Raw genomic sequence first — 144,179 nt, forward strand, 5'->3', positions numbered from 1 at the left:
TGAACTGCTAAATACTGATTATGTTACAAGCTGCACCAGCTTGGCTGTTTTCTCTTTCAGTCTTCTCCATGTTAAGAGCAGCTGCCTCCAATAAATAATTATTGGGAGCCCACTGTATGCCCAGGTACTGCAGTTTCGGCCCCTTAGTGCAGCGTCTGTCCAAGGGTGTGGGTGACTTTGAATAGTAAATGAATAAATGCTCAAGAAACAGTAGTATTTATTATCACCGGTGAATAAAACAATGGTAAGTGGTATGGAAATGGAGGGGGTGGAATAAGAGTCTAAGAAATGGGTAGATCAGTTAGGCTAGGGCACTAACCCAGTGTTTCCTCCAATCTGACTGCTTTTAGGATTCCAGTTGCTTGTTAAAAATACAGATTCTAAGCCTGGATCCAATCCTGAGTCAGAATCTCCAGGGGTGTGGCCTGGGAACCTGCGTTTTAGGAAGCTCCTCAGATGGTTCTTCCAATCAAGGAGCTAGAGAAAACTCCACTGATCCCAAAAAAAGGAAATGTTTTATGGGTAGGCCCCTAACTGGAAGGGAGAGGCTTCAGAATTTATGCGTTTTTAGAGCTGTGACGAAAATTCTGCATTCGTTACAAGAAATGGCATACCCTGGAAAGATCAAGAGCCTTGAAGATAAGTAGAGGTGATTGGGAATCCTAACTTTGCCATTTCGCCAGGCCTAGCTGTCATCTAATCTAAGTTGTAAAATGAGGTCTTCAACGGTTCTGTTAAATGAGGTAACATGTAAAACACCTAACAGTATAAGACATAAGCATTCAGTCAATGTTAACTCTGGTTAACTTAAGTAGAGCAAATCCACGGCGGAGGCGGGGGGGATCAAATTTACAGGGATGCATTCACTTTCCAAATATCCACTTTATTTCCATAATAATAAATATAGGGCTCAATATATGATAAAACTCTGCCAAGAAATCTTCACTCATCTTTAAAATATCTTTATATGGGCCAGCTCTAAGAGTGCTCTAAATTCACTGGCTTAAGCATCCCCCCTCTGTACACACACTCAGAGCCTGTTTGTTCATTTTTGTGGTACCATTTAGTTGAACTATAGTTAATCTGCCTCCACTATTAACATGGGGAGCTTCTTAAGGACAAATTCACATTCATACTCAGAGCCCAATACAAAGTGCTTGTTGAATAATGTATAGGAAAACACCATGCTTTCTACTTAGTTTTAATTCTGCATGGCACTGATCCTTCCTTGTTTTATCTTATTTTCACTAGCAGCTGAAGTATAGAAAATGGGGTTTACACATGAATACAAGGGAAAATGAAATATATGCCACTTTTTATAATTTCTATATTTTATAAATTACTCTGACTTACGTGAAGAAGTCTTCCTGTTTACAGAGAGACAGTACAAATTACTGGATCATAATCTTAAAGCCAGAGGAGACTTCAGTCAACCTCTAGCCTAAATTCCTTGTTTTATGGGAGAAAAAAACTTTGGTTCATGGAGATTAAAAGGACTTGGTCACACTCAATGAGCTAATGTTAGTATCAGAACTGAAACTAGAATTCAGGCTTTCTAATTCCCAAGCCAATGGTTTTTCACCCACGTAAGCCATTTAAAATCATCAGAGCTTACTTAGCTCTCCTAGACGAGAATTAGTTCATCCATCTCAGAAAGTTCTCAAAGCCTGACTGTCCCTAATGGGTCGTTTTGCTTTCACATTCTTTTATTAGAGAAAACACCTAAGTAATAATCTGGATGCTGATGGTGTGGTTTTATTGTCACAAACTAGGAGTGGTCTTAATAGACTTGTCTTATCCTTCCTAATTAACTATTTTTGAAAGACTGGCCTTAAATAGCTACTCTAAAATTAAAACGTGTTTCTTGAGATGGCAAGCATAATTTATTTACTTCATTGCCAACAATTCCGTGAAAGTTTGAACATTTTGTTACACAGGGTTATATTTTTCAACTTCTGAATGATAATTGGTATTTCAGAAAGATAATACTCCTCGAAATTATGTTTCATGAATATGTTAAGTTTCTCTGTGCCTATAGTAGTTAATTGTTCCTTTCTACTTTGAAACATTTCCGGTCCAACCATCTTGACCATGTTTAGGAGGCATAGGATTTAGGGGTTTTCATCATTGTACTAGTTAAGGCTTTTATGCAATAAGTGCTAGAAAACCCAGAGCATTCTCTCTTATGTAAAAGTGGCTCATATAATTCAAAATATCCAAGAGTAGTTCAGGCTTGAGACACAGCTGCACCGGGTCACATAGGACATAATCAGGACTTACTTCTTTTTTTTTTTTAAGATTTTATTTATTTGACAGACAGAGATCACAGGTAGGCAGAGAGGCAGGCAGAGAGAGAGGAAGAGAAACAGGCTCCCTGCTGAGCAGAAAGCCCGATGTGGGGCTCGATCCCAGGACCCTGGGATCATGACCTGAGCCGAAAGCAGCTTTAACCCACTGAGCCACCCAGGCGCCCCTCAGGACTTACTTCTGAATGTAACATTCTGCCTTCTCCTGACATGAGTGTCACATGGCTGTCAGCTCATGTACCACATCCTTAGTTAGCTTCAAGCCTCTTTCCAAAAAACCCTGGCAAAAGTATCTGACTATATATACATAGATATATAGGTATATATATAAAATCTCCATCCCTGAAGTGATCATCAGGGCCATGGAATGGGACGTACCGACCGGCTTAAACCTAGGTCACACACTCCACCCCAAGTCAGATGTGGTCAGCTTCCCCAGAATGACGTGGACTAAGAGTTGGAAACAGGATGGTTCCTCAGAGGGAAATCTCAGAGTAAAGTTAGCCGAGGTGGAATGAAGGAAGCAAAAATAACAGATGTCCATGCCACCCTCCCAAGAGTCACGTGCTAGAATTCTTGGCTTCCTGAGAAGAATCCTAACTGCCCTTGGGTCTCCTCCATGAAGCCAAATCAGAGAGAGCTAGCTAGCTCCCAGCCTGAAAAGAGGTAGTCCTTGGCCGAATTGCACGACGCTGGGATGTCCCCCTGGGTCTAGGTGTAGCCCTCTGCAACTTGTAACATCCGTAAACCTGTCTGGTTTGTTGGCTTGCACACAAATGAGCAAGTTCACACATGTATTAGCATAAGCAAAAGTGTTACTTAGCTCCAGGGATTTGGGTACAGAGGTGTGGAGATCCACCAGGAGAAACTCAGCTAGCAGGGGAATCTCTGTCATGTCTATCTGAGGAACAAGGCCCATCTGTCCAGTTGATGAGTTGGGGAGGGCCTCAGCCCTGCCAGGTGCTTTCAAGATCAGATGATAGTGTGCTTTATTGTTCAAACAGGACACTTCTCTCACTGAAAGGGGGTCCTCACTCTGCCAGGCAAACTGGGGCATCTTTCTAGGAGCGAGATACCAGTGAAACTAGCATAATAATATTTATGGGAACATATTCCACATAAGGTATACAGTCCATGCTCAGAGTCTGTAGCTTTAGACAACTGTCCTGGTGGATTCAGTGTCTGGGCCCACCTCAAGAGTATTTGTCATAGGGTTTATCATCAGGAGGTTTCCATTTGAATACCTCACGTATCACCTTTATTTCTTTCCAAGTTTATTTAAATCTCTACACCCAACATGAGACTCGAATCACGACCCAAGGTCACACAGCACAGGCTTTTCTGATCAAGCCAGCAAGGTGCCCCCGCAGTATCATCTTAATAGGAGGATCCCTGTGAAAAATCATTATCTGATCTTAGTACCAAGAATTCTTCCTGAACCTGGATTTAACCTTCTGGACACTGCGTATGGTGAATCTGATCAGGTTTCTTTGTCTGTCTCGCCTACTGAGAAGCTTGAAGAGAAATGTGCGGTCCACCAAAGCGAGTGTGCTGGTCGCTGTGGGCTGCACGTGTAGCTTCGTTCCACTCCGTCCTTGGGCTTCTTCCGTGTAACTCTTCCTTTACATGACCTCGTACCTTGGGTTTTCTTGTAAGTCACCTCAAGTTCCCTTAGTAAAATACTCCCCAGTCCAACTGCCGACAGGGGTGGGGTGACCAGCTCTCCGGCTGTGACCTCTCCAGTGTTTTGAAGGAATGCTGACCCTGCAGTCTGATTGGGTTGACCTTGCCACTGTTTGGATCTTTCATTTAAACAAATCAGCAGGGAGAAAACAAGACAACTGGATTTCAACACTATCTGATGACACTGGGAGATTTTCATTAAAGTTATTTGGGTAGGAGCATGGTATTGTGGTGGTTTTTCAAAGTGAGTTGTTTTTTGTTTTGTTTCGATCATCCACAGCTACCTACTGAAATAGTTACAGCCCGGTTTGCAGCGGCTAAGTCTGACATTGGACATATAAGGAAATAATAATTCTCTCCCAGGAAGGGGCAACCAACATTTTTGAACCAAATAATCTGCCCTACTCACCCTCCCCTCCGCTGGGAGCAAGGCCAGTAACACATTATAAACAAGGACCCAGCTCACCCTGCAGGTTGTCGGTCCTCAGACCTCGTCTCGACCAGCTATGCCCTGGAACGATATGCCACTTCGTCTGAGCTTCTGTTTCTTTGCTTGATTATTGGGAATAACAGCTGTCCCAGCCCGACCTTGTTGTGAGGGTCAAAGACACAACATAGGAAATGATCTAAATCTGCAAATGGTTTCAACCAACAGAACGTTTGTGTGAGGCTTAGGCCCGATTTGTTTAGAACCAGACATGAACCAGTTGTCTGGCCAGCTTCACGGCCCAGATTAAGGCACGAACCCGGCAAATAACCAGCCTGGGGACCATGCAGCGCAAGCATGAAAACCCACAGGCGTGCTCACAATCCAATGCCTCAGCAGCAGATGACACCCTCCCCCATGACAGATCACTCTTGCTTTGGCCAATTCAGGAGGAGGCCATCCTTTAATTTTCTTGCCCTGGTCTGTCCGTACACATGACGCTGGACAAAAACAGAATTCCACAGCCATACCAATCCTGATTAGCAAGGTGTAGAAACCAGCTGCATGGCCTGCCACCAGACCAGGAATCTGGGATAATTGTCAGTGTCCTCTTCTGCCCCTACTCTAGGATATGAGATTGTGAAATCATTGTCAGTACACCCATCTGATGAAATTAGGCCCATGGGGCCGCCAGAGTTAACATCAGGGATGAATCCAGGAAGGCACGCGAAGGCCGCCTTTGGCAGAGCAGCACAGAACCAAGTTCCTGGTCTAAATAGCTCAAGCTTTTTCTTTGAAGAAAAGACAAGCAGAGCATGTGAAAAGACCTGCGGTTCCTGGCAAGTTCCCTCCTTTAAACGGTACAGATAGTAACACTGACGTTCATATCACTAAGGAGGCCACGACCCTGACACTTATTTTACGTTTTCGAACTTTTAAGTGGATATTTTCTCTTTTAACAGTTTGGATCATCTACTTCTTCCCCATCCCAACACGAAAGAAAGATAAAGAAAAGAAAAGAGAAAAGAAAGAAAGGAAGGAAGGAAAGAAGGAAGGAGGGAGGGAGGGAGGGAGGGAAGAAAAAGAAAGAAAACCTCCAAAAATAGCTATTCTGTGCATTTACTTGTGAGACACACCTAGGGTTAAAGAGAAAAGTGCCAGAGGGGAAAAATAATACTTGAGCAATCACCACACAAACGTTGTTTATATTTATTTCATGCTAAGAACACAGATATCCAAAAGTAGAGACAGACGATAAGAAAATTTTTTCTCAACAGGATTTTGATCATAAAAACTAGTTGTTCAAATCTCTAAAACTGAAGATGACACATATCTCGAAAAACACAAAACGTATTTTTCTCTCTTACCTGAAGTAGCCTGAGACCCCCTAAACGCTCTCTTTAAGAGATACCAATGCTCAAGTCGTGCAAAGAAACTGTACCCATAGTGTTTCAACCATAAAAGCAATACCTGGTTTATACATGACGAAAATAAGATAAAGGCATGTAGAACAATGTGAAGTTTCTAGAACTCAGAGAAAATCAGGGAGACCAGAGGTTGGGTGAACAAACTGCAAAGCAGGGCGCTCGGAGCACAGGCACTGAATGCCGAGCGGTCACTGGTAGGAGGGATACAGTGCGATATCTCTCACAGCCAGCATATTCACTGAGGCTCTGGTGACATTCCCGGGATGAAAACCAAGGTAGTTCTCAGTCAGGAACGTTCTCCTGGACAGCATGGCCAGCATGTGGTTGAGCCGGGACCTGATGCCAGCAAAGTGAAACTGGCGCTCTTGGTTCAAGTTCCTAAAGGAGTCTCGCAAACCCAGATCCAAGTGGGGGGTGCCCCAGAACTTGGCATGTCCAGCAGGGACAAAGTCAGTGGCTCTGCCGGATGCCTGGGAGCCCAGGGAGCTTGCCACGGAGCCCTGGGAGGACAGAGAGGAGGAAGACCTCAAACTGGGAGATCTCGACACAGACATCCTGGACACTGGTGAACCTTCTTTAGACTGGGTGCCCTGAGAAAAGAGAACGTTCTCGTCCACATCAGTCTGGGTGGTGGCCGACGTGGACCGAACCAAGGTCTGGGAGCTCGCCGCCTTGGTGGTGACTGCGGTCTGGGTCCCAGCACAGGCCGTAGGAGCACTGGCCTGGGTCCCCGCATCACTCACACTCACTGCTGGCCCCTCCTCTCCCAGCTCTGTCTGAGTCGCGGCATCAGTCATCGTCCTGCTATCTGGTTTGTCCCTGCGGCTGTTGAAGTCATTCTTGTCACTGATGGTAGAAGATTCGGAGTCACGGCGCTTGGCCTCTGCCCCACCCTCGGCGGGCACCTCGCACCCCAGCTCAGCCTTCTTGGGGGTGCTTGAGAGCCGGGCCAGCCGCAGGCGCAGCAGGCTGCCCAACGTGAGCTCCTTATTAGACAGGGGCTTCGGGTCGACCAGATGGTCAAACTTGCCGCTGATCCGGAAGTTGGACAGCAGCTTGGAGCTGATGGGCTTCGACTGTGCATACAGGATCCGAAACTCCAGATCAAAGTGTTCAACCACTTGGCCAGACAGGATGACCAAGTTACTGCTATTTAATTTGCCATCCGTCCACGTAAAACTTAAGGATTAAAAACAAACAAAGAGAAGCTGGTAAGGGCGAGCAGTCTCCTTACTGTTTACTTACTGTCAAACTGAACGATAAAGCCCAGATATTCTGGTCCAAGAGTCACAGCTCTGGTGACAGCATACCCCCCACACAGCGTAAATTCAACCAGCCTCCCCCCGGTGTATAACACGCATGTGCATTACGAGAAGTGAAAAGGCAGTAAGACCTACATCTCCGCAGCCTCGGAGTTCCTAAAAACAGAAGGGGCTTTAAAAATATTTAGGCCAGGGCCCTCATTTTAGAAGTGTGGAAAGTAGCTAGTGATGTCAAAGTGGGAAGCTAGTGGGAGACCCTAGACTAGACCCCCGTCCTTAAATACTGCTGGTGCTCTGCTCCTCTGATACGGCCATTTTCAAAGGGAGACTGTATTGTCATTCTAAGGATGATGCTGTTGCTCTGAGCACATTGGGTCAGGGATCTACCCAGGGTGGGCACGTGACCTAGTGAGGACCAAGTAATTTTTCAAGGACCGACGTCAGCGCAAACAGAAAGGCTCTCTCTTTGGGAGACAGCTACTAACAGCTGTATGAGGAAGCCTGGATCCTCATCTTCAAAGGGATAAGCCTGACTGAGAATAAAGATCAGCTAGAGAAAAGCAGAACCAGGGGACAATATTCTGATAAACATATGCCCTCCAGGTCAAGACGAGCCAAAAACCAATGCACCTTTCTACACTTCCAAGTTATGGGACTCAATAAATTCTATTTTGCATAAAGTAGTTTGAGCCTGATTTCTGCACTCGCAGTCACCCCACTGATAAAGAAGTTTGTATCAAGAATAGGATTTTTTTTTAAATTTTTCTAAAGATTTCTTTTATTTATTTGCCAGAGAGAGAGAGAGAGAGAGAGCACAAGCAGGGGGAGCAGCAGGCAGAGATGCAGGCTCCCTGCATCTCCCACATCTCTAAATGTGGGACTCGATCCCAGAACCCTGGGATCATGACCTGAGCCAAAAGCAGCCGCTTAACGACTGAATCACCCAGGCATCCCAAGAACAGGATATTTTAAATGAGATCATAAAACATAGTGGCAGCTCTGTCTCTGGCAACCTAGAATCCCTGCTGATGCAAATTCTACCTTGAGAACTGCCGTCTGAGAAGAAGGATTCTTTTGGAAACCCTCTATGAGGGTTGATACTGAAAACCCTCAATAATGCAAACAAGAAACCTACCTAACACCAGGATTATGAAATGCCCTCAATAAATAGAAGCCATCTTCCTCACCCTTATCCTCAATGGTAGCATATTTTTTTTAAGACAGAGTAATGTAATTTTTATATCTTATGTTTTAGAAGAGCCAAAAACCATTTGAGACTAAGTTTGTATAATATAGATGAAACCTATTTTGGATGAAAATCCAGTTTTCTCCAGTTATTTATAAATGTCTCATGAAAGGAGGTCTCAAGGAAGAGCACGAGTTTTGTTCTGAGCAATGACGGTACTGTCTGCGAAGACAGGCATCGTGAGTTTCTTGATCTGACCACTTCGGCTACCACAACCCTTTCCGTGTCCAACTTTACCATGGGCTGACATGTGATTATCACCCAGAGATGCGTGTGTCTTCAAAAAGGGGTCTCTCTTTTTTAAGCTCACGACATACCTCGTGCATACCACCATTCTAACACACAGACACACCACCATCAGGGCCACCTAAATAAACATGGTGTAGCTTAACTTCCGGAGATCCGGGTGAACTGCTCATCATCTCCACCCTTTTCAACATCCTGGCATCCTACCATAAGGTGCCACTGCCAAGGTGAGACTCCAAAGGTGGGGCCAGAAATAGGGACCAGGACTTTCTAGACTAAAGCCCTAGGTTAAAAGGCTTAAAGGAAGGTGAAGGCATTAAGCACAAGGTGAGAGCTTCGGCTCTGCCCTCCACACTGAAGCCAAGGTCTGTGACCGCCCTTACCTGCAAATGAGCAGCTGGGACGAAGGACAGGGGGAGGTCAAAGGCCCCAAGGAACAGGATTTGAGTCTGCTCCTGTCACTGGTAACCCCCGGTTCAGGCACTGAAGACCTGGCCGAGGTTAGAATTATGGACTCGTTCCCTGGGGGTCTCTAAGCAAGTTTCAACGTCTGCACTTTGGTTCTGTGGCCCATAGGGCAGGGGAGGTGACCTCGCACCCCGACCACCCCCTGCAGAAGGAAGTTCTGACTGATGTAATCACACCCACAGATGCACAACTCTCGGATACTTGGCCACCAAGGCTCACATTGTGAGGAAAAAGCAGCTTTTACCTTAAATAGCATGCACCATCTACAAAGGCTAGAGCAGCATACGTGGGCAGGCTAGAGACTTACCTATAGGAGCCTGTAGCCACTCGAATGCCGTCAATCAGTGTGAACTTCTCGTGAACCTGCCCAACTATCTTAGTTCCCGACCTTGCATAGTAAGTATTTCCGGTAATGGTCCGAACGGTCATCAGCTGTCAGCAGGGAACGGGAGAAAAAAGAAACAAACAGTCCAGTGAGCAAACGATAAAGAGGGCTTGGTTTACGATTCCCAGACAGGCACGCTAATTGGCAAAGGAGGGGTCCCTGGGCCCTGTTGGGAACAGCATACGGGACACATGAGCCAGCAGCGTTCAGGATTCAAGGAATGCGACCTCAGTGAGTCCGTCCTTCTGGTATGCCCTTTGCTCACACTGAATTCTGAGACTCTTGGTTCAGGGGTACATGTATGTGTTCGAAAAGAAGACTCACTATTAGTGATAGGACACAACTGAAGCCAAGAAATGATTTTGAAACAAAATGTGGGGGAAAAAATCATCAAAGAAAACATGCTAGTAACAGATACGATTTTAACAAAGGCTTAAAGAAGCTAGGCTGCTATTGCTCCTACTCTTTTATTTGACAGCATCGGTAATGAGTAATAGCCCATCCTCACTGACCTCACATCCCGAGTAAGGAGAACAGGACAAGCCTTCTCTAACACGGGACTTCTGAGGCTGAAACACGCATATCCCTTGGGGCTAAATCAGCAATGTCACATCTCTTATAAGAACGAATTTACCAAAAGAGCACCAGTACACTGGGACCCCATGGTGCATATGTGGGCATAACTCTCCTTGTAAAATGACACATGGAAACCTATATCCAGTGGTTTGTACAGTACTAAGAGCATCTGCCTTCTTTGGGGCAAATCAGCACTGGGTGAACTATATATTTTTGGAAATCTCACATGAGGGCACCTGGGTGGCTCAGTCGGTTAAGCATCTGCCTTCCACTCAGGCCATGATCCCAGGGTCCTGGGATCGAGTCCCGCATCGGGGGCTCTGCTCAGTGGGGAGCCTGCTTCCCCCTCTCCCTCTGCCTGCTGCTCCCCCTGCTTGTGCACTCTCTCTCTCTCTCTGTCAAATAAATAAATAAAATCTTAAAAAAAAAAAAGAAATCTTTCATGATTCAAATGAAATGCTTAAGATATTTGTTCAATTCTCTCCTTCATTCCACAAAGTCCCCAGGATGTGCTGAGCCTTGAAACAATAGAGATAACAGGCATGTTCCTTACCTTTAAGGACTAGGAGTAAAACCCTACATCCACACAGAAACCTGTGCACAAAGATTCATAGCAACTTTCTTCATAATAGTACAAAACTGGACACCGCCCTGAAGCCCTTCAGTGGGTGACGGGTCAAACAAACCATGGGACAGCCATACCACATGACACGATTCAACAGGAGAAACAACAAACTATGGTCACACACAACAATTGGGGCGGATATCAAGGGCGTTGTGCGGCATGAAAAAAGCCAATCTCAAAAGGTCACGGACCAGGTACGTGGGTGGCACAATCGGTTAAGCGGCCAACCCTTGGTTTCGACGCGGGTCATGATCTCAGGGTCGTGAGATCGAGCCCCATATCCAGCTCCGTGATGACGGCAGACTGCTTCAGGGTCTCCTCTCCCTCACCTTCTGCCCCTCCCCCGTCTTGTTTGCGCCCACGTGCGAGCATGCTTTCTCTCTCTAAAATATATAAATAAATCTTAAACAGTCACACACTGATTCCATTTATAGACCATGCTCTAAATGACAAAATTATAGATACGGGGAACAAAATTACTGGTTGCCAGGGGTTAAAAATTGGGAGGAGGGCACAGAGAGGGGAGCAGGTGGGACCATAATGGTAGCAAGAGGGAGATCACTGTGACAGAACATTCCTGTATCCCGATGGCAGTAGGACAGTTCTGTATTGTGATGGCGGTGGTGGGTACACATATGTCCACATGTGATGAAATGGCACAGAACTACAGACACACGTTGTATGATCCCCACTTCCGGGCTTTGATTTTGTACTCTAAGTTACTCAAGATGTAACCCCAGGGGGGAAACTGGGGGAAGGACAAGTGGAAATCTCTATCTACCTTTGCAGCTTCTGGGACTCTGTCATTATTTCAAAATACAAACAAAAGCCAAAACAAAAACACTACGGTATGACATAGCATCACTTCCGTGGTCTGAGCGAAACACATAATCTGAACTTGGCCATGAGGCAACATCAGACAAACCCAAGTTCTACAGAAAACTGTCTAGTGTTCTTCAAAAGCATCGAGACCCTAAAAGACAAAGGAAGACAGAGGAACAGTTCCAGATGAGAGGATGCTAAGGAGACATGACAACCCAAGGCAACCCAGTACCTCCCTGACCTCCTGTTTCAGCTGCTGCTGGGTCACGTGGCTGGCTCCAAGCTCCACTTCTACCTCCAACACGAATGTGCTTTGTAACTACCTAATTAAACCCAATCCTGATCCTCATTAGGGAAAACCACTGCTGGGAACTCTGTGGGGGAAGTTAAATGGCCAAGTTTTGTAGACCAAGTGACTTGATAATAAGAAGGTGGTAAGCTGATGTCCACTATGCACATAGCCTACAGTACCAAAGCCCAAATTCCTAGTTCAGTTTTTTTACTGCTTTCTTCCCAGCACCTAGAACAGTAAGTGGCTCAGACAAGGTCTGCACATAGGTGATGAACCAAGTGGATGAATTAAGTCCCAAAGCTCACGGCTCACGCTAAGATGCTTGATTTTAAAAGATGAATGACAAATAGGATTTTTCTTGCCTCCTCCCACTACAGAAAATCAGCTAGCTGACTCATGTCACCTTACATTTAAATACTTGAGCTCAAATTACTTTCAGGCTCAGAGCAAAGGACAAAAAAAGCCTAACTTTATAAGAACGAGAACCGAGGGGCACCTGGGGAGCTCAGGTCATGATCCCAGAGTGTGGGGATTGAGCCCCGTGTGGGGCTCCCTGCTCAGCAGGGAGTCTGCTTCTCCCTCTGCCTCTGCCCCCGTTTGTGCTCTTTCTCTCTCTCTCTGTCTCTAATAAATAAATAAAATCTTAGGAAAAAAAAGAATGACACCCGAGAGGCAGCACGTGATGGTGATCAGGAGCAGCCCAGCTGGGGCAGGCAGGTGCACTGACGGGGAGTCACACCCCTGGCCCACTTCTTTCTATTGGCAAGTGCTGGGCTCTCTGTGCCACCTCCTGGGAGCTGAAACAGGGCTGCGGTGAGGACTGAGTTGCCTCACATTTGTCAGGAGGCTAGGACAGTGCCCAGGACAGAGCAGGGGCCCTGTGGGCAGTGGGCCTGCTGGTGCTACCGTCAAAAGCCGCACCTTCAAGGCAGCCTCCTGCTGCCAAGAGTTGAGCTCCCACTTAGGAGGGAGCATGACACGAGAGGCAAGCCAAGGTCTGAGTCCTGACTCTGTGGTTTCTTTTTATTTTTTCCCTAGTCATGGTGGTGATTTATTTATTTTTTAATTTATCTAAATTCCATTAACATGGATAATAGCTAGTATATTGTTAGTTTCAGAGGTAGAGGTCAGGGACTCATCAGTCTTATGTAACACCCAGTGCTCATCACATCATGTCCTCCTTAACATCCATCTCCCAGCCACCCCATCCCCCTGCCCCACTCCCCTCCAGCGACCCTCAGTCTGTCTCCTGTGATTAAGAGTCTCTTATGGTTTGACTCCCTCTCTGGTTTCATCTTATTTTTTCCTCCCTTCCCCTATGTTCCTCTGTTTCTTAAATCCCACATGAGTGAAATTATATGAGTTTTCTTTCTCTGCTGATCTATTTTGCTTAGCATAATACCCTTCAGTTCCATCCACATTGTTGTAAATGGCAAGATTTCATTCTTTTTGATGGCTCATACGCCTGTGTATCTACCACATCTTCTTTATCCATTCATCTGTTGATGGACATCTAGGTTCTTTCCATAGTTTGGCTATTGTGGACATTGCTGCTATAAACATTGGGGTGCAAGTGTCCCTTCGGATCACTCCACTTGTATTTTGGGGGCATGTACCCAGTAGTGCGATTGCTGGGTCACAGGGTAGCTCTATCTTTAACTTTTTGAGGTACCTACATATACTTTTCCAGAGTGACTGCACCAGCTTGCCTTCCCTGTGATTTCCTTTCCATGAGACTTTAGGCAAATGGCTTTGCTCATGGCCTCAGTTGCCTTTCCTGTCATGGGGATCCCCTGCCCACCACCATACAGACCACATGGGTCTTGGTCACTCGGTCATTACTGCTGATTGCGGGGAGACTGGAAACGTGTAACGCAACCTTCTCCTGCTCAGGGTGCACTTTCAGATCCATGCACATGTCCAGAAACTGCGAGAGCAGGGCCTGGTCCAGAAGGATGTAGACGGCGACTCCCTGTTTCCGACTTATTTCCTGCAGGTCCCTGAAGATGTCGATGTCTGTGAAAACATCCATCACCACCGCGATCACCTGCAGAGTGAGGCAGCAGAGGGAAGAGCGAGAGGTCAGCTCCCGGCAACACCAGCTTACAGCTCGCTGCACGGACTTGGAGCCCATCTCAGAGCCCGGGAAGGATCATTCCCCACCTTCTCCTTCTGTGCTATCAGTTCGCCCCCAACCATGGATGCATCCATCTCCAAAGACACTCAGGCCACTGTACCCTACACATCTGGACTTGGCCCAGCTGAGCCTCCCAAATGCCTCCCAGCCACTGTCCTCCGTGCTGCCCTGGCCCAGTCCTTTCTTCTCCCTAAGAGCACGGCTCTGTTCACGCCTGCCGTTCAGTCTTCCAACACTCAGCATCCGACCACAGTTCGCAGCTGCCTCGGCCATGCAGCCCCAGGCAAATGACAGTCATTTGCAAGGTCTGGTCCCGAGTCTGCGAAATAGGCGTGTCGTCAGAACTACATGACGAGGTTACATGAAGTGCAAGGTACAAAAGATCCCTCAAGTATCTCTTCGTTGATTCCCTTCCTCAGGCCAGAGTAGGAATCGTCCAGACAGTTCAACACAGGGAGGCACCTGCCAGCTCCCGGCTCTCCCCGCTGGAGAGAGGCTGCTCCAGGCACCAAGCCTCTCGTCAGGCCCTCTGCAGTTTAAGACTGGGGATGTCAGTGAAGTCCCGGCAGGCTGTGGGGGTGTCAGAACGTGCAGGCTTAGCACAAGCCCCTGAAAACGAGCCCAGAGCTGGGGCCTGGAACTAAGGACACAGCTCCTGAGCCACCGTTGGGAGTAGCCTGGGTGGGAAGGGAGTCTCCCTCCTCCTCACTTCAACAGTGAGAACTTGTGTCTCCTAGGGCCACATTCACTCCTTTTCTGAAGATGAAGATAATTTATTTATGGGTCTCACAATTTTTGTGGAAGGGAGACCCTGCAATGGGATGGATTCAGCTCTGTGGTCCCAGAGGACTCAAGGCGGCACCTGACAGTCACGACCCCTTAAAGGAGGTGGGCGTTCAAGAAGCAACATGGAGACAAAGGAGATTCTGCGGTCTTTCTCTAACACCCCAGTCTCACCTACCAGGATGAGGGGCCACGAAACACCAGCTCCCACGAAGTCGCTGCTATGAGGAGTCTGGCAAGACCAATTTCTCTCTCTGGCTGCCTTCCCTCCTCCAAGCCCCCCACCCCCACCGTGTTGATGAAGCCCCAGCTGTTGAGCTACTCTTGAGGGAGGGTTTGGCTAAAATCCCCTGGATGCAATAATTTTAAAAATAAGTGTTCTTCTTCCTTTTCTTTTTTTTTAAAAGTAGGCTCCATGCCCATCGTGGGACTTGAACTCACAACCCTGAAATTGACAGTTACATTTTCTACTGACTGAGCCAGCCAGGCACCCCAAAAATGAGTGTTCTCTCAGAACTGGTGGCATCATCGGAACTTTGCGGCCTCCCAGGAAGCTTTCTGCATCCCACGTGGAGTTGTAGCCATCCCACTAATGCAGGTCATCTAACATAGTGTGCAAAAGGCAGAAAGGCCTGGGCACCAATCCCAGCTCTGAGCTCACTAGCAGAGGCGGGGTGTGGGATACAGGCAGGCAGAGTGATGAGGCAGTTACATTGGGGAAACTGAGAGCAGAAGGAGACCGCCCTTGCTGGGCGGACGTGCTACAGGCACTCTAACATTCACCAGAGAGCAGGGGGATTCCTGGAGGAAAGGGCCTTTGAGCTGAACCACAAACAAGGACCCCATTTGGACAGGGGAGAAGTGAAGAGGAGGGCATTCGAGCAGGAAGCCAGGTGGTGGCAGAGGAAGAGGCAGGAAATGACGGGGTAGGGGCCAGTGTGGCTGGACCTGGCTGAGAGGCATACACATGTGAACCAGGTCGTGGAGGGCCTGAGGGCCAACCATGGAGTCACCACCACAGGGGCGATGGAGGGGGAGGTTTAAGAAGAGTAAGGAGGGGGCGCCTGGGTGGCTGTTGGCTAAGTGTCTGCCTTTGGCTCAGGTCTTGATCCCAGGGGTCCAGCCCTGTGTTTGGCTCCCTGTTCAGCAAGGAGTCTGCATCTCCCTCTTGCTCTGCCCCCTGCTCATGCTCTCATATGTTCTCTTTCTCTCTCAAATGAATAAAAACTTAAAAAAAAAAAAAAAAAGAAAGAAAGAAAGAACAAGAAGAGTAAGGAGTTCCAGGGGCGCGTGGGTGGCTCAGCTGGTTGAGTGGCCGACTCTTGATTTCTGCTCATGATCTCAAGGCTGTGGGATCGAGTCCCACATCAGGCTCCATGCCCACCCTAAGATTCTCTTTCTCCCTCTCCCTCTACTCTTCCTACCACCTAAAAAAAAAAAAAAAAAAAAAGTAGAGTAAGGAGTTTGAAGTGGCCACCCAACAGGACAGAAGTGGCTGCTAGAAGACCGGTTGGCGTAGGTTGGAGATCCGTCCCTGCTCCCACAACCCAGAAAGCACTCAGACACTATTTTTCAGGTTCAGCAATATTTAGGGCTAATGACTGGAGAAGGAAGAAAAATCGGTGACAGAGCCTTCCACGACAGGCCAGGAAGGAAGCAATGAGGGCTGCAGAGAAGGGAAGGAAAGGGGTCCATGTAAGAGCCAGGCGATGGGCTATGCAGGCGGGGGCGGGGGGTGTAGTGGGCGGAAGCAGAGGCCCACTCACCTCCACGCAAACAGGAACCAACCAACATGCTTGAGAGGCGATGGGAAGACATCAGGAGGCCTTCACAAGGGATGTGAATGTTCTCATTTAGGACTGCATACAGAGCTCACTAGAGAAAGCTATGCGAAGACAAATCTAGAGTCAATCCCTGTCCTCAAGAAACCCAGGCCAGTGAGGGACACGGGCAATGCCCAGTAGGATGGGGCTGATGGACGGGCATGCAAGTCGCCCGTGGAAGGGACTAAGGAACACTGCCGGGCCAGCCGGCTTAGAAAGGGTTGGAGGGGGATGCCTGGGTGGCTCAGTCAGTTAAGTGCCTGCTTTCGGCTCAGGTCATGATCCCAGGGTCCTGGGATCGAGTCCTGTATCAGGATCCTTGCTCAGCGGGGAGCCTGCTTCTCCCTCTGCCTGCTCTGCTGGCCTTTCCCCCTGCCTGTGCTCTCTCTCTTCCTGACAAATAAAATCTTTAAAAAGAAAATTTTTTAAAAAAGAGGGTTGGAGGGTTGCTGGAGGCAGGGACCCAGGAGCAGGGCCAGAGTATAAGGCACCTGCCAAATTAGACTTTGATTCACCCCTTCACAAAACGACTGTACAAACACCAGCTTTGTTAGCTGGTGAGTAAGTATTTCATCTGCTCTTGATTTCATCGCTTGGTTTTAAAGCCCCAGCCTTTCCTGTGTGTGTGGAAAATAATCGGATTTGAACGCTAGGTGTTTAGAGGGAGGAGGGAGGTGTTTCTCCTCCAACTTCCCCTGCACCCAACAGCCCCTCCTCCTCCCCAGAGCAGAAGGCTTGCAATGGAGGAACAGCCTGCGTGGGAAAGCGATCAGCCTGCCTGCCTTCAAGACCCCGCCCCACGCCCCTAGACTCTCCCACGCTAGCCCCCGGCAATCAAGTCCAGCTAGACTAAACTAGACCGGAGGCTTCTCAGTTTCTGAAGGGACGGTCTCTTCACTGAGCTCAGCAATGAGCCAGCTTCACTGGCCAGCGGAGTGCCTGCCTTCCAAGGCCAGACCCGCATCCCAGGCACTGGTGTTCCTCCTGCAGGCCGCTGGGCCCTGGAAGGATACAACTTGGAACCGGTCATTGTTCCCACTCTGAGGCGATGTGCCTATGCTTAATGACACAAAGGAGAGACACATCTGGAACGCGGCATCCCATGCCCACCAAGGCCCCGCACAGTCACCGTGGGCACTGCCCTATCCCGGCCTGTGCTGGAAAGGGCCAGCCCAGTCTCTTAGGGCTAGAAATTTCTGCAAGAGGTGACTTTTGAGAGTCTGTTCAAGGTCAACCCCCACCTGCAACTCAGTGCAAATCAGTCCGGGGAGGAAACATCCAGCTGCCAAAAGCTGCCGCCCAGTACCCCACAGTCCCTGTGTCTCTCCAGCCACACCTTTGTCGAGTCCCATGTCATTCTCAAAGGTGACAGCCCTCCCCCTGTCACTCCAACTGTCCCTTGATGACGTAAACTGAGGGACCCAGTGAATCCACAGCTACGCGGCAGCAACTGCAGTGCTATTCTCGGTCTCTGGAACGAGCACAGACTGCTTATATTCATTCTCACACGACCTGGAAGCTTTTACATCTGCTTTCTTGCACAAAAGCTCTGGGGAGATAGCTAGAGATGTCAAAACCCCAGTAATTATCTCCGATTTCCTGATGAGAAAAATGAAGCTGGGAGCGGTTAGGTAACTTGTTCCCGGTGACACACTTAAGCCAACGCGGGAGCTGGAATCTCAGCCCAGGCCTGGGCGACTCCAGAGCCGCCCATTAGAAGAGCGTGAGATGAAACAGTATTCCAAACAAGTCCAAGTTTCAGTGTCCAAGGGACTGAGAGCTTGGAACGCTTCTTGAAAGGATCAGTAGAGTGTTTTACAAAGGGCACGGGATGGAGCCCATCAGAGGGCGATTCCTGGGAACATGAAGCAGTTCACAGAACGAACGTTGAGGAAGCTTGTGCCGTCCTTAGCACATCCGTACCTTCCCTCTGCAGGTGGCCCTGCCGACTAATCCAGAACGGACAAAGTCAGGAAACCTCGGGGGCACAGACGTTGTGTGGACAGACCGCAGGGGCGACCTCGGCGTGGATGCCGGCTCCTCCGTTTTCGAGCACCACACCACAGACCCTCTGGCAAGCTACCGAAGTTCTGCTGCCGTCCATGCCTGCAAAGACTACTGCTTGGCCTGTAGGGTATGCAGCGGGTTCGGTCCGGAGAGAACGCCAGCCAGCTCCCAGCACACAAGCAGCCCTCCCACAGCAGCATGTGTGTCTGACCCCCATTCTGCTACCATCCCTGGGCAGGTCGTTTACCTGAGCTCAGTGCCCCGACACGAGGTCCCTTCCAGCTCTGCGGTCTGACTCACGCGCCATCCATGGGCAGGGCTGGGCCCTATCCAGGCACCTGAGCCTCAGGGGGCCACTCGTTCCAGCCCTTCTGTGAGAAGTAGGATGTTCACGTCCATCACCCCTTACTGTGCCTCAGCTTCCCTCCCTCCCCATCCACAGCCAGAAAGCAAGACACATATGCAACATGCCTGGAATTCTACCCAGGGTCTGCGCACATTCCAAGATGCCTCGGCCTGCCCAGGGATCACCACGGCCCGTGTGCTGCACGCCCCACACCACCACGTGAGCCTCAGACCCCTTTCCTTCAGTTCCCCAGTGCCCCTGCCGGGGGCTTCCAGAACCCTCCTGCTCACAAAGCAAAAGACGCCTTTTCTCCCCATTCGTTACAGGTTGTAAAGGAACGGAAATCACATCCTTGAAATTTCTTTGAAAATGTTTCAGTAGGGCAGCTGGGTGGCTCAGTTGCTTGAGCGACTGCCTTCAGCTCAGGTCATGATCGCGGACTTCCAGGATCGAGTCCCGCATCGGGCTCCCAGCTCCTTGGGGAGTCTGTTTCTCCCTCTGACCTTCTCCTCTCTCATGCTCTCTCTCACTCATTCTCTCTCAAATAGATAAATAAAATCTTAAAAAAAAATTTTAAAAAATGTTTCAAAAACTTGGTATTATCTTCAGGGTTTAGCAACACACAAAAAAAGTAAATCTGTCCCCAGGGAACCCTATGTTTGCTTGTACGTGTTGTTTTCCCTCCATCTCCTAGCTGCTCTCATACAACTAACCATTTCGGCCCCGGTCTACAGCATGGCACAGGCCTGTCCGGAAAGGCATTGGGGCAGTGCCCACTGCCCGGGTGCAAAGTCAGCTCTACAAACCAGGGCGCTCTCAGAGTCCCCTGGCTCCCACCCTTGTCCCTTGTGCCTCCTTTCCCTTCCTCCTCTCTCCATTACAGTAAGGATTTTGATCCGTTCTTGGATGGTCTTCCACTATCCTAAATACAAGTAAGTACACCTATGTATACAGGCACACACTTCTTTGCTATAAGCATGTAACACCTGTTTACTATAACGACAGATAAAAGCAGCATGTGATACACAGCGTTCTAGAGCGGCGCCGATCAACAAGAACCTTCGAGGACACAGAAACATTCTCGCTCTGTGCCATCCACGTGGTAGCCACTAGCCACCGGTGCAGACGGGATACTTGAAATACAGTTAATGAGACAGAGGAACTGAATTTTTTGTATTTCACTTTAATTCATATAAACTGAAACAGCCACAGATGGCTAAAGGTGACTTTCCTGGCCGGGGCAGCTCCAGCCACTTAGTCACAGGAAATAGAACAGGTCCTCCCTCCTTCCTTCGAGCTGCAGGGGACCCCACTCTGTAGACAGGTCAGTCCACTTCCCCCTCTACTGAGGGACGTTTCTGCTCCTCTGGTCGCTCACTACCTTAAATCCGCCGCAAACAGCCTACAGCACGTGTCTATTCATGCTTTTGCCAGCATATTCCTGGGACAGACACACAGACATGGAGTTGTTGTGTTGAAGGTTAAATGCAAGTGAAATGCTGCCGGGTATTGCCAACCCCCCAGCCCCGCCACGGGTTCTATCATTTTCATCAGGACTTTTAAAAAGCCCGCATACCCAGTACTTTTTGTGTGTGAGAGAACTGATCCCATATCCATAAAGGACCCAGGAAGATCCTGCAGCCTCTCTGTGGTCTGACAGACGTCAGGTGAAAAGAACGAAGGAATAAAAGCAGACAGAGCAGAGGGCGGCTACAGGGCTGGGGGCGGGGGGAGTCACTGTGCAATGGGGACAGAGCTGCAGCATGGGAAGACGACACGGTTCTGAGTAGACAGTGACGATGGCTGCATGATGTGACTACGCTTAATGGCACCTCACGGTAAAATGGTAATTTTAGTATATTTACCACAGTTTAAAAAAAAGAAAGAAAGAACTGGCTGACAATTCCAAAATCCTTCACGTGACACATAACGTCAAAAGAAGAGAGAAAAAGCAGCCAACCTATCTGGTGGGGCACATCCTAAAATTGTACATCAGCTAGGCCTTCTGAGCCAGCGGTTCTCAACCAGGGGCAATTTCCTTCCCCAGGGGACATTTGGCGATTTCTTTTTTTTTTTTTAAGATTTTATTCACATATTTATTTGACAGAGAGAAAGAGAGCACATGCACATACAAGCAGAAGTAGCAGGCAGAGCAAGAGAAGCAGGCTCCCTACTGAGGGAGCCTGGCACGGGCCTCGATCCCAGGACCCTGAGATCATGACCTGAGCTTCTGCAGATGCTTAACGACTGAGCCACCCAGGTACCCCTTGGCAATTTCTTTAAATTCTGGTAAAATATGTGATAAATCTGCCACCCTCATTATTTTCACATGTATTTTTAAAGGCATTAATTACATTCACAACGTTGTGTGATCATCACCACTATCTGCTTCCAAAACTTTGTCATCACCCCAAACAGAAACTCTGTAACCTTTAAGCAATAGCTCCCTATCTCCCCTTGGGAGACTTTTGAATGTCCTGACTATTGGAGGTGGGGGTTGTGTGCTTCTGGTATCTAGTGGGAGAGGCCAGGGATGCTGCTCAGGGTCCAAAGCTCAGGACAGCCCTCCAGGACAAAGAATTATCTGGTCCAAAACATCAACAGTAGTGATGTTGAGGGAGCCTGCTCTGGGCTGACCGGGGCGCCCGGAGCAGGAACTGATCACGTGGCACAGATTCTATCATAACCAGAGGAGTGTTAAGCAAGATCAGGGGGGCCCTAATTCTGATCCACCCGCACTCATGCCAGCGGTCTCCAGTCGATTTCTCAGCGGCCACTCCTCCTGGCAGGACCCTTCGTCAACACAAACCCTGCTTCTACTAATGCTCAGTTATCAAAAGGATGTCCAAGGGCGCGTCACAGCACAAGTTCTTCCGGAGCAGAAGCACCTGGGGAGAACAATGCCTCTGAGGAGTGTGGACCCTCCTGGCAGAATGAGCTTTGCCCATGAACTCCCATTCAAGCACCAGAAAACACCCCAGGGCCACTGCAGAAAGCCGTCACCAATCAAGGGCAAGAGGCACTTCCAGAGAAGGTCTCTACTCCCGCCTGATTTGTGGGGGCCGGAGCCCAGCCACACACTGATTCGCAGGGCAACAGAGACAAAGACCAAAATGACTCATTGACAAATAGCAGCAGCATAGGGAAAGACTCGGGGGTAGGTGTGTCCGGGAAACAAATCCTGTTCAGTTCAAAATTATTCTCAAAATTCCTTAGGAAGCCAACCTTTCGGTTCTCCGGTTCCAGAGCACTGTTTCTCCCAGGTGTAGCGAAGCTCAGCTGAGCACCAGGTCAGCAATCAGCCCATGTTCAGAAGCGCTGCTGCACGTACCGCGTGCGCGTTTTAGACGCTATCTCTCACTCGTGTGGCAGGACGCCCACATTTTGAAAGGCGCCCAGAAACTGAGCCAATGGAGGGCCTGCAGATGCACAGCCCCGGGCACACCTACCCTGGGACAAGAACTCACTGAGTGGAAAGGCAGGTGGAATCGCCCACACTGTTTCGTCATCCACGGGCCTGCCCCGCCCCCTCCCCGCCAGCTGTGCCAGACACCTACCTGCAGCAAGAGGCCTAGGTGAGGACAAAACCCAGCCGAAAACCAGCCGTCCGCGCTGCAAAGCTAGGATTAGACACCGCCATGCACCAAGTGACCCCAGTGTCCTGTTTCTTGTATCCTGACCACTCCAGCCTTCTTCCCGAAAAGTGCAGGAAGTGTCAGTACTGCCCTAGTCGTTTTCCTGGTTTATAGGATGGGCAACACGGAAATAAACAGTCCAAATCTTCAGAAACTTAAAAAACCTTCAGCCTGTTGAAGCCTGCCAAGGAGCCAGTCCTCCCGCATGGCAGGGAATGTGCAAGCAGCAGCGGTTATGAGCGCAGGCTCTGGGGCTAGGCAGGCGGGCTGGAGCCCAGCAGCGCGCCCCACAAACTGTGGTCTTGGGCAAGTTAAGTGCCTGGTCTCTGCTTAATGTGGCCTCCTCCTACCCACTACCCTCTAGCCTGGCAAGCTCCAGGCATCCTTCTGGACCCAGCTCCAAGTTCACTGCCTCGCCTCTTTCAACTCTTCCCCTGCTGTCTGTAGCAACCTCCCCATCCATTCCACCAGCAGACTGTGCAACTCTCAAGTGTAAGCATCACTTCCTTCACCTGTGGCCCCGGGCCCTGGCACAGCACCTGATATACAGTAGGTGGTGAATGAGCAAGTAATTTGGCATCTGGCAGAGATACTGAAAATGCTAATCAGATGTAAAGGTAATGTACCACCTTTCTCCACTAAAATTGCCCAGGTTCCCAATACAGAATCTCAAAGATATGAGTGTGTAGCTAGACTAGCGCACAGAACACGGCAGGAGGTCCTACCTTGGAACGCCAGTATTACAGAATGCCCCCGGCACAAAGGGGAGTCTGAGCACCAGCCTCAAGCCCCTTCCAAGGCCAGCACGTGACTTGATAGACAGTTTTCCCCCTGGCCTCAGCTCCAGTGCCCCTTCACTACCAATAAAGAGTGGAGCTGGGCAAGAGGTTAAGGCAATTCCTCCCTCTCTTTCATGGAGACATGTTCATTAATTACTCTTTTAAGTCCCAAGTGCCCAAACTTTCCTCCTGGAGGTGAGCTCTGGAAATGCACCCCACGTTCGTGCCTTTCTTTGTCTTTTTAATTTTCTCAAAGATCTGCTCTAAAAAAAGGACCTTCAGCATATCCAAAGCACTGCGGCATATCCAAAGCACTGCGGCATACCCACCACACCGACAACCCCAAAGGCAAGGCACTAGCCCACATTACCCTCTACCCAGTGCAAGCCCACCATCAGGAGAACAGCCAGAATCAAGAACACTGGTGAGAGTTGAGTCTTGTTCCTGGGCTTGACAATTTTCAGCCCGACCTGATGCAGATTTCAGAAGCCACAGTCAGACACACTCAGGTACCAGCCCTACTGAGTCTACCCATGGCCTGGGGCTTTACCTGCCATGTCCCTCGCACGGCCGGCCGGCAGCCAGGAAGATGAGCACTGCCAGTCAGCAATCAAGGTGGCAGCTAACTAGGTGTCTGCAGCCACATCCACCCGACCCACCACCACCTTGTATGTTGCATCCTTTCTCCCAAACCCCTAGGTACCCAGCACCCTGCAGCAGCTTCCCACCCCACCCACACTAAGAGGGCAATAGCACCAAAACTTAAGCAGCCCCCCCCCCCAACACCGCGCCCCATTCAGGGAAAGAGCAATTTCTTCTCTGGTCTAAGGCGGGAGGGAAAGGGATAGGGTTCTCACTTTGCCCCTGGAATGTATTTGCTTTCTACAACATAAGACGCAGAGCTGTGACCAGCAATAACAGACTCCTAATACCCCATAGTTGTCGCTGAGTGCAATCTTGCTGGAATTTTTCGCTAGGGAATGCACTTCTTAGGAGATGGGATCCAGGGTCGGCTGACGGCTAGGAAAATTAGCAGTCTGGTTTGGTTTTAACTGAAACGTGGAACTAAAAGTGTTTCTGGCCCCCTCCCCCAGGGGAGGTGACTATCAGGAGTTGGATCTCAGACACAGCTCTCATCCTTGGGTGCTGAGGCTTCTCCCGATGTCCCTGTGATCCGAGGGAAGGCACGCAGAGTGGGGAGAGTCGGGGGCTCCCGGGACCACCCGGCCCGCGCTGCCAGGCGGCGCGTTTCCCGTTCTTGAGAGCCTCCCGTTCGCCCCGGGGCCCGAGGCGGGCCGCTCACCTCCCGTGCGGAGCGGAGCTGCTGGCGCAGCGCGTCCTTACAGCCGTAGGGGCCGCCGGCGCCCGCGCCGCGGGGCTGGAAGTGCGCCTCGACGCGCGTGGCGCCGCGATAGGCGCCCCGGTAGAAGGCGGGCCAGCCGAGCTCCAGCAGCGGCGGCTCCAGGTCCGACTGCTCCGGGAAGTAGGTGCCGGACGAGCAGTCGTGCGACGAGCCGAAGGAGTCCTCGGCCCCCGCCGCCGCGCCCTCCTGGCCGGGCCGCTCGGCCGCCCGCAGGATAGCGCGCACCTCGTCGGGGTTCAGGAAGCGGCCCAGGCGCTCGCGCCGCAGGAAGGCCTCGAAGGCGTCGGGCCCGCCCGCCACCAGCTCCTCCAGCGCCAGGCGCCGCGCCTCGCTGTACAGCTCGGCCGGGTTGGGCGGCCCGCACGGCGACAGGCAGGCGGCGGGCAGCTCGTCCAGACCGTCGGGGCGCAGAGCCATAGCTGCGCTCGCACGGGACCGACCGCACGGGGTTCGGGCGAGCGCGGGCGTGCCGGCCGCTTTATAGGCACCTTTGAATCTAACCGGCGCGCGCGTCCCGGCCCTCCCATTGGCTGCCACCCTTAACGGCGGAGTCCGGGCGCAGCGCACGCCGCCGCGGCTCCGCCCCCTGACCTGCCATTGGCTGCACCGCCGCCCGGCCCCGCCCCACCGGCCCCTCCTCGCTGCCTGCGGGCGGGGGGCGAGGCTCTTCGCCTTCGGGGATCGCTGCGTTGAATTTCAGCGTGGAGACTCCACGCCTTCTCCGATCGGCAGTTCCCGCTGCGGGCCTTTGGAGACCCGAAATGTTCAGGGTCAGCTAGAGAGGGGGTACCGAGCCCTAGTGGCGGTGCTGCCCGGGGCGGCTGCAGCACAGGGCCCGCAGCCCGAATTGAAGCCGGAGAGGCCGGACCCCGGCATCCTAGCGCGCCCCCTCCTGGCCACGCTGCTCCCGGGCATTCGGAGCTCTGGTGTGTGACCAGCCCTGCTGCTTTCATCTCCGGCTTTGAAATTCGTAAATTCCTTCAAAAATACCGGCCCATCATAAGCGCTACTCCTTTGATTACACCTTCAGGTAGCTCTCCCTTTTCTCATTCCATCAGCTTTTTGGCCTGGCAAAACCCCAACCCTAGTTAAACCCCACTCTCCACCTGCTGGGGAGAAGAAAACACAACCTGTGCCTTAAATTCATGATCTCAAGTGCGTCCTTAAGGTTGCCTGCTAGACTACAGTTCCCTCATTCATTCTACCTTTTCCTCTCTTTCTTACTCTTATTTCACTGAGAAAATAGAAGCAGTCGGAGAGAACTTCCCACATGCTCCCCCCACCTCTACCTACCCGTCTACACCTCTGCCCACATACTGGCCCTTCTGTTACTACCAATGAACTGTCCCTGCGCCTAACACCAATCCTTCCATTTGGGCATTTGCTGCCAGTCCCGCTACTACTAACCTATATCCCTACAGCAATTCTTTCCTGGATCGCCGGTTTCCCTTCCTACTAGCATACAAACATGCCGGAATATTTTTCGTCTTATGTCCACTCTCTCTTGACCTTACATCCCTCTAGAGCTTCCTCTTATAGCATAAAACCTAAAACCAGTTGTACCCAGTTTTCCTCCCATTCTTTCTTGAACTGGTCCAAACAGGCTATACCTCCACTGCTCGGCCAAAACGTCTTATCAAGACCATCGGGAAAAAAAAAAAAGACCATCAGGAACTCCACCACGGCGCTAAATCCAAGAGTCAAGTTTTCAGGCTATTATTTTCTTTGTGTAAATGCGAATACAAACGTACAACTTTAAAGTGGTTTTTCATAATTGTGAGAGGTTACCATATTATTTGAAAACCAGTAAACACTTAAAATTGATGAATGCCCACTGCTGCAAAGATACATCCTCTATTTTCCCATCCTCTCCCCATTCCCACCCTATCTGTGAAGTTTTTCAAGCCTGAGTGTGGTTGCCTTCCATCTATGTGTTCCTGCTCTGACATTCAATATCCAGTATATATATTGGATGTTGAATATGTGTGTGTGCACGTGTGTGCATTACGGGGCTCCATGTTATTCCAATGGGAACATTTGATAAAGCGAAGGTCATTCCCAATCACCCTTCTTTTCTGGAATTCCTTGGTTTTCACCATCCCCCAGTCTAGAAAGACATCTCCATGTCTGAGCTCTCAGAGCTCCCTTTGTTTTAGGGCCCTCCCGGGAGAGCCCTCTGTGGTGGGGACAGGGACCAGGAGCCCTCCCCTGCCCTCTGTCCCAGGGATCACCTCTGCGAATTCAAATCAGCATAATTCAAGCGAGCTCACAGCAATGACCACAGCCAACGCTAGCAGGTGTTATTAAAAGGGATTTAATAATCTTAATTAAAAACTCTCAACAGTGAATTCTGTCACAGGCCTTGGCAGCTGGAAGCAACTCCACGGGATGCCCCTTCGGGGTGTGGTTGAGCCACGGTCTCGGATCGAGGCCCACCACTGCCACATGGCAAGGAGCTCCCTGGAAGTTACTTCAATACAATATCAAAGATCTGCAAGGAATTTTTTTTAAAAAAAGTTTTAAATATATTAGACTCTCTTGATTGCCATTTTTACACAAAGCTGCTGATACAGTATACAGAGTTTTAACTTTTTTTCACATAAAATACATTTTTCTTAAATGTTCTCTGTACATCAGTGGCTTCTGGTCTGGTGAATTATTGCGGAGGGCTGGGGATCTGCAGACTTTTCCTCAGTGCGTGGGGCCAGGCCCCGCAGTGCAGCTCTTGCAATGCCCGGAGGAGCAGGCCCTCTGGTGAACTGGCCAACAAGAGTCTCCTGCCAAGGAGAGGGCTACAGCTTCTGGCAAAGGAGGTCACTTAGGCAGTCAACCACTGACCACAGGACCCTCTGCTCTTACGTGCACTGGGGCGGGGGAGGCTATCCCCAGGCCACAATAGAAAGAGTTAAATATAGTCCTTCTGGGTAGCTCGTTAAAAACTGCCCTTCTGGAAAGTGCCCCAGTATTCTGCTCTGGGAAAGCAAGTGGGAAAGAGAGCTCAAGATCGAAAGGGATCTGACACCAGTCACCAAAATGGTCGCATGTTATCACAAAGCCAGCAAACCGTGGTGGGGCAGGACAGGGGACACCCCCTGTGAGCTTTCCTACACTCGCTGAAATTGACCAAACAGTGCAGAGCAGTTTCATCGCTGCTGCATATTTGATGGAGAATTATATCCTGAACTCCTCAGTAGAGCCAGGTCTAGGGTTTATTCAACTTCCCTGCATTCTTGCCAGGAACTCACTACCTGATGATGGCCACCAGTTTTCAGTGGTTTTTGGGCACAGGGTGGGAACAAAGGCCAGAGCTCCACCGTGAGCCACGTGGCACATGCTTTGGAAGTAGCCTCCTTTCATTGGCCTGGTCTCAGAGGGAGCTGAGCCTCCAGCAGACCTTGCTAGCTTTTTTCAACCTCCTTGATCCACACCCACCGGGAGGAGAGGCAGACCCGAGGAAAGGCTTCACTGTTAAAGAAGAAGTTCCTCACCTCCCATTATCCATCAGTGGGGCAGGGGGACTCCGTAACAAATGAGCAAAAATGAGCAAGAGACAAGAGTTTCAGAACCTGAGGTGCACTTGGCAGCAAATTCCAGACTCTCGGTTCTTCTACATACTGACCTCAAACTGCTATTATACAATGCCCCAAAGATGCTGGCCTGAAGGCAGCTATCCCTGAAAGTTCCAGACAGACTTGGAAGGGTGTCTCCCTAGAACTCAAGATCCAGCATCTGCATTTAGTAGCAAATGTTATCTGGGGACGGCCACGGCGGCCATTTCCCCGCTGAAGGGTTTTGTACTCTAGGGATTCTAGGAGCTAGAAGCTGGGTTGAAGCTGGACCAGGATATGGTCACTCCGTCTCAAGTAAATTGAATGGGGCTGCTAACAGTCGTGTTCCTCCAGGGATGCAAACTGTAAAACGAGGTCTCCTCACCCTGTCTTGTTCTTCCTTTACCCCAGAACCTAACATAGTGCTTGGTATGTCTCAGCTACTCAATAAACTACGTCAGCAGATAAACGAGTCACCCTGACGCCACCTTGTCCCTCAACACCAAGGAGACCCTTAGGGAAAGTTCCCCAGGTTCCTGAAGCCCTAATAGGGAATGGCTTACCCCGACTGAAAATGAAAGCTGAAATGCCTGGGAGTCTGCAGTTGGCTCCTGTCGGGGAATCAGCTGGGATTCCCGGCCTTCCAGGTGGGGGGTGAACGGCCCAGGAGGCAACCAGTGAGGGGAAAGGAGGGAATGGCCGGAAGGGCTCAGCGTGGGTGATAAGCGCCTTCAGTCTCCGGCTCCCGAGCAAACAGATCGGGAAACCTGCCCGGGCTCCTCCTGGGAATGTATGGCTTCTTCTGCTTGCAGCTTATGTTTGCTCAAGAGGAATTCAGGGTCAGTCAAATCTGAACACTGTTTTAAAGCCAAAGCTATGTGTGTTCTGGATCATCCCCTGCCCGGCTCCAGCCCCAGGCTGACACGATGGAGAGCCAACCCCAGATGCCAGGGCCACAGGAGGCATCGTGCCTGCCGGTCTGCAGCCTCCTGAGCTGCCCCTCCACCCTAGACTGGGTCTGTCCTGGAGCTGGGGTGGGGCTGGCCTGGTGTTGTGACCCTCCCTGCACCCAGGAGCCACCAGGCGCACAGTGACGCCACTGAGCCCTTTGCTCTCTGACCAGCTGCCCTGCTCCTGGTAAAGCATCCACCAGGCCCCTGGGATCCAGCTCCCTTTCTGGGCTATGGGGTCATGGAGGCCACAGCGGGGACGGGGACTGATAAACAGCAGACCCCATCACTAGAATTGTGGCACGGGGGCGGGGAGGGGTTTCTCCAGCCCTAGCCCCCTCCCTCCGGCCCAGGGGCCCCTCAGGGAGAATTTCTCATAGGCTCAGAAAGAAGATTAGAAGAAACCCAGAGTGGTCCCCTGAATCCGGGAATCTGGACTAGGGGACCCCTTCAGAGCTCTAAGGAGGTAGTTTCAGGACAAATAAAAGGCGCAGGGCAGGGGACAAACCTGCTGCTTATTAAGTACACCAGTAGGTTCTGGCTGAGCCTGTGGACAGCAGTTTCAAGGGGGCTCTTGAGAAGATGGAGGAGAGAGACAGGGGGCAGCCTGCCCTCCCCAGTGTTAGGGAGATAGTGGCTGTGAAGCTGTTGGGCCGTGGGAAGGTCCAACTCCAGCCCCACCACCGCTCTCCTGAATGCAGTGCAGGGTGTTGGCTGTGGGCATCTTGGATTTGCAACCATGGGGTGTCACCACTCCCACGACAGCAGGCTGGGAGCCCCTGGGCCCAGCAGGATCTCACAAGGGCCACCCGGCAGACTTGTCTTACCAAGCATTCCAGAAAAGGCAAAGCTGGGCCGGGGGTCCTAAGCATTGACTCTGGGAGGAGTGGGGGGCTTCCAGCAGTCCCCCACTGCTCACTCTGATGGCTCAGGCTGAGGAAGCCTAGCTGACAGAGGCTGGACTGAAGCCACCTGAATATTCACAAAGATGGCCCAAGGCACTGGGCTCGGTCACGGCCACTAGAGATGCTCACAGAAATGAACGCCAACTCACTCCTCGCCCTTGAAAGCCCTTCCAACACAAGCTACATGTTTCCAACACCAGTCAGGAAAGCCTAGTGATCATGATGCTATCCAGGAAAGAAAGCAAGAAAGCAAGTTCAATTATCTCCCACCTGGAGTCCTGTAGCCTAAGAGAATTCTTTTATCAAGTTCACTTTTGGATACACTAAATTTATTCTCCCTTCCCTCTAATTTTTGATACTTCCATCCAGAAGTAAAATGTGACTTGGATTATTCCAGGAAAGGAAGAGCCTGGCTCTCCACCTCAGCCTCCGGGTGGTCACACTGCTGGCTCTTGGCATGGGCAAGGCTCTGGGGAGCAGGTCACTGCCCATCTCATGGACCCATGTCGGCTCATAGCTCCCTCTGATCAAAGAGTGGACCTCCGGCTCCTTCCAGATGTGGATGGTGGCCCAAGCCCCAGTATGATTCTGGGTAGGACTGTGGGTCTCAGCTTAGCAGGCCCTGTTCCCAGCTAAAGCCATGTTGGCAGTGGTGACAAAACAGAATCTTAGCCTCAATCCTTTTGGGAAAAGCCCACAAATTGTCAGTCCCACCTGCTTCCCATGAGCCCAGCTGTATCATTCCTACACATGGTTGAGTGTGCGTGTGTGTGCACGCGCGCGTGCGCATGCACACACACGCACGTACGTGCACACCGATATTTGATATGCGGGTACTGGTCCAGAGAAGCCTTTACCAACAATAGAACCAGAATCCCAGCCCCCCCTCCCAAATATGACAGCGGGGAGAGTTAGGAAGCCACGATGGGCCTTGTTTCTGATGGCAGACAATGCAGCAGGAAGCAGAACCGTGGGACGTGGCGATGCTATGGCCGCTGGGTGAGAGGTGGGGTCAGCGTTCCCCTGGAAAGCAGAGCCCACCTCCCCGCAAGCTGCCCTCTGATGTCTCCCCAGCCAAGGCTGCTGGGGGGGGGGTCCTGGATCCCAGAGACCCTTCCCCAAAGCATCTCTCTCCTCCATCACACAGAGACTAGGAGATGCGGCAGCAGCCGTGGACCTTTTCCTCCATCTCCTCCATGGGGGCCTTGAACTTCAAGAGCGGGGGATCTCCGCTGGTGACAGTGTAATAGACCGAGGCGCCATTGCTGCTGTATGGGGAAGTTCTGCCTCCGATCAAGGGGGCCTTGCCTTCGCTGCTGCTCTCGCCCGTCCTGGCCATGCTGCTGCCCAGGTGGGTGCTCAGGAAAGGGTGGCTGAGCAGCTTGGCAGCAGCCCGCTGTCGCTTCAGCTCCAGAAGCGTCTGGGGGCTCTGTTCCTTGTAGCCACTCCAGGGAGGGGTGGCGTCAGCCACGCCGGGGTTGCCATAGGCCAGGTTGTAGTCGGGCACCTCATGCACTTTCCAGACGTCCCCGTTGGACAGCGCATACTGGTAGGTGCTGACCGGAGCCCGGAGGCCGTTCTCAACAGGCCCATCCATTTCACTTCGCGGGATCTTGGTAGAGAACTCAGAGAGCAGCACGGGTTTCTCCAGCCGGGGGTTCTGAGGGGGAGAAGGACATGACCAGCCGGTTAGAGGATCTGAACTCACTCCCCACTTGCATCTCTGTGGAGGGCATTCTGGTCTGGACCTGTCCTCCCACCATTTGCCCAACTGGGCTAACAGGACCTGCAATCCGTTTTGGGGGGACTCACCAATCTGTGTTTTGGGAGAGCTGACTGATCCCCATCCTTGCCACAGGGGCTGGATCATGACCCCAGGTCTGGCCCCTCAACATACTCCCTGCAGGAGTTGGTTCTTGACTGAAAAGGAGTCCATGAAACTGAGCCCTTGGATGTGCACCAGAAAGAGAAGTTCTGTGTGTGCAGAACTCGAGGGTAGTGAGAATGTTGGAAGCTGGGGGCCTAGAGAGACTGCACGTCAAATGGCCTGCTTGACATCGAACCTGACACTGAAGGGAGACCGAAGGGATGCACTGAGAGCCCCAGGACCCAACTGGTCCCAGACTTTGCAGTGACACGAGCTGAAAAATTCCTGTTTCATGGCACCCAATTTTAGCTGAGTTTTTGGTCACTTGTAATCCTTCCTCTGTATTCCCAGCAAATACCCACTCTGAAAGGCAGAGATTCTAACCCAGAAATCCCTGGATAACAAGAGCTTTAAAAGGAGCTGCCACCTAGAAACTACAAACTAAAAGGTGGCTACATTTGGTGAACACAGAAATGTAAAGCATAGTAAAACTCATCATAAATGAAGTCAAAAGACACATTAAAAAAAACTGCAACATATATGACAGAAAAGCGATTAATTTCCCAAATAAACCAGAACTCTTAAAAATCCATTTTAAAAAGCCCAACTAGGGGCGCTTGGGTGGCTCAGTGGGTTAAAGCCTCTGCCTTCAGCTCAGGTCATAATCTCAGGGTCCTGGGATTGAGCTCCACACGGGCTTTCTGCTCAGCAGGGAGCCTGTTTCCCCATCTCTCTCTGCCTGCCTCTCTGTCTACTTGTGATCTTTGTCAAATAAATAAATAAAATCTTTTAAAAAATTAAAAAATAAAATAAAATAAATAAAAAGCCCAACTATCCAACAGAAAAAAAAAAAGGAGACTAATGTGCAGCTCATGGCAATGATAATAATAATAAGAAGAAGTAATAATAATATTATATGTAATTATAATATTATTATTATTATTAAACATATGCTATTATATTTATAGCATATAAACACAGGAGAAAATACTCAATCTGGCTCATAGTTAATGATATGAAAATTAAAGCAACAAAATATCTTTTTACCTGTCACACTGACAAATGTTTTAAAAATGTGTTAATGACTCGGCATCGGCAAGAGTGCGGGAAAACAGGCAGGTACGTAAAGTGCCACAGTCTCTTCAGAGGACAACATCACATCATCTCCCCATCCCCCAAAGTTCGTTTTTATGGAAGAATGCATACTTTGCACCAGCAAGCCCATTTCAAGGACTTCATTTCACAGATACATTTCCCCTTAGGGGAGAAAAGCCTGAAAGTCACCATTAGGCGGGTGGGAAATTAGGGCAAGTACTTGTTCTGGAATGTTCTACATCTGGTGAAAAGAACAAAGGCAATCTTCCTGTGCTGACTCGCAATTCCAAGAGTCTCCACTTCTTGGAAAGATCTCCCAGAAATACACAATTAGGTTAAGACACAGTAAGGCGAGGGCACTTTCCACAGCAAGCTTCCCTGTAGGTATGTCTGTTCTTCTAGTGTTTAAATGGCATCTCTGAGCTATGCAGGCAGACTGATGCCGTATTTGCGGCATTTTGTTTTTTTTCAACTTGAATTTCTGTATCTATTTTCTTTACTTCCGGAATGGTCTTGGAAAGACCGCTCTTCATTGTCTAGATCAACGCTTCTCTAACTCTGTGTGCGTATGAGTCACCTGGGGCCCTTGTGAAAGGGTCCGTGCTGAATCACCAGGTCTGGGTTGGAACTTGAATTTCAGCGTTTCTAACAAACTCCCAGTGGTGCTTTGACGAGCACAGATTTAAGACACTAGTTCTCAGCTTCAGAGGCTGGGGAATTAAATCACACTACTACACCTGGGGAGTTAAAAACACTTGCACAGCGCCAATCTGAAGAGGCTACGTTGTGTGATTCCCACTCTATGACATTCTGGAAAAGGCAAAACCATGCAGACCGTAAAACCGTCAGTGGTTGCGTAGGGTTTGGGGAGGGATGGCCGGGTGGAGCAGCAAGCATTTTTAGGGCAGTGAAAGTATTCTGTATGAAACTTTAATGATGGCAAATATGACATCACATATTCGTCAACATCCGTAGAATGTCGAACACCGAGGGTAAACCCTAACGTAAACTATGGGTGTCAGTTAACAATCATGTATCCATATTGGTTCATCATGGTAATACACCTACCACAGTAAGGCAAGATGTTCATACCAGTGGAAACCAGCGGACGTGATAAAGGGGGTGTGTGGAGACTTTAGGTACTTCCTACGTATGTTTTCCATAAACCGCAACTGCTCCAAAAAATCAAGTCTATTGATTTTTTTTTTTAAATACATAAATACAAAGCCAGGGCCCCAGGCCCAAAGATTCAGACTTAATTAGTCTGGGCTGCAACTTAGACACCAGGATTTTAAACCAACAAAAGCAAAAACACTTCCCCAAGGAATTTTCTGGTACAGTTAAGTTTGTGAGCCACTGGCTGAAGAGACAGGGCTGCTGCCTGCCTCCCAAGCCTTGTGTCAGGGCACCAGCTCTGCCAAAGTATGTGCAGGAGGACAGCCCTGATAGCTAACTGGGTGGAGTCTTGGCAGAAACCCAACTTGCGGGTCAGACCAAGCAAACACTCCCTTAGATGACGGGTTTTCAAGGTCTGATGTGCCACCGAATCCCCTGGAGAGCTAGTTAGGGCACAGAGCACCAGTTAAACCCAGAGCCCAGGGTGTATGTTCAGTACATGTAGGGTGGGCCAGAGAATCTGCTTTTCTCACACGCTCCCAGGTGATGCTGCTACTGCTGGTCCAGGGACCCCACTTGGAGAATGTCCACCTTAGAGGCTCTCACAGCCTTTCCAGTACCTAAAGCCTTGAAAGGGATAGGTCAGAGAAAGGAAGGAGCTTGGGGCTTCATAGCTGTGCCCTGCGATCTTGGTTTCCCCCAGGATCTGGGGCCCTGGACCCTGACAGTTGTCCTTGGGACTGGACGTCTGGGTGATTGGCCTGAAGCCCAGAGCTCCTTCCTTTTTCTCTGCAAAGCAGGCCTTTTGTTTGTCTTCACCTAACCCCCAAACCAAGCACAGCATTGATGAGAAAGCTGCAGAAGTTAAGGACAAACTCAGGCCACATCCTCCCACCCCCTTCCCTGCAGGGCTGATGCTTTGTGCCGCCCCATGCCAGTGAGAACTTCTGGCAGAGTCCTGGGCTATGAGATCTGAACAAACACGGGGACAGGTGGGTGCGGGGGGAAGCAGCTGCTTCCCTGAGGACTTCTTTCTTTTTTTTTTTCCCTGAGGATTTCTTTAAGAATCTCCAGTGTCTCCCACAGATCAATAAGGAAAAGAGAGCAACCCAATGAAAAGGGGCAAAAGAACAGACACTGCACAAAAGAAGATACGCGGTCAGCCCATAGGCACGTGAACAAGCGTTCTCCACCATCCACCATCAGGGAGATGCAAATTTAAAATGCAAGCAGCAGCAGCAAGCCTGCCAGGAGGGCTCAGATGGAGAGCGATGTTACATCGGGGACTGGCACGACGAGCTCAGCGCGGCTGCTCACAGAGCAGACGGGAACAGTCACTCTGGAAACTTGTGTGACAATATCTCTAGTAGCCTCCCCGTGAGCCGTTCTGCATTCCTGGCTACGCAGTCCTACAGAAAATAGGGCTTATGCCTACCAAAAATCTTGTCTAAGAATGTTTTGAGCAGCTTCATTCACAGTAACCCCAAACTTGAAACAGCCCAAATGTCCACCAGCAGAAGAATGGACACATGCGCTGTCGCATATTTAAACAAAAGAACTCTCCAGAGCGAGGGAAAAGACTGAGCTACGGCTCTGTGCCTGCACAGGGATGAGTCTCAGGGTCCCCAAGGAAGTCAGACACACAAGACTACAGACTGCTGGGGGCCATTCACATGCAGATGTGGGCACAAAACTCCTCTTCAATGTTCAAAGGTAAACAGAGCTGCCTTTAGGGCAGGAGGACTGCTGACACGGAACCCGGAACTTTCTGGGGTGATGGAAATGCTCCACGCATTCATCTCAGAGGACACGTTTATAAAAGTTCAACTGAAAAATCCATTTCAAATTCGTGTACTGAACATAACTTCACCGCACTCACAAAGGAAAGTTAAGTAAATGTGATTTAATTTCAGTCTGCATCTCTCTTCCCCCTGACCCTAGAAGTAGGCACAACAGAGCCTCTGAGGCGCCCTCTCTGTCCCCAGCCAGGGCTATGACTGGATTCCCTTGGGTGGGCACCTTTCCTGGCTTCAGATCAGCCTTCATGTGACCTCTCTGTTCCAGATGGGGGGCAGGTCCACAGAGATGCGCGGGCACTCTGGGCTAATCATTTTTCATTCCACCAAAGCAATACTTTCCAGAAATGTTTTCAGCTGCTTATCATTGGTGGATATACCAAAAAGGCAGACCACTGCTATGGACAGTCAGCCTCTCTCTTTCTGTCCCCAGCAATTCTGCTCTGGCCCCAAACTTGCTGGCCCCACTCAGCAAGCCAGCAGCCGTGCATGAAACCCAAGCCTGTTGGTACTGTGTAACACAGGGTCCTCCCAAAATCCCTGGTCACCCCATGCGTCTGAATGTGACTTTAGTTGGAGGCAGAGTCTTTGCAGATATAATAAGTTAAAATGAGGTCATCCTGGATTGTGGGCGCTAATCCAATGACTGCTGTCTAAGAAGAGAAAACAGAGACACAGACACACACAAGGGAGAAGCCATGTGACCACAGAGGCAGAGACTGGAGTCTGGCGAGCAAACCAGGGCATGCCTGAGCCACACGAAGCTAGAAGAGAGGCACGCAACAGATTCCCTTTTGGAGCCCGCAGAAGAAACCAACGCTGTTGACACTTAGATTTTCGACTTCTGGCCTCCAGAACTGTGACAGAATACACTACTAGGGATCTGGGCTACCAAATTTGTGGAAATGGGATCCAGCGATACTAGGAACCGGCATCCCCTTAAGAAAGCAGTTCTACACCCAGACCAGCAGCTACTCTCAGAGCAGGCTTCTTAGGGCTCCAACAAGTACCCTGCTCAGTATTTCCAAACATTTTTCCCAACCAGATGTGTTCTGTAAACACAGTTCTCCACATATTGTTATGTTCCCCCCCCCAGAACATTCTAGTGCTGTTAGCACCCAGGGGTGCTGCTGTACTGAGCCTCTCCTTTGGGGAGCCCAGAACCAGATGTGCCAGAGCGCAGCAGGCACACAGCAGGGACTTCTTGTCTGTTAGGAGACCCTCCTGGCTGCCAAGGCTCCCAGTTCTGACTCTCACACACCAGGACTGCCTCAGGAAGCACAGGGGCCACCAGCACCAAAGGGGTCCAGCTGGTGTAAGGGCACTATCCAGCAGCCCTCCCTCTGCAGGCTCTGAGATGAAGAGGCCAAGACCATGCTGGGGCCCTGTCCTCCTTCCCAGTATCAGCTGACACCGAGGCAGGGCGCAAGGCCACTCACTGGGTCCTTATTCTCTTGGTCTGTCCTGGTCTCCCTGATGTCCCCGTTGTAGGTGGCAGTCCGTTGGTCCTCTGCCGCACTCCGCTGCTGCCACAGTATGGCCTCTCCCTCATACTCCTTCCTGTACAGGTTGGTCCTGTCCGACAGGCTGGCTCGACGCACCACCTTCCTGAGGGGAGAGAGGAGCTGCTGGAGGGCTGGGCCCAAGTGCCACAGGCAGGAGTGCCCCCAGGGACCACGGCTGGCCTGCCCCAACTCACCCACGGCTCCCTGCGCTGGACGTTCTCCGGCTCAAGGATGACTTGTGTCTCAGCTGTGACTTCATGATGACGTCATGCTTGTGCTTTAGCTCCAACAGCAGGACTTTGAACTCCTCCTCCTCACACAGGTCTGAAGCAGGGGAGGAGGCTGTTGTGGGGAGCAGTGCCAGGACCGGTGGCCCCCAGGAGCCCTCCAGACCACAGGAGCTGCCACCCAATGCACTGAAAACTCTCAGCATCTTTGGGGGGCATCCAGAGAGGGGAGTAAACAATGCTGGTCTCACTTCCTGGGCTATACCCCAATCCTTAGAGGATAAGAACAGGAAACCCAGGACCCATATAGTCACAGCTCCTAAGGTTCTCCACTATGACCAAAAGATCCATCCACCTTCAGTAGTTTCCAACGGGAGTCATCAACTCTCCAGTGATATAGGAAGTATCAAGAGAAACAAGCAGGTACTCTATGTAGCCCAAGCCAAAACTTATATATATCTCGGATCATATATACCTACACGTTCAATCCAACCAATTCCTTCATTCCTCTACCCACCTAGTCACTGACCCAGCCATCCAACCATAGATTCATCCCTATCCACCCATCCACTGATGGATCCATTCATCCATCCACCCACCCATCCATCCACCCACTCATCCATCCATCCTCCATTCATCCACCCATCATCCATCCACCCACCCATCCATCCATCCACCCATCATCCATCCATCCTCCATCCATCCATCATCATCCATCCACCCATCATCCATCCATCTACCCATCATCCATACAGCCATCCATCCATCCATCCAACCTCCATCCATCCATCCACCCATCATCCAGCCATCCTCCATCAACCCACTCATGAATACATTTATCTATCCATCCATCCAGCTGTCCATCTGTACAATCTATCCTTCATTAACTTATTCATTCATTTTGTTACCCATCCACATACCAGTTCACCATCAAGCCAACTCTATATTTTACCCAATTATTCCACTATCTATAAAAACACTGATGAGTAGCTAAGGGTGTTCTGGATTGTATGTTGGACTTACCTATTGGCATTTCATCCATGGATGTCCTAGCACTGAGACTAGCCCCATGGGACACCAACAACTCTGCCATCTGCATCTGAAACACAGGAAGAAGCCCACATTCCCCCTGGGCTCAAAAAGCCTGGGAGGTAGATAGAGTACCCCCACGTTTCTCAGGATCTGACATAAAGAGTGATGGGGCAAAGCCAGTTTGCAGGGAAGGCCCTGCACCCTGGAGGCAGGAATCCTGGCAACACAATGGGCTTGACACCTCCTCCAGCATTCCTGGGCCATGCCAAGGGATAGGAGAAGGAGTCTGCTGTAAATCTAGAGCTCCCAGGCATCTAAGGAGGGACTGCAAAAGCTGCAGTCAGAGTTTTCTATCTGGGAAACAGAGGGAAAAAGGACCAAATCAGAAGCATGAAGAATTTCCTAATTTGGTAAATTTGTTATCATCTTCTTAGAACACAACTTATCAAATGTTTTTGGAAACACTCTAGGTCTTTTCCTATCTCACAAACTAGCTGTAGTCAACACCTTAAGTGGGTCTTGTGAACCAACTGCCAGCCCAAAGGACAGCGGGCGGGTCCCGCGTGCTGAGAGTTACCTGTCCCCAGAAGGCAGCCGCGTGCAGGGGCTCCCACCCATCCCAGTCCTTCACGTCCACACGCACTCCGTGGTCCAGGAGGAGCTCGGCTGCCCGCAAGTATCCGTTGGCTCCAGCGATGTGCAGCTGAAGGGGAGGGGAAAGTGGGTCTTCCCTATGGGCGCCAGTCCCACTTTTAGAGACAGGACAGCCCTCTTCCCAACCCAAATCCCAGCTCATTTCCAGGGATGGTAGAATGGAACAGAAGGAAGCAGAAATCCAGCCACACTGCAAAGTCTTATTAAGGCTACTCTTTATCCTGTGGTTGGTGAGAGGGCCCCTGTGATTAACGCAACAGCACTTACTGAGTCCCTACCATGTGCTGAGCTGGGAGAAAGGGGTTTCAGAGGCCCAGTGTGGTGGTTTTAAAATGTCTACACATTCTTTGATATACCTCCCTTAAGAGAGGAAGTTTAATTCTCTTGCTTTGAATGTGGGCCAGAACAAGTGACTCACTTCTAACAAGTAGGACATTGTGAAGTGGTGGTGTGTGATTTCTGAGGTGAGGTCATAAAAGGCATCACTGCTTCTACCTCCTGTTCTCTGGGATCCATCCCTCGAGGACACAGCAGCCATCACGTCATACAGAGAGGCCGTGAGGAGGTGAAGCGTGGAGGCCTCCTGCTGACAGCCGGCGCTAACTTGCCAGCCACATGAGAGCGCCATCTTGGAAGTGGATCTTCCAGCCCTAGTCCAGTCTTCAGATGACTGCAGCCTCCTGAGAGACCCCCAAGCACAGCTACCCAGCTGAGCTGTTCCCAATTCCCTAACCACAGAAACCATGTGAGGTGATAAATATTGATCCATGTTTCAAGAGGCTAAGTTTTGGGTTTGTTTGTTACACAATAGGCAGTCAGTATGTCCAATAAAGGAAAGCCTCGTGCTGAGGTAACCGCTCTCCTGTCTGACACCATTCAAGGCCTCTGGTGATAGACACCACCCTGGGGACCTCACTTGTCCCATCTGCTTGATCTCCAGAAAGTACATAAAGCATCTAGCACATGACAGAACTCAGTAAGTGATGAACATTCTCAGAGAGCCATGAGGGATGACGAGGAAGGATGGAAAGAAGGGAGGAAGGCGATGAGGTAAAGAGAAACCAGCTGCCTAGCCAAGGTGGGAGACAGAGAGGAGAGCCCAAAGAGGCTGGCAGAAGGTTGGCTGGGAAGAGACCAGGGATCTCTGGGGGTGCTGAGATTTGGGGCAACATCGTTGCAGGCAGTGGGACAGAGAAGCCTCGCCCCAGGAAGCAGCCCTTCAGAACGCAGCCCTGACGGTCAGGCGTCGCCTCATCCTGAGGTACAGCTGCTATAAGGTTCAGGCAAACAGAAGTTTTCCTTTATTTTTCAATTTGCAGAAGAAGCCCGCGGTGTGATCTGGTGCAGGCACCCACGAAAATTACAATAATCATCTGATTTATAAATGTGTGATGTTTGCCAGTTGTGGAGACGACAGCCGGCAGGGCCAGCAGACATTACAATCTGTGTGGCCTCGTACTTGGCGGGGAAAAAAAGGCATGACTGGGATAGGGAGAGCATTAGTGATAATGATGATAGTGTGAACCACTGATACCTACTGAGAGTTTAGAGACTCTGGGCTTCGCATGTCTGGGCTTCGCACCTACATGCAGAATCCCATTTATTCCTCCCAAGAACCTGGTGAGGAAGGGATGATTAATAAACCCCACTTTACTGGGAATTCCTGAGACCCAGTACGGGCCTGGCCCATGTGGTCTGGGCCACCCTGAGGCCAGCCTCAGTCCAAGAAGAGGAAACCTGTGTGTCTAGAGGACCCAGCCACAGACCCAAAGGAGGGCCATCCTGGCTTTGCCTTCATACCGCAGCATTCAGTCTCACTGTGTGACTCTATCTTTGAGGGCTGGGCTGAGCAGGGACCCATTAATGGGTTAACTAGGGGATGAGGCAGAGGGTGGGGCTCAGGAACCAGGTGGGAGAAGGCCAGTTACTATCTTTGGGCCACAGGTCAGGCCTGAGGGGCAATGAGGTCTCTCGGGACTGCTGAGCCCTACCGGGTAAGCTCAAGATTTTGAGACTCCTGAGTGCTCCTGGCCAGCATGGACCTCAAGCCGAGGACAGGGCCCAGCCATTGGTGAGGAGAAGGTGGGTATGTGGGCATCCCAGGCCATGCTCCTGTTTTCAGTTTAAAGCCTCAGAGCCAGACCCTCCCCAATACCGGGCTCCATCTTGTAGGAGAGCCTACGAAGAGAGGTCAAAGTTTCCAATCCCTGACACTTGAGCTGAAAGGATGAGCGGAGCTAATCAGGCAGACCTGAGAGAGAAAGAGCTCCCTTGTTCTCTATCACCAGGGTCTAATGAAGCCTGGGGCACACAGGTTTGTGTTGCCTGGATGGAGGAAGGAACCGATGGATGGATGGTTGGATGGATGGATGGATGGTTGGATGGATGGATGGATGATTGGGGGTGTCTGGACACAGATGTCAAAGAACCCAGGGGATAGGCTGTTGCAGTGAAGTTTGGGGAGGCTGCTGAGGCTGGGCAGAGAGATGGGAGAGGCGATCCTAAGGCAGGGGAATGGACGGTGCAAAGCAAGGTGGCATGCACGAGTGGGTGACTGGTGGCCCCAGTCTTTACGTGGGAGGCACCACTGGAGGAAGGCCACGTGATGAGCTCAGATGGACACCGGGAACATGAGGTAAAGGAGGAACTGGGAGACAGAGCTGGTGAACGACAGGGCTCCTGACCCCCAGCCCCAGCTGAGATTGGCCAGATTCTCCAAGGCTCTGAGCCCTGTTCTGCTAACTCTCCGTATTTCAGGAGCAACCCTGGCCCCAAAGTGAGTCTGAAGGAGGTTCAAGGCCACAGACAGGCCCCAACTGTATCAGCTTAACCTCAACCAGATGCAGGCCCACCTCAGCCCCAGCTGGTCTGGTGCTGAGCCCCCAGCCCGACCCGCCTGGCCCGTGTGCTCACCAGCGTGGCGCCCTGGGCATCTATCCAGTCGAGGTCCTGGCCCGCCGCGATCATACAGTGGATGTCTGCAATCATCTGCTGCTCAGGGGCCGCCCGCATTTCGTTGATTTTCTCTTGGGTGATGCCTGTGCAGGGGAGAGGGGGCCGAGTCAGCACCCCAGGGCCAGGCCCCAGGCAGGGAGGGATGGCAGGGCAGACGGGTGAGGCTGCCAGGCAAGGGAGCAGACAGCCATGCCCACGGGTCACTGTCTCCCAGGCCCAGTGAACACACACCCACGCACTGGCCCACGGAACAGGGGCCATTCCTTCCTGATGCCCAGGAGGCTACACGGGTACTGTTTACTATGAGATGTCCTGTTCCTCTGCACCAGAAATCCCCACCATCCACCTGCCTCCATCCGCTCAAATGGCTGGCTCTGCCTCAGGCCACAGATCTGGCCGGGATCACCCCCCTTGCTGACCTCCCCTGACCACCTAGCTGACCAGGGGCTCTGCTAGTTCCCCTCGTCCCGTCCGCAGCTGCGTTTGCGGCACGGTGCTTCATGAATTCCCATTATGGGAATGAATGAATGGACAAACATATAACTTCTGAATAGCAAAGTGGAGTCAACGGAGGTGGGAGGACCCGGACAGACGTTCTGTAGCCTGAGTCTCTGGCTACAAGTCTGAGTGTTACCGGCAGCAACTAAATGTATTTAAGGAAGCCAAAGTGACATGTTCTATTCAAAGGTCCATTAGATCGAACACTCTGGGACAAAATCTGGGGGAGGTCTGTAAACTGAAAAGGAGGAAAAAAAAATTACAATTTCACTCACATGAACCCTGAACTGAAATTCAGCATTTCGTTCCCTGAAGCCAAAAGTCAAATCCACAGCACAACAAGAAATGCCTGTGACTTTAACACCAACCAAAGTGCACCTACTTTCCTGACGTGCTACCTTGCTATTTCGTGAATTAATCAAGCTTCCACATAACACGTTTAGGAATATTTCGGTAGCTATAGTTTAATATCAGTGGGTTCCTTTATAATCAATCCTGAGATTCTGAGAACTGCATCTGAAAACACGATTCCTAAAGAGGGGCCCAGAGGTTCACCAGACTGGTACAAAAACGCAGACCGTCGGCCAAAGATGGACAGGCAGAGCCCAGATGCCAAGGAATGGAGAGGCCACATCATGGTTACCAGAGCGCCCTGAGAAGGAACTCAAGGGCAGGGTCCCAGCCAGCCCTTACACTGTGGCCAAGGGTCTGGATTTGAGCTGTCTTCTGGCAGAGACCTTCAGAAATATGTCCCCGTGGTGGGGGGGCAGACAGGTCTCTGATTGCTACATTCGTTTCCTCTCTGAAGCTCATTTGTGAGCTGAGAACAGCCCACAGCTTGTTTACCCCAGCCCCTGGCAGCCCGCATGGTGCCTGGCACAGAGCGGGCACCCGCGAATGTTCTTGACTCTTGATTATTTTCCCAAATGGAAATATATCTTTCTCGTGAATGTTTATTGAGTTGGATTGTCACAGCTGACTAAGAGGAGACAGGGCCAGCTGAGGCCGCCCACGCGTGTGGGTGACACGGCAGAGAACAATGCCTCCCTCTGCACAGCACAGCTTTCCAAGGGTCCTTCTGTGTCCTTGTCTTGCTAATCACTGGGATAACCGTTGTAACAAGGATCCATCCCCTTTCCTGAGCGCTGGGCATGAGGTGGGCATGCAGCCGGCTCACTGGCGCACCTGTGCCCACATCAGGGCATGCCGCCTGACCTTACCCTGGTACGCCATGCACGTCTCGATGACATCCAGGGTGGGCTCGTCCTCGCAGAGGTCATACGGCATGTTCCCATCCGAGTTGACAGCGAGTAAGTCGGCCCCACTGCAGAGAGAGGGTGAGAGTGAGGGCCAGGGGAATGTGGCTGGGGTTGGTCTGGCAGCCTCTGCCCTCCAGCCTCTCGCCCGCAAATCCGCTGTGCACCCCAGCGCCCCCAGCCCCTCCCCCTCACTGGGGCCCCCCAGCTAGGACAGCAGCTTCAGGACTCGGCTTCTGCCAGGAGAGCAGCCCCAGCAGACCTCCACCGGTTTCCTGCTCTGTTGGGCCAGCAGGCAGGCACTTGGGGACAAATGTCAAAGTCCTCCCTGGTGACCGTAACATAAATAACACAAATGGCCCTAAAACACACCGTCTTCTTTCATCTTCATCCTAGTCCTTGTTGGCTGTTCCTGTCAGCCCAGCTCACTCAAGAGGACACAGAGACTCAGACAGCAAGTTGTCCGAGGTCACACAGCGAGGACGTGGGAGGGTCAAGGCTCAAACCCCGGCTCTATTTCAGTCTGCGTCCCCCTGAAGAAACACCCTCAGCTCTCCCCCACCATCTCCAAGTCCCATCCCCAAAGGCTGACAGCCCAGGGGCAAGACCGAGCCTTGGGGCTCCCTGGCAGAACCCGCTTTAGGGGCCAATGGTTCCCACGTGTGGTCCTGGGCTGCCATGCAGAATCACCCGGGCATCCCTGAAATACAGGGCAGCTTCCTGGACTCTACTCCGGACCCCCTGAAACACCCTCTGTGGGTGGGGCTTGGGAGTGGGTACTCTGAACCCACACACCACGTGACTCTGGTACAGATCAGCGCTGGGGACCCGCTGCGCCAGGCTGGCACCACTCCCTTTCCCTCTGGGCACCATCACCGGTCAGGTGCTTCTGGAAGACTGAGTCACACCCAGGTCCTCATCAGAGCTGTGGGCACGGGCCCCCGCCAGTAAGTCCTCAGGTCCAATGGCCCTGCACAGAGACCTCTCCGTGCTGCCACGTGCCCTTGGGCAAGCTGATCCTCCCCTCTGATCCTCTGCTGTGACCTCCATCGTCCCTTGCAGCCACCTGATGAGCTGCTGCTTTGCTGAGACCTCTGCCAAAGGTCACCTGTTCTTGGGCCCTCTTCCTGACTCCTTGCTCTCAGAAGCTCTCCGTGGCCTCCCAGGACCCACTCTAAGCACCATCACTGAAATCCCCTGGTTTCCTGCCCAGTCCTCTAGCACTTCCGCATTCCTGAGGGACCACTGCCCAGCTCAAGTGCCCACCAATTATCAGGGAATTCAACAGAACCCACTTGAAATGGAACGTTGTCTTTTCTGTGTTTACAGAACCTGAGCAGGAAGGAATCTGAGGACTGGAAAAGTCCATCCGAATAGCATATGCAGAAATGGCCTTATTCCTAGGCAAGACACTGCTACATGGTGCCCCTCCAAGCAGGTTCTCCCCCCGCCCAGAGAATAGCATGTAAATAGCATTTGAGAGACAGGGCCAAGGAAGTACGCTTGCTTTTTTTTTTTTTTTTTTTAATAGCAAACTAGCCTAAAATGGCAACAAGACATAAAGAGGGTAGTGGAGATGAGTATAAACTCATGGACTCAGAGAGACAGAGAGAAAGAGATTTTAGAAAAGAGAAGGCTACCCTGATACGAAGCCAGACCAAGCCCCTACACGGAAGGAAATCTACAGACCCACATCCCTCATGAATACGGATGCAACTGTTCTCCACGAAATACCAGCAAACCCATCGCAGCAGCACATCAAAAGGACTACACACCAAGACCGATGGGGATCATCCTGACAATGCAAGGGTGGTGAATTAGGGGGTTGGACAGCACAAAGGGAGAGACAGAATGAAGAGAAACAAAGAGGAGTGGGAAAGGCACACAGAGATGGAGGGAGTAAGGGAAAGGGGGGCAGAGGAGGAGAGAAAGACATAGAAACAGAGGTGGAGGGAGGGTGTGGGGAGAAAGAGACACACCAGGCACCACAAGAGGCAGAGGAAGTGGTGTCTGAGAGGAAGAGGAGAGAGAGGAGGGAGACAGAAGGCAGAAACAAAACAAAACCAACAGAGAGCTAGCAAATGCAGGGCAGAAGCCCCGCCGGGGGAGAGAGGGCCACGTACTACTGAACGAGGATTTTCACCAGGTTGATGTGGCCACAGGTGGCCGCCGCATGCAGGGGCGTCCATAGCTCGTTGTCCTTGGCATTCACGTTGGCACCATGGGAAAGGAGCAGCTTAACAATCTCCTCAAAGTTGTCAATGCAGCACTGTGGAGGGGGAGGGGGAGACACAGGCAGGGTCAGCTCCCACAGGGCCTCGGCCCCGGTGGGGACACGCCAGCTTCCCCTCGGGAGGCCACGAGAAGGACAGTGGAGCCAAACTGTATCTGAGTCTGAATCCAGCTGTATGACTTCCATGCTGTGTGACCTTGGGTAAGCCACATAACCTTTCTGAGCCTCAGTTTCCCCATGAGTAAGTTCATAATATTCAAGATGCAAATATAAGTGAAACAAAAAAAACATAAGGGAGTGGCAATAAGATGCTTTTGCAAGTGTTGGTGAAATGAAAGGAAACTTTGAATGAGACTTTAAAACCGTTTTTAATTCCTGAAGGCTTTCTTCAAACAAAATTGTATGGACGACTCTACCTTAGAGAACAAATACATGCAGGGAGGGCTGACTCCGGCTGGAGCAGGAGTGGGTGTCGGTGGGGTACGGGGGCTGTTGGGGGAGTCCTTCTCCCTGGCAGTCACCTCCAAGGCATGGCCCGAGGTCACAGTCTGATACCTCTGACTTGGGGACTTCTGACCCAGGAGCTCCATTCTGGGGAAGCCCCAAGTAACCAAGCCTCGCCCCCAGAGCACCCACCCCCACCTCAGGGCTCTGGGGACCCCAATATAATCCCTGAAAGGACATGGCCATGTCTGTGCTCCCTCCTGTCCACATGTAGGCCAGTCCTGGAGAGAGGACAAGCTCTCGGCAGCCCTTCAGAGAGACAAAGAGCTCTGGCAGCCGTTAGAGCTCTCACACTCCAGGGAAACAGACAGAGATAGACTCCACGGGACAGAGGGGCCTCAAGCCACGAGCAGAGAGAGGCGAGGACAGAGGGGGAAGACAAGGAGTCACTTTATAGGCCAGGATGGAGAAGCCGCAGGGGACGAGGCAGGGGTCTGGGCTCAGGACTCCCCAACCAGGTAAGGGCTCAGCCCTCTTGCAGTGGGAGACGCTGTAGTTATACTCAGACAAGCAACATAATCAGACTTGTTTTTTTTGTTTTGTTTTGCTTTGTTTTGTTTTGTTTTTTAATCTTCCCTCGGGGTGGATGTGGAGAACAGACTGCGTGTGAGCACTTTTGGGGGTGGAGAGGGACAGTGAGAATCTATGTTGAAATCATCCAGTTAGGAGAAGATGGCGGCTGGGCCCAGAGGAGTATCGGTGGGCAGAGAGAGAAGTGACTGGATGTCAGCATAAGAATCAGGGGCACCTTTGGGAACCCACAGCCCTGGGTGTGGGGATGGGGTGGGGGGACAAGGTGTCCAAACCTATCCCCTGCAGAGCCAGGGCTCAGCACCAGAAGGGCATGTGGGAAAGGAGCACCTGTTTACACAGAAGATACCAGAGATCCAGGTTCTCTCTCTGCTCCGGCCGGTCTGGGGTTGGCTGGGTCTAAGGGCATCTCTCCAGAACCTCGGGGTAAAGGGGATTCAAGGAAGGGCGGCTCTGCCTCAGGAGGGTTGAGCGAACCATGCAGTGGTGCTGCATGGCCAGCAGAGGGCGCCAAAAGCAATGGAGTGAGGTCGTGGGTAGCAGCAAGGGGCCCCAGGCTGGCTGTCGCTGGGAGGTGGGTCTAGGAAGCCCCTGTCCAAAGGAGAAGCGGCTCAGCTCCCCCTCCCTGTGTCAGGGGACAGCAGAGCCATAAAACCCACCCTTAGGGCTCCAGAAAATGTGAGGATGGGGTGGCAGGGGAGCTCACGTGGAAAAGGGAGGAGACTGTGCACCCAGAATTGCAGTCTTGTGAGAGCGATGCCCAGCCTGAAAGACTCAGCCAGAGCAAGGGCTGGGCTTGGGGTGCACGTTGCAGTGGTCGGTGGTGGCGTGGGCAGCCCTCCTCCCCCACACTCCCCAAGGTGGGAAATGGCACCTGCCGTTGGATGACTCCTCCCGCCCCCTCCCTTCCCACATTCAATCTAGCAGCAGGCGTGGGGATGCCGTCTCCTAAGTCCCTGCCCCCAGCCCACTGCCTGGTGAAGCTTCACCGCCTCCCCATCTCCCTGGCGCTCCCCTTCCCACGCCCTGCACCCTCACCAAACCATCAGTCTCAGTTTACAAACCCCGAAGGCTCCCTCTGCCAAGAGGAGAAGAGCCACTCTCCTTTGCCAGGCATGCGAAGCTGCTTCTTAATGTGCTCCTTGGTCGGATGCAGGGGCAGTGACAACAGTAACGACAGCCCCGCCAGTCACGTTATCGATAACCATTGGGAGTGCAGTGGAGGAGCCCTAGGACTACCTTGCTAGCCTTTGGCCACGAACTGCCTCGTTCGCTCCTCAGAACAACATCCCGAGTGCTGCAGAGCTCTGTGCGGCTAGCGACTACCGTCCACCGTCCAGACGGGGCAGATGCACAGGACATCCCACCGTCATAGAACATTCTACTGGACGGTACTATCCCTGAGCCTGTTTCCTGAGCTATAAAATGGGGATAAGATTTCAAAGGGCTGTTGTGAGGATCACCCTATGCTTCACATAAGCGAAGTGACTCCACAGACACAAGCAATGGGACGGATTTCAATAATGACAACACCATCTCATGTTTGTGCCGTGTCGGGAGATGCCGAAGGGCTGTTATGAGTACTCACTTAATCCTCACAACAACCCAGTGAGGTGGGCACTAGTTATTCTGATTTCACAGATGAGGAAAGTGAGGCACAGAGAGCTTAAGTACCTTGCCCAAGATCACACAGCTAGAATGAGGGGATGCGGGACACCCTGTGCACAGGAAAAGCAGCCAAAAGGACACGTGGGAAGACACTGGGCTGATGGCCGGGGGTGGGGCATGCTCCTGGGGCTCCTGGATGGGGGCAGTGGTCAGTCGTCGTCCATCCCTTCCTGCCTTCATGGGGACAGGGAGAAGCTCTCACCAGCCCGGGCGTCCGGCAGCCTGGCCTCCCACCCGCCATGTTGCATTCAAGTCCCCCTGCTCAGAAACTTGGGCCAGGGCACAAGGAGGCTTCTGTGTGTTCCTTAAGTCAGCATGCACATATTGAGCACCCACTGTATGCCAGCGTGGGGGAAGACAGTAGGACGTACCAATGAACAAGTGACCTGGAACCTGCCCTCACGAGGCTGAGTCTGGACAGAGGGAGGCCAACATCAACCGGTTCAGCTAACCGCTCAAACGACCGCCAGAGGGCGTACTCAGAAGGTAAGGATTTCGTATCACGCACCCCAGCGCCCGGGCCCTCGCCGGCTGCCAACGGGGGCTAAGCGGGCACATACCCACGTGCCCGCATGCCCGTATGCCGGGAGAAATGCGGTGCGGAGGAGCCAGTGTGTGGAAGGAACAGAAAGGCCACAGGGCTGGAGTCTGGAAGCCCGGAAGCCAGGAAGCCCGGAGGGCGGGTCGGGGGCCAGGCCTTGAGGAGCCTTGTGGGAAGAGAGAGGGCTTTGAGTAACGTGAGACTTTGACCTGAGCATCCCTGTGGCCACAGCGTGAAGAGCGAAACAGGGCGGGGCAGCTGGGTGCTGGGGACCAGCGAGGGGGCTAGCCCTTTGCCCTGCTGTGAGAGGTCCTGGTTCGTGGCTACACATCATGGTGTGTGATGCCCAGGCAGGTCAATCACCTCCGTCACCAGGGTGGAGAGGTGCCTTGGTGGGTGTGAATAGACACGCTTCATAAACTTCAAGCTCAAAACAAACTTGCTTTGCTTGCAAGCCTCTCACTGGGCAGTGAGGATGCAGTGGACAAAGGCTCCCTGTCCCTGGAGGCCACGCTTGTGCTGGGTGTGCCTCCGCACCAGGGCTCCGGGGGCGTGTTCGTAACAGACACACGTCTCTCCCCCGAGGAGAGAAGAGCCTTTCAGATGAGGCAGCCAAGGATTCCCTTCCCCCCTCCTCCCTAAGGGCTCTGGGCAGGAAAAAGCAGGGAGGTGGGGTAACTGTTCAGGTAGGGGAGTAGCAATCGGGGGACCCCAGCGAGCCTGGCCTTACCTGGTGCAGGGCTGTGAGTCCATCCTCATTGCACAAATCAGGGCTGACCTTATTCTTCAGGAAGTAGCGTACTGCAACAGAGGGGACAGGAGTGAGCATCCCGTCACGCACCAGTACACGGCCATGCGAGGGGCCCGGATGAGACCCACTTTCCCCCGTGGCCTGAAGCTGACCATCCTACTGACTCTTTACAACAGGCACGGGAGGACGAGGAAGCTGCTGTGGGGAAACTAGGAGTGAGCTAGGAAGGGCGGGGAGAAGACCACCCGTTCCACAGGACCGATACTGGGTCAGCCCCCCCAGCAGGTGCTGGGGGTGTGGGGGGCGGGGGACAAGGTCTCAGGAGCAGTGGGGGATGGGCGCGGGCCCTCAGCTCCATCCTTGCCAGACCCAGTTCCTGGGGCCACAGCCCCGTGGCTTCCTTGGCCTGAGTGAGAACTGAGGTCCACGCGAAGGCGAGACTGAGGCCTCCACCAGGCTTCTAGCAAGAGATGCCATCTCCAGCAGACCGGGGGTTAGGAGTGGCAGGAGTCTGCAGAGGGTATGGTCCATACCGGTCCCATGAGGCGCTGTCTGCAGGCCCCTCCCAGATGCCCCGGTAGCTGGTCTCAGCCTCAGCACTGGGTAAGGTCATTTATGGCACAGTCACAGATCACCAAGGCCCAGCCCACCCATCTGCAGGCCAGGGGGAATGCCCTGGGCTGGGCAGGTGGCCTTCAGGAGAGTAGAAGTGGGCACTGTGTTCCCATGTAGGAGGGGCCTGGGGAAGGTTTTGCTCGCATGAGGCAAGGGTTCAAATCCCATGGTGGGGGGCGTGGAGGGTGGGCCAGGCTTCCTGTCCCAGAAGACACTTCTTGAGGCAGACATTAAACACCAGCTGCTAAAAGCGACATTTGTGCACAGTAATTATCGGGGTGTTCCCCGTGCTGCATGGGAGCCCCCGATGTGGAATGACTCCCATGGCGGGCAGTTATTATCAGCCAAAGGTGCGACAAATCACCCCATCTCTACAGAGCCCTTTGTATGTAGGAGCCAAGGCCCCCTTGTATGTGGGCTCTGCTCCAGTGGGGAGCCTGGCTCTGGACACAAGGGAGCAAAGACCCCACCGCCTGCACCCAGGGCACGATCAGGCTTTCCTGCCTCTGGTTCCACAAGGAAAATGATTCCTACATGCATAGTGTCTTCTTACTGAGCCCTTCCTCTGAACCCAGGTCCATGCACACGGCCTCCTTTCGTGGGTCCCCATCTGTAGCTACTCCCCTCGTGGAGAAGAAGAGACAGAGAGTCCCAGTCACACGTGACCATGCACAGCAAATCAGATGCTCTAACTCTGAAGGCCAGACTGTTGGCCACAGGGCTGCTCTGCTCTGACCCTGAGGCCCAGGCCCAGAGAGGGAACCAGCCCGGCAGGAACCCTGACAGCTGGTGTGGGGAGGAGGGAGAGAGCAGAGCCACAGCAGCGGAGCCCCCCAGGACACGGCCAGGCCTCCTCGTGCAGACAGACGGGCTCAGGGATCTATACGCAGGACAGAAGGAACACTGCAGGTCCTGGGGGGCACGGTCGGGTCTTTCAGGTCTGTGTTAAACCTGAGCTTGCCTCCTCCAGCTTCCTGTTTAAAACCCTCTCATGGCTCCATCTTGTTCCTGGAATGAAGTCCACAGTCCTTTCGTGGGGCTGGCCAACTACAGTACACGGGCCGAGTCTGGCAGGCAACCTGTGCCTGTAGATCACGTTGTTCACTGCAACACATCCACGTTCATTTCTTTACACGTGGCCTGAGACTGCTTTCACCCGACAACAGCAGAGACTGTGTGACCCACAGAGCCTAAAATATTTACTATCTGGCCCTTTATAGGAAAGGTTTACAGACCCTGGTCTTCAAGGTCCTGCATGGTGGGGTCACCCCTACAGGGTGGCCACCTTGCCCCATTCCAGGGGGGCATTGCTCTCATCATAGTCTATGTGAATGGCTTGCCTTAGAGTTGCACAGTGTGCAGCTTAATCAGCTGTACCCTGCAGTCCCATCTCCATACCTCTCCAGGCTCATCTCTTGCTCTCCAAGCACCTTGCACCATTAAGGAAGCTGGCTTGAGGGTGTCTCAGGGGTTAACTAGGACTCAGGGAGCACAAACAGAAGAGGGACACACTCTCCCTTCTAGCCAGCCGTGTTCACACGTGGCTGCCCACACCTAGGTCAGTGTGGATCCCAGAGCCCCAGATCCCAGGCTTGGTCATCAGTTTGTCAGCATGAGCCATCTGCTCTTGCACATTTGTTCAGCTGGGCCTGTAAGCAACTTACTCCTCCTCATTGTTCCTCAGTGTCCTCATCTGTAAAATGGGGATCAGAGCAGGGGCTCCTTTGTGGGGCTGCCATGAGGATTAAGTAAGAAAATACCTGAAAGCTACTACCATTATTTATTTATTTATTTATTTTTTAATACCAAGGCAAAACAACCATGAAGCTCCTGCCTGGTCCTGCCAGGTGCTGGGTGCTGGGTGCTGGGGACGTAACCATCGACATCCTGTGTTTCCAAGAGCACGTGCCTTGGCTGTAAAGGACAGGGACATCTCTTGCTAGAGAGCTCCGAGCACCTGCTGGTTCAAGAACCACAATGTAGTGGTCCCCACTGCCCCCCACGCAAGCAAGGTCCCACTAAGACAGCAAGGAGGCAGCTCCCACCCTCCTCTCCTATATTCCCGCTGCTGGCACCAACCCTGTCCCTCCGCCCACACCTCCCTGACAATCTGGCTGGAATCTGGGCCAAGCAGGGCCATCTGCTCCCCTCCATCTCCAGCTGTAGCGAGTGAGGCTGAACCGACCCATCCCGGCAGGAAGCGGGTGGCGGGCTGCCTCTGCAGGGAGAAATCACTGCTGATAAGCCTGTGGGGTTTTTTTGCCACCTGACCCCTTCCACCCTGCAGAGCAGACTGCCTGACCTCGAGCTGGTCAGGGACACGCCATCACAGGTGTGGCTCCTGCTCCAGGCCCGAGATGGCCAGACAGAAGTGTCTGCCCCCTGGAGGTGGACCTCAGTCCCATCCCCACCGGCCAGGGGTGCTCCAGGGCCGAGCTGCTGTCACCCGGCCATGTGACTGGCACAGTCATGTTTGTGGGGTACACTCCTCCCACCCCATCTCACCTCTGCTTCCACCCAGCACCCAGCAACAAAGCCCATCTTTCCACTGCTTCCAAGGCACTGCCTGATCCAACCTCTGCCCCTTCCTGAATCCCTCAGTGACTGGGTCAGTCACACTGGCTTCTTTTATTTCCCAAGTCAAAATGAAACAAAACAAAAACTGGGCTCCTCCAGGCTTTCCCACACACCATTTCCTATGCCTGGAGCCCTCTTTCTTCTCACTCTCAGCCCAGCAAACTCCTCTTGAAACTTCGATTCCAGCTGAAAGGTCACCTCCTCTGAGAGGTCTTCCCTGATCACCTCAATCTCAGCCGAGTTGCCTGAGTTGCTCTCTCCCATAGCACCTTGCATTTCTGCATTTTGGCTTCACAACAGCACCTCTCCCAGTTTACAAGTACAGGGTGATTAGTTAGTATATAGTAATTATATAATTCTTTGTTTAGTGTTTTGGGTTCCACGAGGGAGCCTGGCTCCTAACAAGGGCCTCAGGATTATCTATTGTAGCAAGAGCCTCTGAAATCTACTCTCTTCAGCAAACCTCTAGTTCTCACTGTAGTATTATGATTGTTAACTATAGTCACCATGCTGTGCATTAGCGCCTATATAACTACAGCTTTGAACCCTTTGACCAACATCTCAGAAAAAAAGGTAACTAAGAAGATGGATATGTTAATTAGCTTAACTGTAGTCATCATTTCTACACACACACACACACACACACACACACATATATACATACACCCTGTTATACTCCTTAAATACACAAAATTCTTATTCAAATCCAAAAATAAACAAAGCATTATCTATTGTGTGAATGTACAAAGTAAGGGGGGAAGAATGCTCTGGGGCCCCCAGAGCTGCCTGCTCCTTGGGCCACAGGACTGTGGGGACATGGGCACAGCCCAGCAGACACACCACAAGGCATGTGACTCATGAACTGAAAAGCAACAATATGGATTTTATATAGAAACAAAGCAGCAAATCTCTCTCTCTGAGCCTCCACAGGCAGCACAGCCAGATCAGGCAGCTGACTGCAGTGGCCCTTCAGCCCATTCCCAGGCTGGCAGTGGGGTACCCCCTCGTTCCCCTCCTGCCAGGAGCCCACACCTGACACCTCTGGTTGTTCTCTGTGCAGTCCGGTGCTAACGGAGCTCAGTGCTGTGTTGAGCCCTCTGTCTATCCACCCATCAGTCCTCCTGATCCAGTTTGGGGATTAATGACTTGCTGTTATTACCTGTCTGCTGTGACTGCCCCAATCCACAGATGGGAAAACTGAGGCTCAGGTTTGAACCGGTGAAATGACTTACCCAAGGGCACATGTCTGGGAACAGCAGAATTCAGATTTCTAACCCCGGCTGGCTGCCTCCAAAGGTTGACCACTCAACCACTGGCTAAAATGGTACCTAACAAGGGCCTGGAAAGGGAACACGAGCAGCAGGAAGAGGAGGAGGGTGAACGCAGAAGAGAGCCACAGTGATGACGAAGTGCTAGAACCGCCAAGATCATTGTCGACGGCTCAGCGTTCGGGGCTCAGCGTTTGGGACTCGGTAATAAAGACAGTGACCACTGACAGTCATCACAACAACGACCTTGTCAGAGCAGTCTGCACATGAGGACGTGAGGCACGGAGGTGAACACGGAGCCTGAGGTCCTGTGGCGAATGAGCGCAGCTCTGGGGCTGACACGGGAGGCTGAGCACCAGCGCTCTGTCCGTCTGCCTTCCTGCCGCACCTCCACTCCAACTAGACCCCGCCCCACTAGATTCCAGGCACTCTATTGGCCTGTCGCCAGCTGCCATCCCCCACCCACCCGGCTGCTCCCCGTCCATGGAAAACCCTGCCCACATCGATCCCACCTCCTCCTCTTCCTCAGGTCCCAGGTCAGCCTTGCCTAGAGTCTCCCAGGGTCCCGCAGGTACAGCTTGGTCAAACCAGTTCTTCTGCCTGCCCTTCTGCTCACCCCCTCCCCAGGGGGCCAGGATTGCAGGGGGCCCACCCTGCTGCTCAGGCAAGGCCAGAAGGACCAGCGCTCTCAGACAGGTTGCCCTGGGTCCTTCATGCAGGGCACCTCCAAAATCACTCCACTGAGCAATTTCAACCTTTCCACCCACCACTGCTCCTCCCTAGAGCAGAAACAGCTAGAAATAGCTGCTTCCAGGGAAGCCCAGCCGCCTGTGGCTGGGGGCGGAGACTCAAGTCAAGTCTGATGGTGACTTCTGCAGTGGCTGGTGCAGCCCTAGGATCCGGGGCGATGACACAGCTGCGCTGGAGGATGGGCGAGGAGGACCTAGGCTTCCCTCAAAGTCACATCCCCAGGTGCAAACCCCAGGAGCCAGGCCTCACTCTTCCCCGGGGAGCCTCCCTCCAGGGTCCATCTGGAGAAAAATGTCGGACAAATACCAGCGTTGGCAAGGAAGAAGGGACATCGAAACCTGTGTACATTGCTGGTGGGCACGTGAAATGGAACAGCTACTGTGGAAAAGTCTGGCGGCAGCTCAAAAAGTAAATGTAGGGTTAACATGTGACTCAGGGATTTGGATCCTAGGGATGTACCCAAGAGGAATAAACACAAACATCCACACAAAATCTTGTACACAAATGTTTATAGTAGTGTTATTTATAGTGGCCCTGAAGTGGAAACATCCAGGGGCCCATCCACAGATGAATAAATTTTTAAAAAGGTGGTTTGTTCATACTGTGGAATATTATGCAGCCATAAAAAAGAACAAAATGCTGACACATGCCACACCATGGATGACCCTTAAAAACATCTCACTAAGGGAAAGAAGTCAGACACAAAAACGCCACATAGCATATGATTCCATTTATATAAAATCTCCAGAATAAGCAAATCCATAAAGATAGAAAGTGATTCCTGGTTGCCAGGGGCTGAGAGGAGGGGGCCCTGGGCTGTGACAGCTAAAGGGTACAGGGGTTCATTTGGGATGATAAAAATTTTCTGGAACTAGATAGAGGCAATGGTTGTACAACCTTCTGAATATACTAAAGACCGCAAATTCACACTTTAAAGGTAAATTTCATGGTTTGTAAGTGATTATCTCAATTTAAAAAAAAAAAAAAAAGGAAGGGGCTCTAAGCTGGCCTTGAGCGTCCTGCTGAGAGCTCTTTCCCCTGCCAGTCCCAGGTTCTGTGAGGTCAGCACAGCATCTGTCCCATTCACTACTACACCCATAGCGCCTGGGACAGTAGCTGGTACACGGTAGGTGTTCAATTCTTACTTCATGTAAGGGGAAGGAAGAAGGAAGCCACTGGCCACCTGGTCCCTTCAGGGCCCTGCATGATCTGGCCTCTGCCCGCCTCTCCCAGCAGCTTCCCTCCTAACTACCGCAGACCCTTCCAGGTCCACCAGGCACCCCCCTCTCTCTTGAATCTCCAGGCCTTCTCATGAGCTATCCCTCTGCCCTTCTCTGTCTTTACTTAGCCTGGCTATTTCTTAACCAGGTCTTGGGTTAAATGTCTCAGCTTAAATGTCACTTCCTCTGTGAATTCATCACCCAGGCTGGGTGAGGTACCCTTCTCGTGTGCTTTCTGTTCCCTCTCCAAAACACTTAATGCTGTGATGTATTTGCATATGGATTTGTCTGTGTCTTTGCTAGACTTTAAGCCCTGGAGGGGTGGGACAGTAGGAACAATAAATTTTTTAGCTACTATGACATGGTTTGAGCTCGTCAATATCTGATGACTGCAGCTGTAAACAGAGCCTGCCTAGTCTCCACCCAAGCCTCAGAACTGGCCAGAGCATCCTCTCTTGGGCCATTCTGTGCTTCCTCCTCTGGACAAACCTCCTGGCCCAGGCCACAGACATTTCCATCTCAGAGAGAATCTTCATCCCTTGACTTCTACAAAGAGGTCAGTGTCTCTCTTAGCATCTCCAATACCTTCAAAACTATGAAGACAAGGTGGCTGAGGGCATGCCACGCATGGAGGTATAATCTTTTCCTTTCCAGAACCTCCATGCCCAGGACACATGGTCGTGCTGGACAGGAGCTGTGGAGAGGAACTCACGTCAGCTACCAGATGCCTCTGCATATGTGTAACTTACATCTGGTATTAGATGTATACAGGAAAAATGACTGCAGACCCTTTAGAAGACAAACTCTATGCAGGCAAATCTTGTCTGTCTTCTTATCTGGAGTATCCAGGACCTAGAGTAAGAGCTCAACAAATATTTGTTGAGAGACTTACCAAATAAAAGATTCCTTCTAAGAAAATGAAACCAGGAACATCTAGGAATATCTAGGAAAATATGTATATTATATATATTATCCATAACAGTTCCAAAACCCTAATGAATTAAATCAAAGAAAAATAAATGAAGAAATATTCCACGTTCATGGATAGAAAGCTCCAACACTGTCAAAGTGTTAGTTCTTCCCAACTTGATCTATAGATTCAATGCAACCCCAATCAAAATCTCAGCAAGTGATTTCATGAATATTGACAAACTGATTCTAAGGTTTACATGAAGAGACAAAAGACCCAAAATCACACTGGAGGAGAACAAAGTTGGAGGACTGATACTACCTGACCTCAACACTTGCTACAAAGGAACAGTAATCAAGACAGTGTGGTATGGGCGAAAAACAAACAGATCAATGGAACAGAATAGAGAGCCCAGAGACAGACCCACATAAATACAGCCAACTCTCATCCATTGCTGGTGGGAAAGCAAAATGGTATAGAAGCCTTTGATAGCTTCTTACAAAACTAAATGTACTCTTACCATACAATCCAGTAATCACATTCCCTAGTATCTACTCAAGAGTTGAAAACTATGTCCATACAAAAACTTGCATACAAATCTTTATAACTGCTTTATTCAAAATCACCAACACTTGGAAGTAACCAAGATGTCCTTCAGCAGGTAGTGGGCAAACCATGGTACTTCCAGACAGTGGAATATTATTCAGTGCTAAAAAGGAATGAGTTATCAGGTCATGAAAAGACATGGAAGAACCTGAAATGCATATTGCTAGGTGAAAGAAGCCAATCTGAAAAGTCTATGTATTATATGATTCCAACTATATGACATCCTGAAAAAGACAAAACTATGGAGACACTGAAAAAATAACCAGTGGTTGCCAGGGGTTGGGCAGGGGAAGGGATGAAGAGGCAGAGCACAGGGGATTTTTAGGGCCCTGGAAATACTCCGTATGATACCATAATGACGGACACACATCATTGGATATTTGTCCAAACCCACAGAATGCACAACCCCAAGAGTGGGCCCTACTATAAACTGTGGTCTTCGCACAATGATACGTCAGCACTGGGTCATCAGGGGTAAGTGAAACACCACTCTGGCAGGGGGTGTTGATGATGGGGGAAACTATGCACGTGTGGTGCCAGGGGGTGTGCGAAATCTCTGTACCTACCCTCATTTTTGCTGTGAGCCTACATTTCTTCTCAAAAACTAAAGTCTAAATAAACAAACAAACAGAAAGAAACCAGGGAAACCTATATACAAAATAAGCCACAGTCAATGCTCATGAAAAATGCACAGTCTTTCTGAAATGTGGGAGTGGGAGAAGAATAACTTCCTAGTGTATCAGTGGATATTTGTACTGGGTTTCCTCAACGGGAAGGAGAACTGCTCTTAACTCATCTAATAAGAGAATATGTGTAAGGTTTCTCCACCAGAGCTGCAAAGCCTGCCTGCTTGCACCTCAAACTCAAGGCGAGGGCACTGCTGGCCCAGAAACACAACCCTCGTACCTCCCCCATTCCATTCGTGAACACATTGGACCCCGACTATGCCAGATCCCTGTTTTTCACTAATTCTGCTTCCAGAATGCTCCCAGTACCTCTCCCTGCAGCTTCCCCGAGATCCAGGAACCTGATCTCCCTTCTGCCCCGCAGCTCCTGGCCTCCTGGGAACTCTCCAAGGTACCAGCTGTTTCCCCCCAACGGCCATCCTCTCCCCAAATGCCCTGCAGTCCTCTTCCTGATTTCCTCCTGTTGCTTCCCCAACCCTGTCTCTCTCACCTCACTCCTGTCTACTTATCTCTTTTCAATTTTTAAAAAAATTGTCTAATTATTTCATATCTCCAGGCAAGAAACAGATAAAAATATTCCCACCCTAAAGGCAGTGGCTGAATACATATAAACACTAAAATGGCTCCACAGCCATTGTAATAATATCTAACATTTACTGAATATTTTCCAAGTGAGGCACTATTCTCAGATGCTACATGTCTCATCCCAGTTAAACCCTGCAATAATCCTATGACTTAGGTGCTGTTATCAACTCACTGAACAAGGAACTTACATGATTTGCTCAAGCTCACTTAGCTAATAAGTGTTGAGAACCGATCCTAGAGTGGTCGATTGACAGGCACAACTGGTGTTTCAGGCATAACTAGTGACGAGGGATTCCTCACCCAGATATAACCAAGAATAAAACCCATTCCATATTCAGGAAGAGAAAACAAGTTGCCTATGAAGGGGGAGATTCCTTTAGCTCCCTCCTGCCCATTTGACCATTCTGTCTGCTTTTCCCAGTTCCACTCTCCTGTCCCATAATCATGCCCTGCCCTCCCCCATGCTTGTCTGCATGGTTCTCAGTTTTTTCCTAAAGACGCTGTGTCTTGCTCTTCTAACTCAGCGCTGTGTTGCACGGGACAGGGGCAAATCCCACTCCGGGCTTCCACCTGTCTGCTTGAGAAAATTAAACAAGATTTTTGAAAATTTTAAAGGTAACTACCCAAGAAACTGAAACCGGGATTTCTGTTTTCCATATCAATGGAAAAGATCAAAGAAAATAAGCACCATCTGCATTAAAGTCACAGAATGGAAGAAAGAACATAGAAACACAAACATCACAAGGCCTGTGGCAAGATGACCAAAATAACTAAACATCTACTACAATAAATGAAATCATCTACCCTCCCCTATAAAGCAGTGAAGATTTGGTTGTCAAAAAGAAAAAAAATGTCAAGTGTGTGCTGCTTACAAGAGATACATCCCAACAAAATAACAGACTAAAAATAAAGGCATGCTCAAATATAAACCAGCCAAACGCAAACACAAAGAAAGCGGGGGTGGCAACATTACTATGATGCAGAATGGAATTCAGGGCAAAAACAGGAGGTAAGCAATGTTAGGTTGATTAAAAACAGATACTTCAAAACAAAATCCTAAACAGAAAGGAGATCAGTGACTGCTGGGGGTCAGTTGTGGGGTAGGGAGAATGCAGTCATTATCATGAGAAAAACCCGTGAATCACATAATCCACAAAGCAAAATCCAGTGCAACAAAAATTGCCCATATGTAAGTCGAAAATACAGTTTTTCCTCCATATCTCCAGCACATACACACACGAAAGAAAAGAGGAGGGGTCAGGGGTAAGATTTACGGACAAGGACGCTCACAGCAGCATTGTTTAGATACACTGTTCACAACTGAGAATTGCCAGAAGCAACCCAAATGTCTACACAATTGGAGACTGATTAGGTAAATTATGGAACATTCACATGATGGAATATTCTGCAGCTTGTGTCTTTGAGGAATTTTTAATGATGTGGGAAATGCCTGATATATAGTGTAGAACGGAAAACCAGAGATCAAAACTGTATATTCAATGCAATCTCACTTGGAAAGGAAAAATGCATTCCACACAGGCACACGCGGCTCACTGGAAAAAGAAAATTAAGATATGAACTGTGGTTATCAGTGCTTTTTATTTTATGGTGGCCAGAACTTTCCAAGCATTTAAAAATACGTAGGTGCTACCTTCATAACCAGAATTTTCCAGTTCCACTAAAAACCAAAAACCCTCTATCGAATGACAGCCAAGTGGTAAGAACTACGTTTCTGGTGAAATTTCTAGGGGAGAATGGGGTCTCCAGCTGGTTGACTCCGTGAAGCAAACGCTGAAGCTGAGACCCCTGTATCAGGTAGGAAGTTAAATAGAACCAATAATGATACCCCTTTGTTTGTGTCGGGCAAGGGATGGCAAACTCTGGTCCAATGGCTCAGTCGTGCAATTTTGAGCTGCTTGCAAGTTAAGGATGGTTTCTGTATTTTTCTAATGGTTGGGGGGAAAAAAATCAATGAAAATCCTATTTCATGACACATGGAAATTATGTGAAAGCCAAACATCAGTGTCCATAAATGAAGCTGAAACGGAATGCAAGCTCATAAGTTCATACATGGCTTTTGGTTGCTTCCGCCATCAGAACAGGGACGGGACAGCCCACACAGCCTACGACAGTTCTTATCCGGCCCTTTACAGAGCAAACTCGCTGATCTCTGGTGCAGCGCTTTTAAGCTAACAAAGCATGTTGAAAACCACAGTCATTTCCCTCCTACAATAAAAGCTTCGAGGTCCCAGACATGAGAGGAAGAAATCAAGATACATTCAAGGTAGACCGTTGCATCCTGGCCAGGAGGGGCGTGGGCAGATCAGGTTCCACATCTTCACCTGCCAAGAAATGTGGGGCACAGAGCCCTGAGATCCTGCTGTCACTGCTCACCTCTCTCCCCGTGGGCACACCGCCACCCGCCAGCCCCAGCACAGCCACCCCAAGCAGCTGAGCTTCCTGTCAAGAGCGTGACCTTCTGAAGCTGGGGTGGTGGGGACTGCAGCTGCAGGAAGGAAGGTATTTTTATCCGGACCCTGCTTCCTGTTTGACGGCTGGGGGGTTTCATGTGCTGGTGTTTGGTTTTGTCATTTCTGGTACAGGCCCTGATCACTGGCCACATCAGAACAGAAGCTGTCTCCTAAAAGGGCAGCTGCCTGCCACCCAGGACCACCACCCACCACCTGTCCTCTGGCCTCTTCTGGCTGTGGCTCACGCAGCCTCCTGTGCAAGCTTGCAGAAACCAGGGCGCCCGGCTGGGCAGGGGGAACACGAGCGTTTCTGCTGTAGAACACAGAAAAACCACCTCAATCAGAGGGTAGCTGGCTGGGCTGGGAGGAGAGCAAGTCTGCAGATTTTCCAGAGCTTCTAGAGCAAGGCCTGGCTTGGGGAGGACGGACTGGGCCGCGGCTGGAGGCAGAGTTAAGTCTGAGACTTGAGAATGTCCTCAGCCCTGGGACCTGGGGAGCATTTGCTGATGCTCCCAGCAGTAGATGAAAATGGACTGTCCTCCACCATCCTACCCCCAGGACTCAGCCAGATGTGGGACCAGAGAGCAAACACATCAGCATCTAACAAGCTGGTGATAGCAAGAGTGAGTATGTACTGGGCACTTACTGTGTGCCTAGCACAGAGCAGGAATTAGCTCACCGAATCCCCACAACAGCCCCAGGCAGAAGCGAGGCAGCCTCTCCGGTCACTCCTATTTTATAACCAGGATACTGAGGCACAGCGAGTCTAATCAGCTTGCTAGTCAAACCACTCAGCTGGCAAGGGACTCTAGTCCCTTGCTCTGCCAGAACGAGTCCCATGCATGTCTTGGAGCTAAGCCTGACCCCAGGTCTCAAAAGCTGGGAATCTGCAGCCCAGAACCTTCCTGTTTCCTATTCTGCCAGCATACCTGGCACCAGGCTCTGAGCCAGAGGAATGAATGGGCTGGTCTGACCTTTGCTACAATCATTCTCAGTCTGGAGTGGGGACACATAACGTACCGTTGGGGGACGGGTAAGCCACCTAAGCATGGCATCTGGCACGCAAACACAGGTGTCACGGCTGAGGATTCAGACCCTGTTAGCCAGTGATCTGATGCCAGGCATGTCATCTCCTCTACCTGAGCCTCAGTTTTCCCCATCTGTAAAATAGGGGTTATAACCTCATGAGGTTATCTGACAGGAAGGTCACAGAGTATTGATGATGATGACAACAATAACAATAATGACAACATGAGTTAGGTGGCTCTCCCCTGACACAAACCCTCCACGGGAATGTCCTCAAGCTCTCAGCCACCAAATGGTGGCTCCAGGGCGTGAGCATTTTTGTCACTCTTGTGGGATGACCACAAGATAGAGCTTCGGGGCAGCCCAAGTGTGGCAGCCAGTGTCCAAACGCTGCCCGCACGTGCCTTCGCCCTAGGCTTCACACTGACTAGAGCTGACTGGCGTGTGGCTCCACGGGATGGAGTGTGGCTTCTGAGACTGCGTCACAAAAGAGAGGGTGGGCTCTGGCTCGCTCCTTGGATCGCTCACTCGGGGAAGCAGCCGCCATGTCGAGACGACATGCACTATGGAGAGACCTATGGAGAGACCACTCAGTGAGGACTGGGGTCTCCTGCCACCCGCCATGTGAGCGAGCCATGGTGGAATCAGAACCTGCCGCCCCACTCCAGCCCTCAGATGACGGGAGCTCTGGTAACATATCGATGACAACCTCTCGAGAAACCCTGAGCCGGAACCCAGGCCACCCAGCTGCCCCAACCTGAGCCTCCCGCCCCTCACAGTCAACCAGGGAAAATCAGTGCCGAATCCTACAGCTGACTAGAGTTTCTATTCCCCACAACCCCTCAGGGCTGAAAACACGCCTGGGTCTCTCTGTGACAGGGGCACAGCCCAGGCTTCCCTGCTGCGTGAGAAGGGACCAGGTCTTGAGGCACCTTCCTGAGCTAAGGTACCATTGACTTGGCTGGAGAGAAGTGGGGAGGACACCGCCGGCCCCTTACCCCAGCAGCCACCCGGAGTTTCCTAAATCACAGACCCGAAGGTGCTTCTCTCCTGCTCAAAACCCTTTCATGGCTCCCCACTGCCTTCACAGTGTCCGTGGGCGAGCCCAGAGGACCACACAGAATCCCAGCAATGACAGCAGCAGCAGGGAATTTGTTGAAAATGTAAATCCTGTAGTTCTACCCTCAGACCTACGGGATCTATGGTTTGACAAGCCCTCCCAGTGATCCGGATATTCCAGCCTCCTCTGCCATCATTCCTTCCTAGCTCTCCTGGGTTCTAGAAATACCCCACTTCCCCACCTTCATCTCCCCTCCACAAATATTCACCAGGCACCAGCTCTGTGTCAGGTGTGGGGGCACACCAGTGAACAAGACAGACACGGGCTCCACCCTCCTCCAGCTTGCAATCTGCCCTCCCCACAGTCTGGAATATTCTTCCCTTCATCCCACCAGCCAAATCCTTGCCCAGCCTTGAGGCCACTGCAGGAGACATTCAGGAATCACGAGTTGAACATTAAATGAGTGAATGAATACAAGACTGAATGCACCACCTCAGCTAAGTCTTCCTTGACCTTGACTTAGGCTCCCTCAGGGGACAGTGTGCACCTCAGCCAGAGCCCCTGTCACTCTCACAGTGGCCCGTAAGGTGCCGTGAGGCCTCTGGGTCTGTGAGAGCCTCATATATGCAAAATCCAGACTGAGATGCACCGTGAGCATAAAAGGCATTGAACTCAGAAGATTTAAACCAAAAAAAGAAAAAAAAAAAGATAAGGAAAATGTCTCAGTAATTTTTTGTATTGACTGCAGGTTGAAAGGATATATCAAGTTAAAGAAAATACTTTATACAAGTTAATTTCACCTGTTTCTTTTCCACTTTAATTTGGCAACTGGAAAATTTAAAGTATGTGGCTCACATTGTCCTCCTTCTGAGCAGCACTGAACTGGACTGCATTTAGTCAGATGACTGGGGACACAGATGTGAGCTCTGGGAGGGTATTTCTGTCCATCCATCCTCCCTCTCCTCCTCCCCCTTCCCTCCCTCCCTCTTCCTTCCCTCCCTCCTTCCTTCCATCGCCCCTCCCTCCCTCCCTCCGTCTCTCCGTCTCTCCATCTCTCGCTCTCTTCCTTCCTTCCTTGCTTTCTCTCTCTCTGCCCCTCCCCTCTCCTTCTTCCCACAAACATTTATTGGCCATCTGCTCTTGTGCTCCCACCGTGAGACCTGGCACAAAGTAGGTGCCAACACCATTTGCTGAATGAATAAACCAACACTCGGAAGCAGACTGACCCAGAGATGACCCTAAGGGAGCTTCCCTCCCATTTAGCTCCCATACCTGCTTGTTTGGGTGCAGTTTTCCCATTTCATCTCAAAGGAAGCCAACCTCCAAAGATGGCCTTGTGTAAGTCAGAGCTGGGGTCAGTTCTCCTCTTGCAGATGGAGCTCAGGGGCACTCAGGTCCTGGGGTCAGGACTTTGTGTGCAGGAACAAATTGTTCTCCAAGCTCCAAAAGGCTGGCTGGAGCATGGGTCTGGGCTTGGAGCTTTAGTGCCAAGCTCTCCAGTGAGGGGAGAGCACTGGGCTGAACCATCCCCTAATCCCAACCCCATCCCCCATGAGCTTGGGAGAATGAGGGTGCAGGCGAGTCAGCAAGACTCAAGCCTCCAGGCCTCCTTTGGAGACTGGGCAAGAGTCACTGTGGGTATTACATGCCTATGTCCTCGAATCTCAGACTCAGAGACCCACCCCATCCCCACCTCCCAGTCCTCCGGTTTGAGAGCTGTAAGGCCCTGGGATGAGCCACAGTGTCTCAGAGGAGCTGCCCCTTGGGGCTGGGAAGGCAGCAAGAGAGCTGGCATTGGGGTGTGGCCTTTTGTGCCCTGGGACCCACTTGTAGCTAACACAAGGTTGTAGCCTCCACACCATGGCCCATCACCAGCAGGAACATCCCTCCTGTTCCCACTGGTTTTATCCCTTTCCCAACTTAGCACTGAAGCATCTTTCCCTGCCTGAGGCAGGGTCCTTGCTTGCTAGGATTCCCTCCTCTAGCCCAGCCTCTTCTATCTTTCCCCATGGTTGGCTCCTTCTCATCCTTCAGGTCCCCTAAAGCCCTTGGAGAGACCTTCCCCAATGGCCTCCCTCATGGTCCACCACCAAGGCACAGCAGGGGATTTCGGGGACCAGGGGAGTGAATTGCCACTTATGCCTTCAAGAGTCTTCTCTTCCCTTCAGTATACTCCACGGGCCATGACCCAGTGTTTCAGGCATTCAGACCGCATACCTCAAATAGCTTCACATGTAGGCTGAGAGAAAGAACCCCCCCCCCCATACCAGGAGTCCATGCTGTTATTCTGCTTGAATGATGTTCTAGAACAAGCAAAACTAACTGGGTGATTCACAGCCACTAAGGTGGCTAGAATCAAAAAGCAGACAAAACAAGTGTTGGTGAGGATGTGGGGAAATTGGAACCCTCAGGTGTCACTGGTGGGAATGTAAAATGGTGCAGCTGCTCTGGAGAAGAGGCTGACGGTGCCCTAAAAACAGAATTACCATATGGTCCAGCAATTTCACACCTTGGTACCTGCCCCAAATCATTGGAAACAGGAACTCAAACTAATACCTATGTACCTGTACTCACAGCAGCAGCATTCACAACAGCCAAAACCTAGCCACAAGGTGGAAACAATCCAAGTGTATACCTACCTTGGGTCACAAACGGGAATGAAGTGTGGACGTGTGCTATGATAGGGATGAACTTGAAAACATTATGCTAAAATGAAAGAAGCCAGACTCCTTACATATCACAGGACCCCATTTATAAAAGACACCAAAGTAGGGAAGCCCACAGACAGCAAACATTGGCCATTGCTAGGGGAGGCAGGGAGTGGAGAAGGGGAAGTGACTGCTTAACGTGTACAGAACTGCCTTGTTGGGGGGGAAGGGGGCAGGCGTGGAAATGTTCTGGAACTCCATGGAGGTGGTGGTCACCCAAGACTGTGAACGTACTAAATGTCAGACTTGAATACTTGAAAATGGTTAATTTTATGTTATGTGAATTTCGCCTCAAACAAACAACTATCCTGTAGTGACTAAAAAAAAAAAAAGCCATCAGAACAGAACTTGCCAAGGGGTGGGTACAGGACTGGCTGGAGAGGCGCATGAAGGAAACTTCTGGAGGGATAGTGATGTTCAGAATTATACTGTGGGCCACATACGTATTTTTTTTAATTTTCTGGTAGCAATACTACAAAATAAATAGGTTTTAGTCACAATATATTTTCATCCTAATGTTTTAATCTTAATACTGTATTTTAATCTTACTATATTTTAAATTTTTATAATATACTTTATTTAACCTACTATATCCAAAATATTATCATTTCGGCATGTCATAAATATTTAAATTCTGTATCTTGACTGTGGTGTTGGTCACACAAATCTCCATCTGTGATTTTAAAAACTGCAGCACTAAACACACACACACACACACACACACTCCCGTGCATGAAAACTAGCCAAAACAAAAACAAAAACAAAAACAAAAAACCCAGTAGGTTTGATGAGTTGTATCAATGTCAATTTCCTGGTTGTGAGACTATGTTATAGTTTTCTAAGATGTTACCACTGGGGTAAACTGGGCCAAGGGTAGAAGGGATCTCTCTGTTATTTTTGTACCTGCCTGCGAACCTAAATTATCTCAAAATAAAAAGGCATGAGTTTGGCTCACTGGGGCAGGGCCTTGGACTCCAGACACAAAAGGCAGAAGCTGCGTGGGTATGCGGCCGCCACATAGACTTGCCAGGCACCTGTACTGGGCTGAGCTAAACCGGCCCCAGCCCTCGCCTTGGTGGGGGTCACAGGGATGCATGGTAACAAGATTACCACTCAAATAGATGGAACCACGCGGGGAGGATGCCTGGCAGGGACCAGGCCGAGTCAGGGGCTCAGCACCTCCACAAGCCTGCACTCTATGGCTGAATGCCAACTGACATAGTTGAAGAGTACTGACAGCTGATGGCCGTCGTGCTTTGGAACCTTCCGCTATGCTGGACACTGTGCTAAAGCAAGGCAGCATCTTGTCCTTGGTGCAACCCTTTTAAGTAGGTGATATTCTTTCTATCCAGCCAAAAGAGAAACTGAGGCACAGAGAGACTGAGTGATTTGCCCAAGATCGCCCAACAAGTAGCAGAACTGGGATTTGAGCCCAAACGGTCTCGCTCCAAAGCCCTGGGTCTGACCCATGCACGTTGGTGACTCCCGGGCTGGGTGCCTGGTGGATCTTTAACCACCCCCGGGACCAACCCCCTCTGTCACTCCCATCAACACCAGGTAGAATGTTCGAGCATTAACGCACTGTTGAGGCCTGAGGAACCATGACCACAGTGCCCTTTGGCCATCACTGCAGGGGATGGGCCCTAGAGTGGGCTGTCATGTGTGTGCGTGTGTGGGCATCCACCTGGGCCCAGCCCTCCCTCTCCAAGACCTTTTAAAAACAGCAGTTTCAAAACAAAAACAAAGACAAAACAAAACAGCAGTTTCTGCATCTGCTGATGAACAGACAGATGAAATGCAGCGCAGCCACTGAAAGGACTATTATCCAACCATAAAAAAGAGACAAGTGCTGAGGTTTGCGACAACATGGACGAACCTGGAAAGGCTGATACCAGGTGAATGAAGTCAGACATCAAAGTCACATACTGTATGATTCCGTTTACATGGAATGTCCAGAATAAGTAAACCTACAGATCAAGAAAGCAGACAGGTGTTTCCTGTGGGCTGAGGAGAGGGGACCTGGAGAGTGACTGCTAATGGGAACAAGGTTTCCTTTTGGGATGATGACAATGTTCTGGAACTAGGTAGTGGTGGGGGCCGCACAACACCGTGAATGTACTCGATGCCTCTGACTTGTACACTTGGAAATGGTTCATTTTATGCTACGTGAGTTGCACTTCAAACTTTAGAAAAACTCAGTAGTTTCCAGACTTTGGGGCACTTGAACTCCACAGGCAGACCCGGATTCCTAATATAACCGGGGGCGGGGGGGCAAACTGTGTCTGGGTCAGGGAGGCCTGCCCTCCAACCCAGGCCGCCCCTGCATGCCCAGCTGCCCTCTCCATGGGAAAAGACTTTCTCTGCCTCACACCCCAGACGTCCAGGAGGTGAGGGGAGAGCAAAGAGATTCCTTTGGGCCAGGTTCCGGGAAGCTAACCACAACAGGGGTGCGGGTAAGACAACTGCCAACATTCGTGGGACCCTCATCAGATGCCGAACGCTCTGTACGTCCTCCTACATCGTCCTCACAACAACCGTGAGCTTTGTGCTGCTGTCACTCCCATCATAGATGAGGGAAAGGGGCTCAGAGATCAAGCTCCCTGCAGAAGCTCACCAAGCTAGTAAATGGTAGAACTCCCAGGAGCCCCCATCTTCCAGTCACACACGCGCTCAGCCAACAGAGGACCGCACGCCTAGGGTTTGGGGGTTCCTCTGCTCTCAGGGGCTCACAGCCTGTGTGATTACTCTCCCTCCAAAACCAGGAGCGGGGATCAAAACTCACAAGATTTTGAAACACAGGTGCTGGAGGCTGCCCTCAAATTAGAGACAGGCTCTGCAGAGGCAGAACAAAGTTGCACAGAAGCCAGGATATGGACAGATGGAACTGGTCTAAATCCCGCTCTGCGACTTCCTGGCTGTGTGAGCTTTGGGCAAGGTGACAACCTCTCTGAGTCTGTTTCCTCCTTGGTGAAGTCGAACCCACATTACAGGCACACAAGAAGGACACAGCACTGTGCAGGGCGCAGGGGAGGTGCCCTAGGAGAAGTCAGAGCTGGGGCAGGGAGGCAGAGTGTGCTGGGGGAGCCTCTGCTTCTCCTCCCCTGGTCCGTGCACACCCCAGGCTCCGGGGCCATCTGACATTTGCCATGTTGGAGACTGGTGCTTTCCTGGGCTTGGACAAGAGGAGAATTTGTCTCACACTCCAAATTGGAAACTCAGGTCATTCTGGATCCAGCCTGGCTAAGGGGACAGAGCCCAAGGGACAGAGAGCCCTGTGGGACTGGGCTGAGGGCCCTGGCAGGATTTCAGGCCAACCCAGCCCATTTACTGGTGCTTTCCCAGCCAGAAGGAGGCCCACGCTAATTAAGTGAATGTGCCAGTCTGCAAATCGATTTCTGCAGCTCCAGCTCTGAGAGGGGCCAGCCGCTCTCAAACTGGGTCAGAGACTGTTACTCCCTCAGAGTCCCCCGGAAGCACCGACTTCTTACCTGCATCTCTGCTGGTGAATCTAGACCCCACACACTCCCCACCCTGGTGCTGTGTTTGGGTCACTGACCAAGGTCTTCACCTCCAACGGCCCAGCCCACCCCAATGGGCATTGCACTCCTCTCTGAAGAGGCGGCTCCCCGACAATGCCAGGCTCAGAGGTCCAGGGGGATGCTTGGGGTGGGGGTGGGGGCATGGCCATGTATCACGGCTGGTTCAGGGTCAAGGCATCTAGGGCTGCAAGCCCAGCTCATGGGCAGGACCTAGCAGAACCTGCTGAGTTCATCAATGAGAACAGAAGGAACCAGCCCAAACAAAGTCCAAACGGAAGGCAAAAGGGACATCTTGGGGGTTAAAGATTACCAGCTTGAAGGCCCAAGGTGAGGCGGAGAGCTCAAACATAGCCTTCAACAGAAGCCATGAGGCATGGCCCAGATATATGTTGGGGATATCCTAACAGTCCTAAGGACCGTGTTTCTCAGGGGCTCACTATGTGCCAGGATGTCTGCCCGTGCAAGTGACATACATTTCCTTATTTAAATCTTGCAGCATCCTGTCAGTGTCTCCAACGTACAGATGGTGGAAACTGAGGCTCAGAGAGATGGACTGACTTGCTCAAGGCCATAGAAAAGTCAGATCTAGACCCCAGGCCTGGCTGACTGCCAAGCTCTTGCTCTCGACCACTTGCTAACCTGCTTCTTGACTAGGCGAAAATCTCACAGTGTACCCACGGTGGCCCGCCAGGCTGCTGGGGCGTCACCGAGCCTTGGTTTCAGATGTGACTCAATCTCACTGGCCTATGAGCTCCCTGGGATCAGTGCTCAACACACCATCCTGCCGTCAGAGCTGGCGGCCTGTGCCCTGTGGATACCCCCGGGCTCCGGGGCCTGACCAGTGGGATGAGTCTCCTGGATGAAGCTACAGGAGACTGGGATGAGTCAGGCCCTGGGAGGACGAGGAGAGCTCCGTAAATCTAAGGAAGCTGGCTGAAGCTGGAACTCCCAGTCAAGGGTAACCTGAGACCCTTGGGGCAGCGGCTGCTGGCTGGCCAAGGCTCCATTTTGCTGGGGGGTCTGCAAGCTGAGGGTGGGACTGGCTCTCTGTGGACAAGAGGCGAGACGTAAAGAGGCCGTTGGTGGAGGGCGAGTATGAGAGCGAGGACTGATGGAGAGGGCCGGGAGACCGGCCCAGGGAACTGAGCTGGACGGCAGGGTACTCTGACCAGGCGCTGCTATATTACAGTCCTCTCCTCTTTCTCTCCACAACGCTGTCAGTGCAGTCTTCCCACTGAGGAAGCACAATTGCCTGGCCCTGCTCCGGGGCCCCAGCCTGCCCAGATCCTGGAAGGTCCCTCTTGAGAGAGGTAAGGAGGTCCTTACAGGCTGAAGAAGCCCCATGACCCCCTCTGTCCCCCATACACACTGGCCTCTGATTACTACAAAAGGGGGCAGCTTAGTGTGGAGATTAGGGCACAAGCCAGAATGTCTGAGCTCAGTTCCCAGGTCTGCCACTAACTCACTGTGTGACTTTGGGCAAGTTACTTAACTTCTCTGTGCCTGTGTTTCCACAACTGCAGAAACTGGGTAATCACAGAACCTCTCATAAGGTTGCCAGGAGGATTCAATGGGTGAATATGTATAGAGCACTTTAAATGTCTGGCACATAGCAGGTGCTAGTAAGCCGGATGCCACTTTAAGCAGTATGGACTATGAGTCAAGGGCAACAGTATATAAAGCAAAGTTTCCTCACACTTACTCCAAACCTAAGCAAAGACTGCTGACCAGGACCACCAGCACACAGTAGGGACTTCAAAAACTGTTGGCTGCTAGTGCAGAAGCCGCCATCTGTTCAGCAAACCCCGCCTCCTTATCCTCCTGGGCACATAGCTAGAATATCTGTCCCCATCTCCCTTGCAAAGGCAGGACCACAGTCTGGGTCCTGGTCAGTGGAAGGTGGGCAGGAGTGGCGTAGGTGGAACCCTGTGGAACCCTCCCTTGCAATCCCCACACACTCTCCACTCCTGGCCTGAATGGACAGGACCTGAGGGATCTAGAGCTGTACTGCCCAGTATGGCGGCTTCAAGCCATACGTGGCCACGGACACTTGACATGTGTCCAGTTCGAACTGACATACAAATGTATCAACACACACTGGAGTTCAAAGGCTTCTATTAAAAGACCCCAGAATGTAAGATATTTCATTAAGAAGTTTTTACACTGATTGCATGTTGAAATAATATTTTGCATACACTGAGTTGAATAAAATATACCTTTAAATTTATTAATAATTTAGTAAAAGTAATTTCACTGGTTCATTTTCGCCTTTTTGAATGTGCTACTAGCACATTAAAAATGTCATATGGGACTTGCATTATATTTCTATTGGATGATGTAGATGAAGGGCGCAGAACCACAGACGGAAGGAGCCTGGGTACAGGGTCACCGCATGGAGGAGTCACCTGAGGGGACCTCTCAGAGTTATACAACCATCACCACAATCTATTTTAGAACATTCCAGCACCCCCAAAAGAAACCCCGTGCCCAATAGCAGTCATGCCCTATTCTCTACCTGCCCCTCCAGCCCTAGGTAACCCATAAACACCCACGTTGGATGGTTATATGAGCAAGAGATAAACTTCAGAACGTCAGAGCAGTTAGTGCTTTATTATAAAGATGGCCACAAATTGTGACCCTCGAACTCCTGCCATCAGGACATGGGGTCTTCACCCCTTCTCCTCAAAACTGAGTGGGCTTTGTAATTCTTCCAGGACTCAAGATATGGGCAGCTTTGACTTCCTGGATCTTGACACATGTGCTCTGGGAGCCCTGCGCTACCACGTAAGTCTGACTGTGCCAGGGCCGCCATGTTGGACAGGCCACGTGGAGAGAGAGCTGCCTAGCCAGCTCCAAGGTGCCCCAGCCCCTACTGTGTACATCATCCTAGCTAAGGCCCCAGCACAGATGAAATTTCTCTGCTGTTGTCTATCTGAATTCCTGACCCATGGGAGGAATTTTATTATTTTAATGATTAGTAAAATTTTGTTGTTTTATTAATAAAATGGTGGTTGTTTTAAACCACTAAATTTGGGGGTGGTTTTTTACGTGGCAATAGAGAATGAGGGTCACTCCCTGGTAATAGAACTCCCCTCCACATCTCTACTTCCTTACACCTTTCTGGGTCACTTCAGAGATTTGGTCAACAGCTCAGGGCCCTCTGCATGGTTCTGCAAACCCCAGTCACAGCCCCCTGCTCAAATCTGATGATGTAAAGAGGGTGGCAGCTAGCAGGCCCAATTTCATTTACCCACGAGATCAGTTTGATCTTTCCCTCTGCCTCCCTTTCTTTTCCTCTCTGCCAGAAAGCTCTCAAAGACCAGGATTCTCCTCCAAAAATGATCCATTCCAAGTCTGCCAGGATCCGGTGATCCCAGAGCTCTTCCCATCAACAATAGACTTCCCTTCAGTGTGGCCAGATGCTGGGAAAACCCTCTTGGTGTTAAGCTGCCTTTGCGTCCTCCTTGGAGACTCCCTACCAGCTTCTCCAGACTGCAAGGCACCCCCCACAACATCAAGGAGGCCGGCCCTCTGGCCTGACAGCACAAAGGGCCTGCCGTGGACTGAACTCTGTCCCCCGCAAACGTATATGTTGAAACCTGAAGCCCCAGTATGAATGTGTTTAGAGATGGTGCGTTTAGGAGGTCACTAGATTTAGATGAGATCATGAGGGTGGGGCCTTTGTAGTGGGGTTAGTGGCCTTATGAGAAGAGACACCAGAGGGTTTGGTCATTCTCTCTCTCTCTGCCATGGAAGGACACAGTGAGAAGGTGGCCATCCATAAACCAGGAGGGTGATTCTCACCAGAAACTGACTATGCTGGCTCCTTGATCTTGAACTTTCAGCCTCCAGAAATGTGGGAAATACATTTTTACTGTTTAAGCCACCTGGTCTGTGGTGTTTTGCTAAAATAGCCCAAGCCCAAGGCAGAGCCCTAGTACCTGGCTGAGGTCTCCAAGCCATGGCCACCCAGGAAAGACGTGGGGGATTCTGGCTCCCATTGGCTCTGCCCTGGGAGACACCTCGGTCAAGGCAATAATCAGCTACTGAGTGCCATGAGTCAGAAGCTGTTTATTAGCCAGAGCACACCAAGACCAGAATATACTTGCCAAAAATGGAGTTTTAAGAAATCTACAGAGTTGTGTGGGCTTTATGAATATATTTTCAGCTGCAGAGACAAAGATGGTGTATTTGACATGTCCTCAAACCTACTTACCAATCTATCTGTATAAAATCCAGCCCCCTCCCTTAATTAGAGCTTAACCTTAAGCTTCTTTTAGTGAAAAACAACTTACCAACCAAGAGCCTCTCCAGTGAATGGCTTATCTTGAAATCAGCAGCTTATTCAATAAGGCACCACGTCACCTATGACAACGAGACTGCACTGCTTTCACGAAATAAGAACCGTCAGGCTCTTCAGGACCCAAATGTAAATCTTTTTTGAATTAAAACAAGCTTCTGGAGCCTGAAGTTATTGCTATATAATGTTTTGCAAGCACCTAGTGTCAGAAAATGTTTTTGAAAACGTTAAGTGGGGCATGACCCTTGATATGGCATCTGTCCCAAAACAAGCTGGAAAAGACAGAAGAGAGAAGGATGAACTACCCAAGCCCAGGAACTGTTTATTCCTATGGCTCAGCCTATGCAGATGATGGAAATTCACCACGGACTATAAATGTCTAAGTGCAAATGAGGTCTGATTGCCTGTGGTGGGTACACCCTAGGGAAGACTGGTTCTAAATTGTGACTTTATCTAACAGGGCTCGTTGGGAATGGGTTTGGAGCACAGCTAACAGGCGGCTGCACCCACCCACAGGTGGGGGCCACGGGCACTTTGCTTGTTTCTCGGGCTCCTCACTCACACAGGATACTCTATCTGAGCCTTCACTTCTGGATCAGACCTTGCTAAGTGTTCGGGCTTTGGAAGAGGGAAAAATGCTCCATATGGATATAATCCGTGACTGGCATAAGGCTTAGAGTACAGACAGTGCTCACTCTGCTTTTCACCTGGACAAAGGACTAGAGCTTTCTAACCCTCTGTTTATCCACCTGTAAAGTGGGGCTCTCAATAATACTTACTTTATGGAGTTGTCAAAAGGGTGAAACGAGACAATGCATGGAAAGACCTGCACCGTGCCTGGCACGTAGTGTCTAGTGAAAACCGGTAGACAGAACGATAAAGGTGATGAAGGGTCGGTGGGGGGGTCAGATGTGGGGTCTGCTGGGACATCTAGCAGGCAACCTCACCCATCCTTTGAGGGGCTAAGAGAAGGAAGAGCTCCTCCCTAGAGGGAAGAAACTTGCCCAGCCACATTGCACTCATGCACCACTGCCACAATACCTGCCTTAATCCTGGAAAGCTTCCCCCACTAGTCTGCAGCCGCCTAGATTCAAGATCACAGATACACACTTAGAGTTTCTTTTTCACCAGAAGACCTAAGAAAGAGGCAAAATGGAGGCGCTTGGAGCAGGGTAGCATGACCCCTACTCCAGGTCTGGGACTCTTCTACTTCCCCACTGCAGTAAGTCCCACCTTGTACCTTACCTTCATTATCCAGTTACTTTTCTATTCTCCAACTAGTCCTTCATTGCCCAGCTACTCCCTCTCTCTAGCTAGTCTCTCACTGCCCAGCTAATCCCTCTCTCCAGCTACTTTCCCATTACCTTAGCTGTTTCTTCACTATCCGACTCTGTGCCACCCACTCAGATGATCACTCATCGCCCAGCTACTCTGCCACTCCCCAGCTTCTCTAGCATCTTTGTGTTATCTAGAGTTCACACCAGTTTGGAACAATCAAGGGGATCTTGGCTTTAGTCAGGACAAATCTGTCCTGGTCTATATAGACATATCTCTGCAGGAAATTACGTCTTCCTGGACCAAGCAGCTGATGTTTAGAAATGGAATGTTTCCTGCTTATTATCTTTGAGGCCTTTGGTCTGGGCTACTGGAGCGGAAAGGCAAAGCCCACACAGTACAGGGCATGGAACACTGGCAGGCAGAGCCAGGAGTTCCAGCCGCACAGGAGGACCCTAATGCGTTGGGTATCATGGCTCTGGAGTGGCTCTCCTGGTTGCAAATGTGATGCTAAGACTAGAGGCTCCTCCCCCTCTTCAGGGCCCTGTCCATACCATCCCTGCACTTTGGGATGTTCTCTCCTAAAAGCCAGGAGAGCTTCATTATGGATCTGATTAAATCATAAGGAATCTCATCCCAGGCTTGCCAGAAAACAAGTTATTTTCAGCATCCGTGGGCAGCAAATGAAGAAGAAAGTCATGAGCCGGAAGGAATGACTGTGTAGAAACCTTGCCCATTCAGAGGAAGGTTGGCCACCATGTCTCTTTGACAAAATGTTAGGTGCCAAGGAACATAGGAGAAGTTTTGTGAAATAATCTAGGGCATTACTTTTTAATGACAAGGGAATAGATCATATTAACTCCAAAAAGCTAGAGAAAACCACTTATAGAAGCTAATTAGGGTCTTTCCAAAGAGCTTTTATAGTTATAGATGGGTTTTGAACATTCAAATGGCTCAAGCCAAACAAAACATTTATTTGTGGCTACCTTGAGAGATGACACACAGAAACCAGGAGATCCCAGGCACCTTGAGTTCTATAGTCTCAGTAAATAGTCTAAAAGAAGTTCATCAGGGGGCAGGCCCTTTCACTTTAGGGGTTCTGTAAAGGCTCCCTTATGTAAGCAGGCTGTAAATGTTACATCATGTGGGGTGCCAACCATTCATTTCCCACTGACTTGCAATGGAAATTGCTGTAAAATGTTTTCATTTTCACACTAAAGTGTAAATGACTACAATCAGGATCTTCTTATATGAATGACTAATAGAAAGGCTGGCACTGAGTAAATGGAGATAGAGGAAATGGGGTAGTTATGGTAGTGAGGGTGAGTGGAAGAAGGATTAGAAAGAAAACAGAAGAGATCTTAACCTTGCTGCTGGCCCATTATAACCAAGGTTAGTGGCAGAGGATAGTAATAGCCACTTGGGCTATATCTGCTGGCCAGATTTTATCTCTATGAATTTTCACTGCTCCCACCCACACAGTCACTATTCTTTCCACTTTACAGATGAGGAATCTAAGCACAAAGAAATTAAGTCATTCACCCAAGGGCACAAAATGGAGATTAAAACTTAGTTTTGCCTGACTCCATGCTAACTCTCAAGGTCTATCACCTCTCTGCAAAGCTTCCCAACCATTCTACCAATGTCCCCCTTTGATTCTGTTTTCCCTATGCCATCCATGTTTTGGAAGATTTTATCTATTGAACACACTGCATTTGTGAACTAATAATTCGTTCCATCTGGCTGATGATTATTTTTCTGTTCCTGCTTCTGTTTCAACATTGATCCAGACTTTAACCCCAATTACTGAGGGTTCAACATAATATTATGAAATCACATAAATCACTGTCATGGCTATGCAGTTAATAAGCAATAAAATTAAATAAGCATAAGAACCATCCCCCCGTGCTGAATTCTGACTGCCACATGGTTTTGGAGTCAATGCAAGTCAATACTTGGCATGCTCAACCCAGGGTCTGGGGTCCCACAGGGTTTAGCCCACCTGGTACAATCCCAGACATTGCAGGTATATCAACAGTCAATCACAGCATTTGACCAAAACAATATGCCTAGGGTTATCACACTGGGTTGCCAGAATTCTGGTCTAGAGCAAAGCAATTCTAAAGTGTGTGGTAGACAGCAACAGTAAGAGACCCATTGCATCAGGCCTTTCAGTACCCATGCACATGGGTACAGAGAGGCGTGTATGGGCTTCTCTTGCATTGACGCTGAGGCTGACCATGTGACTGACTTTGGCCAATGAGACATCAGCAAACATGATGCAGGCAAAGAGCCAGATAACATGCTTGGGCACTGGAGCTTGCCTTCTTAGAACCCCGAGTCTGCCATGATGCAGGAAGCCCGGCACAAAAGACCACTTGAAGAGAGAATCCCAGCCATCCCAGCCGAGCCCAGACACTGGCTGACCCAGCAAATAACCACAACCTCATACTGAGCCCTGGTAGGACTGGCAGAAGTGCCCAACCAATCCAAAGGAACATTGAGAAGTAAGTGATTTGAGCCACTAAGGGTTTCAGGGTGGTCTCTTTCGCAACAACGGATAGCAAATCCAGCCTAGTTCTTAAGGATGACTCACCTGGAGAATTGCCACTACTACCTTTGTGGCACCCAGAGAACTGGGGATCCTTATGCCAAAAGCCTGTGACCTCAGGTTTCTTCTGAAGGTCTGGGAACTCTGACTCCTCCACCAAGATTTGGGCTTCGTTTAGTTTTTCATGTGTAAAGGATGAAGATACCACTTCCCTCTCCCTGACGTAGCAGATTTCATATCTCTTCTCTCAGTTTTCACCTCTGTTCTGGACAGAACTGCCTCCACCAAGTGGCAGACAGAGGATGGGGTGGTGGGGTCAGCTCTGTTTGCTGGGACAAACACGGGATGGATGGATGTACTAGACAATTTAATACTTTGAGCAGATTCTGGAATATTCTTCTATTTGCTAAACCCCAGGCTTCCTCCACAGGGTTAGTTAATGACTTTGGCCTCGGTGATTGTTTTAGAAGAGCTTATGGTACGTTCATTGAAAGAGCCTCTGAGTCCCTCTGACAGAAATACTGACCATCTTCTCGCTCCATTATAAAGGACACAGTGGTTCCTAGAAGCCAAGCAAGAATAAGTCATGCCCCAAAATATCTCAACTATCTCCTCAACAGGGTCACTAGACTGAGAAATGTTAAAGCTAGGGACTGTCAGGACTCCAGTGAGCATTTGACAAGCTTCTCACATATCTCCTCACACAGGGAAGGGAAATGCTGGCTGCGTGTCATGGTGTTTGGGTTTGAAGAGGTTCCAGGAGAGTTCCAGTTGGCTGAGTCTCCCAGGATGGCATCTCATTGGTGACTGACCATGGTTTACCATGATTGACCATGGTTTATCTACCACAAGTGGTTTCTTCGTCCCAGAGTAGTTCCATACAATCTGAGCCTAGGAGGCTGCTGAATAAAACCACAACACAGTCTCACCTCAGAAAAGGAATTGTCTTGCACACCAGACACTCACTTAAGCATGGCCGACTCGTTCTGTGCTTGTAGGCAGACCTGGCTGGGAAGCCAAGTTATAGTCAGAAGATTGCAAGGAGGTACGTAAACATCAAGTAGTCATCACATGAGCGGCATTATGTCAAGATGGGTTGAAGTCTCTTTTTCCATAATCACAATGCTCTTTGGAAAGGGATGGTCAACTTCAAAGTTGTTGGTCACATGGTCACATGTCTCCCCTGGACATTATTTAGATGGCCTCCCTCATCAATGATCTCTTAGCCTCCTTTTTTGAGGCAACTGTTCTTGACAAGGTTCTCTTTATAATATTATCCACTCGTCAGCATATTAATACTGTGTTCTCTTCAAACTGCCTTTCTAGACTCTGAGCTTCCTTATGGTCTGAGCCAGTCTCCTGCTCACTACTGAGCTACTGGTGCTGGTCTGAAGATGTCCAGACTGTGTTCCATGTCTGTGCATGAAATTCTACTCTGATCCCTTACATGCTTTGTTATTTAATCCTCAGATAGAAAACTTCTTCCAAGTTTATGTAGGACAGGAAGGTTCTTTTTTTATAGGAAATTCTTGCTGTTGTCTCCACATAACAACTATAAAAACAGTATAGCTAAATTACTTTCAGTTGAACAACTATCCCTAATGAGTAATGACTGACTGGATACATTAACACAGAGGAGGTCCCTGGGGTTGTCCCCTAGGCTCTGTCTTTTTGGCCAATGCCTGTTCAACAATTTTATTAGGGATCTGGATAGTGTCCAGGATCGTGTTGTCTGATACACTGCCTCTAGCCTAACCACAGGTGACTGCTTAAATGATTTTATATTAAATAAAAGCAAAACTTGAGCTCCTTAGTCTCCTAGTCACATTTTACAGACTTTTTTTTTTATATTTTATTGATTTATTTGACAGACAGAGATCACAAGTAGGCAGAGAGGCAGGCGGAGAGAGGAGGAAGCAGGCTCCCTGCTGAGCCCATGCGGGCCTCGATCCCAGGACCCTGGGATCATGACCTGAACCAAAGGCAGAGGCTTTAACCCACTGAGCCATCCAGGCGCCCCTCCTAGTCACATTTTAAATGCTCAAGAACCACATATGACTAGCAGCTACCATAATGGACAGTGCATTTCCATCATCAGAAAAAGTTCAACTGAACAACTCTGGTTTAGAAGGCAAATGCCAATTGCATTTGTGAATGCCGTGGAATAGAAGCTGCTGATGAATATTTTATCTGAGATGCACATATTTCATTATGGCCTGCCCATCATCCATTTCCCATCCTTCTGGTAACCGCACCCCAATTTCTCTTGGGGCAGGTACAACATATCTCCAAGTGTCAGCTCATGTGTTCTGGGAGGAGCTGACTTCAGGGGTGGGCATATGCCTCGGATCAGACCAATCATAGCATTGCATCCCTGCCCCAGCCCCTGTGATTGGCTAGGAGGTAGGCATCTTAGACAATGAGATTCAATTCTGGGATGCGCTCAACCTGGAAGACTGTTAGAAAGAGAAATTTTTCTTAATGCAGTTACTGAAAGTATAGAATATACATTTTGAGCTGCTAACAGTGATCAGAGATACTCTGGTAGCCCCCTGAATCCACATGGGCTTCAGTTAGTTTAAGTTGGGTTCCTATTACTGCTAACAACAGGAATCTTAATATATCATTCAAAGTCCAAATTATTTGAGCAGGTAGATAATAGACTCAAATTCAACAAGATCAATTTAGGGTCTCGACTTCAGGGCTGAAAATCACCTGTGTGTCCAGGATGGCTTCTGGGATGCTGGTAATATACTGGTTACAGAGGGTGAGTACTGGGTCACACAGGCACCCACGACATGTGAAAGTGGCACCCATTTTGCCCTTTTCCGTTTGAAGAACATAGTTCAACAGATAGTTTTTTTTTTAAATCACTTGCGTAAGAACAGGTTGGGGAAGATGTAAGTTCACTAATGGGACACCCACTTGGGGGTTTCAGTTTCTTATAAACTCCAGACGAGTCAATAGTGGCAGCCCAAAAAGCCAGTGGAAAATTTGGGCCATACTAACAGATAAACTCAACCAGAATGAGGAAACTGACAGTTCCATTCACCCTAGGGGGAGCCAGATCAGGCTTTGGGAAAGTTATAGACAAAGGAGAGTATGTTCAAGAATCTCAAAGTCACGTCCTATAAAAGTCAGCAAAAGGAACAGGAGTTGTTGGCCTAGAGAGAAAAAGTGGGAAGATAGGTTATAGGCTTGACAGCCTCACTGAAACACCAGAATGAATAGACGACCTTATCATCTGCAAATAATGTCATTTTCTAAACAAAGGCCCCCAAAAAAACTACTGAAAAAATGAGAGTAAAATGTCTTCCTACAAAATCAATATATAAGAACTCAAAGCCTTCCTTTGAAGAAATAAACAGGACTTGTATGGTAAAAAACAAAAACAAAAACAAACCAACCCACAAGGACAACAACAACAACAAAAACCCTGTAGCTTTCCCAAAAGACTTAAAGGAATAGCTGCCCAGTGGAGACATGTGCCATCTGCCTACTTAGAAAAACTCATGACAAGGATATACATTGAGCCCCAATTAATTTTTTAAATTGTGGTAAAATATACAGAAGATACAAGTTATCATATTAACCACTTTTTACTGTACAGTTGAGTGGCATTAATTACATTCCCATTGTTATGTGGCCCTCACCGGCATCCATCTCCAACTCTTTTCATCTTCCCAAATGGAAGCTCCATACCCATTAGACAATAACTTCCCTTTCTCTGTTCCCTCGGTCCCTGGCTAAATTTTGGAAGGTGGTTTTTGTTTTTTCATTTTTTTATGGTAAATATGCATAAAATTTACCACCTTAATCATTTTTAAGAACACAGTTCAGTGGTATCAAATTATTATTATTATATATCATATAAATATCTATATGATATTCTAATAATGTTATGACTATTATTATATCCATAATGCTGTGTGCTGTGTGACCATCATTGCCATGTATCTCCAGAATTCCTTTCATCTTATAACACCAAAACTCTATACCCATTTATAACATTAATCAATTTTGGAAGACTCTGTTTTTGAGCTCTGGAGGGAAAACCTCACCAAAAGTTCTTAAATGTTACGTGAACAGCTGAAAATAACCAAGAACATTTTGCGAAAGAAGAGCAATTTGAAGAAGGACTCGTTCTATAATACATTAAGCCACATTAGAAAGCTGGGATCAAAACAGTGTGTAACTGGCACAGAAACAGATTGTTAGAACAAAATAAACAGCTCAGAAAGTTACCCTTTGTCACAGATGAGGCTCGGGAGGAAGAGCGTGGCCTTGCAAATTCACAGGGAAGGGAAGGAAGCTGGACAATTGAAAATGCTTCCGAAACAAAATGGAGATAGATTTTCATTGACTACTTTACACTAAAATGAATTCCAGAAGAATTACATGTTTACTTTATTTATATAAGGCCACAAAAATCTAGAAAAAGCATGTAGGTTAACATATGTCACTGGGGGGGCGTCTGGATGGCTCAGTGGGTTAAGCCTCTGCCTTGGGCTTGAGTCATGGTCTCTGGGTCCTGGGATCGAGTCCCGCATCAGGCTCTCTACTCAGTAGGGAGCCTGCTTCCCCCTCTCTCTCTGCCTGCCTCTCCGCCTACTTGTGATCTCATTCTATCAAATAATAAATAAAATCTTTTAAAAAAATACATCACTGGGTGAGGAAATGCTGTAGAGCAAGAGTCAGCAAACTTCTTCTGTAAAAGGCGAGACTAAATATTTTCATCTTTATAGGTCGTATGGTTTCTGTTGCAACTACCTAACTATGTCGCTGTAGTGTGAAGGCAGCCACAGACAATATGTAAATGATTAGGTGAGGCTGTACTCCAAATAAAACTTTATTTACAAAACAGGTGGTGGGGCAAGATTTGGCCTCCAAACCAAAGTTTCAGAGGGTTAAAAGCCCTGTTTTAGAGTGATAAGAGCAAAGAACAAAATCACGAAGGGGAGAAAGAAGCAAATATCATCAGATTAAACTACATAAAAATGATCTGGCAAAAAAACACACACATACACACATGTGCACACACACAGTTGGCAGAAAGCATGTGCACTGTACATGACAACAACTCACATCCTCCCCTCAGTTTTCATGCACTCTGTCTCTCCTCTGTCTGACACAAACACTACCCAATCGTTGAAATCAATAAAGAAAAGAAACTAGTAGAAAAAAATGGAACCCAAAAATAGATAACTCCGAGAAATAAAGAAACGAATCCCCAGTAAGATTATGAATAGGCTTTCAAACTTAAACTTCTCCATTATATGTAAATTAAGACCACAGGACTATCTTCCATATCTTGAATCTGTCAGCAACTTTGCGCTTTTCTGTGTCATCAAGCAGGGTCGATAAGCAAGGCAGAGGTGAGGCAGGCCTGGCAAACAGGCTGGGGGGGCAAGGCTTATGTGCAAACTGACCAATCAGCAATTTCTACCAAAGCCTTGCTTATGTTTATATCTCAAATCTCTGAGCCTCGAGAAGTCTACCCAAAGTAAACAATCAAACCTTGTGACCAAACAGTTTAGTCCACTGATAATCACCATGGCATAACTTACAGTAGCAAAAACTGGAAACAACCTGAAAATCCAATCATAGGGGAGTGTTTACATCAATCATGGAACATTCAGACAGGGGACTAGGAAGTTGGCATTAACCCTCTCTTTTGCAAAGACGATATTAAGACAACATAAAACCGTCCACCTCAAAGCCACATCTGGCTCAGCAGACAGACCTTTCTTCTAAAAATGGCTCCCTCCCTGGGCTTCTGAGATGCCACACCACCCTAGCTGTCTTTCTTCTACCCTGGCAGATGATTACTGGTCTCCTTTGTCCTCTTCTTCTTGGCTCAGCACGGAGCTACCGAGGCGTCCCGGGGTTTTCTCTTGGTCTGTGTTCTTTGCTCCGCCTACCTTGCTATTACTACAGGAGAGAAGCCTGACGGCTCTCCCAGCTCTTAACTGAAGTGTTACCTCATTGTGGCTTTGATCTGCATTTCCCTAATGATTAGTGATGTGGAGCATCTTTTAATAGACCTGTTGGCCATCTGTATGTCTTCTTTGGGAAAATGTCTATTCAGACGCCTTGCCCATTTTTAATTGGATTATTTGTTTTTTTGCTATTGAGTTGTATCAGTTCCTTATATTTTTTAGATATTAACCCCTTATCTGATATATAGTTTGTGAACACTTTCTCCTATTCTGTAGTTTGCTTCTCCTTTTACTGATTTTTTTTTTTTTTTGCTGTGCAGAAGCTTTTGGGTTTGATATAGTCCCACCTGTTAATTTTTTCCTTTTGTTACCTGTGCTTTAGGTGTAATATCCAAAAAAATAAAAAGTGAGCTAATATTTTCTAACAGATAATACATTACTTTAAAAAAAAGAAAGAAAGTAGGTGTGGGTAAAAGAAACTTTTAAAATGCAAGACCACCAATGGATTTTAATGTAACAAAGTAAGAAAAGCTAAAAATTGATACCGTTTCAGGTTCCACATTGAGATTAACCTTTAAGAAGCGACCACCTATTGAATTTGGTTGCAATATCAAGGAATATCCACAATGATCTGAAAAGGCAATTAAAAGATTCCTCTCTTTTCCAATGGCATATCTGTGTGAGATTTTTCTTCATTTATTTTAACCAAAATAACATATCACAACATATTGAATGCAGAAGCAGATGAGAGAATCCAGCCATCTCTTTTAAAGACAGACCTTAACAAAGATTTGCAAAAGTATCAAACAAGGCTACCCTATATTTTTGTCTTGAAAAATATTAGTATTTTTCAGAAAAATATTTATGTTCGTAGGTATAGTAGTTCTAGAACATGCCCACAAATTCTCCTTGCTTCAAGAGGTGAGTCTAATTCCTCTCCCCTTGAGTGGGAGCTAGACTCTGTGAATCATTTCTAATGAATAGAATATGGCAGAAGTGATGATATGTGACTTAAAAGCATAGGTCATAAAAAGCAGTGTGATTCCCTCCTCACTCGAACTCTTGGATCACTCGCTCTGAAGAAAGCTAGCCGCCATGTTCAGAAGACACTCATCAGGCCCTATGAAGAGGCTCATGCGGCAAGAACCTGAGGCCTCCCGCCAAGAGCCACGTGAGTGTGCCATCTTGGAGGCAGAGTCTCCAGCCCCGTTAAAGCGTGAGGTGATTTTTGCAACCTTATGAGAGATCCTGAGCTAGAGCCACCCAGGCCACATTGCCCCTTCTGATCTACAGAAGCTGTGTAAAACAGGAAATGTTTATTGTTTTGAGGGGCTCAATGTTGAGCAACTCTGCTATGCAGGAGTAGATAACTAGTACAACAGATAACGGCTTTATTTTTATGTTTTAATGAGTACATATTTATTTGAATTCCTCAGCCTTAATTTCCAATGTGATAAATATCAATACCGAGCCCAGTGAAACAAAAGCTCTTAAGAGTGCTCAGTTTCGGGGCGCCTGGGTGGCTCAGTGGGTTAAAGCCTCTGCCTTCGGCTCAGGTCATGATCTCAGGGTCCTGGGATCAAGTCCCACATCGGGCTCTCTGCTCAGCAGAGAGCCTGCTTCCTCCTCTCTCTCTCTCTCTGCCTACTTGTGATCTCTGTCTGTCAAATAAATAAAATCTTTAAAAAAAAAAAAAAGACTGCTCAGTTTCTAACCATCTAAAGGGGCCCAGAGACCAATGAGGACTGATGCCCTAAGCTCTTTGGACACGACCCCTTTCTTAAACTTTTCTGAAACTACCCCTTGTGAGGGCACCATTTCTTGCCTATGAGGACCCTGAGTAACAGAACAATACCAAAACGTTATCAGTAGTGGGCATAGCTGTGATTTTATTTTCTTAATGTTTTTTTCTTCCTGTACTTTAAAAATTTTCTATAACAAGAATGAGTAATTTTTATAATTAAGAGAAAAGAAACTTCCCTTTTCCAAATCACCAGAAGTGAAAGTCCCCAGCACCGGCTCCACCAGCCACAGACCTCTTGTTTCCTTTGGAGGAGCTGACAGTTTAAGCACGGCACACACAGCCCAGGTGTGCGCCAGAGCACCTGTGAGCGAGGGAGAGGTCCGCTGGGTGCCTGGCGGGTGAGGGCCCAGTGGCCACCACCGCCACCCGCAGAGCCTCAGCCAGAATAGCTCTTTCACCCTTTTTACATATTGAGTTTCTGCATAATTTCACATAAAGAAAAGTTTCCACTGCTAAAAAAAAAAAAAAAAAAAAAAAAAAAAAAGTTTGAAAACCTTTACCGTGAGAATAACAGTTGAAGAGTTAAAATTAGGCTATAGAAGAAACACTCAAACTCTTTCTGGGAATGTGAACAGAGTTTCCATAAAGAAAATCCTGCAACATTGGGAGAGAAGAACAGAAACCCTGACAACGTAACAAATGTTGGGTGGTTTCAACGGAGGCTGGCTCATGTGGCCATGGAAAGAGGTTATAGTTTGGGATGAAGACCTTATCCAGGGACACCCCCACCCCCACCACCACCAGTGCCAAGGGCCCAAGAGGCTGGCAGGAGCAGCAGGGCCGTCGGGCCCCAAGAGACACAGGTCAGAACCACAAGTGAGTGGTTCTCTCATTCCCTAGGGAAAATCCAGAGCACGAGGTGCCAGGTCTGCCTGGCAGTTAAAAGCACAGGCTTCAGAGACATCGGATGTGGGTTTGAGGCCCTGGTCTGATGCCAAAAACCTGTGAGATCTTTGGCAGGTGACATTTTTCTTGGAGCTTCGATGTCCTCATCTGTCCAATGAGGTTTGAGAATGCAAAATGGGGCTGCCATTTTAGAAAACAGGTTTGCAGCTTCCTAAATGTTAAACCCAAATTTGCCGTATGACCCAGCAATTCCAGTCCTAGGTAACCACCGCAGAGAAATGAAAACATACATCCACACAAAGACTTACACAAAAATGTTCTTAGCAGCATTATTCATCATTACCCCAAATGGAAGCAATCCAAATGGGAATGGATAAACGAGATGTGGCATATCCATACAATGGAATACTATAGCGCAATAAAAGAAATGAAACCCTGACACATGCCACAACCTGAACGCACCTTGGAAACATTATTCTAAGTGAAAGAAACTGATCGCAAAAGCTCACATATTGGATGAGTCTGTATAAGTGGAACATTCCAGAAAAAGCAAGGGTATAGAGGCAGAAAAGAGATTAGTGGTTGCCTAGGGTTGAGGGCAGGGGTGGGAACCAGGAGTGACTACAAATGGGCACAAGGTTTCTCTTGGGGGTGATGCAACGTTCAAAAATTGGGTTGCGGTGATGGGTGTGCGCTCCGTAAGCTTACTGAAAATTGCTGAATTGCACACTTAAAATCAGCAAATTTTGTGACAGGTCAATTAAACCTATTTCAATATAGCTCTTTTTAAAAAATGAGATTTGACTGCCCCTCAGAAGGTCATCATGAGGATTAACTGAGATAACTTTTGATACAAAGTAAGCACTCAATAAATAATGGTAACAATGATAATCAGTGTATACACTAGTACAGATTATGTAAGTGTCGACCATAGATAACGCAGAATAGCTACAATTTATAGCATCTACTATAAAATCTACCCCTTAGCATACACTTCAACATCTGTAAACTCATTTTAACCCCACAACAACTTTCTGAGGCAGCTGTATTCTATCATCCTCATTTTCACAGATGGGGAAACTGAGGCCCCGAGAAGTTTAGTAACTTTGCCGACATTGCACAGCTAGTGCGTGACAGAGACGAGACTTGAATCCTGGAGAACTAGCCCTAGAGTCCACGTTCCTCCCCACAACACTGCACTGCCTCTCGGTAAACGTTAGCTGTGTACTGCATTTCTGTTCTAACTAGTAATGGGGTGGGGTGCAGAAAAGGCTCACAGACTGCTCCCCAAGAAAGTCACTCAAGACCCAACTCCTAGCGTTATAGGAATCAGGCAAAAGAGTGTTCCAGACAGAAGGAACTGCATATGCAAAGGCAGGGAGGTAAGAGAACGCAGGGCATATGAGAGGAAGCTGGAGTTGGAGATGGCTGGAATACAGGGTAATGCTAGGCAGGGGGCACAAGAGGGTGGGGTTCAGGCAGGTCCAAGACCAAGAAGAGTCCCCGGTGCCCGGACGTTAGCCTGAAGACAATGTAGAGCCGGAGGAGGAAGTCCAGTGCATCCCTCTCTAGCACTGCCTTTCTCTGGGTCGACTCACATTGCCCTGGCAGGTGGAGGAGGTTGACTCAGCCACTGCTGTGAGCTCAAGGGAGTGGGGGAGCCGCCACCCCCATTCCCATCCCGCTGCGATCGAACGCCCCTGCAGCCTCCCCAGCACCGGCTCCGCCAGCCACAGAAACCATCCCTGCCAGCTGGGAACAGCGGGCTCTGTCATACTGCCAGGATGCTGAGCATAGCCTGGCCAGACTGCCTGCTGACTGGTACTGATGGAAGCTTCACACCCCAGCCCCAACCCAGCCACCTGTGGATTGCAGGGGGACCTCTCACCCGGCCCTATGGCTCACCCCGGCACACAGTGCTCCAGCCCTCCACCCTCACTTGGCTGCCCCAAGGCCAGGGACTGGCCCAAGGGGGCAGCACTTTTCTCATTCAAATTTAATGCACATACATTTGCATCCAACTCTTCCATTTGCCCACATCTGTCCTCGATCAACATCTACCTGTGTGCACAAGAAGTTCACTTGAGCAAAAGCAAAACTGCTGAGAAAACCTCCATGCCCATCACTAAGGAACCAGTTCAAAACTTCTGGGGAAACCCTACTATGGAATAATATGCAGCAGTTAAAAAGAATAATACAGCTCTGTAATTGCACAGTACTGGCATGAAAACACCTCCAAGGTATCTTGTTGGGTGAAAAAAAAAAAAAAGAAAAGAAAAGAAAAAGAAATTTGCAGAGTAATGTATCCAGCATGTCATCGCTTATGTAAAAACAAAGCAAAACCAAAAAACTCCAACTAGACTGTTTCTCCAAGTGGACAAATACACAGGCAAGTAAAGAAAATGCCTAGAAGGAAACACATCAAACTAACAGTAAGAAGGGGGGAGGGGGAACTTTTTCCTCTGGATTCTTCTGTGCTTATTTTTACAAGAAAAACGTGTTTGTGTATATTTGGGCTCTTAAAAACAAAGTATGTCAAAACGGTCACCACCCTGGTGCAGCCTTCAGGGTCACTTTTCAGCGAGCTGTCACATTTAGGGTCTTGTCTCATTCTTGTCACACACACACCTCCCCCGAGGACAAGGTTCAAAAGTCCATTTTACAGACTAAGAAGCTGGACCCAGAGCAGTGAAACCAGCCGCTCAAGGTCACACGCAAGGCCAAGGGGGCCTGCGGTCCTGGCCCTGCGCCCGGCGCTCCTCGCCCCCAGGCCATGTGGGAGGCTGGCAGGGTGCAGGGCCCACGCCAGGACTGGGGAGGCACCGAAGTTCTGGAGCAGCTGTCAGCCAGCTTGCAGAGTCCCTTCAGGGAGCGGAACACGGCTTTGTCAGGGAAGGAGGGAGGAAAAGATGAGTGGCAAAGAAGAGCTGATGAACCGCCACCCACGACACAAATTAGACATCATTGATGTGCCGCCCACTGAGCGGGATGGGTCTGCCACGTCACCCAGCACCTCACGTGGGAAGGAGCCTCGCAGGGCCGGTCCCCCGAGCCCGACATTTCATGCCTCTCTCCCGGGGGCTGCTCACCCCAGGCTCTCAGCTGCGCTCCTTCCGGCTGAGTAGTTCTGGGAATGCTCCTGCTCGGTTCCCAGAGCACTGTGTAACCAGGGCAGAAGGGAAACTGCACTTCTCAGAAGGTGCTAGAACCTGAGGACCGACGTGCATAAAACCCAACACCCTCTAGGGCGGGAAGCTCCATCCCTCCGTCCATGACTGTCTTAGCGCCGCATGTCCGCAGGGTGTGTGGAGGCAGGAGGCCAGAGGGACCCTGGAAACACGGCGAGCTGGGCTTTCCCCAGGGACAGCCAGAAAGGACTCCTATGCCGGAAGGAGAGACTGGAGGCTGCCGAGAGGAACACAGGGGACACACACACAAACTTCAGCCATGCAATGACCCCTGAGAGCATCCTCAGAGAAGAGAGCTGGTCGAATCATGGATCTTCCAATCATTCATACAACAGGAAACAAACCTACAAGGCCATGAGGCCAGGGACAAGAGCTTGGATCCCGTGGTTTCTGGTCCCAGCTATGCCACCTCAGTCAATGTTCTGAACCTCTCTGGGTCTCAGTGTTCCCATCTGTAAAATGGGTGTTTATTATACTTGCCTTTGGGGTATCTTGATATCTGGATCAGGGGACATATAATAACATAACTAAGTAAAATGTAACCCGTACAGGGTATCCATAACATCTGGAAACGGATGCTATGAGTGTGTTATTTGCATTTATGTTTTTTTATTAGTTTGCTTAATAGAGTGAAAATGCCCTAGACAACATTGTGTATATTCCTCTGTTTCCAGACTTCATGGGCACTCCACATATGAGCAGTTATATATATATATATATACACACACACACACACATAGATACAATGTGATATACAAATGGTATATATACACAAATACGTATACAGACATACATTCATTCTATAGATATAATGAAATAAAATATAGGAATCATATAATAAAATAAAACATACTAATACCCACTCACAGAGTATGACGGACCACACATACCCAATAACTTAGCGGGATTAGCTAACCCAATGCTCACAGCAAACCCTTGAGGCGGTTGTCAGTGTTGACCCCCGTGTTACAGAGGTGGACACTCAGGTACAGGGAACCGAGGTGACTTGCCTCCTTGCCAGAATCACGCCGGGAAGAACGGACAAAACCTGTTTCAGCAGCGAGGGCAGTCTGCGCGCGGGTCCGTGCCATTAACCAAGGCCCTACACAGTCCAGGGCCGCAGCCGAGGCCCGGGAAAGCCCAGCAGCAGGCGGAGCACCCGGCGCAGACCCGACCCGGCCAGCTCCCCCGCAACCCCATCCCTACCCCCCGCCGGGGCAGGAGGCACCGGGCCGAGCTGACCCGGGGCCGGAGGGGCCTACCTTCCTCGGCGTCGTTCCTCAGGGAGGCCTCCAGCAGGGCCACGCTGGCCTCGAAGGACACCTTCTTCCGCCGGCCGCCCGTGCTGCGCTTCCGCTCGTGCTTGCGCTTCCGGTGCTGCAGGTCCTGCTCGTACTGCGCCCACTTCTTCAGCTGCTGCGCCCGGCGCTTCTGGGCGGCGCGCAGGCGCTCCAGCGTAGGCACCTTCTCCAGCAGCTGCAGCTCGGTCAGCAGGTCCACGTGGCTGGCCATGGCCTTGGCGCCTCCCCACACCCTGGCGGGGGAGGGGGTGGTGCTAGCGCGGGGCGCCGGGTGCCGGGGCGGCGCGGGGGTGCCTGCGGGGCTGGGGCCTCATGGTGGGGCCTGTGCGGGGAGAGAGAGACAGAGACGGACACGCGGGTCAGGCGCGGAACTCTGATCTGAGGGGTGGTACTCGCCCCGTGTGCCAAACACTTGCTTCTATTATATTTGAGATAGAATTGACCTATAACATTGTGTAAGTCTAAGGCATACAAAGTGTTGATCTGATACATTTATCTATGGCAATAGGATTACCACTGCAGCCTTGGCTAACACCTCCATCATGCCACAGAATTGTTAATTTGGGGGGGAGGTTACGTTGTTATTTCACATAAGGTCTTTATATTGTTATAACATATAAGGGGATTGTTATATTGCTATAACATATAAGGAATTTTTGTTATTTTTAAAGGAATTAATATCATATCTTAAATTGCTCAGCATTAGTTTATGTTATGGTAAATATTGACAGATATCATCCACATAAATAAAAGCTCTTGGACATCCTTAATTTTAATAGTATAAAGGGGTCCTAAGACCAAGAAGTTTGGTAATAGCTGAACTTTTAAGACCTAGAAAATGTTAGTTGAAATTTTCTTCTTTGGCTGACCTTAAAAAAATTTTTTTTAATCACACTTTTTGCTCTCATGGACTCCTGGACAATATGAAGTCAACAAAATTTCAGTCTAACGCCAGCTGGTCCCTGTCTTCATTCAGCACCGACCCTATGGGCTCTTAGACACACCAGAAAAGGGTCCTGGAATGATCACTTGAACATCTTTAAGTCTCTTTTCCCACCCATAAAATATTGTCTCCACCTCCCAGAATTGCTAGGAATAAAAAGAGCTGACAAAAAAATGTTATACACCTAATAGCAGAGAGAAACAGCTTGGAGGGAAAATAGTAGGGACATGTAAACTCAGCCCATCTGGGACCCCACAGGCAAGGCTGGTGGAGAATTGTGGGGTGCTGGGCAAGAGAAAGACTGGCACAGGTCTGCATTTGGGTAATATGGAAATGCCAGGTGGTCCCCCAGGGTCAGGACAGCCCTGGGCTTCAAGAAGTGATCACTGGTCTTCTGGGCTCCCTGCTTCACTCCTGGACTGCCCACCCTCCAGAGGCTAATGACCAGGATTCGGTGCAACCCCTGGGAGCGCAGACTGGGTCAGATTGTTCTTCACATTCCTCCCAGCTCTGAGACTGGAGGGCAGACAAGCAAATGGGGAAGGGGTTGGCTTGGCCATGCTCAGAGGGCAAAGGTCCTCAGGGTCTGAGTGAACCTGACTTCAAAAGTAAACATAAGCCAAAGGCAACGCTCAGTCAAAACAAGCCAGCAGCCTTTGGTTGCTTTTATTTTGTTTTGTTGTGGATACCTTGTAATGCTTTTTAAATTAATTAATTACCCTTTTTATTTTGAGATCATTGCAGATCTACACGCAGTTGTAGCAAATAATATGCAACTTTAACCTAGTTTATCCCAAGGATAACATCCTGTAAAACTATAGTCAGTATCTTAACCAAGAACCTGATATTGATACAACCTATCAATCTATTCAGGAGTCCCTGATTTTACATGTACTCGTGTGTGTGTTTGTGTGTGTGTGTGTGTGTATTAGTTTAACACAATTTCATCATATGTGTAGGTTTGTGTGTCCACCACTACAGTCAAGATACAAACAGTTCCATCACACAAGGATTCCCTAACCCCCTTCTCTCCAAGCACTCTTATCCTTGTCCTTGGCAATCAACTGATCCCCATCTCTAGAACTGTGTCACTTCAAAAATGTTGTATCAATAAAACCAGATAGTAGGTAACCGTTTGGGATTGACTTTTTCACTCAGCATCATTCCCTTGAGATTCATTCAAATTGTGTGTATCCATAGCCCATTCTTCTTTATTGCTGAGTAGTATTCCATTGTGTGAATGTACCACAGTTTGCTTAACCATTCACTCACCGCAGAATGTCTGGGCTGTTTCCAGTTTGGGGATCTTACCTTCACGGGCAGGCTTCCTGTGAACATAACCTTTCACTTCTTTGGAGTAAATGCCCGAGAATACAACTGCTGGATCATTTGGTAATTATTTGATTAGTTTTATAAAAAAACTGTCAAACTCTGTTTTCCAGGGTGACTGTGCCACTTTTTGTTCTCACCAGCAATGGATGAGTGATCTAGTTTCTCTGCCAGCAGTTGGTGGTGTCACTGTTTTTGCATTTTAGCCATTTAGACAGATATTTTGGTTGCCTTTTTTAAAAGTAAGGGGTTCGGAAAAGTTGAATTCCCAACCACATCATATCATGATAGTCAGACCTCTGGGAGCTAGTGGATCACATGTTTACTTCTTCCTGCTTCCTCAAGTGATCTAACATTTAACAAGCTCCTGCTCTGTGACAAGCCTGGATTCAGCGATGGATCAGGGACTAGCTCTGCCTTCTATGAAACCTCTATCTGTCGTCTATCAATGTATCTACAAATTCTTTTTCTCCTCTTGACAATCTAATGAGGTAGGTACTATCATCATCCCCATTTCACAGAGAAGGAAATTGAGGCATGGAGAGATTAAGCAGTTTACCCAACGTCATGTCATAGCCAGAAAATGGAAGGGCCAGTCTGCCTGAGGCGATGAGGAAAGCTCTCCAGAGCAGGGGACAATAGAATTAAATCAGAAAGGATGAGTAGGAGTTTGCCAGATAGAAGGACAGACAGGGCTGAGAGGGAGCTTGCCAATGTTCAAAGGCAGGCCGAGGGGCTGATCACCATGAAGGAAATTCTAGGAACAGACGCCCACAAACATGGCTTGAGGAGGATGGGGCCACTCGCCCTAGAAAGAACAGAAGTCTTTGGAGCAGTGGTGAGCTGTCTGTGGCTAGAGGCCTGACTTAACCTGGAAGCCCACCGGTCCACATCATGTTTGCCTGGTTCGTTGGTTGGGCTTTGGACCACACCATGTTTTATAATACAGTTATGTATGGCTAACATTTAAAACTTGAAGCTTTGGGGTGCCCGGGTGGCTCAGTCAGTTAAGTGTCTGCCTTGGGTTCAAATCATGATCCCAGGGTCCTGGGAAGGAGTCCCGCACTGGGCTCCCTGCTCAGCAGGAAGCCTGCTTCTCCCTCTCCTGCTTTCACTGCTTGTGCACACTCACTCTCTCTCTCTCCCTGTCAAATAAATAAATCTAAAAAACAAACAAAAACAAAAAAAAAACAAAAAACAAAAAATAACCATGAAGTTTTAATATCCGAAATCAGATATTCAGGTTTTCCTAGACCATCTCAGCACCTGGCCATGCCAGGCTCCTGTGGCAACAATCTGCAGATATGAAGTAGGACTGTCCCATTCAGGTGGGGACACCACTAGCACCACCACACAGCCCTCTTACCCTACCTGACGTCCTTCACTAATTGGCATCACTTGCTAGCTCCCATGGTCATCTGAGTTTGTGAGCCCTGTCTTAGGCAGAATGAGACAGCCGTCTGCAAATATCCAGAAACAAAGAGAAGAGAGTCTATGCATCTTCCCATTGAATAGGACCCAGGCACAAGGTAGCAGGGCTGTGTACCTGAAAGACACACCTAGCCTCCAGAGCAGTCCAGCAAGCAAGTCAGCAAGGTGTTTGTGGTCTCAGGAGGTGGCAGATTCTCCATCGTGCCCCCAGAGAAACCCATTTCCACTTTTGCCAGATTGGCCTGAGTATTCCGCAAGATCGCTCTGGGCCCTAACATTCTCTACACGTTACTCCTTTTTGCACGGTTGAGTGTTTCCTGACCACCTACCAGGTGGGAGGCACCAAAATCCTGCCAAGACTAAAGATAAGAAGCAGAATACCAATCATTTACCCTGTTAATTAAAGCCCTTAATCCTTTTCTAAGGACTCTCCAGCCATCATCTCAGCCAAGTGTGGAAACAGAATTCCCTCCAAGGGAATTTTCAAAAGTATGCAACAAGATTTCACATACCATGGACTCACAGAAAGCAAGTTACGTTTTTCACTTCTTTTTTAATCTATTGGATTTTCCCCAGAATAAAGTGTCAGTTGGGGACTAAGAGTTTTAAACATCCATCGTTATAACCATGTCACTCTCCCTCGTAAACAAAGAGAATGCAGGCCTCAGGCTCATAGCCTTGGGCAAGCAAGGTGTCTGGGATAGAAACCCAAAAACATTGTTTTGTTTTCTGTGGATTGGTTTTCACGGTTACTGTTGACTTATGGCAGCGGTATAAAATTTCCCTTTTAAATAAATCTATTTCAGTGGAAAACTAGCAAGCTGGTAGCCAAAAAAAAAAAAAAATGAAATAATGATGGGGTTTAATGTTGGCAAAAGCCAGAAGTGATTGGCCTTTGGGAAATCCACCTGGCTACTGATTCTCAATGACAATTTCACTAGGGAACCGTTCGTATGAACTCATGATTTCCTCTGACAAATACCTGTTGGGCATCTAGCACAGGCCAGGACTGTGCTAAGGTCTAGGGGTACAGCAGGGCAGAAGACAGGCACAATCCCTGACCATTGGCTGGATGACAAAACAGAGGAACGAGGGAGTGGGATACATGCTCTGAGGAGACAGAGACTGAGCAGCAACTCAACCCATGGGTCGGATTCCCAGGGCAGTACTCCGTACTCCGTCCGCTGGGCCCATGGCAGCAGGCCCCAGGCAGACAGAAGGCACTCGCTGCAATGCCCTCCTTGACTAAGGCACTTTGCTCCGGAGGAAGGAATTAAGGGCAGTTGCCCAACCCCCTGGAGCAAGGTGAGGACAATGCCTCCCAAGGGCCAATAAAAGGGGCCAGAGCACATTTTCCTCTGACTTTGCTCTCCCTGCCAGTCCCTCCTGCCTCACCCCTCTGGGTTCCCTGGAGCTGGGACTCCAGGACAGCTCCCTCTTGACTGCTGGTTTTCAGGTGACCTAGTTTCCCCCAATAGACCCACACACACCTCCTCCCACCCCCGTCCGAGAAAACCCTGCTTGGTCTAATTAAAGAATTGCCATCGTGCTGCTAACACAGCTGCTGGGCGGCCCCCAAGACAGGGCACATGCTTAGATGCTGGGGCAGCCCGCAGAAGTCCTGGCTCCCAGGGGCCGTGGCCTGGCCCCCTCTGAGGCCCGGGAGCACCTGTCCGCACTTGCAGAGGAAACCCTGGATGGCGTTAGGGACACAGCCCCAACCATCAGCACCTGGGAGAGGTCATCAACATCATCATCACTGACCGTGGATCCCCAGCAAGGACCTCATTTGGAAGAAGACCAGCTCCGTGGAGAGATAAGGAGCCCGGTGTTTTGTGGGAACATCTGCAACAGACCATCCTGCAGAGAACTGGGCATGTGGGGCCACGTGTCAGTGGAGCGGCCAGGCTGACAAGGCAGGTGTGGACAGGTTTGAGGTGAAATTATCCAGGAAGTGTGTGTGATACAGGGAAAGAAATCAGAAGCAAGGGGAAATAGGGCAGGGTACTTAATTTTCCCACAAGTGGCTGTATGAGATCGGGCAGATGAAATAAACTAGCCTGGCTGTGGGCAGCAAGAGGTCTGAGGCCAAGCCACTTGACCTCAGTGGGGCAGGATAGGCATTGGGGGTGAGCCTTGACTCAACCTCTGGTTCCTGTCTGACCAGGTCTAGGCTTGATTCCTCTTGGGGCGTCCGCTAACCCTTGCTGTCCGCTCAGGGAAAAACCGAGTCAGTGCACATCTAGGGAAGCAGGGGCCACTCTCCAGAAAGCTGAGTCTCGAGGGGAAAGGGTGAGGAGGTGTGCTGGGGCTGGAGGAGGGACTGGGGAGGACATTCTATCGAACCCCCTGCTCCTCGAAAAGGAGAAGAAGAGCATTACAGGAGTGTTGTTGGGCGATGGTGTGCCTCTGGGGAACCAGGAAAAAGAAGAAAGGCACGCGGCCACTGCGAGACACAGGCTGCTGGTGGTCTTTGTAGCTCCCCTAGCGTTACTCTGTGGTGGGCCCTAATTGGTCAGAACCTAATTGGTCAGAACCTGTCAGCAAAGGCTTCAGCCCAGCCCTGCTGATTGGCTGGCGGGAGGCACATGACCTAAACTGGTCGCAGTCAGCAGCTCTCTTTTCCCATTGCCCCTGAAGTGGAAGCAGGAACCCCAGTGGCAGGTAGAAGCCGACCCTGGGGTGTAGCCAATACTTGGGAGTCGGTGGGGGGAGGGGAACGGGGTCCTTTCACGTAGGGACTTCTGGACGTCTGTGATCCAAACCAACAAAATCATGTTTATTATTGAAGCCAGTTGAATTGAATTTGGTTACCTGTAGCCCAAAGGACCCTAACAGACAGCAGTGCTGCTTTTTGGGATGCAGGAGTGGGAACCCCAGAAGGAACGGTTGTCTGAGGCACAATGAGTGGCCTCTTTCCCGGGCACAGTTCCAGAGACCGCCACTTCCTCCCCGCCCCAGCTGAAGGCCAGCCTTGAGGAAGAGTGGGAAGGCCAAAGCTGGGTTCTGTCAGCAGCCCAGCCCCCCGAGAGGGGAGAAGGGGGCCAAGGACCTTGAGACTCCTCAATCCCAGGGGAGCCGCTGCTTGACACATCTTTGGACTGGAGCCTAGTGCCTTGAGAAAAACAACACGGAGGAAGGTGAATTCAAATTGAAGAGTCTTTAAAACATGAGTCAGACAGTGTCTCCAAGTTCACACCGTCACAAGAAATGTTAAAAGATTTTTTTTTCTTGTTCTTCAGCTATTCTTTTCCATACAATATTGGCAGCCCTAGAGGAAGACCGCGAGTGCTTTCTCCTCGTGCTTCCTGTGCCGCTGAGCACGAGGACAAGACGAAAACAAAACAAACAGCACTGGCTTTCCCTCCTCCTCGGAGCTCACTTGGGACCCACTTTCTCGCCTCAAGGATGTACGCCCCCACCCTCCCACAACACGCTGCTTTGGAGAACAGCATCAACACCCCTGCCCGAGTACAAAAATGTTTTACTCATGAGCAGAGAGACTTCTGGGGCCTTTGGTGCTCCAGATATCTGAGTTAGAAATTAGCCTTGTCACCCTCAAGCCTATCCCCAAGAGATTTTATGGACTCACTATCCTAGCCCTGTTGGGATGTACCTTCTAGACTCCAAGCACAGTCACCCTCCATAGGCATTCTGGTTTTAAATCTGTTGTGGGACTCAGGTCCCTAAGGGCCTGCTCCTCAAGTTTTCCCCTCCCATCTGTGCTCCTTCATTCAGACATCTGAGTGGTAGCCGTGGACTTGGCCCCCGACTTGTCCCTGTCTCTTGAAGCCCATTTACTATGACCCAGTCTAGCAAAACTTTGAGAGGGATCTGGACAGGGGAGGGTGTCAGGATTCAAAACCCACAAGTTCAGCAAGAACAAGGAGGGATCAAGTAATTAGTATGACTTGAACTTTCTTGGGAAAAGAATCATGTCTAGCATTGGGGATAATCAGAGCCCCATGGACCTCTGACTGAACTGGCTGGGCCATATTGGCCATATAGGACCAGGCCTTCACAAAAGCCATGAGCTATTTTCCAAGTCTCTTGAGGGCAGGGCTGGGACCCTGGACAAGCAAACAAAGAAGTGGGGTCAGCCTGGCAAGAGGAAAAACTGTCTAACACTGACAACTGGGCAAAGCCCAGCCATGGCACCATGTTGGGCGTTCCCACCACCAGGAATTCCAAGACCACCCGTGAGGGCTGGTGGGTGGGACTGGCCCAGTGAGACCCAGTCCTGGCTTGGTAGACAGATCACCTGTATAGGAGCAAGAACGCCATCATGCATATTTGCAGCCTAGGACTTGGTAACCACCCGGCAAGCTAGCCTGCAAGGGCCATTCCAAGTAGATAGTGGTTGATGATGTTTTGGATTCATTCTCGCCTGTGATGGTGAGACATCTTTCTCGGGCTCAGCTCCAAGAAAACTTCAAAGGAAACCACAGCTCAAGCAGGTGAAGGAAAACCCATGAACACACCAGTCTTTCATGCTGAGCTTCTCCCCGTGAACCTGAACCCACAGAGAGGCCCACACGCTTGTCGATAAGAATGTCAAGTGTGGGGGAGGCTGCAGGGGCCGGAGGGAAGGTGCCAAGGATGGGGCACACACAGAGCTGACATGAGGTCTACGAACATTAGTCAGTCACGGTGCTACACCCAACAGCCAGCCTTCTAAAGACGCTTATGTAACAGCTAAGCACGGGGAAACAAGAGTCAAATTACACATACTGTTTCTCCAGGCTTGAGGGAGTGTGGTCCACCCCCTCTCTCTGCAGGGAGAGAAAAAACTCCCTTTGCAGCTGGAAGTATCATTTTCTAAAGGAGGCTACCTGTGGCCATGAAATGCCCTCCTGGGTTACGCATTTACCAAACAGGGGATGGCCACTCACACTGGCTAAGCCCAGAGTGGCCTCTGTGTCCTCTGCCTCTCTCTTGAGGCGTGACATCTTGAAGCAAGCTTTCCTCTGTGGCACCAACTCTTGGGTTGGTGATGGCAACCTGGAGCACTGTGAGGGGAGGGGTTCTGGGACCATGTGTGTGCGCGCACACGCGTGTGTGTGTGTGTGTGTGTGTGTGACGACAGGAGGAATGAGCAGTGTGGTCGATTAGCAATGTCTGCCCTGGGGAGAGCAATGGAGAGGGGTCTGTATGCATACTGAGCATGGCACTCTGCTCTACATCATGCTTGCCTAACCTTGGATTTCAATCCTTGCCTTTGTCCCAGTCTTCAAAATCCTCTAGTCTTAAACACAAACATCTAGACAGTTATCAGATTGAGTGGAAGGGCCCCCAAGGTCCCAAAATACCATCCAAACAACAGTACAAAATCACCTTGGCCTCCATGGTAGACAAGAATCAAGACTATCTTAGGTTCCAGTAGGAATTTCTCTAATAACTTGAAGGGGGTAGAAGGAAGAACTGTATTCCATTACTGCATCCCTTAAACAAAGGATGGCAGCTCCTGCAGCTAACTGTCCCTGGAGAGGGGGAGACACACTTTCTCCTGGTAACTGGATGGGGTCCATTCTAGAAGGGGGAGGGACAAAGGTACTCCTACCATCCAGGGATTACTTTCTCATCTGTTCCAAGCATTGTGGGTCCCACATCACTGCCAACATAAAGGAGGAAGGGGACCATGGTCTGCTTCCTCACAACACCCCTCTCTCCACTTCCAATACTAGCAAGCTCTCTCTTCCTCTTGGGCCAGGGGTGTTGTTGGCCAATTGGAGATAGCAGGGATGGGAATTTTAAAGAGTTTTTCATATTGTTTGCTCATTGAGGTTTAGAGAATATTCCAAAGAAGCAAGGCCAGTAAAAAGCAGTGTGCTGGACTTGAAGGAGAATGTCCCACACTGGAGGAAGAAAGAATGAGGAGGGAAGAGCAGACCCATTGAGCCGCACAGCCAGTAAGCATTGGAGCTGGGATGTGAACCAAGGTCCACTCAATTCCAAAGTCTACACACACTAGTGAAAACCCTAAAAGAACCTTAACTGCTTTAAAAGGTCGTCCTCACGGAATGCAAGACTTCACTTACCGAAGTCAGTATACAGTAAAACAGATCAAATGTGGAGCACCTGGGTGGCTCAGTCAGTTAGGCATCCTACTCTTGGTTTTGGCTCCAGTCATGATTTCGGGGTTGTGCGATAGAACCCCACATCTGACTCTGCTCCGTGTCTGTTTGTCCCTCTCCCTCTGCTCCTCCCCCTGCTCACATTCTCTTTCTCTCCCTCTCTATCTCTATCTCTAAAATAAATAAATAAAATCTTTAGGAAAAAAATACAGACTTAACGAAACTAAGGGGTAGAATCAGAAAAGCTATACAATGTATAGATGAAAATAACCCAGAGAAAGAGTGCAAGGTACCAAGGGCATCTTCTGTCCACAGCACACCTCCCACATGTCCGGATCTTTTCCTAAAGCAGCTCCTGGACCATTGTGCCAACTCTGCAATGGAGGTGTTGTCCCCATTTCAAAGAGCAGCAAACAGCGATTCAGAGGTAAGCAGCTGGTAAGAAGGGCTGGTAGTCTGGTTGTTGAAGCTAGCCTCTCTTCTGATTAGACTATGCCTGTGCGATGATGGTTTAGTATTTTGATATCTTCCCTACTTGCAAAGAAGAGAAAAAAATGTCAGACAGGGAAGATGGCCCACGGAAGCTTGACTGGTAGCAAGAAGAGGAACCCACGAAGGTGGAAAAACAAAATCTATGCAGAATGAGGATAACTGATTAAAGCCATACGTTCCCTGACTGTTGGAGCTGTTGTTATTTTTGGAGGCTGGGACAGGAAATATATGTACAGTTGACCCTTGAGCAAGGCAGGGTGTAGGGGTGCCGACCCCCACACTGTCAAAAATCCATGTATGCCTTCTGACTCTCCAAAAACTTAACTAGTAATTGCCCACTGCTGACCAGAAGTGTTACTGCTAGTATAACACAATATAAACACATCTTCTGGATGTTATATTATATCCTGCTTCCTCGCAATAAAGTAAGCTGGAGAGAACATGTTAGTAAGAAAGTCATAAGAGAAAATACATTTATAGGGCTGTACCATATGGAAAAAAAAATTCATAGTTACACAGACACATGCCATTCAAACCCATGTTGTTCAAGGGTCAACTGTAATCTCACCCTTAAATTTCATAAAACCTGCCTTCCAAACCCCTGTGGGATCAACATTCCCTTTCTGGGTTGGCATTTTCCTATTTTTTTCGCATTTTTCTCATTTTTACTTCACCCAGCGGCTCCTGAGCCAAACTCATCCCAGCAACTGTCCTCTCTCCTCTACTCTCCCTGAGAGATGAAATTCAGTAGAATAAGTCAGGAAGTCTCCAGACACTCTGCATTTTGGTAAAAGACGTTTCCGTGCATTATGCAGTCTTTGAAGTCTCTCCATACTGGGTCCATGACCTCACAGGTCACCATGCGGAGAGGAGCCAGCTGCAGTGGGGACAGCCTCGACATCGCTTCCTCTGCTCTTTGATCTCCAGCCAGAGTTCCTTCACTTTGATTCATTCCCCTCGGCTCCTTGGGAGGGCACAGAACTCCAGGCTTACCTCTGCCTCCCCTCTGACCAGCTGGCTTTCCGCTCAACACTGTTTAAGTTCTCCATAAGCCACGGGCTCAACCCCATGAAAGTGATGTTACTGTCACCGCTGACTTTGTCTCCTTGTGTTAAACACTTATGTTCACTTTGTGAGCCACTGTGGTCTATCCTCAGCGAACCGGGGCCCTAATACTGCTGCCATCCTCCACTCAACATCATCTCCAGCAAATTACTGAAAACCCTGCCTATGTGATACCTGGGACCATCCAGAGGTAGCTGGTCTTGGGATTTTTTTTTTTCTTGCAATTTTCTCTCCAATTCACTTCCATTTTGTTTTTTTAATTTAAAGCCTCATGCATTTATTCAATAAACAAATAAATATTTATTGCCATCTACTCTGTTAGGCAGTAAAATAACAGAGCTCTGTGGGTCCCTTAATGAACCATTGATTAGAAAGTTTCTGCTTTTAGGGCGCCAGGGTGGCTCAGTGGGTTAAAGCCTCTGCCTTCAGCTCAGGTCCTGGGATTGAGCCCTGCATCGGGCTCCCTACTCAGCAGGGAGCCTGCTTCCCCCTCTCTCTCTCTGCCTGCCTCTCTGCCTACTTGTGATCTCAGTCAAATTAATAAATAAAATCTTAAAAAAAAAGAAGAAGAAGAAGAAAGAAAGTTTCTGCTTTTACTAATGGGAGAGAGGTTCTTATTGGACCTACCCTCTCACATATAACTATTATAAACCATACCCACACACCCACACACACATACACACACACACAACCTATTAGAAGGCACTAGGTTTGTTCAATTACAAACATATGGAACAGAGAGGGGAGTCAACACTTGAAAGAAAGAAAGGACGATTTCCATATTTTTATGGGCTTTTCCCCAAGGACAGGTCCCAATTAATGGGCATGGTGGCTATAGCTTCGCTCTTCCTGTCTGAGTAATCAGAGGGCAGAATTTGGTAACTACACCCAGCAAGTGAGGAGAGGTATCTCAGAAAACAGCCACACAACAGGAGCCCCAAACTCTGAGTATAAATTCCACCCAAATTTCCCTGAATGGTGCATTTATGGGACAGGTTCCCAGCAGCTCAACTCAGTCCAAAGGAACCAAACAAAGATTCTGAGCTGTTGCCCACACAGGGGAAAGTGAGTTTTGAGTTTGAATTTGGTCAAGTTAACTGCCTGATAAAACAAAGGAAATCATGACTGTTCTGAGGAACAGAATAAAATCGATGGTCTCATCGAGTCTCACTCACAATATTCAGAATGTAATCCAGAATCACTAGGGAAAAAAATTAAAAACAAGCAGGAAAAGGTGACCCGAACTCAAGAGGAGAGGCAATCAACAGAGATCTACCCCAAGACGCCCCCAGATGTTGGAGTTAACAGATAAGGATTTAAAGCAGCTATTGTAACTTTGTTCGAGGGCGTAGGGGAAAGAAAATAAATGAGCAAATAGAAAGTATCCACAGGCCACAGTGCAGACACTATGAAGGAAAGAACCAAAGCTATCAGATCTGCTAAATCCCCACCAACACTTTTCTCTGCGTCCACTAGAGTTGTGCTTTCCCCCTGGGAAAGTCACATAGTTCTCTCTCATCTTGACTCCAGTGACGGTATTTTGAGTACCTTCCAAGCATACCTTCCAGGTATCGGGCAAGCTCTGAGGAGTAAAACACAACACAAAATCTTAAACTCCGGTCCCAAAGACCACATCTTTCATCTGACACCTGTGTAGACCACTAGCCCCTCCTTGAGGCCTCCCCCTCTCTTTCAGGTCTTAAATTGGAAGAAGAGATTGAAGTCCCTCCATGGCCTCTTTCCCATTTCCAGATCATTCCTGATGGCACCACATGGCCCACATCAGGCACACAGGAATGAGGGGCAGGCTGCCAGGTCTAGTGCACTTCCACATGCTCCTTCCACAGCAAAAGCATCCTCCACTGGCTGATGACACAGATCAGGTACAAAACTCTGGGTACAGACATCAGAGGGAGTCGATGGGGAGGCATAGGCCAGTGTAACCCTTCTTTATTCGCTTCCACTAAAGGCTGTTTTGCCTTTTCAAATCCTGTTAGGAAAGCGGTTCACAGGGATGCCTGGGTGGCTCGGTCTGTTGGGTGTCTGCCTTCAGCTCAGGTTGTGAGACCAGGGTCCTGGGATCCAGCCCCGAATCAGGCTCCTTGCTCAGCGGGGAGTCTGCTTCTCTTTCTGCCTCTCCCCCGGCTCATATGCGCTCTCTCTCTCAAAAAAAATAAAATCTTGGAAAACAAAAAAAGGAAAGAGGTTCACAAACTTGGCTACGTGTTGGAATCACCTGGAGACACTAGGAACATGGATTAAGATCATAGACTAAGACACTATATTTCTACCAGAAGGGCCAAAAAAACCTTTTAAGACAGGAAAAAACAATTGGCAAGAATTCTCATATGCTGGGAATATAAATTGGTACAACCACTTTTAAAAACTTTTCAGCAGCTTTAATCTAGCAATTTCATTCCTAGAAATATATGCAACAGAAATGTCTGTATACATTCACCAAAAGGCATTTATAAGAATGTTAACAGTGGGACGCCTGGGTGGCTCAGTGGGTTAAAACCTCTGCCTTTGGCTCAGGTCATGATCCCAGGGTCCTGGGATGGAGCCCCACATCGGGCTCCCTGCTTAGTGGGGAGCCTGCTTCCTCCTCTCTCTGCCTGCCTCTCTGTCTACTTGTGATCTCTCTCTCTCTCTGTCAAATAAATAAATAAAATCTTAAAAAAAAAAAAAAAGAATGTTAACAGCACTGTTTGTAATTGCGCTGAGGTGTGTAAACTATCCAAAATGCACACCAACAACAGTCTGGAAAAGAACTATAGTACAGCCACACAAGGGAACGTTGTAAGGCAAAGACAATGAGCAATTCACGATTACTCACTCGTCAGTATGGAGGGTGCTCACAATGTTAACCAAAATCAGCTGAACACACACAACAAAGCACATTCTATGATTCCACGTGTGTGAAATCCAACAGCAGGCAAAATGCATCTAAAATTCATCAGGATCGTGGTTTGGGGGTGGAGGAGCTTCTGGAAAGGGACAAAAAAGGGGTGACAGGAATACTAGTAATATTCTGTTTTTTGAGCTGGCTATGGGCTACATGGGCATGTTCAGTTTGCGAAAGATTCATTTGCTTAAGGCTTATGTGCTTTCCTATATTGGTTTTACCTTAATAAATCATTAAAATTAGGAAAAATACTGATGCATGCGTCCCATCTCTCGTTTGGTTGGTTCTGGGTCTAGACAGGCATTGACAGTTTTCAAGGCTCCCCAGTTGGGTCAAATGTACATCCAAGAACCACTGTGTTAGAACTTGGCAACACTCCTCACTATTTATTGGAGCAAAAAGTGCTGCTATTTCTCCAGAAAAGTCTAAAGCAAGATGTTTTCTCCAGAACACCAGTAACTCCAGGGATGGTTAATTGGTGTTATGTGGAAAAAGGGTTTCATGGTCAAATATGTAATTTTAAAAACTTTATTTATCAACTTTTGTTGAGCACCTGCTGGATTTCTAAAGCCAAGTTGTGAGCTGTATCTATACCATCTCACTCATCATCACAACAAGCCCATGAAGAAGGTACAGTTAACCGTCATGTTACAGAAGGGTTAACTACAGCTCGGTGGGGTTAAGTAATTGTCAAGTTTACCCAGCCAGTAAACAACATCCACATTGACCTTGACATCAAAGCCCATGCTCTTACTCACTGCCCTAATCTGCCTCTCCAGAAAGTACCTGACTGTAGGACTTACTAGAACTTCTTCTGGGCCTGGGAGCTACGGGTGGCCAAGACAGGACCGTGGAATGCAGCATTTCCCCAAGTGGTTCCCTCACCTCCATTCTTCACCTTCCAACCCACCAATGCTAGCAGAGCATTCGTTCCAAAATTAGGTCTGATCCTATAGGAGTTCCCTCGTAAGGAAGCCTCGAATATCTTCCCATTGTGTCCATAGTCAGGTCTAAATTCCTCAGCCTCACAGTCCAGCCCATCCGGTATCTGGCCTTGGCGTTTCAGCTTTCTCTCTGGCCATTGCAACCTCCCTCCCCATCCCCAACCCGCTAATCCTCCATTTTCCAGCTACGCTGAACCAGACTGCTGGTTTCACACCTCTGCCATGGTAGCCCCCATATGCTGAGACTCTGCTGTGTGCCAGCTACCACACACAAATTAACTTTAATCCCCACAATCAGCCTTTAAAAACAGATGGGATTATCCCCAGTCGGTAGATTAGGACATAAAGGCTCATCTTGACATGCCCAAAGTCACAATTAGAAACCAGGACTGGGAGACACAAACTTAGATTTCTCTGCTACGAAGCCCACACAATTTTCATGACACCACACTCTCCCCCTTCATTCATTCTGTTCCATGGGATGGCAATACCCTTCTTTCCTTCTACCCGGCAAATTCCTCATTCTCTGAGTATCATCATCTGGGATGATGATATCACCACTTAAGAGCTTCCCAGGCACAGGTACTCAACGCTCGCCTTGTCTCATTTACACAATATTGTCATAATGTTCCTTTTCTTCCCTCCGGGTTGTTCTTTACCTGCCCTGTGCCAAACGGGTTTCTTTCTCCTCCTCTTCGGTTCCAAGGCACGTGCCCCCATCTCTCCTATGGCCCTCTAGACTTTGCAGTGAGTGTTAGTTTCAGATCTGCCTCCTCCCTTGGACCAGATGCTCTCGAGAGGCAAGGGACGGACATCATCCCACCTTTACATCCCGCCACATGGCCACCCCAGCACATAGTAGGTATTCTGTGGGAGACGGTGGACAGAAGGGCAGGAGACCCAGAGACTGAAAATTCTCCGAGATTATTCCATCCTTGGGTCATAAGGAGTGATCCCAGCTTGGAAGCAGCGCTAGAGAATCAAACCAGACAGAACAGATCTGGCTGATGGGGGATGTGGGGGCATACGGAGAGCCCGACCCGGGGCACACCTCCCGGGCCCCTGCCTTGACTTCCATGGTGGGGGGGGGCAGCATAGAATTGTCCCTGTGCTTCACGGTCTCTCTCTTTTCAACTCTGCATGCTACCCGACGGGTTCTGTGTGCCCCCACTTAGGTGATCTGTTGTCAAGTGATGTCTATGTTCATCCCAAGGTGCAGTTTCAGATCCGGTCAACTGCTCCCTGTGTTTATTGTTCTTAAGCCATCCTAAGAGAATGAAGAGATATCGGGACAGCGGCTCAAAGCAAATGTACAGCTAAGGCATGGCTCCCCACAGGCTGGGAGATTAGGTGATCCTACCCCTTTCTCATTGGTTCTCTTTGAGTAGGAGGCCCCTTTATGAGGCAGACATCGTTGATGTCCTCTCCTTCACTGAGCACCCATTCCGCATGTCTGCCCTACAGCAGGCACTGCCCGGAGTTCACCTCCTCGTAACCCTTGTGGGGACCACCTATTCCTGGCACGCAATGCCCGCCTCTGTGAGCCCCAGGGTTGTGGGTGTGCAAATCCAGCTTTCTGCTCCTTTGTCCTCACCGTTTCTGGACTGACATGCCCATTTGCCTGGTGTGGATAATGGGTAAAGAGCGCTACAAACTCAGCCGGGTTTCTGCGCCAACTTCCTTGGACTGATGGGGTTCCATTAGTAAAGCCAGAAACCACCAAAGGGACTCTCTGAAAATCACCTGTCCCCCCCTCTTCCGAACTGCCCCCCTCTTCTGCTCTCCCCACTAGGGTAAGCTGCAGGATTTTTCTGCTTCAAACCAAAGTCATTTTCTTTTGAGGATTTCAAGTACTCCCTCTCCCCCAGGATGTAACATATACTGTATTTTACAAATTCATTTGTGATATTCATGAAGGTAGAGTTCATCGGGCAAGAGTCAGCTTAGCTTCTGCACTCCTCTGGCACACTTGAACCATACTGTTTTGTTTTGATTTGATTTTGCCACATGTCTGCTTCCTCCAGGAGACAGGGATCAACTTGAGGACAGAAACTGGCTTCATTTAATTTTATATCTCTAATTCCAAGCATAAGGCCAGGTAAAATGTAGTTCTTGCATATTTAACAAGCCTTATGTAGGCACTGTCTAAAAGGTTATAAAATCTGAATTAATGTGGCACCTGACTCAGAAACATTCTTTCCAGTTTATTCCTATCAGACCGGGAAAAAAATCAAAGTGGCTTACCAAGTGGTGTTGGAGAAGGGGGTGGGGAAGAGGCATTCACACACACTGTTGAGGGAATAGAAAGTGGCCTGGACTCTTGGGAGGACAATTTGACGATGCCCATTGCAGTTCGAACCACAGGGAAGGGGCGCCTGGGTGGCTCAGTGAGTTAAAGCCTCGCCTTCAGTCAGGTCATGATCCCAGAATCCTGGGATCGAGCCCCACATCGGGATCTCTATTCTGCAGGGAGCCTGCTTCCCTTCCTCTCTCTGCCTACTTGTGATCTCTGTCTGTCAAATAAATAAATAAAATCTTAAAAAAAAAAAACAACACAGGGAAATTTCCACAGGGATAACCCCGTGCGAGTGGACAAAGAGATACTCCAGGCCAGAGGGATACTGCGGCACCATAGTTGTAGTAGGAAAAACTGGAAACAATCTTAATTGTCATGAGGAACTAGAAAATCCATTATGACACATGTTTATTGCCACAATACCCTGAAGGCTGAGCTCTGTATCGCTATGTGTTGATGTGGGCTTCAATTAAATCAGCGGAGAAAGGAAGGTTCACAGGAGTGTTAAAGAGAAAAAAGGATAGACGCGTAAATGAATATGGGTTTGTATGTATGTAAGAAATTTATGGAAAGATTTTTTTAAAAATCCAAGGATTCCTTCTGGATAGAAGAAATGCGGAGCTGGGGACGACGGCTGGGGATATTTTCCTTTCTGCTTTCCACACTTCTGGACTGTTTGGAGGCTGATAATGATTTTGTATTCTTTTTATAATTAAAAAGCATAAAATACAGCAATAAGAAAACAAAAGCTTGGCTTGATGTGTGAAAAAAGGAATACTAATGAAATTTGGGGGGAAATCTTCCCTATTTCTTTATAAGGCAGTAGGCAATCTCTGTAAGGCAACATTGGCTCACTGTCCAGCTCACGGGGGAGCCAGTGATGTCTACAGAGTTCCAGAAAGGAGCCTGGACACTGGACCAGTCACCGTGAAGGGCCAAGAGCCCTGAAGAAAACAAGTGTGAGCCTGCACGCCTTTTACTTGTTCTGGGAGGAGAGGAAATGAGGCCAGTTCTGACTGACACTCTGAGTCAGCCTGGAAGCCAAGAAATTCTGAGAACTCACCGCGCTGGCATGAACATGGGGCCTCCAACCAGGGCCAAGAAACAAAAGTGAGGGATGCCTAGGTAAGTCATACACATAAGTAAGTGACCTGGGCGAGCAAAGCAAACCCAGCTCAGCCTCCAGGGACATAAATGACACGGGGCTCTGCACACCTTTCCCCTCTGCTCTGAAGCCATCTGTGCTCCCCCAGGGCAGCCTTTACTGATACTAATGTAAAAGTATCGCTGATCTTATCAAGTGTATCCTGTGTGTGGAACTAGACGGTTTACCACATCATCTCATGCTATGATTATTCTTATTCTACGCTAGGAGATTGAGGCTCAGCGAGGTGAACGAGTAACTTGCTCAAGATTACAGCAAGTGGTAGAGGTGGGGACCAGACCCAAGTCTGACTCCAGGAGCAGTCAAGGTCCCTGGGAACCTTTCCCCCATCTGGGAAAGAAACCGGAAAACGCATTCCCTCAGAGTCGGGACAGCCCCGCAAAACACAACAGCATTTTTGTCCAGAGGAAAGCCAGAGAGTGTAATGATTTAAGTGAAAGGACATTGAAGCCAGATGTCCTGTATTCAAATCCTGACTCCTGAGCTTAATGGCTGTGTGGCCTGGGGCAAGTCACTGAACCTCTCTATGCCTCACTTTTCTTAACGGTAAAATCAGGGTAGCCATAAAGCCACCTCTTGGATTTGCCAGGAAGACTAAAAGGGTTCAATAAACAGTACTTGGCTCATAATCAGTACCAAATGTTGATGATTATTATTACTATTAAGAAAAAGGTGCCTTTCCTTCCAGACAGATGCAACCCGGCAGGATGCAGAGCTTGGCAAGTGGAGCAGACTAGGTTTCGGTCCCTCCCTCCGTCAGGTGCCACAAAGCAGTGCACAGCTCTACAACCTTCCATGCCGAGCCTGCTGAGCAATGCACTTGCACGAGCCACCGCCACTGCTTCCTGCCGGCTTCCCCTCCGCCAGCCTGGCCGTGAATCAGAAGCACCTGGCCCACTTTTTAAAAATACAGATTCCCAGGGCTTGGCCGGTTCCACCACGGCGGGGTTGGGCGAGGGCCCGGGAATCTGTACGTTTAACAAGCCCCAGGTGATCTGGTGACTGAGGAACAGCGTGTTCCTGGACACGCAGTGCTGGGAGCACTAGCCATCCTGCACACCTGTTCCTGCCCTTGGGAACAAGCAGCCTCACTTCCATGTCGGGTCCCAGACCTGGGCACACAGAGAAGGGAAGCCTGCTGGCAGAGCTGATGGCTGGGGGTTTTGTGTTCATGTGGCTTATACCAAGGACCCCTCACCTGTAGACGTGGGGTTCCCCAGACCCTTGATACTCAAAGTGCAATTCCCAAGCCGGCGGAATGGCTCCCCCCTTGGGAGCCTGTTAGAAATACAGACTCACAGGACACAGACCTACTGAAGGAGATTCCGCACTTTACAGAAACCCTAAGATGATTTGTGAGCAAGCATGAGGCGTGTGTCCAAGAGCCCTTCCCCTATCCGCATAAGTTCTAACCCATGTGCTCCTCTAGCCTGTCCAAGCACTCTTTGGGGCTGGTCTTTTCCTTCAAACTCCCAGAGAGCCCCAGAAAAACAGGCTTTCCTAGCCCAGATCCATGCTCAGCAGCCAGCTGGGGCCTACGGTGAACCTCTGCCTAATCGAGGTACTTATTTCTGAGTCCCTGTTAAAATAAAGCTTCCCGGCAAAGTGAAAAAGAGACAACAACTCCAGCCTCTATGATTCTGGGGCATAAAACATTCCCTTCTTTTGTACAGAGTTGTGACCCCCTGCTTCCCTGGCCAAAGCCATCCAAAGACATCACATGGCCCAAAGAAAACAAGCCACATCTTCCTGTTGGCCAGGCTTCCAGTTATCGGGCAGATTTCACACTGGAGCTTGACCTCATTAATCCAAGGCCTATCACGTTGCTGTAAATGTCAGTGGGAAAACAGCCATTCAGTGGGTTTCCTTCATTCCACCAGAAAGGGAAAAACAGGGAGGCAACAGCAGCTGTGCCCCAGCTTGGCAGATCCCAAGGGCCTCGCCGACAGGGCGTTCCTTGTCAGCACCTATGTTCCCTGGCCCCAGCCTGCTTGTCCAGATAGAGGGGGGTCCTCTATCCACATGACCAGAATGTACTGGCGACTGCAGCAATGATCCTTTGGGCCCCCCAGCACCTGCCTGGGAAGGAAAATAGCTTGGTCGGGATTTCTTTGGCCTGAATGACCAATGGGCCATTTATCATTCAGGTTCATCTAAATCTCTTCTGCCCATTCAAAATGTCCTACAAGCCAAACCTCTGGGACTCCAGGGGACATGAGGCCTTCCAAGTCCTCATTCATCCCTTTAATGCATATCAATTGTCTCCCGTGTGCCCGGCTTCATGCTGGGCAACTGGGGACACAGAGCTGAATGAATTAGACACAGTCACTGACCTTATGGGGCTCATAGTCCTGGGCAACTTTTCTCAGCCTTGGCACTACTGACATTTGGGATCGGGTAGTTCTTTGTGGCGAGGGGCCATCCGGTGCAATATAAGAAATTGAGCAGCGTCCCTGCCAGGCCTGTACTCACCGGATGCCAACAGCAGCCTCCCCCTCGGCACCTCCCCAGGTGTGGAGATCAAAAATGTCTCCAGACATTCCCAAAGGACTCCTGGGGACCAAACTGCTCCCAGGTAAGAACCACTGGTCTAGTGGATGAGATAGACTAAAATAATCAGGTCATCACAATTACGGTAAGTACCATGGAGGTCAGTGTCGTGGATATTACACCAATGTCATCGACGACAAGGGAGCCAGATAGTATTCGTATGGTTACAAATCCTTAAGACAACGCTGGATGGTATATATATGTGAGGTATGTATGATCTGTGTTTGCAGATGAAGAAATTGAGGCTCAAGAAAGTGAAGAAATCAATCGCCTGAGGACCCAAAGCCAGTGGAAGGCAGAACTGAGGTTTGAACCCGAAGTCTGCCTCCTACAGAAAAGGAAATTTGAGCCTTTTCTTTCTAAAAACAGGTAGGATCATGTGATGCTCTGACTAGCCATCCCAAAAGGCTCATTCCTTCCTGGGGGTCACGGTGGAGCTCAACCTCCACCTGCCATATCAATCAAGTTGCACACTGGGGGGTCCTGGGGGCCAAGGAAGGCTCAAGACATGCAGGAACACCTCCTCCCCTTTGCCAAGTGCCTGCACACAGGGCCTCCCCAAAAATCAGAGCAGGGAGAGAATGGAGCACTGTACAGGTACCTAGAGCACACCCCACCGTGACCCATCTCCAAGTCCTTACTGCCTGGCATCCGACAGGACACAGTGAAAGAAGCCAGACGTTCTGCGGTCAGCTTTAGATATTTAAAAGGAACATGAGGAAAGTGGTACCAGACAGCACACAGCAGCCTTGGAGACCCCCACACATGAATTCCTGCCACTTATGAGCTGCATGCCCTTTAGCAAATCGCCTCACCCTCGGTGTCTCAGTGGCCCCTTCTGTGCAACAGAGATAAATGCATCCACTTCAGTAAGTCACTATGAGGATTTCATGGCAATGCAAACAAAGACCTTGGACAGTGACCAGCACCCAGGAAAGCACTTGGTTCAGTATTATAATCAACAACACGATACATAATCACGACACATCCTCCACCCACATCACCTTCCTTCAGATAAGAAACTGAGTCCCAGGAAGAGAGAAATAGGTGCAGAAGTAGTAAAAGTTATCTCAGGAAGAACAAGGGGATCTCCCGCCTTCCCAGTAGGAGGAAGAAGGGCCAGTTACCATATCAGCAGAGGAGCCCAGGCCAGCCCTCCCTCCCATGCAGAAGTTAATCCTAGACTTCCCCGGGCGTGCAGTCAGACAACCCTCCACAGGCCGTAGGTTGCCTGCTTCGGATCAGTGAGCGTTTAATCATTTGGGACCCCTTGGCAGGATGGCCTCTGCCCACCTCCCTGGCCTCGCCTGCCGCGCCTGCCTCCATCACGCCCTATGGTGACGGCACTCCAGCTGCCACTCCTGCCCACTGCTCTCAGAGACATCATGCACTTTTGAGCCCCTGTGCATTTGTGCAAGCTGGTCTCTCTGCTCAGCCTGCCTGCCCCTCTAGTGCCCGTCACCTGGAAAGTTGTCTCAAAAGCCTCAACTGTGCTCCCCCAGCAAAGTTTGCCCACCTGCTTTTGGTCATCATAGACTACTAATAATAGCAGCTAACGTGTGCAAAGCTCTGATTAATATCTTAAAGGCCCTGAGCTGAGCGTCTGCCTATCACCGTTCAGCAGCAAGGTGGCAATGCAGGAGGGAAACCTGGGTTTGCCTGCCCCGGCCACCTGTCCATCCGCTGCTCTGCTCTCCACTCCTCTTCTCATCCGTGAAGCTGTTTTCCCACACTGTCCTCGCTCTCGGTTTCCAGGCCGGCCTCTCCCTCGCAGAGGGGGCCCTGAGAGCTGCTTGATTCATCGTGAGATCCCATCCTAAGCACAAGGTCTAGAGTCGGGTAAACATCTATTGAATGAATCCACAAACTCTGAAAAATGGCAGCCTGATGAGAGAGGCTAACTCCCAGACTTCCTGGGGACAGGCCCATGCCGGACTCCAGTTCCCAGGAATCAGGCCTTCCGGGCTGAGAGGTTTCATCCAGTCCTGAGAGGGAGAGGCAGAAGAGGTCTGATTCCCCCAGACTAGAGGCGGGGGGACCTCGGACAACCCAGCGCAAAGGAGGAAATAGTGGTGCTGGTGACGATTATCATTTCCTGCATTCCTGCCCACGCCGGGTGCTGTAGTAAGCACCTTCTCTGCGTTACAGTCACACGAAATTCTCACAACCCCATGAGGCCGACATTACTATTGCTCCCATTTTACAGATGAGAAAAAGCAGGACTCAGAGAGAATAAATAATTTACCTAGCGTCACAGAGCTTTTAAGTATAGAGCTATCATTTGAACTAGACCTGTCTCGTGCCCTCACTCTTTCAACTTTGTAGTTTTCCGTAGGAGGCAGGTCTCTAAGATGTGCTCAGGGGAAGAGGGCTGTCCTGGTCTCTGCTGGAAAAATACCCTGTGGGACCCACTACACACCAAATAGTTCAAGTCGTGGGTGCAGGCAGGGTTCAGGCTGGGGCAGCTACTTGGGGGAAGGGGGCAAAGTTGGGTGGGGTTCCTAAGGATCCAAGCCCAGAGCATGAATCCAGGAATGTGCCTTCGGCTATCTGCAAAACCAGGCTATAGCTGCAACCTCTGCTGGCCTTAGAAAGGTCACTCTGGGGTTGGAATTGGTTTTGAGAAGAACCTGAGGCCCTAGTTTCCAAAGTGTCCAAAGGGGCCCTGCAGCAAGTTTCTTGCCTCAGGAGAAATCCCACCTTCCTGTGTCAGCATCCTCTTCCCCCATGTCCCTCAGGCTCACAAACAGACTTAGCGGCTGGATCAGAACTTAACCTTCACTCCAGCACCAAGTACCAGACGTTGGCCTTGCTTGCATGTCCTTCCATGCGTGCAGGGTAGGTCCAGAGAGCACCAGGATGCAAGGAGCCCCGACACACTACCCAGAGAACACGCAGGTGAACATGCCAGTGCAAGGGGACTGAGAGAGGGTAGGAAGGAGTGGCTGGTCTTTCTGGAGGAGGCTCTCCAGAGGCTGGGCCAGCAAGAGGGATCAGAAAGGTTTCAGGGCAAGGGACACTGCAGGGTAGACTCCAACAGACAGGAAGGCGCAAAGTTGAATGTCCAGAGTGGCCTGGGTGACATCTTGCCTCCAACATCCTGGTGGCAGGTGGGAGAGAAGGGGTGGGGCGGGGGCAGGATGTGTGTGGGACTGCCCTGTGAGCAGGCCAGGAGCTGAAAGGACTCACCAGGGCCCACAAGCTGCCTGCAGGCTGAAGCTTTATGACCAGGGCTGAGGGAAGACATGGAAACTTCCCCCACCCCTGCAGAACCGGCCACCAGGACTCAGCTTCTGCTCCTGCCCAAAGGAAGGGACATGCCCCTACTAAAACTATTATGAAAGGCACCAATATCTACCTAGGAGCCATCCTCCTGCCCCCCCCCCTGCACCAACACTTCACATGGGGCCCCTCACCACCCCTGCCCACGGCCTGATTATTAGCCCCATTTCCTAGAGGCTGCTGAGGTTCCCAGAGGCCAAGTGCCTTCCCCTCCAGCGAAGGGCTTGTCACTGTCTGAACTAAGAGGCTTTATCACCAGCCTAGGGGAAGGCCTCCCAGATGGAGGGTTTTCCCCCCGTGTCTCTCCCGCGGCAGGAAATGGCAGGGCACACAGGAAAGTACCACGCGGGTTCAGGCGCCTAACGACAGGCCCCTTCCCGAAAGAGCCCTGCAGGAAAGGGCGCCTGGTACCTCAGGGCCCTGGGTCCTCCACAGAGGGCGATTCAGAGGCGGCACCTGGTGCCCGGGGCCGCGGGGAGCTGGTGGGCGCTTCTGACAGCGAGAACAGGGGCCCATTATGTGGAATCCAATCACATGGGCGCGCAAGCAGCTCGGCTTTCGGTTCTGAGAAGCGCTTATGCAGCCACCTCTCTCCCCGCTCCCGAGGTGCCCCGAGCACCGGGTCCCAGGCTTTGCGCGCGGCCCTCCCGGGAGCACCGGATTCAAAGCTCGCCTAGGCTCAGTCATCCGCTCGGGGCTGGAAGCTGCATCAGCAGCACCTCCCGCGAAGCCGGGTCCGGACTGGGGGAGGAGGAGGAGGGAGGGAAGGGAGTCTGCATCAGGGAAGGAGGCGGGCAGCGGGCGCCTTCCCCTCCCTGCTCTCCACTCAGGGCGGTCTGGGCAGCTCAGCCTGGGCGCTCCGTATGACCTTGGGGAGACCCCTCTGCTCGACCTCCCCAGGGCGCGCTGCACGGGTTCTGCCCATCCCCGGCGCTCGGGGGCGCTCCTCTGGCAGGAGTCGGGGCGCGGGACTCGGGAGGAGAGGCGCGCTCCTGGCGCGGAGGACCCAGCAGCCCGCGCACGGCTGCCCTTTGGAGAGGCCGGGTGCACCTCTCGCCGGGAAGAAGCGCGCGGGGTCTCCCGGGTCCAGCGGGCGCTGTCAGCTGGAGCTGGCGGTGGGGTGGGTCGGCGCGCGGGGATGCCTGCCCTGGGGACCTTTCCCGCCCGGGCAGGAGCGCTCTCTGCGGGACCTGGCGCCACCACGCGAGGGGGCGGCGCCCCCATGCCGGGCCCTGAGGCTGGGTACCCGGGCTGTTTGATGTTTGGTTGTGGCTCCCGCTTCCCGGCATTGCGCCCCTGGGCAGAAGCAGCCGAAATCCCACAGGCTGCCCCAAGATCGGGCCACGGCGGCCCCAGCCAACAGCCTGCCGATGCGCCCCCTACCCCGGCCTCGTCGTCGGCGCGCCAGACCCAGAGAACGCCCCCACTCCAGCCCGACTCCCCGGCCTGCGCTCCCGGCACCCGCCGTTCCAGTGCCCCCTCCCCCAATTCCCTCCAGCCGCCGGCCCTTGGCCCACGCGCCCCACACACCCCCAGTCAGACCTTCGGCGGCTGGGACCACCTCCCCGCCGCGATCCTCATCCCCGCTGGGTCCAGCCAGGGAGGGGCGGCGCCGCCGGGGAACTCACCCGCTCTCCCTAGCCCGGCCCCGAGCGGCTCCGTTCCTAGCTCTGTCAGTCTGTCCCCGAGCCGCAGCTGCCCGTGCGGCGACAGAAGCTGGCTGAGCCGGGCCGCCAGCCTCCGCGCCGCCCCTCGGCTCCTCCCCGTGGGCGGGGCCCGAGCTCGCGGGAAGTGGGTGGGCACGCTCACCCAGCTCCTGTGCCCGGCTTCCGAGCTCGGCCAAGGTTCCCGGCGCCCTAGGGCGGTGCGGTCCCCTCCTCCGAGCAGCGGGAAATCAAAGGCGATGGGACACGGCCAGTCTTCCCTTTGGTCTTGCCCCCACTTCACGCCCCGCCTCGCTACCACCAAACGCGGAAAGGGGGAAGCCCAGGGCTGTATTCTTGCTCCTGTTCAATGAAAGGGCGTCATGAAGCCCAGAGGGGAGCAGGGATCTGCCCCCAGGTCACCCAGAATCAGTACCAATGGCGGATAGTCAGGTCTCCTTCCTTGAGGGCCTGCACGGCCTGGCTCTGAAGGCTTCCTTGGACGTCAAGGAGCCCAACTAGGCCTTGCCCTGGGGACAGGTTAGCGGGGGCAGGTTCCCCAGCTGAGAAGGGGGAGAGACTAGTGGGAGCTTGGGGGTTGTGGCCTGCGACGTAGGCTCGTATCATTTCCTCTTTCTGGACAGAAAGGAGGTGAAGCTCAGAAGGAAGGAAGTGGTCGCACCTCTGCTGACGTCTGTCACAGCTTGAGCTGTGCAGGTTCCAGACGGGGGCTGCTCTGGGGAGATGTAAACGAAAAAGCAAAAGATGCTGAGGTGCCTTCTATCCTCAAGTTCCACCCTCTTTCTGGGACTGAAGGCCTCAGTCCTCTGAGCACCATCTTTCTTCCTTGCTTCCTTTCTTTCTTTTTCTTTCTTTCTTTCTTTTTTTGACAGGACAATGGATTTAACTATTTTTAAGTCGCTGTGGAGAGGGCCCTACTCCCCACCCCCCAGGAAGAGAAGAGAAAGTTAACAAAGGGAAAAACCCCATGCCAAAACATTCTCTGGAATCCACACCCCCTGAACACTGGCTTTAGAACAATAGAATTCTCTTCTCCACAAAGGGCCTTGTTTCCTGAGCTTTCTCAGCCTCAGCTTAGAACCTTAGGCAGCCCAGGGCCAGCCATCCGGGGTGAAGACAAGGTTTAAGTTTGGGGAGTTTGGGGGTGCTGCACTGTTATTTCAATTCCCAACAGTCTGGTTTCAAGAATCCCTCTGGGTCATCACACATTTGCAATGTTCTTTTGAGGTGGACAGTATAATCTGAGTTTAGTGATTTCCTGTTTGCTAAGGAAACTCAGTAACTTTTCTTGGGCAAGTGAAAACCTCAGGGCTGGCCTCGTTCCAGGCCCTCAGGCCCCCCCCCAAGTCCTCTGAAAGCCCCCTCCCTCATTCACCCCCTGGGCTCCCTCTTAGTTCATTAATAATCCAGTTGTGAATGACACTGTTTCAGTAAGAGCAATTAGGGAGAAGAGCAGGTAGGGAAGACATAAAGTGATGTTTAAAATAACCCAAGGGGATCATTGTTCTCTACAGAATGTTTCCGTTGATTTGTCATGAGGAGCCGTGGGCTGAGAGGGCGGGAATCCATCTCTCCAAGGCAGGTGTCAAACTTGGAGCCTGTGTTCCTGACATGAAGCCTTGAGGATGGCCCCTATCCCCCTGCTCTTCTGTTCATTCACAGCTCTCACCCTGTTTGATACCAGAAGTTCAAGGGCACTCAGAATAAGATGGAGGACTCATTCTTCCTGATTTCAAAACTTACTGCACAGCTACAGTGATCAAGGCAGTGTAGTATGTATGGGTATAAGAACAGACATATTGATTCATGGAATAAAATGAGAGTCCAGATATAAACCTTACACTCAAGACCAATTGATTTTTAACAAGAGTGAGAACACAATTTAATGAGGAAAAAAATAGTCTTTTCAACAAATGGTGCCGGGACAAATGGATTTCCACCTGCAAAAGAAGGAGGACAGACTCCTACCTCACACCATATACAGAAATTAACTCAAAACAGACCAGACTTGGGGTGCCTGGGTGGCTCAGTCATTAAGCATCTGCCTTAGGCTCAGGTCATGATCCCAGGGTCCTGGGATCAAGTTCCGCAGTGGGTTATCTGCTCAGCTGGAAGCCTGCTTCTCCCCCTCCCACTCCCCTGCTTGTGTTACCTCTCTTGCTGTGTCTTTCTCTGTCAAATAAGTAAATCTTTAAAAAAAAAAAAAAAAAAAAGACCAGACAGATATGTAAGAGCTAAAACTGTGAAACCCTCATAAGAAAACATTAACATGAATTGTGACCATGGGTTAAGTAATGGTTTCTTAGATATGGCCCCTAAAGCACAAGCAACACAGGAGAAAATAGATAAGTCAGACTTGATAAAAAAGAAAACAAAACAAAACAAACAAACAAACAAAACCACTTCTGTGCTACAAAAGTTGGGACACCATCAAGAAAGTGAAAAGATAACTGTTATAGGCTGAAGTGTACCCCCCCCCAAATTTCACAGGTGGCAGTCCCAACCCCCAGTACCTCAGAATGTAACTGTATTTGGTAATAAGGTCACTAGAGAGATGATTAAGTTAAACTGAGGCCCCGTAGTGTACGGCCTAAATCCAGTAGGACTGGTGTCCTTATAAGAGGAAGAAAAGACACCAGGGATGTACACAGAGAGGGAAGACCTTGTGAAGACACATAGAGGAGGGGAGTATCTATAAGCCAAGGAGAAAACCCTGGAAGAAACCGTATCTGCAGATACCTTGATCTTGGACTCCTAGCCTCCTGGACTGTGAGAAAGAAATTTCTGCCCTTTGAGCCACCCAGAATGTGCTTTTTGGTTTCAGCAGCCCTAGCAAACTAATACAATAACCAACAAGAGGGGAGGAAATATTTGCAAGGTGTATACCTGATAAGGTCTTGTATCAAAAACAGGTAAGGAACACTTACAACTCAATACTAAAAAGGCAGATAACTCAATTAAAATTTTGACCAAGAATCTGAATAAATATTTCTCCAAAGAAGATATGGAAGTGGCCAGTACGTACATGAGGAGATACACAACCTCATCAAGGAAATGCAAAGCAAAACCACAAGGAGGTGCAGTTTCAAACTTAACAGGATGGCTGTAGTCAAAAAGACAGGCCATAACCAGGGATGGCAAGGACATGTGAAGAAACGAGACACCCCATACATCGCTGGTGGGAATGTAAAATGGTGTAGTCGCTTTCAAATCCAGTCTGCCACTTCCTCACAATGCTCCACACAGAGCTACCAGACGGTCCAGAAATTCCACTGGTAGGTGCGCGCCCAAGAGAAATAAAAGTACACGTGCGCACAAACTTGGACACGAACCTTCACGGCAGCGTCCTTTGCACTAGCCCCGAAGTGGAAACAACCTAAATGTCCATCAAATGATAAACAGGTAAGTAAAATGCAGCACATCTATACCATCAGTATGATTCGGGCATGAAAAGGAATGGAGCCCTGACCCGTACCACGGCATGGATAAACCTTGAAAACATTGTGCCACATGGAAGAAGCCAGACACAAGTCCGCAGGTGCATGACTCCATTGGTGTGAAATGTCCAGAAGAGGCAAATCTCTAGAGACAGGAAGTAGATCAGCAGTTGTCCAGAGTTGGGAGAGGGTTTGGCGGGGGGGGGGGGCGGGGAGCAAGTGGAACACGATTGATAAAGGACACTAGATTCTTTGCGGGAGGGGGGTGATGAAAATGTTTGAAAACTGATGTGGTGATTGGTTGGCCCAACTATGAATATACCAGAATCCACTGAATGGGACACTTTAAATGGGTGAATTGTACAGTATAAATTGTATCGCAGTGAAGTTTTCCCCGAAAGAAGCTAACTGGTTCTTTGATGGCAACACTGACCGTGTGTGTCCTTCAAGCCTCTGCCCCCAAGCAGGAAAGGCCTGCCCTTTATTTTGAGTTCAGCGTTGGTCTGTGAGACATCAGAGTACAGCCCAAGGCCAAGGAGCATTCTAACAGATGATTGGAAATGTCCAAGGACCCAAAAATAAATGGATTGGCCCCAATACATAAAATCTGAAACGTCAGTGTCTACAAATATAGAATTCAATATCTAGGGGCGCCTGGGTGGCTCAGTGGGTTAGAGCCTCTGCCTTCGGCTCAGGTTATGATCTTGGGGTCCTGGGATCGAGCCCCGCATCGGGCTCTCTGCTCAGCAGGGAGCCTGCTTCCCCCTCTCTCTCTGTCTGACTCTCTGCCTACTTGTGATCTCTCTGTCAAATAAATAAATAAAATCTTTAAAAAAAAAAAAGAATTCAATATCTACAATAACTTTCGTTTAACTAGTCAAGTGCAGCTCACGTGAACTCTTTGGTACATATAAATGACACTGACGGTAGAACTGGGGTGCATCATATGGTTGTTCTGATGTAAAGCGAGGACTCCGGAAGAAGAAAGACTCAGAGACTCCTGAGTCTGTGGGAACATGAGTTAATCCAGCTCAATAGGATTCATTTTCAAGGTTATCTGAACCACAGGTTCTTAATGCCAGCCAGTGGGCAGGTGCTGGGCTGGCTACATTCATTCATTCAACAAATACTGAGTCCAATGCCTGGCCCCCAGCGAGCCTGGCTAGGTGGCTGGGGAAGATGCTGGCAGTGGGCCAGGCCCAACCAACAGAAGGACAGCAAGTGCAGCATGGGCTCAGGTGAAAATGAGCCAGAGTGGTAGAAAGGCATGCTGGGTAGGGGTCCTGGCTCCACAGTGAACTTGCTGGGCGGTCATTTCCCCTTTCAGAGGGTCAGTTTCCTGGTCTGCGAAACTCCTTTTGTACAAGACTTGCATGTGTTTGTGTGTGTGTTTTTTCCCACGTCCTCATGCTTTGGAGGGAAGTGACCTTTCTTTGACCTCTTTGGTAAGCCTCCCAAAGAGCACAGTCAGAAATGTTTGCACACGGTGGGAGCCCCATAGAGGTGTGGAGGGAGCCCCGGATGTTTTCAGCTAGCAGGTAAGCTCAGTCCTACGACACTGGGAGTTTCAGGGTGACTAGGAGAGGGGACAGATGGGTTTTCAAGTTTATATTCAGTTTACACTGAATAGTGTAGAACCCTCGGAATCCACTGAGTGGCTGTCAAGCTGGGCAGAACGCTGGAATCACGGAGGAGGCTTTGGCAAAGGCTGATGCTCAGGCCCTACCCCAGGCCCTTTGAATCAGATTCTGGAGGTGGGGCTCCTACCTTTAGACACATGCATGTACACACAGATCACAAAAACTCCCCAGCTAAGTTGAAAATGCAATGTGCAGCCAGGCTAAGGATGGCTACCTAAGTCCATGTTTGAGAAGCACGGAATTACCCAGGGGAAGGGGAGGAAGAGAGTGTTAAAATGCTGCTTCCCAGACCTGTCCTTTGTACTCCTTCCTCATTCTTAGGTGTGGCATGGGGCCTCGGGATGCGCATTGTAACCTGGGAACAATGGGTCTTAGTTAATGCCTCCAGTGGCCAGAACAGTGACCTCTCATTCTCCTGTATCTCTTACCTTGACTTAAGTGGAGTTTCCCAAATTTCCTGAGTAACAGAATCACCTGGGGTACTGTGCAGTCACCCATGTCATAACAATTGAGGAGGCAAGGGTCATCAACAGATACTAGAGGCACTGAGTAAAAAGTTGCTGGATAACAGAATATTCCCGTGGTTCAAATGATCACTGTCCCAGAGAGGGAAATGTACCTTTACAACAGAGAGATCCAGAAGTCCCCACCCGAGCCACATGATCAAACCCAACATCGCCAAGAATGGGACAACATGACATTGTGTGCGTGCCCTGATGTGATGTAATGTGATGTACGCGACATCGGCTATGTCATATTCTTGCCAAAAATACTTAACCTCATTTTAAGCATGAGGACAATTTAGACAAATCTAGAATGTGGGGCATTCCACAAGCCTAGACTCTCTTTTAAAAAGTTCATTTTTTTAAAAGATGGGGAGTTATTCTAGATTAAAAGAGATTAAAGGGACACAACAAAAAAAATATAAATAAATATATATATATATATAGTGTGGACGTTGATTGGATCCTGGCTTGGAAAAGTAAACAGGTATAAAAGAAATTCTGTAGACCGTTGAGAATTTAACTCTGGTTTTTGTATTAGATGCCATTACTGAATCCATGTTACTACTCTGAGCTATGATTACGGTATTGCGGTTATGAAGGAAAGGTCCTTCACTCATTCTTAGGGGATGCCTGTGGAGGAGAGGATGAATGAGGAAGAAAGAAAAGCAGAAATGTGCCAAAATGTTCACTGTTGAACGTTGGATAGGCTAAGGCCATCCAAGTGTTCCTTGTAATTTGCTTTCAATTTCTCTGTAAGTTTGATATTTTTGAAAATCACAAAATCTGGGCAGTGGGAAGGAATGCAGGTTCCTGAGCCCCCTCCCTTGGAGATCCAGATTCAGGAGGCCTGGAGGGAGGCCCAGGATCTGTGTTTTGAAGGGGTGCCCTGGTGGCTTTTACTTGATGCCGGGCTTCACTGTCCCTGGGGGCACCCCCTCCAACAACCCGGCTGCTTTTTCAGTTTCTCCAGTGCCCTACAGGGAACTGTCTGGCTCTCTTGACGTATTCTCCTCCCTCTGCTTGACCTATTGTTCCCTCATTCCCTGCTGAACTCCCACCCTTCTGTCCCGTCTCAGCCCAAATGTCACTTCCTCGGTGAAGGCTTCCTAGAAGCCTCTCAGTCAAGGGCCACCCCCCCGCCCAGGGGAACACAGCTATAATTTGACCTATCTTTGTAACCACTGGATTAATGTCTGCTTCTCCCATGAGAGAGTGTTATGGGCTGAAATGTGTTCCCATCCCACCTCCATTGATATGTTGCCGTCCTCACTCTCGGGATCTCAGAATGTGACTACATTTGCAGAGAGGACCTTGAAAAAGGCAATGAAGGTAAATGAGGTCATATGGGTGGGGCGTTCCTCCAATATGGCGAGTGTCCTTAGAAGAAGAGAAAACACTGTGAAGACACAGCAAGGGGTGCCTGGTTGGCTCAGTCAGTTAAGCATCTGCCCTTGGCTCAGGTCGTGATCCCAGGGTCCAAGGATCGAGCCCAGGTCAGGCACCCTGCTTAGTCAGGAGCCTGCTTCTCCCTCCCCCTCGGCTCCTGCATTCCCTCTCTCTCTTTCTCAAATAAATAAATAAAGATTTTTAAAAGAAAAAAAAAAAAAAGACAAAGGGAGAAGACAGCCAGCTACAAGTCCAAGAGGCCTCAGAAGAACCTTGATCTTGAACTTCCATCCCCCAGAACCGTGAGAAAAAGAGCTTCTGTTGTTTCAGCAGCTCCCCCCCATCTTGTCATGGCAGGCCTAACAAGTGATGTAGATGGTGACTACCGCAGAGCGGGGTCCACGTCTGTTCTGTCTGCCGCCACTGAATTCCCAGGGCCTAACAAAGCCCAGGAGCTTTGCTGGGAGTACAGGATCACAGAGAGGATCTGTGGCATGGAGGAAGTAACCTTGCTTTACAAGATGTTGGAGGGGTTTACAGAGACCTTATCACGGTCCCACCATGCCCTAGGGTTCAATAAACAGCTCTGGGAAATAGAGCAGTATTTTGGAAAGTGAACAGGTTTAGGTTTTCTTCCCCGTGATTTTTGTTTTGTTGTTGCTACCGTTGGTGCGCTCAGCTCTGTGCCCATCTGGCTGCTGTCGCTCTTTGCCTCTGGGGAAGGACAGATACCACGCAGAGCAAACAAAGTGGTTCTCCCAAGCGGTTGACACCCACAGCCCGGGTCGCACTTTTCATGTGTTACTGCCTCGGACAAGAGAGGAAAGGGCTTTTGGAATTCTAGAAATCCAGGCTTGGAAGATGAAGAAGCACAGCCTGAATGAAAAGGCAAAATGCTTATCCCCATATAAGAGATTGGCTGGAGGGATGCCTGGGTGGCTCAGTTGGTTAAGCCACTGCCTTCGGCTCAGGTCATGATCCCAGCGTCCTGGGATCGAGTCCCACATCGGGCTCCTTGCTCGGCAGGGAGCCTGCTTCTCCCTTGGCCTCTGCCTGCTACTCTGTCTGCCTGTGCTCGCTCTCTGTCTGACAAATAAATAAATAAAATCTTAAAAAAAAAAAAAAAAGGAGACTGACTGGAGAGATGCTCAGCTTCAGAATTCTTGGGGAAATGCAAGTAAAACACCCAGAAGAGAAAAGTTTAACAAAGGCAAAGAAAGTCCCTTCAAATGAAGGACAGGCCAGGGACATGACAGGAATTCCTCGGAGTAGGCGGAACCAAACACTGTCACAACCACTTCGAAGTTTAGCATCATTTGGAAAAGTTGGATGTGCACGTCCACGTGGTCGGCCCCAGCAACTCCACTTTTAGGAGCACCTGACCTGCAGCCAGACTTCCATCTGTGTAGGAAAAATAAGTCTAAGACTATTTATTGTAGTTTTATTTGTAATAGCAAAAGATGGGCAACATTCTAACTCTCCGCCAAGAGGGGAATTGATACCAATAAGGGAAAGGCTATTTGAATATGATGGAATGCTAAACAGCAGAGAAAATGAACTAAAATAAAGCTACCTGTATTGGGGCGCCTGGGTGGCTCAGTGGGTTAAAGCCTCTGCCTTCGGCTCAGGTCATGATCCCAGGGTCCTGGGATCGAGCCCCGCATCTGGCTCTCTGCTCCGTGGAGAGCCTGCTTCCTCCTCTCTCTCTGCCTGCCTCTCTGCCTACTTGTGATCTCTGTCTGTCAAGTAAATAAATAAAATCTTTAAAAAAAAAAAAAAAAAAGCTACCTGTATCAATATAGATAAATCTGGAAAACAAAATGGGAGTGAGGGGGGAAAAAAGGAAGTTGCAAGTGGATACTTGCAATGTGACACTTTAGTATTTAAAAACACAGTAGCATCCGGTTAGGATACAGACCCACGCGATAGAATTATGAACCGTGACCCCTATTCTCCATCTTTCGCCCTGCTCTGCACCACTGCAGGTTAAGCTATAGGGATTCCCTTGTCCTCTGGGTTCTTGTAGAGTTTAGCCAAAGGGAGGTACCAGCAGGATTCAGAGTGCTGAAGAAACAAGGCCATGTGGGTTGGTTGTGTCCCTCTACTGGAGGCCACAGCTCCTGTTGGTGGCCCTCTCCATGCTTTGCTAGTTGCTCACTCCCCTCGCATCAGTTTTCCCATTCATAAGATGGGGATGGTAAAAATGTCCACTTTCCAAGTTCACTGTGTGGACTTGGTGAACATAGGTACTTGGCACAGTGCCTGGTAGGTTATAAACCCTCAGGAGACGGGACGCCTGGGTGGCTCAGTCGGTTAAGCATCTGCCTTCGGCTCAGGTCATGATCCCGGAGTCCCAGGATTGAGTCTCACATTGGGCTCCCTGCTCTCCCTCTGCCTGCTGCTCCCCCTGCCTGTGCTCTCTCTCTGACAAATAAATAAATAAAATCTTTTTTAAAAAAAATAAAAAAAAAAACACTGAAGAGAAGTTAGCTTTTATCATTATTACTCACCCTTTCTCAGTGCCTACAAGGAACCTCTGCCCTCTTTCTTTCTTCTTTTTTCTAAGATTTTATTTATTTATTTATTTGAGAGAAAGAGAGAGTACGAGCAAGGTGGGGAGGAGCAGAGGGAGAGGAAGAAGCAGACTCCCCACTGAGCAGGGAGACTGACGCGAGGCTCAATCCCAGGACCCGGAGATCATGACCTGAGCTGACGGCAGACACTCAACCTTCACCAACTGAGCCACCCAGGCGTCCCCACTGCCCTCTTAAACGTAGAAATCTCATGGCTTCCTCTAACGTGACTTCAAATTTCAAAATACGGGTCTGCAAGGAATCTCTTATCTGAAACCATGGGGAACAAATGCACTTTGGAATTCAGGCTTTGAGGTTTTATAAATGCAGTGTGATGCACAGACTTTAGATCAGTGATTTTCAAACTTAAACAAGAACCAGAATCACCATCAGGCGTCATTAAAGCACAGATGGTTAGACCCCAACCCACAATTTTTGTCTCAGTAGGTCTGGGATGGGGTCTGAGAACTTCCGTCTTTAACAAGTTCCCGGTGGACACTTATGCTGCTGGTCTGCGGACCACACTTTGAGAACCAGTGGTCTCTATTATATAACACCCCTAGAGGAGTCTAGGGTATCAGTCCATATTCAAACATGAATATTCCTGCTGTGAAATGTTAATGAGAGAGGAGACATAGCCTCATGTTAGTTCAAATTAGGCCTAGCTACTGAGCAAGCTTTTATACGATGAAAACCTTTCAGTTTTCAGAGACTTTGGGATTTTAGAAGAAAGTTTAAGGGATTGAGGACCTGGAAATGAAATCATGCTTTTTATTAAAACTATGCTTTTTCCAGCACCATCAGGGATTGTGAATGTCTGTGGAACAAGAGAATGTGTAAGAAAAAGCTTCTATTAAAAAGAAAGGAAGCATTATGAATAATAGCCAAACTCTGGAGAGAGCCAAAATATCCATCGACTGATGAATGCATACAGAAGTCATGTTATATATACACAATGGAATATTACTCAGCCATCAAAAAGAATGAAATCCTGGGACACTTGGGTGGCTCAGTGGGTTAGGGCCTCTGCCTTCGGCTCAGGTCATGGTCTTGGGATCGAGCCCTGCATCGGGCTCTCTGCTAGGCAGGGAGCCTGCTTCCCCTGCTCTCTCTGCCTGCCTCTCTGCCTACTTGTGATCTCTACCTGTCAAATAAATAAATGAAATCTTAAAAAAACAAAAAAAAAGAATGAAATCTTGTCATTTGCAATGACGTGGCTGAGACTAGAGTGAAATAAGTCAGTCAGAGAAAGACAAATACCAAATGATCTCACTCATACATGGAATCTAATAAAGAAAACAGATGAACATATGGGAAGGAAAAAGAAATAAAGGAGAGAGGAAAATAAGCCATAAAAGACTTTTTTTTAAGTAGGCTCCACACCCAGCATGGAGCCCAATGTGGGGCCTGAACTCACCACCTGAGACTAAGACCTGCATTGAAATCAAGAGTCAGACACTTAACTGACTGAGCCACCCAGTCGCCCAAGAGACTCTTAATGATAGAGAACAAACTGAGGGTGTTGGAGGGAGATGGGTGGGAGATGGGCTAGATGGCTGATGGGTATTAAAGAGGACATTTGTTGTGATGAGCACTGGGTGCTGTATGTAAGTGATGAATCACTGAATTCTACTCCAGAAACCAATTTTGCACTGTATGTTAATTAAGTAAACTTTAAAATACATACATACATACATACATACATACAAACAAAAAGGGGAGAACAGTGGGTCTTGCGTTCTTTCCATTGGCCACCAGGTGGCAGCAACAGCTCTGCATCAAGGCTGGGGCGTGCCCTGGATAGAGAGGGGGTCCTTGCCTTCATGGGAGAGAGCGAGGCCCCTGGTAGCTGATCTAGAAGAGCCTTTGGGAACTCATGGTGCTGTGTAACAAACTACCTAAAGACTTAATGAGGTAAACAACCATTTTATTATGCTCATATATTCTGTAGGTCCCAAATTTAGAAAGAGCACAGCTTGTCTCTGTTCTACCTATCTGGGGCATCCGCTGGGAAGACTCGGGGTTGAGGTGACTCAACAGCTGGGAGCTGGGATCATCTGGAAGCGTCTTCACTCATGTGTGCTGACTGGCGCTGCATGTCAGCTGGGACCTTAGTGAGGTCGTCACCAGAACATCTACATAGGGTCTCTCCCTGTGCTCCCTCCATGTGTGTCAGCACGGCAGCTTGGCTCAAGTGTGAATGTTCCCACCCAGCTTCAAGGGGAGGGAACATGGACCTCCACTATGGGAGGAATGTCAAGGTCATTGTAGTAACTGGCTAAGGCTGCCACAATAATATACCACAGACCGAGTGGCTTAAACAATAAAAATATATTTCCTATCGTTCTGGAGACTAAAAGTCCAAGGTCAAGGTGTCAGAAGGTTTGGTTTCTCCTGGGGCTTCTCCTTTTAGTTTGTAGATGGTGGCCCTTTTGCTCTGTTCTCACCTGGTCTTCCCTCTGTGTGCCCACCCCTGGTCTCTGTGTGTCCAAATTTCCTCTTATCAGCACACCAGTCAGACCGGATTAAGGTCCATGCTAACAGCCTCATTTTCATTTAATCACTTTTTAAAAGATATTATTTATTAATTTGACAGAGAGATCACAAGTAGGCAGAGAGGCAGGCAGAGAGAGGGGGAAGCAGGCTCCCTGCTGAGCAGAGAGCCCGATGTGGGGTTCGATTCCAGGACCCCAAGATCATGACCTAAGCCAAAGGCAGAGGCTTAACCCACTGAGCCACCCAGGCGCCCCGAACCAGCTTTTTAAAGACCTTCTCTCCACATTCTGAAGTACTAGGGTTAGGGCTTTGGCATATGAACGGGGAGGGGGGTGGGACCTCAATTTAGCCCATAACAGCCACACTGTCGGAAGAGCATGTGGAATGGGAGAGAGTCCTATGGCCATCTTGGGAAAACAGAGTCTGCCTGTCCTCCACCTCCAATTTCTCCAACAGCATCCCAGTTTGTTAAGTCCATCAGACTCACCCTACCCCCATGACTTTGAACAGGCTGTTTCATCTGCCTGGCATGCCCTCACCTGCCCTGCTCTAGTAGGCCACTCTCATTCACCCGTCCAGAGCCCACTGCTCATCCAGACCATTCCTGACCTCTGTCCCAGTCATCACTGACCATCATTCTATTCACAGCCACTCTTTCCACACTGACCACAAATCACTCCTGTTCATCGACCACTCCTTTGCGTCAAGCGAAGTTCTACTGATCTCATTTAACCCTTATAACCTGTGAGGTCAGTTTTACAGATGAAGAGGCCAAGGTGAGGAAGTTCCTAGCCCAGAGCTGTGAACAAGTAAATGGCAAAGTCAAGACCTGAACTCAGGTCTGCCTGTTCCAGAGCCTGTGTTTGTCACCTCTTGCCCTACTGGGCCTCTGATGGCCTCCTCTGGGCTGCCCCACCCCTGGTTCAACCCTCCTATCAAAGCAACGGTCCCCTGCAATAATCTGGACTGCACCAGCAGTGGCCCCATCGGCCGGTCCCACCTGCTTGTGCTCTGGTGGCTCCAGGGAGGGTCTCAGTTGAGCTTGTGAGAAGGGGCTGAGGGCCAAGCATGCCTTGCACATGACGTTGTCCATTCCACTGTAATGTTATCATATTAAGGGTCCCCCATGAACCACACCTCTCGATATCCCTGCCTTGTGCGGCCCCCTCCCACACGGAATTGCCACTCATCTGAGTGACTCGCTGTGGCCAGTGGGACATCAGCAAACGTGATGCAAGCAAGAGCTCCAAAGGCCGTGTGCACAAGCCTGACTCTCTTGGAACACAGCCACCTGGTGCACAAAACCGGAGGTGACCCGAGGCTGAGAGACCAGGGGCAGAGAAGGACCCGGCCACCACACTTGTCTCAGAGGTCCCATAAGCCAGTGGTCAGTGGTATAAGCCAGTGCACACGTTTGTGTCCCACATTTGCCTTCTTTGATGACCTCTCAATCTCAGGGACTGCCTTTCTTGGCTCAAGTTCACACAGCTTGTGAGTGGAGGACCCAGAATCCCAGCCCAGGCCTGTCCATCTAGAAAGCTACAATAGCAGCACCACAATAATAATAAATAAATATAATAATAATAATAATGATATAATTAATAAATATATTATTTTATTTTACTTTTTTGGCTATAATCCTCTACTTAATATCAAGGACCTTATAGATTTCAACTTTATTTGATGTATGTTTATCGCCATAGTCGTTATTTTTTCAGGACAGAACACTGTTCTTTAATTAGTGATGCTGCTTCTTTGTGGTCCAGTTGTTTATTCTATTATATTAACAGAGTTTTCCTGTTTTCTTTCTTCTTTAGTCCCTTCACTCCCAGCACGTGGTCTCATGGCTTCGTCTGCGCATGGCTGCAGCAGGAACGAGCCAGGATCCCAGGCATCCAGTCCCATCGCACTGCTGTAGCCATGCAAGCACAGTACAGTCCCCCAAGAACGTTACACAGAACCCCACTCTTATTTTTCAAACACCATGAAGGGAATACAGGTATGCAGTTTCCAGGAACACCTACTCAAACCCTGGTTCCTCCGCCGGCTGCTTCCTGCACACACACACACACACACACACACACACACACACCCCGTCAGCCTTCCCGGTCTGCCCAGCTCTTCAGTCTCTCTCGACCATCTCTTTCCTGTCCTGCTTCCTCACTCTTTCTCCAGTCTCTGCAGGACTGTCTCCCTCTCCCCACTTTCTGGATTCTACATCTGCTTAATTACCTGTTGACCACATGACCCTAAAAAGGGTTTATGATTTTCTGCATTTAAAAACCCAACAGATCCTAGTGGGAATGCAAGCTGGTGCAACCACTCTGGAAAACAGCATGGAGGTTCCTCAAAAAGTTGAAAATAGAGCTACCCTATGACCCAGCGATTGCACTACTGGGTATTTACCCTAAAGATACAAATGTAGTGATCCGAAGGGGCACATGCACCCGAATGTTTATAGCAGCAATGTCCACAATAGCCAAACTATGGAAAGAACCTAGATGTCCATCAACAGATGAATGGATAAAGAAGATGTGGTATATATATACAATGGAATACTATGCAGCCATCAAAAGAAATGAAATCTTGCCATTTGCGACGACATGGATGGAACTAGAGGGTATTATGCTTAGCAAAATAAGTCAATCGGAGAAAGACAATTATCATATGATCTCCCTGATATGAGGAAGTGGAGATGCAACGTTGGGGGTTTGGGGGTAGGAAAAGAATAAATGAAACAAGATGGGATCAGAAGGGAGACAAACCATAAGAGACTCTTAATCTCACAAAACAAACTGAGGGTTGCTGCGGGGAGGGCGGTCGGGAGAGGGTGGTGGGGTTATGGACATTGGGCACGGTATGTGCTATGGTGAGTGCTGTGAAGTGTGTAAACCTGGCAATTCACAGACCTGTACCCCTGGGGATAATAATACATTATATGTTTATTAAAAATTTTTAAAAAATCCAACAGATCCTCATTCGGGTCATGAACACTAATAAGAGAGCTCTTTGGGGCTGTGAGATCCAGCTAGCATCGCTGAACAAACATCAATGATACAAATCAGTGCTGTCGCTTTATACCAGCAACAAGCAGAAAATATCCTCTTTAAAAAAAAGATGCCGTGGGGCGCCTGGGTGGCTCAGTGGGTTGAAGCCTCTGCCTTCGGCTCAGGTCATGATCCCAGGGTTCTGGGATCCAGTCCCACATCGGGCTCTCCGCTTGGCGGGGAGCCTTCTTCCTCCTCTTTCTCTGCCTGCCTCTCTGCCTACTTGTGATCTCTGTCTGTCAAATAAATAAAATCTTAAAAAAAAAAAAAAAGATGCCGTTTACAACAGCAATGAAAGCTAAGAAGCTTCTCAGAACAATAAACCTGCGTAAGATCTTTATGGAGAAAATTAGAAAACTAGAATGCCAGACGATGAAGAAGAACTAAATGTTTCATACTTAATAAAGTAAAAGGTATGCACACGAAATAAAGAGCATATACAAAACCTATATGAAAAATATATATATCCCACATCAAACTAGGTAAAGGATATGAGTGGGAAAGGCTCAGAAGAAACACAAGTGACCAGAAACCAAAGAAGTATTCACTAAAACCACAGGGAGATATAATTTACTGAGCATTAGAAAAAGATCTTGAAGTTGTAAATATGCAGGATCTGTCAAAGTGTGGGAAATGGGTGGGTACTTATAGAAAGAGTATAAATTGGTATCCTTTGGACAGTAATTTGACAACATCTGTCAACATATAAAACATCCTTTGGTCTAGCAGTTTCATTTGCAGAGTGAATCCTTTCCAAATATGTGTGTGTGTGTGTGTAGGGATACTTACTGCAGCATTATTTGTAACAGAATAAATTTAGAAACAGATCTATCCAAATCCTATCAGGAGTGGAATAATTAAATAAATCGTGACATGGAACATCGTGGGATACTACCCAAATGTTTGAATGAATGAGTTTACTTCACAAAAAAAAAAAAAAAATGGGCAGGAAATACATGCATAAAACTTTTGAAGTCTACTGTGTGATGTGAAGACCTGAATAAAGGAAAAGGGCACTTCTCCATGTGGGGATAGAAGATTCAATAAAGGAAAGATCCCATCTTTTTATCGTTTAATCCATTAACTTTAATGGGATGCAAACAAATATTCCGACAGGATTACTCTGGAACTTCCCTAACTGATTCCGAGGATCATGCAGGAATATAGAAATAAGCCCTTAAAAAAAGAGAGAGACCGAATCCTGGGGAGAGACAGACTCTGCTGCATTTTAAAGTGTGCAAGAAAGTGAGAGTAATGGTTCATTATGAATTCAGGAATAGACAGAGAGATGAATAGAGCAGATGAGTGAGTCTGGAACTAGGCCAAAAAATATACGGTCATTTAATAAATAATAAAGGTGGCGTCTGAATCAGTGAAGAAGAGATGGATTACTTAATAAATACTGCTGGAACAATGGGCTCGTTGTCTGAAAAGTAATTCAGCTGGAGCTCTACCATAAACCTGCACCAACATAAATCCCAACTAGATAAACAATCTCGGCACACGCGACAGTAAAATACTACGGAGGAACGGGCATGAATACAGAACCACACGTAACAGGGACGGAGCTTAGAGACCATGTTTAGGGATGTAGAATTCTGCAATAAAACTATAATTTATAGAGCACTGGAAGGAATACTCTAGAAGTCGGTATAGTGGCTTCTTACCAGGGGAAAGGAGCAGATTTCGATCAGGGAAGATTATGCTGGGGGTTCCCGGGGAGGGGGCTCAGAGTAGCAACGTTCAGTTTCTCAACCATCATGATGACGCAGGTGCTCATTTTATAAAATGTTACAATGTGCACTTCTATTTTATGCCATCATTTATGTTATTTTTTAAGAGGATTTTATTTATTTATTTGACAGACAGAGATCACAAGTAGGCAGAGAGGCAGGCAGACAGAGAGGAGGAAGCAGGCTTCCCGCCAAGCAGAGAGCCTGATGCGGGACTCGATCCCAGGACGCTGGGATCATGACCTGAGCCAAAGGCAGAGGCTTTAACCCACTCAGCCACCTAGGTGCCCCTTATTTTCATTATTATTATTATTTTACATAAAAAGGCTTTAAAGAGGCACCTGGGTGGCTCTGTGGGTTAAGCATCGGACTCTTGGTTTCAGCTCAGTCGTGATCTCGTGGTCATGGGATCGAACCCTGAAGACAGCCCCACATTGGGCTCTGTGCTCAGTGAAGTCTGCTTCAGATTTTCTCTCCCTCTCCCTCCCACTCACTCTCTTTCTCAAATAACTAAATCTTTTTTTAAAAGGTTTAAAAGAAATATGCGGAAAGAAAAATGTAAGATTTTCTTTTTCATTATCTCAGAGTAAGGCTTTGTTAAGTAGGAGATAAAACCCAAAAGCAATTTTTAAAGATTTCTTGATTTGAGACCCTAAGGAATTCTGCACAGAAAAACAGCCAACAAAGTCCAATGACAAACACCCATGACAGGAAACCAGTTGCAATTGTTACCACATTTCTCGGTATGAAAGAGCAAGGGACTGGAGGGTGGTTTTCAGAATCCTGTGAATGCACTTTCTGTTAAACATAAGAACAAAGGAAAAAAAGAGAATGTGGACACCCTCTTTGTATTGGTCCACTGTCACTGCCAAGATATACCGTTGTACAGTGTATCATCTCCTCTACTTGTAGGAAAAGCATCTATCTATGGCTTGGATATGCAGATCACAGTCTCGTGGAGTTGTTGATCATGTCTGTGGCACATACACACGCACATATGCTTTTCAAAGATGGGAGAGAAGCCGCCCCATATGCAGTGATGCTGTGTCGTATCTGATACTACTGCTGCACGACAGACACAGTCAGGCCAAAGGGGAGCACTAGTATTTTACTTCTCTAAATGGGAAACTTCAAACACATGCAAAAGTAGAGACAGAGTGATAATGAGGTGCGGTGTGCTTATCCCCCCCAACAGATGGCCACTCTTCCTCTGTACACACCTGCCACGCCCCTCCACCCCAATTGATTGCTCTGGAGCAAATCCCAGACACATTATGTCACCTGCAAATATTTCAGTAGGTCTCCCAGTAAGCCTTCCCACCCCTCCCTCAGCATAGCAAGCACATCGGAAAATAAAAACATCACAAGAATTCTTTCATATCATCGACTATCCAGCGTGCACATTTCCCACATTTTTTTCCAGAAGTTTAACAGTTTTGTTTCAACAGTTGATTCATTATAGTCAGGATCCCAACAAGGTCCAAACTTTGTATTTGTGTTTGATTTCACGTGGCTTTTAATTTACAGGCCTTCCTCCTTCCTTTTATCCCCTTTGAAGTTTATTTGTTGGGGGCAGGGGGGAAGGTTAATTTATAGGTTTCCCCACTGGGCCTCTTTTTTTTCCCTCTTTGCAATTTATTTGTTGGAAGAAAAAAAAAAGAAGAAGGAGAAGCAGAAGAAGATGATGATGATAGTTTGTCCTGGAGAGTTCTCTGCATTCTGAATTTTGCTGATTGCCTCCCCATGGTGTTAGCATGTTTGTGACCGATTTTATTCACCTGTCCCACTCAGGTCCTCTTTCCACCCTTCTCCATGCTGGTCTTTGCCCCTGAAGGCTGACTTTCGCGGACGACATCCACCAGGCTCGCTCCCCCTCTGGCTCCAGGGTTTGGCCAATAGGGAGCCCTGGTGGGAATGGGAGGGAAGGAGAAGAGTGAGGTCGGAGGGTTCATTTCCTTGGCCCCCTCCCGGCAAGGCCACTTTAAGTTGGCTGTGCTTCTTGACTGAAGGTAACTGTTCCTCTCAAGACCTAGCTCCCCCACTTTCTAGGCTCTGGCAATTTTTCTTTCTACTGGTGAAGGCTTCTCTGCCCCTCATGCCACTAATTCTTTCTGTACTGCCTTCCCCTGGGTAAATAACCTCTCTTGGAATTTTCCTAATCGGAGTTCACCATCTGCTTCCTGCTGGGACCCTAATTTATACAATGTTTCTCTGCTCCCAGTATTTCCAGGAAACTGGCAGTTAAATCTGGAGGCCTGATCAGATTCAGATTAAAAGTTTTTTGTAAGAGTATTTCACAAATGGTGTTCAATATGTTACACTGCATCGCATCAGAAGACACATAATATCCGTCCATTATAAAGACACCTTCAGATTTTCACCTGATGGTTTCTAGCAGGGGTTGATGATCATGGCCCATTGCAGTTATCAGGAGTTAGACAGTGGTGGTATTCTATCATTCTTTCTTCATATATTAGCTGGAAATCCTCTATAAAGAAAAATTTCCTTATCATCTACTTGTTTACCATAGGATATAGTTGGTACAGGAAAGGCCGGATGGATGCCTGCTTCTTTCACTTTATATCATTTGCAGAATTATGGGCTGGTTCCTCCAAAGGTAACCAATGAAGATTTTGTGGATTTTAATATCTGATGTGCTTGAACCCTTCATTTTTATTCTTTCTGATGCTCTAATGATCTCACTTCTCGGCCAGTGGGATCCACTTCAAGTCAGCTCCAGAGTTCTTTCAATATGATCCTAGGAGTCTTTGGGAGTCTTTGCTGATTTCCTTGCTTTCTGATGCAACAAGATAATTCAGGTTCATTTTGTCTATGCCTGCCCCAGAACTGACACAGCCATTTCTCTAAGGAGCCCTGGTTCCTTTGAATGAGAAACTGTTCCTTTGAATGAGCCCTGGTTCCTTTAAATGAGAAGCCACACTAGGGACATCCTTGATACTGGGCTGTTCCTAATTTGTTTTTTTTTAAGATTTTATTTATTTATTTGACAGACAGAGATCACAAGTAGGCAGAGAGGCAGGCAGCAAGAGAGAGGGGGAAGCAGGCTCCCCGCTGAGCAGGGAGCCTGATGTGGGGCTCGATCCCAGGACCCTGAGATCACGACCCAAACTGAAGGCAGAGGCCTTAACCCACTGAGGCACCCAGGTGCCCCTGGGCTGTTCCTTATTTCCAGATCATATTTCTGCTAAAAAATTAATACTTTCAGAGAGAAAATACATCATGTGTTCACGCTGATACTTATGACCCAAATTTAGAATTACAGGACTTTTAATTTTTGATTTTATGTGTGTGTGTATATATATATATATATATATATGTGTGTGTGTGTGTGTGTGTGTGTGTATATATATATATACACACACACACACATATTTTATATATATGTATTTTATATATATTTCATATGTGTATGTATATATATATATTTTTTACTTAGAGAGAGAGCATATGCACAGTGGGGGAGGGGATCTTAAGTAGAGAGAGGGAATCTTAAGTAGGCTCCACACCCCAGCACAGAGCCTGATGCAGGGCTCGATCTCGTGACCCTGAGATCATGACCTGAGCCAAAATCAAGACTTAGACATGTAACCAACTGAGCCACCCAAGTGCCCTCTGATTTTGTATTTTTAGATCTTGTCTCTTATGCTGGAAATCCTGGTTTCTAACAACAGTAACATAATTGCTTGCATATTTATACATATGTATTTATATCTTCAGAATAGCCATACCAATGCCATTACTGACAACATAATTGCTGAAAACAGCAGGATTTCTTTACAGTCCTTTTTTGTTCTTAGACTATATCCCACGAAAGAAGTATATTCAACTACTGGTTTCTTTCCTCACTACTATGAAAAAAGTCACTTGAAATAAAATCACCTAATTAAAGTCAACTCATTCGAGACGTAAAATAAGACCTCTCTGTGCAAGTAAGCTACCAAACTCATAATTACGTTCACTTGTTTCACTTTGCCTTTGATTTTTAAGGACTGTGCTCTTATTTTAAATAAAATCTTGTTTTATAATTGCATAAAACATATATACAATTCCAAAGCCCAATATACAATATTTGTACATTGTATTGTATACTATTCATTTAAAGTCACAGTCATAAGAAAAAGAAGAGGGAAATTGCAAAGCTCCTCTGGCCAATACAGACAACAGAAAAAGAGTTAGTTGAACCTTCATTTTTAAAACAGAAATGTCAAATGAAATGTTATTACTTAGGCAATACACAATTAAGCAAAGCTACAGATTAATTTTTTTTATTTTAGAGATACCATCTCTTTTAAAGATTTTTTTTACAGCATATGATTACATCTCTCTGAAACCCAGATGACTTTAAAGAGCCCTTTGTTTCAAGTAACATTTGCAGCCAAAATCAGAGCAAGAGGAGTCCCACATTTTCTCCGAACAGGCTCTTGGAAAGGGCTTTCTGCTGTTCTCAGGAGACTGTCTGCTTTTCCAAACTTTCAGGGCAAGAGGGAACACCTCCTTCTTTTCTGAGATTCTTTTCACTAGAAATTGTCAGTAAGGAGGCTTCTCCATGCTCAAGGCCAAGCCCTGGAATCCCATCAGACAGTAGAGAGTGAGAACAGCAGGCCTGGGAACGCCAACTCAAAATGTGCAAAGGAAAAGAGGATTGAGAACTTTTCCCATTCTGTTCCCAGAACTTACAAGTGGCCAAGGCTAGGGTACTTCACCTTCCCCAGCTAACCGCCCTGCTCTTAACATCTTCACTCAAGCAGGCTCCTTTGGAAGCACTTTTGATTTTGGTCCTTCTCCAAAATCGGCCCTAAATTCAGAAAAGAAACTGTGGAGTGTTTTGCATCCAGGTCTTCTTTGGTGCACCCCAAAAGGGGGGGCACGACTTTGAGGCACCAAAGGGTCTGTTCACTCATCCTGTTTCCAGAACTCATGCTCGGCACACACAGAGGGGAGGCCAGGATTCACTGGGTGTAGTTGGCAGGTCCCCAAATTTCCCAGTGTACCTCAATAATCCTGTAAGAGCTCCCCTATTGTCAGACCCAGAATGTGAGAAAAGCTGTCAAGGAGAAGAGAGCAGATCTTCCTCCTCCTTGGGGGCCTTTGCATATACTCTGGTCAATTTTATTCAGATTCTTATTTGTGTATTTTAGCAATCAGGCATATCTCCTCACAATGGCCGAAGGCAGACAAAGGCAGACAGAATCACTATCAACAAAAGGACTTCCTTAGTTCATACTCTTGGAATGTCCTCTACTATGAATAGTGACCAGGGCATGGATATTGCTGGCCCAATTATAAAGCCTTCTAGATTTAACAATACTTACATGAAACCCAGTCCAAAGTATTGCTGGTGTCCCGAGCTGGGGAATGATTAGCAGGTCAATTCCTCCTCCCATAGCTAAAGAGTTTCAAGAAGTTCCTCTAGACTAAGGAATGCCCATCAACTTGACTCCCAGGCAATCCCCAGATGGTTGCCCAGGCTGGGAAAGGGCAGGCAGGATCCAATACTGCCCACTCCCAGCCAGGTGGTCATCAAAATGTGATGCAGGCTAGAAAGAGTCAAGCAGGTGAATTCATGCTCCAGACAATTCTTGTTGTCCAGGTTGAAGAATGGCTGCAGGGAGAATCCCACTGCATTTCCTTTGGAAGGTGTCCAAAAGGCTGTTTAGCTAGGCACCAGCCAGAGGGAAGCCCCTCCCCCATCCTGTTAGCATTCCTGAGAAGAATGTGTAAGCACTAATGCCAAGAAAATGTCCTCCCACCCCCACCTTCTTGACTGGAAAGGGTCAACGTGTAGGTAAAAGACGATCTTTTTAGATTTCTCCAAAGACTAATGAGTAGTCCATGGGGAGTCTGCATGTCCCTCTCTCTCTGCCTCTCTCCCCAGCTCATGTTCTCTCTCTCAATTAATTAAGTAAAATCTTGAAAAAACAAAACAAAAGAAAACTGTATTTATTTATTAGAGAGAGAGAGCGCACACAAGTGGGAGGAGGCGAAGGAGAAGCAGACCCCCTGCTGACCAGGGAACCCAAAGTGGGGCTTATCCCAGGACCCCGAGATCATGACCTGAGCAGAAGGCAGCCGCCCAACAGACTGAGCCACCCAGGCGCCCCTAGTGGGTTCTGTTTGTAAATAATTGACTTGTGTTTACTTTACTGATATTTTTAAGTAAGAGTGGGCTAGCTATAGTTTTGTGTGCCTATGCGCAATCGATCAGATTTTGATAGCAGTTATGCATAAAAATAATTTAGAAGATTTCTTTTGTTTTCTGTGCTCTGAAAAAGTTTAAGGGACATTGGAAGTATCCGGTCTTTATTTATTTATTTTTTTTTAAAGATCTTCATTTATTTATTTGACAGAGAGAGACAAGAGAGGGAATACAAGCAGGGGGAGTGGGAGAGGAAGACGCAGGCTTCCTGCTGAGCAGGGAGACCGATGCAGGGCTCAATCCCATGATCATGACCTGAGCCGAGGGCAGACACTTAATGGCTGAGCCACTCAGGTGTCCATGAAGTATCCAGTCTTTAAAGGCTAACAGAATTCTGTGCACTTAATGGGACCTGGAGTTTTTTTGAAGGCCAGCTCTGTGACAATGGTCTTTAGTTTCTGTATGGAAATGGGTCTGTTTAGACTATATATATCCCTATAAGGGTTAGTTCTGGTAAATTCCATTTTCCTAAAAAAATGATGATTTTTACCTATATTTTCAAATGTATTTGCAAAGAGTTGTACAGGGTAGCTATGATTTTTCTCATTTTAATAATTATTTCCTTATTATTTAGTGTATTCTTTCTCTATCCTACTTTCCAGTAGTTTTAAATTGTTGTTGGTCTTTTTCAAGCAGGTTTTCTAGTATCTCTTTCTTAAATTTTTTTCAAATAAGCTTATTTTATCATTTTTGGTTTTTTATTATTCAGTATCTTTGGTCAACTTTCTGGTAATAAATTACAGAGTGTTGTTAGAAAGTCTGATGACATCTAATTTTCTTGATAGTGCAAGCCATTGTGTCTTTTCGCCTCGAGGCCCAGAGGATTTATTTGCCTAGGATTTTCTTAGAGTTGACTCTTCTGAGGTCCTTACCAAATGCACACACAGTGTGTCTTTATGGTGCTTGTATTCTAGCACTTTCTCTTTAGGGGAAAATATTACCCAATTACCATTTTAAATATGAATTGTTCCTCCATTGTTTTTCTTCTTTCTTTACAATATAAAATTCAGTATGTCCGTTTTCTTCAACTACATTCAACTTGATTTCCTTTGCCTCTTTTCCTTATCTGTAACTTTCTCTTATTTTCTTTCATTTGATTTTTCCTTTTTTTCTTTCCAGTGGAATATCTCTCCCCTTTGTGCATCTTGGATTTAGGTTTCTGAAGATCATTTTTCTTTTACATTCAGTTTCTTTCCTGGGTCCTGTCAGTGCCCATTTCACATCCGCTTGGTCCTTTGTACTCAAAGCTTCCCATTTGTTTTGTGGTGTCGTGACAACTGCATTTGCTTGTCTAATTATTTTAATTCCTGTTGGAATGCTGCATTACAATTTTCTTCTGGCTCTTTCTCCCCTGTTTTCTCTGCTCACAAGTTTGATTTTGAATTTTCTGGTTTGGGTCTTTTCTTGCAGTATCCCCATTTGGGCGCTGGTTTTATTAATGTTCATATTTGGGCACGTTAGATTTACCCGAGCAACTGTTAGCAGGAGGGTATGCATGAGGAGCAGGGCAGGGAGAGGGTTTCGGTGGGTCTCCAAGTCTCTCAGGGGCTCCCCCTCCTGGTGCTGCAGTGAGGCCGATTCTCCAGTATTTGGCACCCTTGCGCGTCAAGCTTCCTCCGTCCTCTGTTGCTATAATGAGTCTCCAGGTGCCAGCACCTTCCACACTTCCCCTATACCACCTCGGGCTGCCTGGGGGCCTCACTCATTGCCGGAAGGAGAGCCTTTACAGGACTGTCAGCTCTGGTCCTATGCACTTTCCAAACCCCTCCTCCCTTCTCCTTCATTGCCAGAGCCACCTTATCCAGGGATAAGACTTTGTTATCTGGGTCCCCAAGTTATCTGCTTCCTAATGGCTTAAAACCTTCTCACCCATACCCAGATTCCTTCCCAGATCTAACCTGGGTATCAGTGTCTGTAACAAATGACCGCAAACATGGTACCTAATGCAACAGAAATGTATTCTCTCCAAGTTCTGGATACCAAATCAAGGTGTCATCAGGCCATACTCCCTGTGACGGCTCTAGGGGAGAATCCTTCCTGGCTCTCTTCCAGCTTCTGGTGGCTCCTGGTGTTCCCTGGCTTGTGGCTGCCTTACTCCAGTCCCTGCCTCTGTCTTCCCATGGCCTTCTTCCCTGGGTCATTTCTTTCATAAGGACACCAGTCATTGGACGGAGGGCCCACCCTAAATCCAGGTTGATCTCCTGTCCAGATCCTTAAGTCCATCTGCAAGGAACCTATTTCCAAATAAGGTCACATTCACAGACACTGGGTTATGACATGGACCTGTCATCTGGGGGGACACAATTCAACCCACAACTGCATCACCTTGAATTTCCCTATAGACAGTCATCTTGACCTCATGGTGACTTTGGTCAGTGAGAATGTGTGTTTTGGGAAATGCCTCCTGAGCCCCTGGGCCTAGGAAAGGAAGAGGAGCCCTGATGGGTGAGGGGCAGAGGGAAGAGTGCTTGGGTCTTGGTGGCTGCTCGCAGACATAAGCAACATTGGGAGAATAAAGGAGAGGATGTCATGGAAAGAAAAAACAGAAAGGGAAAGCAGGGAGGTCAGTCTACCTGTGGGATTTCCCAGGGCTCATCTCGGTCTGAAAGCTCTGGTTTGCCTCTGTGCCTACTTGTGGTTACCATTCTGGCCTTGATTTTTTTATTCATTTCTGATGTCTATGATTTTCTATGACAGCTATGATTTTCTCTTTCAGGCTCAGCATTACAACTTTTTGTCTAGTTATACTTTTAACTTTTTGCCTAACTCTGTAGCAGGTTGGGGGCAGGGGTTCGTCTGAATCAGAGGTCTGCCGTGTTGGTGGAAATCCTTAGGTGATTTCATTTATTATCTCATTTACTCCTCTTACAGGATGAAAGAAATGATCATTCCCATTTCCTAAATGAAGGAGTAACTGTCGTGCTATTCTCATTTCATACTGTTTTTCATTTTTCCTACCAAATCCCTGTTTAATACAAAGTTAATGACATTATTTGTAACCTGAAATTTTCATTGGAAAAATGCTCATTGCTGTAACAGATGAGGCCCAAGAACTCTGCAGCTTAACACATTGAGAGCCTACTTCCTCACAGGGGTAGAATTTATAGGGCCTCTACTCCAGCAAGTCATTTAGGGACCTGGTTCCTTCCACTTCGTGGCTCTGCACTCCACATGAGACTTACATGGCTCCCCATTCAGCTGGTAGTCAGGGAAGGAGGAAAGAGAGGTTTATAGAAGCCAGCCCTGGAAATAATGGGTGTTCTTCTGCCCATATTCCACCAGCCAGAACTCAGATGGCCACAAGAATGATTGCAAGGGAGGCTGGGGAATGTGCAGCTGTGGGCCCACATGTGTTCGTACACATCTGAATCCTCTGGCATCCTAGCATTTTCTAATTTTCTTGGACCAATTTAATGGCATTAGTTTTCTAATGAAAGATGTCATTTTATTCACTGAGTCCCTTAGGTAGGCATAAAATGATCTTTGTGTATTATATTTGTATGAATCTG

General features: G+C 49.0%; 2 protein-coding genes across 4 annotated transcripts; both read right to left on the reverse strand.

Annotated features, from left to right (window-relative positions):
* Positions 1–5,602: 5,602 nt before the first annotated feature.
* On the reverse strand, positions 5,603–25,118 carry FAM83D (family with sequence similarity 83 member D). 2 transcript variants are annotated; one of them, XM_080814013.1, is made up of 4 exons: positions 24,579–25,118; positions 13,645–13,812; positions 9,373–9,497; positions 5,603–7,022 (listed from the first exon to the last, which is right to left on the reverse strand). In XM_080814013.1, the coding sequence occupies exons 1-4, from the start codon at positions 25,053–25,055 to the stop codon at positions 6,032–6,034; spliced, it is 1,761 nt and encodes a 586-aa protein (XP_080670139.1). In that variant the 5' UTR covers positions 25,056–25,118; the 3' UTR covers positions 5,603–6,031. The 2 variants fall into 2 exon arrangements, with proteins under 2 accessions (XP_080670139.1, XP_080670138.1); XM_080814012.1 differs by having other exon boundaries at positions 13,579–13,812; positions 24,579–25,085.
* A 6,073-nt stretch (positions 25,119–31,191) lies between these two features.
* Positions 31,192–91,706, reverse strand: PPP1R16B (protein phosphatase 1 regulatory subunit 16B; the record flags this gene model as incomplete). Of its 2 annotated transcripts, XM_080813857.1 has the most annotated exons (10): positions 31,192–31,701; positions 37,355–37,523; positions 37,615–37,744; positions 38,671–38,746; positions 39,257–39,382; positions 42,247–42,371; positions 44,007–44,110; positions 46,166–46,311; positions 50,250–50,320; positions 91,457–91,706. In XM_080813857.1, the coding sequence occupies 10 exons, from the start codon at positions 91,704–91,706 to the stop codon at positions 31,192–31,194; spliced, it is 1,707 nt and encodes a 568-aa protein (XP_080669983.1). The 2 variants fall into 2 exon arrangements, with proteins under 2 accessions (XP_080669983.1, XP_080669984.1); XM_080813858.1 differs by lacking the exon at positions 39,257–39,382.
* Between the last annotated feature and the right edge of the window lie 52,473 nt (positions 91,707–144,179).

This window comes from Martes martes (assembly GCF_963455335.1).
Source record: "Martes martes genome assembly, chromosome: 9".
NCBI lineage: Eukaryota > Metazoa > Chordata > Mammalia > Carnivora > Mustelidae > Martes > Martes martes.

What these genes read in the sequence shown, in the direction of transcription:
- FAM83D (XM_080814012.1), bottom strand. Translation starts at nt 25,055, where the DNA reads ATGGCTCTGCGCCCCGACGGTCTGGACGAGCTGCCCGCCGCCTGCCTG. An exon ending in AGCTCCGCTCCGCACGGGAG is followed by an intron (nt 13,813 to 24,578) that starts GTGAGCGGCCCG and finishes CTCACTCTGCAG; the next exon opens with GTGATCGCGGTGGTGATGGA. An exon ending in GTGGCTACAGGCTCCTATAG is followed by an intron (nt 7,023 to 9,372) that starts GTAAGTCTCTAG and finishes TTAATCCTTAAG; the next exon opens with TTTTACGTGGACGGATGGCA.